At 47.2% G+C, this 144179-nt stretch overlaps 1 protein-coding gene across 1 annotated transcript; it reads right to left on the bottom strand.

Moving 5' to 3' along the window:
• Positions 1–53782: 53782 nt before the first annotated feature.
• fsd1 (fibronectin type III and SPRY domain containing 1) lies at positions 53783–95956 on the bottom strand. The gene is made up of 13 exons (XM_086004907.1): positions 95663–95956; positions 91035–91130; positions 85654–85785; positions 80792–80893; positions 79158–79180; positions 73371–73492; positions 72043–72252; positions 70750–70848; positions 69565–69724; positions 68260–68342; positions 65999–66250; positions 56886–56974; positions 53783–56191 (listed from the first exon to the last, which is right to left on the bottom strand). The coding sequence occupies exons 1-13, from the start codon at positions 95678–95680 to the stop codon at positions 56081–56083; spliced, it is 1497 nt and encodes a 498-aa protein (XP_085861033.1). The 5' UTR covers positions 95681–95956; the 3' UTR covers positions 53783–56080.
• Between the last annotated feature and the right edge of the window lie 48223 nt (positions 95957–144179).

Raw genomic sequence — 144179 nt, forward strand, 5'->3', positions numbered from 1 at the left:
AGAGTTAGTGAGTTATCTAACCTGCATTGTAAGCATGGAGAGAACATGATGATAAAATGAACAAGCCTCAAGTTAGACTAAAGATTTCTCTTCCTCTTTCTTGCCCCACACCACGGAATTGTAGCTGTGTGGAGCAGATGCCTAAATAAAGCAGTTTCCATTAATGCCTTTAATAAAAGAACAAACACACTTGTTCAGGAATGGGATTAATTGTTGTAAATACAGATAAAATTTAATCAACCCCTTGTGTGGAACATGATTGCTCTAGAGCTGCTGCGACCTAGGAATGTGGAAAGGAGGATAACGGGTCTAGGGCTTATAATGTAGGATGTAAAGTTAGATTGGTATTCTGGAGTTTTGCTCAATAGCCGTTTTGAGTGGGTGGGACGCGGGGTGGGTGGGTGGGGGGGGGGGGATTTGCCGAACCTTCCCTCAGGAGATTAAATAGATTTGTGAAAAGTCCATGATGGAGTGGATCGTACAATGTCCGTGGAAGGACCATCCTTAATAGACAAAATGGCTTTCCTTGTTCTCCTGTATTCTGACAGTTGTCAGGGCAACACATGAGAGATAAATAAGCAAAGAGTACACAAACTGGAGTAGTTTGGACAAAAAGAAAAGATCACACAAAAAGTAGGACAAGCAGTGAGAGGTTGAGCTTCACCACTAGAGTGCATCTTCCTCTTTTGAACAACATGAAGCAAGCAGTGGTGTTATTTAAAAGGTTATATAGGACTACAGGTTGACAGAAACATATGCTTTATGACAAAGCTGAGCTGAGTAACCAGCAGTGCTGTGAAATAGATCTTAAGAGATTTATTTAAACATATTACACTTAATGTTTAGTAACTTTGATATAAGAATTCAATTTCAATTTTGAATCCATTCATATACAGTAGTTTGAAATGATATCTAGATGATTATAATATAGAACAGAATTATTTTGCTTTCTCTTCATTTTTTTCTTCCCCCCCCCCCCCCCCATCAATTCTGAAGGCAGTGACCCTTGCTGGGCATGGTTCCATGGGCGCTGGCCACCCTCAAGTAGCTCACCCCAGGTGGCTGTTCTTCATGTGTGACCCTTAACAGTGAGTGTCGCCGGGTTACTTGAGGATGGAGGACAAGATAGCAAAACCTATTCCTGTCCTTACCCGACCAAAACCCATCCCTTTCCTCACTCGGACTTGCAGCGCACTCACTGCATATCATCAAGATCAGGAACCCTCCCTAATTGTTCCCTCCCAAATAGAGGGGCATTGAGATCAATTATAGAACCTCTATTGCAGCCCTGGCTGAACTGAGTTAATGTTGCCCAAATCATAGAACTTGATGACTATATGACTTGATTCCACTTCACATGCTATCCTTTAGCGAGGGCACATATCTGTAGAAAACAATAATATAAAAGCAAATGATTCTGTATATATTTATGGATTGCACTAGTTAATATTTTCTTATTTCTGTATTTAGTTGCAACCATTTTGACATTTGTAATGTAAATGAAAATAAAGTCTTGAAAAACATTTTATGGAATTAAAGGCTGTGGTGTTTATAATGTTCAAATTTATATTTGGTGTCAATTTAATGTGTCGGGTTATATTGTCCTTGTTCATTATAGTTTTGATTTGATCTTTATCTGCTCACTATAAATGTGCCCATAGTCACATAGGTAATTATCCCACCATAATGATGCCCACAATGTGTTTAGTCTTCTGTCTAAAACTTTGTAATATAAAGCTGGAAATGGGGTGAATCTTATTTGCAACACTCCAGTCATCCAGACTGACCCCATCCTGCTCTCCACCGATGACTTACTGTGGGAGCCACATGGAAAGTTGTTGAGGGTGTCACTATTTGGAAAAGTTACGGGTAACGGATCAAAAGGAAGGCAAAAAAGAATATCGCTAATTATGTGATGAAATGGGCAGATGGAATATCAGGGACTGGTTCAATCTAGCTGTGCAGAGACAGGAAATAGAGTAGAGAAAACAATTTTACAGCCAGAAAAAGGCCATTCGCCCCATCGCATTTGCACCGGCTCTCAAAGGAGCCATACGTTTAAGCCCATTCCCCTGCCCTTTCCCTTACCCATTCAAGTGTTTCTTTTTCAATTATTTATCCACTTCCCTTTTAAAAGCTATTGCGGATTTTGCTTCCTAAAGCTTCTGGTATGGCATTCCATGTCCGAAGAGCTCTGCATTTATATATAAAGAAGAAATTCTGCTAATTTCACCCCTTCATCTTTTCATGATCTTAAATTTAAGGCCTCTATTAGTTACTGACTCACCAACCATGGGAATAATTTTTCCCTATTTACTTTATCAATCCCTTCATAATTTTGACACTCTTTTGGTGTCAGCTGCGGCTCAGTTGGTAACACTCTTGAGTCAGAAGGTTATGGGTTCAAGCCCCACCCCAGAGACTTAAACACAAAATCTAGGCGGACACTCCAGTGCAGTGTTGAGGGAGTGCTGCACTGTCGGAGGTGCCGTCTTTTGGATGAGACGTTAAACCGAGGCCCTGTCTTCTCTCTCAGGTGAACGTAAAAGATTCCATGGCACTATTTCGAAAAGAGTTATCCCCGGTGTCCTGATCAATATTTATCCTTCAATTGACATAACAAACAGATTATCTGGTCATTATCACATTGCTGTTTGTGGGAGCTTGCTGTGTGCAAATTGGCTGCTGCGTTTCCTACATTACAACAGTGACTACACTTCAAACAGTACTTCATTGGCTATAAAGCGCTTTGGGACAAACGGTGGTCGTGAAAGGCGCTATATAAATGCAAGCCTGCCTTTTCTTTTTATCACTATCAAATCTCCTCATAAATTTCTCATATTCCAGTGAAAAGACCACCACTTTCTCTCTTTTCTCCTCATAACCAAAAGCTCGAATCCTAGTAGATCTCTCTATCTATTGGCATTGACATCCTTCCTAAAGTAGGGAACCCAAAACTGAGCACTATTCTAACGATGGAATAACGAATGATCTGTATATGTTTTTTTCTTTTTCTTTTTGTACTCTGTCCCTATTGATAAAACCTACGATCTCACATACTTTATTTATAGCTTAATCTATTGTCCATCTACTTAGCATCTTACCAAATATTTTGAAAATCTATACACACAACATCCACTGCATTTTCTTTATCAATACACAGCTATTTCCTCAAAGCTTTATTAGACATGACTTGCCTTTTACAAATCCCATCCTTCCCCCACATATAGCTGTGGCAAAGTCTGACAGATATTTAAAATCCATTTTGAGCTGTTATAAAGGCTGACATAATGTGGGGGGAAAATTCGGTATCGATTATTTTTGGGCGCTAATTAGCGCCGATGACTGCAAAATTGAGTTTTAGCGCCCAAGCTGGAAGTGGCGCGCTAAATCAAATGCTCCACTTCCTTCTTAGGACGCTAACATTGGAGAGCGGGGCAGAGGCTTCAGCATCGCTGTACACTGGGCCGTGCAGTGCTGTCGTGTTCAAAGGCTCCTTCCCTCCCTTAAAGGGAAGGGCCATTGCTGCAGGCTCTGCAATTTAAAAAGTCCCTACCTGGACCGCCAAGGCAGCCGCGATCCCATGCGATCAGCCCGGCTCTCAAGCAGAGTGCCGGGCTGCTCGATTGCGGGCAGGAACCCGTGAAAAAAAACTAGAACAAGAAAGGTACTTTCTTGTCCATTTACCTCAGCTACCTCACCTTTAATCATCGCCCCCGAAGCGGCCGGCCGCCCGATGCACGCCTCCTGCAGCTGTCAGTGTTTTTGACTGGTGCTGCTGCAGGGGGCGGAAGTTAATTTCGGGTCCTGGGCGCTACTGAGGCGATGCGCATGCCGATGACATCACGATCTCCGGCCGAAGGAGATTGGGGCGCCATAGCAAAACTCCCGGCAAATATGGCGGGAGTCGATGTCAGTGCCGTGCCCGGTCGCAAAGCCGGCGGGCGCTAACGGCTGGCGCAAAGGCACCCAATTTCACCCCTTATGCGCCTGCATGTAACCACTATTCCTTAAATGGTCACATCCCATTAAATTTGAACTGTTTGCCATACAGATTTTTTGTATTCTCTGCTAGGCACAATGCCAAAACTGTGGTAGGAGCCTATGGTAATTATTCAAATGAATTGAGGCACACCACAACCACATTCCCCAGTATAAAAAAAGCTGTGGCCAGTCAACTCCATGCATTTCGAGCTACCAAAGAGCCATTTCCAGCTCTTAATTGTGATTGCAAAATCAGCCCCGTGGAATACAAAATACAGGATGAAATTAGTGAACGTTTAGAAAGGCAGAGGCAAATCAAGCTAAGTCAGCATAGATAGGTAGAACATAGTTTGACTGACTTCATTGAAATTTTTGAGGATATGGAGTCATTCATTAATCCAGTACTCCCAGTTGGGAGTGGTGCTTGAAAGGTATGTATCTTGGAAAAATCGTATGTGGGCAGTTAGGGATTTTCTGTCCATTTATTTAAATGGATGGAAGTTCCTGGGCTGCTGCTTGCTATTTCCCAAAATAGGCTTTTGGATTTTCAAACCCATTTATTACGGTGGTACACGAGACAGTTGTCGCAATAATTAAGACACATGATATTAAAGTGAATGTAGGCATAGGGAAAGAGGTGACTATGGCACAGAATATAAAAATAAAGATAAATAGATGTTCTTTTCATTGGGGGAATGTGGTAGTGGTCTGCCCCAGGGATCTGCGCTGGGATCTCTGCTTTCAATTTATATAAACATTTTACACAGGTCCACAAATATCAAAATTTGCTAATTATACCAAATTAGGAGGCACGGCAAAATGTGAGGAGAATTGCAGGAAATTACAGGAGGACAGTTAGCACAGTGTGCATTTCAATCCGAGAAATGTGAAATAATAAATATTAGGTTGACTCTTAATTCCCCCTGAATTGGCCTAGCAAGTGGCTAAATTGTAAGCAACCGTTACAAAGTTCAAAAATAAGGAAAAAATCAAATGGACCTATCGGCAATGGTGCAGGCATTGAATCAGCACAGACTTAGCCCAGTCAATGCCACAAAGTGCTCCTCACTAGCATTGGAGGACTGGTGCCCATATTGGGAAAGTGTCCTACAAACTAATCAAGCAACCTGACGCAGTTGTAGTCATAGAGTCACATCTATCTGCAAACAACCCAGATACCTCCATTAGCATACCTGGGCTTATCCTGTCCACGGGCAGGATAGACCCTCTGGAGGTGGTGGCACAATTTAGTGGAAGTGCCACTAGAAGTCCTGAACATTAATTCCAGACCCCATGAAGTCTCATGGTTTCAGGTCAAACAAGATCAAATAAACCTCCTGTTAATCATCATCTACTCTCCTTCCTCTCAACTGATCTCCGATGGACTGCTGTTTTGCTGATGACCCATTCTTGCAGTGACGGTCTTACTCTGGAGTGCTGTTGATGTGCTGTCCTCAAGCAGATAGCTGATTGCAGTCATTATCTTGCATGGTCAGCAACCTACTGGTGTAACAATCATTTGCAAACAGTCCTTCATCGACTAGACACTCTAATCCAGAAAGTCCTTTGCAAAGAAGCACTCTCATGTAAACTCTCCTTTGATACCTTTGTACAAACAATCCTTTGCTGATGAGGTGCTCTCATACAAGTAACTATTCACTGACAGCAAACTCTTGCACTGGCAGACTCTAGTCGATGTGACGCCATGGTGCAGATTCTCCTTTGGTGGTGTGAAGCTCTTGCCAAAGACTTTGGCTGGCTTCCACCTCTACCGGCGTAACAAACGTCTTCAAATAGTCTTTCATCGACAAGGCACTCTCATCCAGAAAGGCATTCCCGCACCAGTTGTGCATTGCACACTCACCACTCAAGCTGGGGGTCTTCCAGCCAAATTGCTCTTCAACCAGAATTTCGTATACCACTAAAGCTGAGGAAGAGGGTCCGCCTAGTCACGTCTGTTAAGGAAGTTAGTTATTGCTGTCATTGCCCGTTGGTAATTTTTGAGTGGTGGTGCCTAAACCGCCCTGTCACTTGACTATCTTGGGTGATAGTCTTTCAGTTGAATGACTCTCTTGTTTACTATCCCTCAGTCATATTACTTTTTTTTATGTTTGTTCCTGGCATGTGGGCATCTCTGGCAAGGCCAGCATTTATTGCCCATCCCTAATTGCCCTTGAGAAGGTGAGCCGCCGCCTTGAACTGCTGCAGTCCGTGTGGTAAAGGTACTCTCTGATGCACTATCAACAACACCAAAGACTACGAGTTGAACTTATACGAAGTAGGCTTTTATTGACTAAGAACTGGAGCATGCCTCTGCTAGTGGATCCATCCTAAGAGCTCCCGGGGGAAGGGTGGTGAGTCACCTTTATACCCAGGCTTAGGGGTGGAGCCAGGGGCGGAGACATGCCCGGACCTGTACAGAGTTAACAGTGGTTTACCACATTCACCCCTCGTTTAAAAAAGAGTCCGGCGGGGTGAAGTGTTTCAAAAGTTCGTATACGAAAGTCTCTCCGGGGGTCTTGTCTGCCGTAATGATCTTCGTGGTGCCGGTTGCGGCGGTTCTTTGCCCGCGGCCGCTTCTCGCGTGGGACGGAGCACTGGCGTGTCGTCCTCTCGGGGTAGGGATGGCACCGGCATGTCGTTAGTTCGTGGTAGACACCCCGGTGGTGTGTCGTGGGTAGTGGTGGTGGGTGGAGGTAGTGGATGGTGATCGATGGTGTTTCGGGTGGTACCTGAGGGTGCGAGGTCTCGAATTGAGACTGTGTCCTCCCGCCCGTCAGGATACGCCATGTAGGCGTACTGTGGGTTGGCGTGGAGGAGGTGAACCTTTTCGACCAGGGGGCCCGTCTTATGGCTCCTCACGTGTTTCCTGAGCAGGACGGGTCCCGGAGACGTCAGCCATGGCGGTAGTGATGTCCCCGAGGTGGATTTTGTTGTGTATGTAATATGTGTGCTACTTTGAACCTATGGACAGGACTGCACTACTTGTAGGGTGTAGTGATACGCAGTACCACTCCTGGCCATAGGGGTATAAATAGTACTGTGGGTACTGATCTCCCCTCAGTTCCCGCCTGTGGGCATGAAGTAAAGACCTACGTATAGTCCCTACCTCCAACCAGTAAAGACCTGTTTGAGTTATACGTTTAAGTCTTTGTGTTAATTGTTCAATACAATACACATACTTAACAGATTTCCTGGGGAAGACAAACATCTTCTCGTGAGGGATGGCGTTTGTGGCAGTACAGAGCAGTGATCGTATGGAGTGGAGCGCATCGGGGAGGACATCTTGCCAGCGGGAGATTGGGAGGCCCTTGGATTTTAGGGCGAGCATGGCGGTCTTCCACACCGTTGCGTTCTCCCTCTCTACCTGTCCGTTACCCCGGGGGTTGTAGCTGGTAGTCCTGCTCATGGCTATGCCCTTCTCGAGCAGGTACTGGCGCAGCTCGTCGCTCATGAACGACGAGCCCCTGTCGCTGTGGATGTAATTGGGGAAGCCAAATATGGCGAACAGGTCGTTGAGGCACCTGATGACTGTGGTGCTGGTCATGTCTGGGCAGGGGATGGCGAAGGGGAAACGGGAGTACTCGTCAATAATATTGAGGAAGTACGTGTTGCGGTCAGAGGAGGGAAGGGGCCCCTTGAAATCGACGCTGAGACGTTCGAAGGGGCGGGTGGCTTTAATCAGGTGTGGCCTGTCTGGCCTATAAAAATGCGGTTTGCATTCGGCGCCGACCTGGCAGTTCCTGGTCATGGTCCTGACCTCCTCGATGGAGTAAGGCAGGTTGCGAGCTTTAATAAAATGGAAGAACCTGGTGACCCCCGGGTGGCAGAGATCATTGTGGAGGGTCCGTAGCCTATCGACTTGTGCGTTGGCACATGTCCCACGGGATAGGGCGTCTGAGGGCTCATTAAGTTTCCCGGGCCGGTATAAGATATCGTAGTTGTAGGTGGATAACTCGATCCTCCACCGCAATATCTTATCATTTTTGATTTTCCCCCTTTGTCTGTTGTTAAACATAAATGCTACTGACCGTTGGTCAGTGAGCAGGGTGAAACGTTTACCGGCCAGGTAATGCCTCCAGTGCCGTACAGCCTCCACTATCGCCTGGGCCTCCTTCTCGACTGAGGAGTGTCGAATTTCGGGGCCCTGGAGGGTCCGTGAAAAGAAGGCCACGGGTCTCCCCGCCTGGTTAAGGGTTGCGGCTAGGGCGAAGTCGGATGCATCGCTCTCCACTTGGAAAGGGATGGACTCATCCACTGCGTGCATTGTGGCCTTCGCAATGTCCTCTTTTATGAGGGTGAAGGCCGCATGGGCCTCTGCCGTCAGGGGGAAGGAGGTTGACTTGATGAGGGGCCGGGCTTTGTCCGCATAGTTGGGCACCCACTGGGCGTAGTAAGAGAAGAACCCTAGGCATCTCTTCAGGGCTTTTAGGCAGTGGGGGAGGGGTAGTTCCAGGAGGGGGTGCATTCGGTCGGGGTCGGGGCCGATGACTCCGTTTTCCACCACGCAGCCAAGAATAGCGAGGCGCGTGGTGCGGAACATACATTTTTCTCTGTTGTATGTCAGATTCAGCCGTTGGGCCGTACGGAGGAATTTTTCTAGGTTGGCGTCGTGGTCATGCCGGCCATGGCCGCAGATGGTGACGTTGTCTAGATAGGGGAAGGTGGCCTGCAGCGCGTTCTGGTCAACCATCCGGTCCATCTCCCTTTGGAAGACCGAGACCCCGTTGGTGACGCCGAAGGGGACTCGGAGGAAGTGGTAGAGGCGACCGCGGCCTCGAAGGCCGTGTACTGGCGGTCCTCAGGCCTGATGGGGAGCTGGTGGTATGCCGACTTCAGGTCAATCGTCGAGAATACCCGGTATTGTGCTATCTGGTTGACATGTCAGATATGCGGGGAAGTGGGTATGCGTCTAATTGCGTGTATCGATTGATCGTCTGGCTGTAATCAATAACCAGGCGCTGTTTTTCGCCGGTCTTCACTACCACCACTTGGGCTCGCCATGGGCTGGTGCTGCCCTCGATAATCCCTTCCCTCAGGAGTCTTTCTACTTCTGATTTAATAAAGCTCCTATCCCCGGCACTGTACCGCCTGCTTTTAGTAGCAATTGGCTTGCAGTCTTTGGCGAGGTTAGCGAACAACGGGGGGGGTTTGACCTTCAGGGTGGACAGGCTGCATACTTTGCGCGGCGCCGTGTTTAAATTCTGCCGGCTGCAGACTGTAAGTGGGGGCAGGGGCCCGCCATATGCCATCGTGACACTCTCCAGATGGCACTGGAAGTCTAATCCTAGCAGTACGGGAGCGCAGAGCTGTGGCAGGACGAGGAATTTAAAATCTCTGTACTCCACGCCGTTCACTGTCGGAGTCGCTACACAGTAGCCGCCGACGTCCGCCGTATGGGACTTTGAGGCCATAAAGACCTGGTGGCGTGTGGGCATAACCGATAGGGAGTAGCGTCGCACCGTGTCGGGGTGGATGAAGCTCTCCGTGCTTCTGCAGTCGAAAAGGCAATTTGTGCCATGGCCATTTACCTTTACGTTCATCATGGACCTGGTTAGTTGATGGGGCCTAGATTGGTCCAGGTTGATGGAGGCCATCACCGAGGTCGGTGGGTCGCTGTAGTATTCGCCCTCGCCGGGGGCCTGGTCTCGAAATGGTGTCCAAGATGGCGGCTCCCCCGCGGCTGGTGGTGCCCAAAATGGCGGCCCGCACGGCTCACACGTGGTTGGTGGGGTCCAAAATGGCGGCCTGCACGGTTCACACGCGGCGCTGCTGGAATTGGGGGTCGATTTCGCCCTGCACACTCTCGCGTAGTGGCCTTTCTTGCCGCATTTGGAGCAGGTCACGTCCTTTGCTGGGCATTGCTGTCTGAGGTGCTTGGCCTGGCCGCAGAAGTAGCATTTCTGGCCTCTGGTCATTGCAGCTGTAGTTGGGCTGCTGGCGGCTTGTGGCCTTACCGGGTCCCAAGATGGCTGCTCCCGTGACATCCACGTGGCCATCCGGTCAGGGGGGTAGGCGTCCATGTTCTGGAGGGCCACATCTAACGAGTTAGCGAGGGCCACCGTCTTCTGCAGGTCGAGCCCCCTCTGTTCCAGCAGCCTCTGCCGAGTATAGTTGGACCTGATGCCGGCTACGTAGGCGTCTCGGATCAGGTCTTCCGTGCATTCCTTGGCTGTCACCGCTTTGCAATTACAGGCCCGGCCGAGGACTCTCAGTGCCAGTAAATATTCGGCGCCCGATTCCCCAGGGCGCTGTTTTCGGGTAGCCAGGAGGTGTCTGGCGTAGACCTCGTTAACAGGCCTCACGTATTGTTCCTTTAGCGTCGCGATGGCGGCCGCGTAAGTTGTGGCGTCTTGGATGATCGAGTAGACTCGGTGGCTCACCTGTGAGTTCAAGACAAGCCGTTTCGCGTCATCTGTAGTGACGGTAGTGCTGGAGGCCTCCAGGAAGGCTTCGAAACAGCTCAGCCAGTGTTCAAAGTTATTGGCTGCATCTGCTGCTTGAGGATCCAGGTCTAAACGTTCCGGCTTCAAGATTTGCTCCATGTCGAAAATTTAGTCAATAAAATTGATGCACTATCAACAACACCAAAGACTACGAGTTGAGCTTATATGAAGTAGGCTTTTATTGACTAAGAACTGGAGCATGCCTCTGCTAGTGGATTCATCCTAAGAGCTCCCGGGGGAAGGGTGGTGAGTCACCTTTATACCCGGGCTTAGGGGTGGAGCCAGGGGCGGAGACATGCCCGGACCTGTACAGAGTTAACAGTGGTTTACCACACTCTCACAGTAAGGTTAGGGAGGGAGTTCCAGGATTTTGATCCAGTGACAATGAAGGAACGGCGATATACTTCCAAATCAGGATGGTGTGTGACCTGGAAGGGAACTTGGAGGTGGTGGTGTTCCCATGCACTTGCTGCCCTTGACCTTCTAGGTGGTAGAGGTCACGGGTTTGGGAAGTGCTGTCGAAAAACCTTGGCGAGTTGTTGCAGTGCATCCTGGTGATGGTACATTCTGCAGCCACGGTACATCGATGGTGGAGGGAGTGAATGTTTAAGGTGGTAGATGGGGTGCTGATCAAGCAGGCTGCTTTGTCCTGGATGGTGTCGAGCTTCCTGAGTGTTGGAGCTGCACTCATCCAGGCGAGCGGAGAGTATTCCATCACACTCCCGACTTGTGCCTTGTAGATGGTGGAAAGGCTTTGGGGAGTCAGGAGGTGAGACACTCGCCGCAGAATTCCCAGCCTCTGGCCTGCTCTTGTGGCCACAGTATTTATGTGGCTGGTCCAGTTAAGTTTCTGGTCAATGGTGATCCCCAGGATGTTGATGGTGGGGAATTTGGTGATGGTAATGCTGTTGAATGTCAAAGGGCGGTGGTTAGACTCTCTCTTGTTGGAGATAGTCATTGCCTGGCACTTGTGTGGCGTGAATGTTACTTGCCACTTATCAGCCCAAGCCTGAATGCTGCCTAGGTCTTGCTGCATGCGGGCAAAAATGCTTCATTATCTGGGGAGTTGCGAATGGAACTGAACGCTGTGCAATCATCAGAAAACATCCCCACTTCTGACCTTATGATGGAGGGAAGGTCATTGATGAAGCACCTGAAGATGGTTGGGCCTAGGACACTGCCCTGAGGAACTCCTGCAGAGATGTCCTGGGGCTGAGATGATTGGCCTCCAAAAGCCACAACCATCTTCCTTTGTGCTAGGTATGACTCCAGCCAGTGGAGAGTATTCCCATGATTCTCATTGACTTCAATTTTACTAGGGCTCCTTAATGACACACTCAGTCAAATGTTGCCTTGATGTCAAGGGCAGTCACTCTCACCTCACCTCTGCAATTCAGCTCTTTTGTCCATGTTTGAACCAAGGCTGTACTGAGGTCTGGAGCTGAGTGATCCTGGCGGAACCCAAACTGAGCATCGGTGAGTAGGTTATTGGTGAGTAAGTGCTGCTTGATAGCACTGTCGATGACACCTTCCATCACTTTGCTGATGATTGAGAGTAGACTGATGGGGCGGTAATTGGCCGGGTTGGAGTTGTCCTGCTTTTTGTGGACAGGACATACCTGGGCAGTTTTCTACATTGTTGGATAGATCCCAGTGTTGTAACTTTACTGAAACAGCTTAGCTAGAGGCACGGCTAGTTCTGGAGTGCAAGTCTTCAGCACAACAGCTGGGATGTTGTCGGGGCCCATAGCCTTTGCTATATCCAGTGCGCTCAGCTGGTTCTTGATATCACGTGGAGTGAATCGAATTGGCTGAAGACTGGTATAGTAATCTGGGATGTTATGATTAAGGTTATCCACCAGGTGGTGCTGTAGCCAATGCTGCTGCTAAGGTCAGAGGTTTGCTTCCTGTTAAGGTCAGAGGTTTGCTTCCTGTGAAGGTCAGCAAAAGTGGAATGCCAGGATGCAGGCATGATGTTTGTTACTCTGTTTGTTTAATAAAATACCTGTATTAGTTCCAAGATATCGCCTCTTCGAGTTCTTGTTCCACTACATGGATTTATCACATTTGGCGATGAGGTAAAAAGGACCCTGGATAAAGAAGAGAAGTCTGCCAGGACTTTTAAACAACAAAATCACGAGCTGAAGCTAGCTACCAGCTGGAAGAGAGCATGGCTGCCATGGTAGGAACGGTTTCCGCTTTTGATAGTCAAGCACAACCTGGGAGGAATACTGTAAAGTGTTGGGTTATTTTTTCGAAGCAAATGAAATAAATGATGCTGGAAAAAGGAAAGCCATTCTGCTTAGTTCAGTGGGAAGCCAGACCAACAGTTTGATGAGGAATCTGCTCAGTCCTGAAAAGCCTGGAGACAAATCATTTGTTGAATTAGTGGCTTTGCTAAAAGAACATTTCAACCCTAAGCTTAGTGAGATTGTACAGCGGTTCAAGTTTAATTCAAGGAACAGGAAAGAGGAAGAGAGCGTAATGGACTATGTAGCGGTGTTGCATAAATTAGCACAAGATTGCAATTATGGGAACAACCTGAAGGAAATGCTGCGAGATAGGCTAGTTTGCGGAATTATGGACAACTGAATGCAGCGTAGATTATTATCCGAGACTGGGCTTACTTATGAAAAAGCATTGGAACTTGCTCAAGCCATAGAGACAGCGAACCGAGATGTAAAAGAAATACAGGGTTCCGACAGGGCTAATGCTGTGCAAGTTGCAGGTCAGGTTGTTGTGCACAAGTTGAACATGCATCAGAAACCACAACGTGAGCATGTGAAGGCATGTTATAGATGCAAGGACGATCACCTGGTGAGTGAATGCCGGTTTCTGGAGGAAAAGTGCTACAAGTGTGGGAAACAAGGACACATAAAACGAGCTTGCAGGGCGAAATCACCTGTGGAGGAATCCAAACCAAAAGGGGGAGGACAGCAAAACCAAGGGAGAGAAGTGAAAAAACATGGAGCACACCACATCAGCGGGGAAACTGAGGAAGAAGAGGACATGTTCATAATGTATAGCATGTTAGAGAACATTCCAAAAGTGGCTCCTATCACATTGCAACTGACAGTAAATGACTCTAAGGTGAACTTTGAAGTGGATACAGGGTGCGGCGTGACCATAATGAACAAGGCAGAGTATTCAAAATTGTGGAACCGTGCAAAAGTTCCAGAGTTAAAGCCTTGCTCCCTGCATCTTAAAACATATACAGGTGAACGAGTAGCGACATTAGGTACAGCTAATGTAACTGTGCAACACAGGGACACAGTGCAACAGCTACCTGAAGTTATAGTATCGGGTACCGGACCAAACCTGTTAGGTCGGGGCTGGATAAAAGAACTTAAATTAGACTGGGGAGCAGTAAATCAAATAGCTGCGGGCCAGCAGTTGACTTTGCAAGAAGTGTTGAGTGAACACGAGAATGTGTTCAAGGAGGAACTTGACACATTTAATGGTCCCCCAGCTAAGATTTATGTAGACAAGGAGGCACCGCCAAGGTTTTTTAAACAACGACCTCTGCCTTATTGCATGAAGCCAAAGGTAGAGGCTGAGCTTGACCGTCTATTGAGAGAGAACATACTGGAGCCAGTGAAATGTTCGGAATGGGCAGCTCCCATAGTACCTGTTTTGAAACCAGACAATTCGGTAAGACTCTGTGGAGATTATAAATTGACAGTCAATCGGGTGTCCAAACTAGAGCAGTATCCGATTCCCAAAACAGAGGATCTCTTTGCAAACCTGGCTGGAGGAAAGAAATTCACAAAGTTGGATATGAGTCATGCCTACTTGCAGATTACACTGGATGACGAATCAAAGAAGTATGTCACCATAAATACACACAAGGGCTTGTTTACATATAACCGCTTACCGTTTGGTGTCTCATCTAGTCCAGCTATCTTCCAGAGGACAATCGAAGGTGTACTGCAAGGGATTCCATATGTTTCCATCTATCTGGATGACATTCTGGTGACGGGAAGAACCGACCAGGAGCATCTGAGCACTCTGAGAGAGGTACTACAGAGATTGGAGAGGGCAGGGTTCAGGCTCAAGAGGAGTAAGTGCACTTTCCTGGGGAATGAGGCAGTGTTCCTGGGACACAGAGTGGACGCCACCGGGCTCCATCCACTCAAGGAGAAGGTACAAGCACTGCAGGACGCCCCTGCTCCTACAAATGTGGCTGAGTTAAAAGCTTACCTGGGACTGCTGAACTATTATAACAGGTTTTTACCAAACTTGTCAACTGTGTTAGCACCTCTTCACAAACTACTGTGCAAGGAGACACCGTGGCAGTGGGGAGAGGAGCAGGGGGTTTCATTTGAACATTCCAAGAAACTGATGCTGTCATCGGATGTGCTGGTTCACTACAATGCAGAGAAAGACATCATTCTCTCTTGTGACGCTTCACCTTACGGGGTGGGGGCAGTTCTTTCACACTGCATGGAAGATGGAACTGAAAGACCAATAGGGTTTATGTCCCGAACTCTAACACCAGCGGAAAAAAACTATTCCCAGTTAGACAAAGAGGGGTTAGCAGTAATGTTTGGGTTACAGAGGTTCCACAAGTACATATATGGCAGGAAGTTCACCATATGCACCGATCATAAACCTTTTCTCTCTCTTTTCAATGAAATGAAAGCAGTTCCACAGATGGTGTCACCCCAGATCCAGAGGTGGGCAGTGACGTTGAGGGCATATGAGTATGTCATCGCCTACAAGGCGGGCAAGTACCATGGGAACGCAGATGCCTTGAGCTGTCTTTCACTGCCAGGCACGCCTATCCGTGCAGCTCCAGAGGACAGAGTTTTGATGTTGGAGGACACTGACATGGCACTTGTGACTGCAGAGCAAGTAAGAACATGGACAGGTAAAGATCCAGTACTGTCTAGAGTTCAAGAATATGTGGTGAGGGGATGGCCACAGCATCCGGAAGGGGCTGACTTCACACCCTACAGTGTCAGGAAAACAGAGCTGAGTGTGCAGGATTGTTGCGTGTTGTGGGGAGCACGAGTGATTATTCCACAGCCAGCACGACAGTCTATCCTAGAGCAACTACATCAGTGTCATCCTGGGGTCTCGCGTATGAAAGCCTTGGCTAGGAGTTACTTGCGTTGGCCAAAGCTAGATGAGGAGATAGAAAATCTAGTCAAGACATGCAGCACTTGTCAGGAACACCGGAAGGCACCAGCAGCGGCTCCTCTCCACCCCTGGGAGTGGCCGGATAAACCATGGAGAAGATTGCACTTAGATTATGCGGGTCCATTCATGGGGAAGATGTTCCTCATAATCATTGATGCACATTCCAAATGGATGGATGTTTATCCTGTAAATTCTGCTTCCACCACTACTACTATAGACTACCTGCATCGGAGCTTCAGTAATCAAGGGCTACCGGAGATCGTGGTGAGTGACAATGCCACTTGTTTTGTGAGTACAGAGACAAAAGAGTTCTTGAGAAAAAATGGCATAGTGCAGGTGACCTCGGCTCCATATCATCCGTCCTCGAATGGACTTGTGGAGAGAGCCGTACAAACATTTAAGGAGATGATGAAAAAAAGTGCAGAAGGGAGTTTGTTACTCTGTTTGTTTAATAAAATACCCGTACTAGTTCCAAGATATCGCCTCTTCGAGTTCTTGTTCCACTACATGGATTTATCACAACTGGCTTCTGTGATGTTGGGGACCTCAGGAGGAGGCTGATATGGATCATCCACTCGGCACATCTGGCTGAAGATGGTTGCAAACGCGTCAGCCTTGTCTTTTGCACTCGCGTGCTGGGCTCCGCCATCATTGAGGATGGGGATATTCATGGAGACTCCTCCTCCCGTGAGTGGTTTAATTGACCACCACCATTCACGACTGGATGTGGCAGGACTGCAGAGCTTTGATCTGATCCATTGATTATGGGATCGCTTAACTCTGTCTATAGCATGCTGCTTTCACTGTTTAGCATGCATGTAGTCATGTGTTGCAGCTTCCCCAGGTTGACACCTCATTTTTTTTAGGTATGCCTGGTGCTGCTCCTGGCATGCTCTTCTGAACTCCTCATTGAACCAGGGTTGGTCCCCTGGCTTGATGGCAATGGTAGAGTGAGGGATATGCCGGGCCATGAGGTTACAGATTGTGGTGGAGTACAATTCTGCAGCTGCTGATGGCCCACAGCGCCTCATGGATGCCCAGTTTTGAGCTGCTAGATCTGTTCTGAATCTATCCTATTTAGCATGGTGGTAGTGCCACACAACACAATGGAGGGTGTCCTCAGTGTGAAGACGGGACTTCGTCTCCACAATGACTGTGCAGTGGTCACTGCTACCAATGCTGTCATGGACAGATGCATCTGCGACAGGTAGATTGGTGAGGACGAGGTCAAGTAGGTTTTTCCCTCGTGTTGGTTCTCTCACCACGCGTTGCAGGCCCAGACTGGCAGCTATGTCCTTCAGGACTTGGCCAGCAGTGATGCTACCGAGCCACACTTGATGATGGACATTGAAGTCCCCCACCCAGAGTACATTCTGTGCCCTTGCTACTCTTAGTGCTTCTTCCAAGTGGTGATCAACATGGAGGAGTACTGATTCATCAGCTGAGGGAGGGCGGTAGGTGGTAATCAGCAGGAGGTTTTCTTGCCCATTCTTGACCTGAGGCCATGAGGCTTCATGGGGTCCGGAATCAATGTTGAGGACTCCCAGTGCCTCTCCTTCCCAACTGTATACCACTGTGCCGCCACCCCTGGTGGATCTGTCCTGCCGGTGGGACAGGACAAACCCAGGGATGGTGATGGAGGAATCTGGGACATTGGCTGAAAGGTATGATTCTGTAAGTATGACTAGGTCAGGCTGTTGCTTGACTAGTCTGTGGGACAGCTCTCCCAATTTTGACACAAGTCCCCAGATGTTAGTGAGGAGGACATTGCAGGGTCAACTGGGCTGGGTCTGCAGTTGTCATGTCCAAAGTCGGTGCCGAGGTTGATTCCAGGTGGCCTGTCCAGTTTTAGTGTTATTATTGTTTTCTGTAGTGGTTGTGTACAGCTGAGTGGCTTGCTAGGCCAATTCAGAGGGCAGTTAAGAGTTAACCACACATTGCTGTGGGTCTGGAGTGTAAGATTTGGATCACAGGTCACACACAGATTACCCAGAGTCTTAGGAGTTGTAAGGCTTTTTATTAGAGAGCTACAGTTTAAGCATAATCAGATAATACATGTGATTGAAATAGATATAGTAGACATACAACCTGTAACAGATGAGGGTGATCTACGGCCCTGCGATGGAACAGACGGAATGAAATGACTGAACGGACGGACGGACGTCGATGAATGTTGACGGATGTCTCTCTGCAACAACGGTCACTTCTGTTGGGTCTCTCCTTGAGCTGTTGAAGGTGTTAGGCTGTCAGCCAGCATGGATATCCAACTCAGAGGTTGAGCATAATCAGAGTGTTAAGCCGAAGCTAACATTTGATGGGACTAAAAGCTAACAAATCCTCTGGATCTGATGGGCCTACATCCTAGGGTTCTAAAAGAGGTGGCAGCAGAGATAGTGGATGCATTGGTTGTGACAAATTTATTAGAGTTTTTAGAGGATCTAACTAGCAGGGTAAATAAAGGGGAACCAGTGGATGTAGTATATTTAGATTTCCAAAAGGCATTCGATAAAATACCACATAAAAGGTTGCGATGCAAGATAAGGGCTCATGGGGTTGGGGGTAATATAGTAGCATGGATAGAGGATTGGTTAATGGACAGAAAACAGAGAGTAGGGATAAATGGGTCATTTTCAGGTTGGCAGGCTGTAATTAGTGAGGTGCTGCAAGGATCAGTGCTTGGGCCTCAGCTATTTACAATCTGTATTAATGACTTGGATAAAGAGACTGAGTTTAATGTATTGAAATTTGCTGATGATACAAAGCTAGGTGGGAAAGTAAGCTGTGAGGAGGACACAAAGGACCTGCAAAGGGATATGGAAAAGTTATGTGACTGGGCAATACGGTGGCAGTTGGAGTATAATGTGGGGAAATGTGAGGTTATTCACTTTGGTAGGAAGAATAGAAAAACAGAATATTTTTTAAATGGTGAGAAACTGTTAAATGTTGGTGTTCAGAGAGATTTAGGTGTCCTCGTACAGGAAACACAGAGTTAGCATGCAGGTACAGCAAACAATTAGGAAGGCAAATGGCATGTGGCCTTTATTGCAAGGGGATTGAAGTACAAGGGTAAGGAAGTCTTGCTACAATTGTACTGGGTGACATGAATCTTGCCATTCATGTAGAAATGACTTATGAAATAATACTGGGCAGCCTGCTGGTGGTGCTGTCCAGGGAGAGTATAAATACTCGGGCACAGGCCCAGCTTGCTCAGGACATTTTGTAAACAGGAACTAGTGAAGGACAACTAGACCTCCATGTTGTGAAACAGTTGATTAAAGCCTTGTTTAATACTCAGACCAAGTGCCTAGTAGTTTTCTTACGTTACTGGGATTTGGTGAGACCACACTTGGAGTACTATGCACAATTTTTGTCTCCTTATCTGATTAAGGATATACTTGCCTTGGAGGTGATGCAACAAAGGTTCACTAGATTGATTCCTGGGATGAGAGGGTTGTCCTATGAGGAGAGATTGTGTAGGATGGGCCTATACTCTCTGGAGTTTAGAAGAATGAGAGGTGATCTCATTGAAACATACAAGATTCTGAGGTGGATTGACAGGGTAGATGCTGAGAGGTTGTTTCCCCTGGCTGGAGTGTCTAGAACTAGGGGGCATAGTCTCAGGATAAGGGGTAGGCCATTTAAGACTGAGATGAGGAGGAATTTATTCACTCAGAGGGTTGTGAATCTTTGGAATTCTCCACCTCAAAGGGCTGTGGAAGCTGAATCTTTGAGTATATTCAAGGATGAGATAGATAGATTTTTGGATTAATTGGGAATCAAGGGATATGGTGATCGGGCGAGAAAGTGGAGTTGAGGTCGAAGGTCAGCCATGATCTTATTGAGTGTGCAGAGCAGGCTTGAGGGGCCGTGTGGTCTACTCCTGCTCCTAATTCTTATGTTCTTATGTGGTATAGAAATCATGAGTTGCTATTTTTTTCCTGACCCGACCCCTCGCTGACCTTTGCTCCCGGACAGGAAGCACATTCAGTCATCACTAACCGATTACTGACATAAGAAGATAAGAAATAGGAGCAGGAGTAGGTGGATCAGTGGCCCCGCTTTCATGTCACTCGCAGGCCGGACTCGCTCTGCTTTTGACTGTTACTTTGCTCTGGTGTCAGGTTGGATTCTGACTCGGGACTTAGGTTGCTTTTACACTATAACTCCAGTTATTGTGCAAGTGCACCCTTTGAAGTTCCTCTGCCAGGACCAGCGATGGTCCTGGTCGAGATTTCCATAATTTGTGATAAATCTTTACCCCATTGTTACGTCCGTGTATAATAAGACACAGACTGCGGAGAATGGTACAACAGGTGTTTACTCAACGTGGCTCAAACTGCAACTGAACTGTACAGATTACTACTCAGTGTTATATACAGGTGTGGTCACTGCCGGTACTGCAGTATACATGAGCTGTAAAAAATAGTTCCCTCCTTAAAGGTATATACATTACAATTCCTCCCCTTTTAGATTAACAGTACCATAACACTCATTTAACAATTAAATATCAAACTAATTACAATTAACACTTTTAACATGCAACATTAGCTGAAAATAGTCTATTTATATATTCAGTCTTTGGGGAGGCTTCCTGATCCTTTCTGGATAGCGCCTTTCCCGAGTGTCTTGCTCTTGGTGCGGAGGCGATTCTGGCCCCCTGTCGTCGGTTGGTTCATCAGCTTCCGATGCTACTGTTTCTGGGGTAGATGCGACCTGTACGTTGGATTCATCACCAGGTACGTATGGGCGAGGCATGGGGTTGACTTGTTCCTGTGACTCTAGGATCTGGTCAGCATGGTGTCTCACGATGCTCTCCCCAACGTCCACTGTGTACATTAGTGGGCCCTGCCGTGTGCATATCGTTCCTGGCTGCCATTTTTCTGTTCAGTAGTCGCGGGCCAAGACTGGTTGCCCTACATTGAAGCTCCTTGTTGGCTTCTCATGGATGTGCTGGAATTGCTTACTCTCATAAGAACATAAGAACATAAGAAATAGGAGCAGGAGTAGGCCAATCGGCCCCTCGAGCCTGCTCCACCATTCAATAAGATCATGGCTGATCTGATCCTAACCTCAAATCTTCTATCACTCTCCATCCCACCCGAACCCATGTGATCTCCCGGGAGAGGTGAAAAACCAGATAAAAAACCCAATGGCCAATTTGGGAGAAAAAATCTGGGAAATTCCTCTCCGACCCATCTAGGCGATTGAAACTCTTCCAGGAGATCACTCTGGCCCTATATTTTCTACAGTACTTACCTTCTGTAAAGGCGATCTCCACCCCAGCCAGGAACAGGAATAAAACCATCTCCTGAAATCTAACACAGAATTAGAACACAAGAAGTAGGAGCAGAACCAGGCTACATGACCTCTGGGCCCGCTCCACTACCCACAGGGCCATGACCATTCCGAACCTAGACTCATGTCCAATTTCCTGCCCGCTCCCCGTAACCCTTAATTCCTTTTACTTCTAGGAAACTATCTATTTCTGTTTTAAATTTATTTAATGATGTAGCTTCCACAGCTTTCTGGGGCAGCAAATTCCACAAACCTACCACCCTCTGAGTGAAGAAGTTTCTCCTCATCTCAGTTTTGAAAGAGCAGCCCCTTATTTTAAGATTATGCCCACTAGTTCTAGTTTCACCCATCATTGGGAACATCCTCACCGCATCCACCCGATCAAGCCCCTTCACAATCTTCTATGTTTCAATAAGATCGCCTCTCATTCTTCTGAACTCCAATGAGTAGAGTCCCAATCTACTCAACCTCTCTTCATACGTTTGGTCTGAGCAAATCCAGGTGAGATCTTAACCTTCGGCTAAAGAACATCATGGCTGGGGCCTGGTTGGTGACTGCATGTGTCGCATTCCAGTAGGCGAACAGGAAATTGTCCACCTTGTGCTGCAGCGGAATGTTGTCATTGTACATAGCCTTTATTGCCTTCTTAAAGGTTTGTACGAACCTCTCAGCCAATCCATTTGTGACTGGATGATACGGGGCGGATGTGTAATGCCTTACCCCATTCTTTTCAAGAACCTCCGGAACTCTTCGGACACAAACTGTGGTCCGCTGTCGGAGCAAATCTGTTCTGGCAAGCCATTCCTAGCAAAAATGGTCCGTAGGACTGCAATAGTTTTCTCCGTGGTGGTGGAGGACATTTTGATGACCTCAGGCCATTTCGAGTGCGCATCCACGGCTATTAAAAACATTGGCCTAGAAATTCACTGGCCTTAGCGCCGCTTTTGAGGCGCTAGAGGGCCTAGCGGCGAAGTTATGGCCAGTTTTGAAATTGACAGGGGCCCTAAATCGGCGTTAGGCCGGTAGCGCTGCGCCGGCACCGATGACGTCATCGGTGTGCGCAGCGTCCCGGTTGCCATGGTAACCCGCCCGAACTCGGAAATTGAGTTGCGGCCGCCTCGCCCGTGGCAGCCGCAAGCAACGTTCTGGCAGAGGTGCCTTACAGAACGTTGCGCCGGCGCATTAAAGGCCCCGCGGCGGCCGGCCGCTTTCCCGCCGCCCGCCTGGCCGCGGCTCCCTCCCCGGACTTCCCCCCCCCCCCCCCCGGAACAGAAGTAAGCCCGGCACTTGTCCGAGGTGCCGGGCTCATTTTTAAAAAGATTATCGCGGGCCGCGGCCGGGTGCAGGCAGCTCCTCCTTAAGGGAAGGAGGAGGCCTGCACTTCCCGAACCTGCCGCACCGCAGCGGGCGCCGCAGCGCCGGAATAGCGCCGAAATTCAGCGCATAGCGCCAGTTTTCAGGCGCTAACAGCTTTCAGCAGCGCCGGCAGCCGTTTGGGCGCAGAAGTAGTGAATTTTTGACCCGCCCAGCGCGACTTAGCTCCGGCACTAACTTCCGGCGCTAAAGCCGTCGCTGCGCCAAAACCCAATTTCTAGGCCACTGAGTCCATGAATGGACCAGCAAAATCAATATGCACCCGTTGCCATGGAGATGAGGGCCACTCCCATGGGTGTAGAGGGGCCTGTGGTGGTGCATTTTGGACTTTCTGGCATCCTGAGCAGCTCTTGGTCAGGTCCTCGATTTGTTTATCGATTCCCGGCCACCACACATAAGCCCTGGCTTGGCTTTTCATTTTTACCCCTCCCAGATGATCCTCATGAAGCTCATTGAGCACTCTATCCCTTAACTTGGGTGGAATTACCACTCGGGATCCACACATCAAGGTCCCCCGGCACACTGACAGCTGTTCTCTCCTTGTCGAGAATGCTGGCAACAGTGAGTCGCCATGTGCTGGCCATCCCTTCGCCGTCAAATCATATACCCGAGACAGTGTCGGGTCATTTCGGGTTTCCTTTTCGATACTAGCGTTAGTTACCGGTAGGTATTCAACTATAGTCGAATGGAATAATTCGACAGGATCCACTGCTGGTGTTTCCTCCGCAGTAGGCAGTGGCAGGCGTGATAGCCCATCAGCATTTCCATGCTGTTTCGTGCCCTTATATTCAATCTCATAGTGGTGCGCCCCTAGAAAAAGTGACCATCTTTGTAGTCATTGCGCAGTCATCACCGGAACGCCCTTCTTCAGATTAAAAATGGAGACAAGAGGCTAGTGATCAGTCAGCAAGGTGAATTTCTGCCCGTGCAGATAGTGATTGAACTTTTTCACTCCCCACACTAGGCTGAGGGCCTCCCTGTCAATCTGGGCGTAGTTACGCTCGGCTGAGGTTAGTGATCGTGATGCAAAGGCTATTGGCCTCTCTGAGCCGTCCGAGAATTTGTGCGACAGCACCGCTCCAATGCCGTAGGGTGATGCATCACATGCCAACCGAATTGGTAATGCCGGGTTGTAATGAGCCAATACCTCTTTCGATGTGATTAGTGTTTTGCTCTTCTGGAAAGCTCGTCCACATTCGTCATTCCACTTCCATGGCACCCTAGTTTGCAGTAGGGTGTTCAGTGGGTGTAGTATTGTAGACAAATTTGGCAAGAACTTATGGTAGTAGTTTACCAGCCCGAGGAACGACCTCAGTTGTGACACATTTTCCGGTGCTGGAGCCTTGACTACTGCCTCAATCTTTTCTGGGGACTTATGTAACCCCTCTTTATCGATAACGTGGCCACAATACGAGATCTGTTTCCTAAAAAACTCGCATTTGGGGCGGTTAGCTCGGAGCCCATATTCCTGCAATCTAGTGAGTACCTGCTCCAGGTTGGCAAGGTGATCACTGTCATTTTCGCCCGTGACCAGGATGTCGTCCAAATAACACTGGGTCCCTGGGATACCTTGCAGGACTTCTTCCATTGCTCTCTGCCAAATAGCCGGAGCTGATGCTACCCCGAATACCAGCCGGTTGTATTGGTAGAGACCTTTATGGGTGTTGATTGTGAGGTATTTTTTTGATGCTTCTTCTACCTCCATTTGCAGATACGCCTGGGCCAGATCAATCTTAGTGAAGCGTTTCCCTCCAGATAGCGAGGCGAAAATATCTTCAATCCGTGGAAGTGGATATTGTACGGTGTGAAGGATTGGGTTCACTGTTACCTTAAAGTCCCCACAGATGCGAACCTTCCTTGGTTCCCCAGGCGTGCTGCTCAACGACTTTTTCATCACAGGGACGATGGGTGTAGCCCACTCCCTCCAGTCTACCTTGGACAGTACACCTGAACGTTCCAGACTCTCCAGCTCTGCTTCGACGGCTGGGCGGATCGCATAAGGTACCGGTCTGGCCTTAAAAAAATTTGGGCTTGCGTTTTCTTCAATTTTAACCGTCACTGTTATGCCTTTTAGTGTTCCGAGTCCTTGCTGGAACACTTCTTTTGCGTCAGTTAGGATCTTTGACAGTCGCCCAGGTGTGACGTCGTCATCCTTTTTGTCAGCCACAGTCAGTGCCTGTATGGAATGCCAATCCAGTTGTATTTTCCGGATCCATTCACGTCCCAGTAATGGTGGTCCTCCATCTTGCAATACATACAGGTCTAGTTTTGGTGTTTCCTTACCGTTATATATAATGGTCACCCTTATTTTTCCTTTGGGGTAAACTTTTTGCCCCGTGTACGTCTTCAAAATAATTTTTGTGTCTCTCGTAGTCCCATCGGTTTATGACTGTTAGGGCTGATCCTGTGTCCAATTCCATCTTTACCTGGACTCCTGCTAACTTGAGAGTGACCCAAATGGTTCGGTGATCCTCCGTTGTGATCACATTATGTAGTTTCAGACAACTCAGTTCCCTGCTTTCGGAGTCGTTATCACTCTTTTGTTCATCTGAACTATTCTCCGTCATCTTATGTACCTTCTTGTACTTTCCTTTGGTAGGTTTCTTATAGCTGGTTTTCTTTCCCGACCTGCAGACTCGTGCTATGTGTCCTACTTTTCCACACTGTCTGCACACTTTGTCTTTGAACCAGCAATCATTCTGGTCATGTGTTGTTCTGCCGCAGCGATAGCACTTCTCTGTTCCATATGACATTTCGTTTGTGCCATATTATTGCGGTCTCTGTTGTATCTCTGCAGCGCCCTGTGCTGCTGCTTCATATGATACCGCAATGCTGAAAGCCTTTTCCAGCGTAAGGTCCTTTTCAGATAAATGCCATTTCTGGGTTCCTTCACTTTGAAGCCCACACACAAACTTGTCCCTTAAGGTATCTGCCAGTCCCACTCCAAACTGGCAGTGTTTCGATAGTTTGCGCAGTTCTGTTAAATAATCAGCATTGCTTTCATCCTTATGCTAGTTCCATTTGTGAAACTTGAATCTTTCTGCTATCAGCAGCGGTGTGGGGTTTAAATGTTCCTTTAGTATCGTTACTATGTCTTCAAAACTCTTTTCCATTGGCTTCGTTGGGGTTACTAGATTTCGTAATAAACCATACGTCTTTGCACCCATTAAATTTAACAATACCGACGCTTTCTTGCCATCTGACACCTCATTTGCCTTGCAGTACACCTCTATTCGTTCGACATATGTAATCCTATCTTTGACTTCATTGTCAAATGCGGTGATACTGCCACTCTTCGGCATTTTGGGTGTGGTTTAAAATGGCGTCTCCCAATGGCTTAAAATGGCGTCTCCCGCGCTTTCCTTCCTCCCCCGCTGCTGCCGGTTCTCGTGCAATGGCGGCGCCCTGTAGGTTTCGCGCGCTTCTCCTGCGCTGCTGCCAACGCCGCTCTCGGCGGTCCTTGTGGCAATGGTGGCGCCTCGTGGATTTCTGCGCATCTCTCTCTCCCTCTCTCCGATGCTGCTCGGCCCCTGAACACCGGCTGCGCCCTGTGCGCTCTGCCCTCTCTCTCTCTCCCCCGTCGATGCTGCTCGGCCCTTTGCTGTGCCCCTCGGTCGGGCTCTAGCCCGCCGCTGTCCGGGAAGGGTCTGCGCACTACCTGTTGCCAGCCCGTTTCGCTGGACCACCTCGACTGGAAAGCCAAGCCTGGCTCTCGACAGCCTCCCCCGCAATTCTCGAGTCTCTGCTGGATGACTGGGCGGTTGCCCGTGGTCGACGCCCGAGTCTCTGGCCTTGACCTCCAATCCACTGATCTTCAGGAACGAATCCCCGGGAGGTGATGCAGAGTTACAGGTAGGTTCGAACCTGCCTTGTCGCCAATGTTACGTCCGTGTATAATAAGACACAGACTGCGGAGAATGGTACTACAGGTGTTTACTCAGCGTGGCTCAAACTGCAACTGAACTGTATAGATTACTACTCCGTGTTATATACAGGTGTGGTCACTGCTGGTACTGCAGTATACATGAGCTGTAAAAAATAGTTCCCTCCTTAAAGGTATATACATTACACCCATAATTCACAAATTGGCACATACCTGTTATTTTCATTAAATATGCATTACCTCATTCCAATTAATTAGGGATTCTCACTTGCTAACTTTGCTAGCATATTTGCTAGTAACTTTGTATTTATCAGTTTTAGTAATAACAAATTAATGCTACAGAGCTTCAAATAAAACAGTTAAAGGATATGATAATTTCAGGGACAACAGGTCCCATCTTCCTCTTACACATCTCCTCATTCCACTGGCAGACCTCTTCTAGTAAAAAAATTCTGGGACAACTTATAAATTTATGTCATTTTGAAGATATTCCAGGTTAAATCATAACACAATATAATTTTACAAGAGGAATGCTTTCTGAATATCAAGCTTTGGTGCAGTCAGTTGGGGTCTGTGCCAAGCACCATGCTGCAGTTGGCAGCTTAGGTGGAGAAGTCCATTAGCTGCGTGTGCACAATGGTTTTGAACACCACAGTCCACTTTGGTGTATGCTAGCTCCTGGGACAGAGTGCTCCTCCTACTTACAGAAGTCCGAAGGGCAGTCAGATGCTCAGACTGCTGCCAAAGGGTTCCACTATCTCATCCAGCTTTGACATGTTTGGGGATTGATTAGCGAAAACCAAGAAGCAGGATAATCCTTTGGGAACAAGCTGCAAAAGGGTAGAGAGCACTTGGTCTTTCTCATCAGCCAGTGGCTCAGTGGGTAGCACCCTCTGGGTGGGAGGGGCTAGGAGTGAGCAGGTGTTACTGGTTGCCTGATTTCTGCAGGGAGTTGGAGTGACTTTGTAAAAAGTTGGTGGTGGGTTTTTGGTGTTTTTTTCAGGTTATAGTGCCTTTTTGGCCCATAAACAGCAGCCAGATGACTGCTGAGGGGTCCAGAGTGCCGGGCCCCTCAGAGGACAGTGTTCCCAAGATGAATTTAATTAGGGGAGAAACTGTGGTTGGAAGGGAAAGAAAAAGGCCCAAAGATTTGAGTCGGGACCCCAGGAGGTTTGGAAAAGAAAACACGGTGGTGGTTCAGTGCGAGGATAAGGAGATACAAGCTTGGGATATTATCCAAGCGATACATGAGGTCTGTGGTGAGGGAAGCTGCTTTGCCTGTAGACCAAAGCCGAATGTTGGGTTCGAGGTGATGGTCAGTGGCCGAGAGGAGGCGGAAAGACTTTTACTCAGTTTGAAAGTTCGCGATAAGTTCTTGGAGGTATCTCTGCTAGATTCGGAAGTAGTGGTGGTTTCATTCTTAAACTTGCCAGTTTATATTGAGGACAATTTGCTAATCAAAAAGTTGGAGTCATGGGACATTAAAATTTGCTCAGCAATAAAGAGGAGATACAATCCAGGAACACGGGTAGCAGATGGAACCCATTACGTAAAGGTGCAGTTCCCAGAGGGGGTGAAGTCATTACCGTACAGCATGAAATTCGAGACAATGGAAGGAGTGCAGTACTTCTGAGTACTGCATGATAACCAAGTGAAGGTTTGTTATTATTGTCTTGGACACGACCATCTTGTAAGAAACTGTCCAGACTTGTACTGTTATAATTGCGGCGAGTCTGGACACATCGCTCGGAGCTGCAAGGCGGAGAGCTGTGGGGTGTGTCACAAAGGCCCCACCCACTGTGAGTGTGAGGCAGAAGGAAGCTCTATGAGTGACGAGGAGGTGGGAGAAGGAGCAGGAGGTGTGAGTGGAACGGCCAACGGAGTGGAGCAGTCGGAGGACACAGCTGGTAAATTGAAGGAGAAAAGAGCACAGGAAGAGGCAGAAAATTGCGGAGCAGAGAACAGGATGGAGAGGGTGGAAAACACACCAAGTACAGTGGAAAAGAACAAAGACAGCAGAGGGCAGCAAGGGTCGAGTGCAGACTCGAGCCTTAATACGGTTCGGCTCTCCCTAAAGAATCTGGTGTCCGCGGGGGGAGAGGAGGCGGGAGCAGGGTGCGTGGTAAATGTAACTACTCCAAAGAATGACGGGGAGTCGGATATCTCAGTGAGCAGGAGGGGGCAAGACAAGGAGAGGGTGCAAGAGGCAGGAGCCTTAAAGGGGCAGCAGGACGGGAGCGGCAAGACAAAGATGGCAGAAGGGAGCAATATAGGTGCGCCATTGTCCCAGAGAGAGAAGGATCAGGGAGCAAGGGTCAGAGGTGGAGATGAGGTCGAAGGGAACGGCACTGTTGGAGAAACCGCGATAGCAGGAAGACACTCTATGGGAGAGGATGTATCTGACGGGGAGCAGGATTATGTATCTGATGGGGAGCAGGCACAGAGGGTTACAGAAGAGCTTGAGAGTGAGGAATTCGAGGGGGACAGAGACACGGAAGTGGGGGGTGGGATGGCATCATGTGGAAAGGGAAAGTTTAGTGAGGGGCAGAAGGAGGGAGAAAGGGCAGCTCCTTGGCCCAAACTTAATGCAAGGAAGTGGCTGAAACAGCAGGGAAGGTTCAAACAGGAGGTGAAAAAGAGTCGGAGGCTGCAGGAAAAAGCAACAGCTGGCCAAAAAGTTGGGAAGGAGCATGAGAGGAGGGAAGGGCCAGAGATTAAATGATGGGGAGATTATCAGGCATACTTCCTTTCTTCGGAGCCATGATTACATTGGTCTCGATTAATGTGAACGGACTGAGGGGTGAGAAGAAATTGCAGCAGTTGTTGCAGGGTTTTAAAGACACAGACTTGTTGTGTCTGCAAGAAACCTTTTGGGATGAGGATATCCTAGAAAGAGTTCAGAAGGTTTGGAAGGGAGGGGTGTTTGCAAGTTGTGCAAACAATAACCGTAGAGGGGTGGCTGTTTTGGTGAGTCCATCCATAAAAGAGAACGTTGCCTTGGTGGACAAGGACACTGAGGGGAGATTTTTATGGCTAAGGGTAAAAATGGAGGAATTTAATTGCGATCCCTTTAATATCTATGCACCGAACGACCATTGCAAGTGTCGCGAGTTTTTTCGGGGGTTATTCACTGAAGTGGCAGAGGTGGAAAATCCTTGTATAGTGGGGGATTTTAATGTATTTTTATCTCGGATGGATATTTCAGCCCAGATGACCTTTAAGGAGGATAACTCCAGAGGGATGATTGTAAAAATGATGGCAAATTTAAATTTGAGAGACTTATGGAGGGACCGGAACCCCATAAAAAGGGAGTTCTGCAGAACAGGTTGGGTGGGTGATGTTTTAAAACAGAGCCAAATAGATTTTGTGTTAATGCGGGAAGGGTTAAGTTCTGAGGTGATGGAGATTTATTATAAAAAAGTATTTTTTAGTGACCACTCGGCTTTGGTTCTTAGAATTAGGAACAGCAGAGTTAAGATCGGTTCAGGGCTGTGGATTTTAAACAATCAATACCTGAAAGAAATTGCTTATAAAGAAGGGATTTTAAATATAATAAAGAATGCTTGGAAGGAACCTTTGTTCTTGAAAGAAAGAAGAGTTTGGTGGGACAATTTCAAATATGAGGTAAAAGTTTTTTCGGTACGTTATGGGAAAAAGAGAGCGGCAGCTAACCAGCATTGAGAAGAGAATGTAAACAAAAGGTTTGCGGATGTCTGTAAAGCAGTTGACAGAGGGGATAAGGGAGCTGAGACTAAGTTCCGGGTGCTAAAGGAGGAGTGGGAATTATTGCAGTTGACGGAGGGGATAAGGGAGCTGAGACTAAGTTCCGGGGAATTATTGCAAGCTGAAAAATGCAAGGGGGCCATTCTCCGTGCAAAGGCTACAGATGAATTGAAGGGTGAAAGATGCACTGGATATTTTCGAGAGGAAGAGAAGGTGCGACATAGATTATCATTTATTGGAGAGTTGAAGGTTGGGGAGAAGATCATTCATGAAAGTGCGGAGATTTTAGAGGCGGCTAGCAGCTTTTATCAAGAGTTATATACAAAAGAAGACATTTCCAAATTGGCGATGAAGAAGGTTACTGCTTTTATTGAAGAGGGTTTAAAGGAGGAAGAGAGAAGCATGTGTGACAAAGAAGTAGGATTAGCGGAAATAAAAGTAGCAATAAGTGGAATGAAGGACGGGAAAAGCCCAGAGTCCGATGGACTAAGTGCAGTATTTTATAAAGAATTTTTCGAGATTTTAAGTCCATTGCTCTTAGGAATTTTTAAGGATATTAAAATTGAGGGAAGCCTGGCCCATGCATCTATGAGGAGAGGTGTCATAAGCTTAGCTTATAAAAATAAAGGGGATAGAAGGGATCTGAAGAATTGGAGGCCCATCACATTATTAAATGTGGATTATAAGATCTTGGCGAGGGTTATGGCAAATCGTATGAAGGAGGTGTTGCCACAGATAGTTTTGCTCTCTCAGTCCTATGGAGTCACAGGCCGGGACATCGCAGACTCTGTGGTCTCAATTCGAGATGCGATGGAGCTCATGGAAGAGAGTGGGAGGGAGGCTTATGTATTAAAGATAGATCAAGAGAAAGCCTTTGATAGGGTCTCTCATGAGTTTTTATTGAAGGTTTTGGAAACATTTGGTTTCGGGGAAAATTTCGTTGAGTGGATAAGGATTTTTTTTTCAAACATATTTAGCTGTGTTAAATGTAATGGTTTTTTATCCAAGTATTTTCCGATACCGAGATCAGTGAGACAGGGTTGTCCCCTGTCCCCATTGTTGTACACATTGGTAGCAGAACCATTAGGTTACATAATGCAAAAGAAACAAGGTGTAGTGGGGATTGTGGTTCCCAGTTCCGGGCTGGTGTCGGTGATACACAAATATGCAGATGACACAACCTTAACATTGAGAAATGGGGAGTCAGTGAGGAAAGCTATGGATGTAGTGGAGAAATATTGTAGAGCTTCAGGAACCAGAGTGAATTATAGTAAGTCCCAATGCCTGGTTGCAGGAAGGGGTAGGGGGGAATGGTTGGAGGAAAGTCCCTTTAAGGTGGTGGAGGTTTTGGAAGTTCTGGGGGTGCACATGGGGTACAAGAAAGACAGGGATGAAGTGGATCGATTAAATTGGGAACCGAAGGTTATGAAAATTAAAAAGATTTTGGGAAGATGGGAAAGAAGGTGGTTGAAAGTGCAAGGAAGAGCGACAGTGGTGTCCACTCTCCTGCTATCTAAGCTATGGTACTTATTGATGGTGGAGGATATTCCTGAGTGGGCGGAAAAGTCCATCCGAGAGGCTTGTGTGAGGTTTTTATGGGAAGGGAAACCAGCCTTGGTGGCTTACAATACCATCATTGGACGGAGAAATCAGGAAGGACACAATTTCCCAGATATTGATTTGAAGAAAAAATCCTTTAGAATCAAATGGGTGAAGAGATTTCTTCAGAAGTCAAATACAAGTTTTTGGAAGAGTTGTTTTGAGTATTTTTTAAAACGAAGTGAGATGGGAGGGCTGGGCATATTGTATATGGAATACAATAATATGTTTTTGAAATCGATTAAACTTCTCCCTAGGTTTTATAAGGGGGTTGTAGAGACTTGGGCCCAATTTTTAAAAAGTGTGCAGTTTATGCCCAAGGGGGCTGAGGAATTTTTAGCACAGCCCTTATTTTTGAACAGGTGGGTCAACATCGAAGGAGATGTTTTATTTAATCAAGCTTTTATAAAAGCTGGTATTATATGTGTTGTGTCTCCTTGTGTTCTTATACTATATATATTACAGACACTTTTAGTTCATTTTTAGTTAGTGCTTTTACTTAGCTGTATTCTTGCTTTGTTGCTGTGCTGCTGCATGGTGCGGAGTGATACAAGAAGTCCGACCTTGCACTGTGCACTACCCGTGCACAGTGTGCCACATAGCAATATAAATACACTAACCTAAGTAGTTCCATACCAAAGTACTTCCATTCAACGATGCAATACCGTAACAATGCAACATCCCTCTTTCTCAAAAAACTAAAACATGAAATTTAACAATTTAAATTAACAAATATTATATCTAAACTATTTTTATCAACTACAAAGAATCGTGAGTTTTTTTTTATTCGCGATATCGCTCAGTTGGTTGGATGTTGTCCCTCCATCTTGTGGATTTGGTGGTGACCATTCCTCTCTGCGGCGTTTTGGTGTGTTCCGCTCTCGTTGTTGTTGTTGCTGTCGCCTTTGGAGTTGGAGTGTGCATGCTCGTGGTTGTTTGATTTGTAGCGCTTGTTTCTGGTGCTGTACTGCTTGTGGTAGCTGGTGTTGTCAATGTTGTTGATGTTGTCTGCTGCTTATCCAGTTCAGGTGAAGGTCTGATGTGGAGTCGGTCCCGTCTGTATTGGTTACCAGGTTCAGTCTCTATGAAGTAGGATCTTGGAGTATCAGCTTTTCCAATGACCTTGGCTGGATTCCAGGTTTTCAACACCAGGTCTTGCACATGCACTGATTGTCCATTCAGCAATTCTGGTAGCGTCTTTGCATGTTTATCGTAATGTTTGCCTCCTACGATCTGTGCTCTGCCAGCTTTTGTCTGAAGTCCTCCTGGTCCTGGGGAGGATGTATTTTTGCTGGTAGTGTAGTCTTAAACTTCCTCCCATTCAGCAATTCCGCAGGTGATTTCATGTCTGCTTTCAGTGGTGTTGATCTGAGTGATAGGAGGGCAAGGTCTTGGTCTTCCCCCATCTCACTACTTTTGATGAGAGTTCTCTTGACAGTCTGGATCTATCTTTCGATGAACCCGTGTCCCCTTGGGAAATGTGGGGATGAGGTTACTATTTTGAACCCATACTTTTCTGCCAGAGCTCTGAATTCACTCGATGTGAACTGGGTTCCATTGTCACAGATTGCCTTTTCCGGGATTCCTTGTTCAGCAAACAAGCTCTTTGCAATTCTGGTGGTAGTTGTGGCTCTCATCCTTCTCACAGAAGGAAACTTGGAATAGTAATCTGCCACTATGAGATACCATTCTTGATTGAACATGAAGAGATCTGCCCCAACAGTGTGCCATGGTCTTGACGGTATTTCACTAGGTATCATCTCCTCTTTCTGTTGTACATTTCTGTCTTTCTGGAATATACCACATGCAGAGACCATCTGTTCGATATTTTTGTACATGCCTATCCAGTATACTGCTGATCTGGCTCTCAGCTTGCAGTTCTCCATTCCCATGTGGCCTTCATGTATGAGATGGAGAAGTTGTGTCTGCATCGTCTTTGGCACGATGATCCTCGATCCAGCAAGGAGAATATTGTCTTCTACTGCAATATCGTCTTTAATCGTCCAGTATTGACGAATTGTCGCCTGTACCTGCTGGATTCTCTCCGGCCACCCTTGTATTACTTGTTGTGTGAGTAGTTGCAGATCCTCATCTTTGCTAGTCTCACCTCTGATTTGACTGAGCTTTGTAGGGGTAACACTCACTAGGTGGTGGATTTTTACTGTTAGGCCCTCCACCTCGTGTTTCTCATATGGTGATAATCGAGACAACGCATCTGCTAGCACCATTTCCTTTCCTGGCTTATATTTAAACGTGAAGTCATAGCTTTGGAGCCTTAGAAGTAGTCTTTGCAGTCTTGCAGGCGCTTTGCACAGATTCTTCTTATAGATCTGTTCTAGTGGATGATGGTCACTCTCTATTGTAAATCGCCTGCCATACAGGTGTGTATGGAATTTCTCGCATCCGTACACTACTGCTAATAGTTCTCTCTCTATGTTGGCGTATCTCGTCTCGGCTGATGTCAAGGCCTTTGATGCGAAAGCTATCGGCTTTCCTTCCTGCACCAGAGCTGCCCCATGTCCTCTGGTAGAAGCGTCTACTTGCAGAGTGACTGGTTTTCTTCTGTCATAATATGACAGACTTGTTTCTTTGCACAATAGTTCTTTAAGTTGTTTGAAATTCCTTTCGTGTGATTCAGACCACTGGTATTCGGCGTCTTCTTTCAATAGCTCTGTGAGATTTGTTGTATGTTCCGACATGTGTGGGATGAAAGAACTCATGTATTGGATCAAGCCAAGGTAACTCCTCAGCTCTTTCTTATCTTTGGGTGGTTTCATTTCAGCAATCGCCGCAATCTTCTCTGGACTTGGCTTGACTCCCTCTGGTGTATAAATCATACCGAAGAATTGGCATTCCTTGATTTTAACTATGCACTTATCTGCATTTAACTTGATGCCAGCCTTCCTGGTACGCTCCATGGCCTCATGTAGGTGCATGTCATGGTCTCTTTCATCTGCTCCATAGATCTGAATATCATCAGCTATTCCTATAGCTCCTTCACAGCCTCTGTATGTCTCGTCTACTTTCTGTTGAAAGATATTGTAGTGTATGTACCTTTAAGAGAGAACTACTTTTACAGCTCCTGTATGCTGTAGTACCGGCAGTGACCACACCTGTATATAAGCCCTGAGCAGGGATCTGTACTGTTAGTTTTTAGACCAACCATCATCCAGTAAACACCTGTTGATTGTTAATCTACAGTCTCCGTCTATTTATTGAAGAACACCATACCTTAACATTCACGGATTAAACAGTGGCGACGAGGTCGATTCGAACCTACCTGCAACTCTGCATTTCCTCCCAGGGATTCGCTCCCGGAGGACAGTGTAAGAAAGTCGAGGCCAGAAACACGGGCCTCGACCACGAGCAACCGCCCTGTCATCGGGCAGAGAGTGAGCATCGCAGGGGAGGCTGTTGAGAGCTGGGCTTGGTTCTCCAGCCACGATGATCCAGCAACAGGCTGGCAACAGGTACGGCGCAGACCCTTCCCGGACAGCGGCGGCTGGAGCCGACCGACGGCACAGAAAAGGCCGAGCAGCGTCGACGAGGTAAGAGAGAGGGTAAAGCGCACAGGGTGCAGCCGGGGGTTGAAGACCGAGCAGCTTCGACGGAAAACAAAAAGAGAGAGAGGGTAAAGCACAGCCGGAGTTCAGGACCGAGTGGCGGCAACGAGAGAGGCGCACAGGAAAACGCGCAGAGCGCAGCCAGGGCTCAAGGGCTGAGCAGTGTCCGCGGGGGAAGAAAGGAAGCGCGGAAGATGCCATTTGAGCCACGGAGAAGAAGGGAGAGCACGGGAGACGCCATTTTTGAAGCCGCAGCGGAGAAGAAGGGCGAGCGTGGGAAGAAAGGGAAGCGCGGGAGATGCCATTTTGAGCCAGCGGCGAAGAAGGGAGAGCGCGGGAGACGCCATTTTAGCCAGTCTAACCACACCCAGGGATGCCGAAGAGTGGCAGTGTCACAGCGTTCGACAATGAAGTCGAAGATTGGGCGACATATGTGGAACGCATTGAAGTGCACTGCAAGGCGAATGAAGTGCCAGATGCCAGGAAAACACTGGTATTGTTGAATTCCATGGGTGCAAAAACGTATGGCTTACTGCGAAACCTAGTAACCCCAGAGAAGCCAGTGGATAAGGATTTCGAAAGCATAGTGGCAATCCTACAGGACCACTTAAACCCCACAACGCTGCTGATAGCAGAAAGATTTAAGTTTCACAAAAGGAACCAGCATAAAGACGAAAGTAATGCTGAGTATTTAACGGAATTGCGCAAGCTATCGAAACACTGCCAGTTTGGAATGGGACTAGCAGATACGTTAAGGGACAAGTTTGTGTGTGGGCTTCAAAGTGAAGGAACCCAGAAACGGCTTCTATCAGAAAAGGATCTTACGTTGGACAAGGCTTTCAGCATGGCAGTATCACACGAAGCAGCCGCACGGGGCGCTGCAGAGATACAACGGAGACCGCAAGAATATGGCACCAATGAAATGTCATATGGAGCAGTGAAGTGTTATCGCTGCAGCAGAACAACACACGACCAGAAGGATTGTTGGTTCAAGGACCAAGTGTGCAGACAGTGTGGAAAAACAGGACACATAGCAAGAGTCTGCAGGTCGGGAAAGAAAACCAGCAGCATGAAATCTCCACAGGAGAAGTACAAAAAGGTACATAAGGTGACAGAGAGTAGTTCAGACGAACAGAAAAGTGATACAGACTCTGGAAGCAAGGAGCTGGGTTCTCTGAAACTACATAATGTAATCAAAATGGAGGATCACCAACCTATCTGGGTCACGCTCAAGATAGACGGAGACAAGTGAAAATGGAATTGGACAGAGGATCAGCCCTAACAGTCATAAACCGAAGGGACTACAAGCGGCTATTCTCACATATACCCTTGAGAGATACAGAGATTGTCTTGAAGATGTACATGGGGCTAAAAGTCTACCCCAAAGGAAAAATAAGGGTGAACATGATATACAACGGCAAGGAAACACCAAAAATGGATCTATATGTATTGCCAGATGGAGGACCACCACTACTAGGACGTGAATGGATCCGGAAGATACAGTTAGATTGGCATTCCATACAGGCACTGATGGTAGAGGCCAAAAAGGATGACGACGTCACACCTGGGCGACTGTCAAAAATGCCAACTGACGCACAAGAAGTGTTCCAGGAGGGACTCGGAACACTAAAAGGCATAACAGCGACGATCAAAATAGAGGAAAATGCAAGCCCAAAGTTTTTTAAGGCCAGACCGGTGCCTTATGCGATCCGCCCAGCCGTCGAAGCAGAGCTGGAAGGTTTGGAACGTTCAGGAGTACTGTCCAAAGTGGACTGGAGCGAGTGGGCTACACCCATCGTTCCTGTAATGAAGAGGTCGTTGAGTAATATGCCTGGGGAACCAAAGAAGGTCCGCATCTGTGGGGACTTTAAGGTGACAGTGAACCCAGTCCTTCACACGGTACAATATCCGCTTCCGCGGATTGAAGATATTTTCACCTCGCTATCTGGAGGAAAACACTTCACTAAGATTGATCTGGCCCAGGCGTACTGTGGTAAACCACTGTTATACCTGCCTGTGTGGGTGTTTGTATTCCACTGTGTACATGTCTGTACATGCCTCGGCTGACTCCTCCCACGAGTCCAGGTATAAACGTGACTGCTCCACAGTCCCTCTGTATTCTAGACTGGTCGACCACTCGAGGCACACCTTTATTCTCTTGTTAATAAAAGCCTGTTAGTTACTCGCTTAACCTCAGTCTTTTGAGTAATTGATAGCGCATCAATTTTATTATCAAGATTTTTTTGTAATGGAGAAGATCCTCACACCAGCATGCCTGGACTTAGACCATCGGGAGGCAGGCGCATCCACCAAGTTTGCTCACTGGCTTAGGTGCTTTGAAAGATTCCTGATCGCCTCCGCTGCAACGGTCAAATCGGATGAGGACAAACTGGATGTCCTGACCTCCAAAGTGAACCACCGAGCGTACTCGGTCACCCAGGACGCGACCTCGTACACGGCTGCTCTCAAGCTCCTCAAGGACCAGTACACGTGCCCAGTGAACGAGGTGTACACCAGGCACCTCCTGGGGAGTCGTAAACAACAACCTGGGGAATCGACCGAGGAATACCTTCAGGCACTGTCTGTGCTTGGCCGGGCCTGTGGTTGTAAGGATGTAAAGGCCGCCGTGTACACAGAGGAACTTATGCGGGACGCTTTGTAGCGGGCCACAGGTCCAATTACACCCGACAGCGACTGTTGGAGCAGAGTGACCTCGACCTCAACAAGGCCTCTGAACTCGCACTATCATTGGACGCAGCCTACCGGGGCATGGATGCCTACTCCTCTGCACCGTGGACGCCGCGGGGAACGACAGCCTGGGACACGGTAGGACCGTCTCATAGCGCCGTGCCACCCCAGCCACATCCCAGCAACGGCCCAACTACCACAGCAGTGTCCCAAGGCCAGAAATGCTACTTCTGTGGCCAGGCCAAACACCCCAGAGCGCGCTGCCCGGCGAAAAATGCGATCTGCTCGGGCTGCGGGAAGAAGGGACACTACGCCAGCGTCTGCAGGGCCAAAGCCACCCCGAACCCCAGCAGCGCCACGTGTGGGCCGTGCGGGCCGTCATCTTGGGCCTCCCCAGCCATGTGCGAACCACCGGAACAGCAGCCATTTTGGACGCCTCCAGCCATATGGGGATCATGGATGCCGCCATCTTGGACGCCAGCCGGGACACAGCAGGCCCCTAACACCGCCTCATCTGATACCCGCAGCGACACACCGACCCCTACGCTGGCCTCCGTTATGCTGGACCAAGCGAGACCGCACCAACTGGCCCGGTCCACAATGGACATTAAGGTAAATGGTCACGAAACAACCTGCCTTTTTGACTCTGGGAGCACGGAGAGCTTCATCCACCCCGACACAGTGCGGCGTTGCTCTCTCCCAGTCCGGCCTGCGCACCAGCGGATTTCTATGGCCTCCGAGTCCCAGTCGGCGGACATTGGCGGCTACTGCGTGGTGACACTCTTAGTAGACGGGACTGTGTACGATAATTTTAAACTTCTGGTCCTGCCCCACCTCTGCGCTGCCGTTCTACTGGGGTTAGATTTTCAGTGCCACCTTAAAAGTGTTACGATGGCGTACGGTGGACCCCTCCCCCCACTCACAATCCGCAGCCAGCAGCTTCCAAACTGCCCGCCGCACCAGGTGCAACCTCTCCACACTCAGAGTCACCCCCCCCCCCACTGTTTGCTAACCTCACCCCCGACTGTAAGCCCATCGCCACAAAGAGCAGGCGATACAGTGCCGGGGACAGGGTTTTCATTAAAACCGAAGTGGAGCGGCTCCTGAAGGAGGGGATTATTGAGGGCAGCACCAGCCCCTGGCAAGCCCAGGTTGTGGTCGTTAAGACCAGCGAGAAGCAGCGCCTGGTCATCGACTACAGCCAGACAATAAATCGCTACACCCTGCTGGACGCTTACCCACTCCCCCGCATAGCTGATATGGTCAACCAGATCGCGCAGTACCGCGTCTTCTCGACCATTGACCTGAAATCAGCGTACCACCAACTCCCTATCCGCCAGTATACTGCCTTTGAGGCAAACGGCCGCCTCTATCACTTCCTTAGGGTTCCCTTTGGCGTCACCAACGGGGTCTCCATCTTCCAAAGGGAGATGGACCGGATGGTCGATCAAAATGCGTTGCAGGCCACTTTCCCATATCTGGACAATGTGACCATCTGCGGCCATGACTTGCAGGACCATGACGCAAACCTCGAAAAATTCCTCTGCACCGCCCAACTCCTGAACCTGACGTATAACAAGGAGAAGTGCATATTCCGCACAACCCGCCTCGCCATCCTTGGCTGTGTTGTGGAACACTGAGCCATCGGTCCCGACCCCGACCGGATGCGTCCCCTTATGGAACTCCCACTGCCCCACTGCCTCAAGGCCCTGAAAAGGTGCCTAGGGTTTTTCTCCTATTACACCCAGTGGGTCCACTACTATGCGGACAAGGCCCGTCCACTGATCAAGTCCACCTCTTTTCCCTTGACGGCAGAGGCCCGCTTAGCCTTCCACCGTATCAAGGAAGACATTGCCAAAGCCACCATGCACGCAGTGGACGAATCCATCCCCTTCCAGGTGGAAAGCGACGCGTCCGACTTTGCCCTGGCCGCTACCCTTAATCAGGCGGGGAGACCCGTGGCCTTCTTTTCACGAACCCTCCAGGGCCCGGAGACCAGACACTCCGCTGTTGAGAAGGAGGCCCAGGCTATTGTGGAGGCTGTGCGTCATTGGAGGCACTACCTGGCCGGAAAACGATTTAACCTGCTCACTGACCAGCGTTCAACTGCTTTTATGTTTAACAACAAGCAGAGGGGCAAAATCAAAAACGACAAGATCTTGAGGTGGAGAATCGAACTTTCCACCTACAATTACGAGATCTTGTACCGGCCCGGGAAGCTCAATGAACCCCCGGATGCTCTATCGCGTGGCACCTGCGCCAGCGCGCAGATCGATAGACTGCGGGCCCTCCACAATGACCTCTGCCACCCGGGGGTCACCAGGTTCTTCCACTTCATCAAGGCCCGCAACCTGCCTTACTCCATTGAGGAGGTCAGGACCATGACCAGGAATTGCCAAGTCTGCGCTGAGTGCAAACCGCACTTTTATAGACCAGACAGGGCTCACCTGATAAAAGCCACTCGCCCCTTCGAGCGCCTGAGCGTTGATTTTAAAGGGCCTCTCCCCTCCTCCGACCGCAATGTGTACTTCCTCAACATTATTGATGAGTACTCCTGTTTCCCGTTCGCCATCCCCTGCCCGGACATGACCAGTGCCACGGTCATTAAATGTCTGAACGACCTCTTCACCCTGTTCGGTTTCCCCAGCTATATCCATAGCGACCGGGGCTCATCGTTTATGAGCGACGAACTCCGCCAGTACCTGCTCGCTAGAGGTGTTGCCACAAGCAGGACCACCAGTTACAACCCCCGGGGGAACGGACAGGTGGAAAGAGAGAATGCGACAGTTTGGAAGGCCGCCCTGCTAGCCTTAAAGTTTAGGGGCCTTCCGACCTCCCGCTGGCAGGATGTGCTCCCCGATGCGCTCCACTCTATTCGGTCACTGCTCTGCACTGCCACTAACGCCACCCCTCATGAGAAAATGTTTGTCTTCCCAAGGAAGTCCACATCGGGGACATCGCTACCGCCATGGCTGACGTCCCCAGGGCCAGTCCTACTGAGAAGACACGTGAGGACCCATAAAATGGACCCCCTGGTCGAGAGGGTCGACCTCCTCCACGCCAACCCCCAGTATGCTTACATTGCGTACCCGGACGGGCGGGAGGACACAGTCTCCATACGAGACCTCGCACCCTCGGGGGCCCCAGTAACCCACTACCCACTACCACCCCCCCCACGATCCAATATCCAACGCCAGCAGACGGCACGCCTGGGCCCCGCGACCCGCTCGACACCCACGAGGACTACACACCAGTGCCCCAGCCTACGCGGGACTCGACGCCGGAAGCTTCACTACCCCTGCCGTCGCCACGTCGATCACAGCGGCAGACAAGACCTCCGGAGAGACCCCAATACATAAACTTTTAATACACTTCACCCCGCCGGACTCATTTTTAAACAAGGGGTGAATGTGGTAAACCACTGTTATACCTGTCTGTGTGGGTGTTTGTATTCCACTGTGTACATGTCTGTACATGCCTCGGCTGACTCCTCCCACGAGTCCAGGTATAAAGGTGACTGCTCCACAGTCCCTCTGTATTCTGGACTGGTCGACCACTCGAGGCACACCTTCATTCTCTTGTTAATAAAAGCCTGTTAGTTACTCGCTTAACCTCAGTCTTTTGAGGTTAAATGGAGGTAGAAGAAGCCTCGAAACAATACCTCACGATCAACACTCACAAAGGTCTCTACCAATACAACCGGCTGGTGTTCGGGGTAGCATCAGCTCCGGCTATTTGGTAAAGGGCAATGGATCAAGTCCTGCAAGGGATTCTGGGGACCCAGTGTTATTTGGACGACATCCTGGTCACGGGCGAAAATGACAGTGATCACCTTGCCAACCTGGAGCAGGTGCTCACTAGATTGAAGAAATATGGGCTACGAGCTAATCGCCACAAATGCGAGTTTTTCCAGAAGCAGATCTCGTATTGTGGCCACGTTATTGATGAAGAGGGGTTACATAAGTCCCCTGAAAAGATTGAGGCAGTAGTCAAGGCTCCAGCACCGGAAAATGTGTCACAACTGAGGTCGTTCCTCGGGCTGGTGAACTACTACCATAAGTTCTTACCAAATTTGCCTACAGTATTACACCCACTGAACACCCTACTGCAAACGGGGGTGCCATGGAAGTGGAATGACGAATGTAAACGAGCTTTCCAGAAGTGCAAAGAATTGATCACATCAAAAGAGGTATTGGCTCATTTCAACCCAGCACTACCAATTCGGTTGGCGTGTGATGCATCACCCTATAGTATTGGAGCGGTGCTGTCGCACAAATTCCCAGACGGGTTGGAGAGGCCAGTAGCCTTTGTGTCTCGGTCACTAACCTCAGCCGAGTGCAACTACGCCCAGATTGACAGGGAGGCCCTCAGCCTAGTATGGGGAGTGAAAAAGTTCAACCACTATCTGCACGGGCAGAAGTTCACCTTGCTGACTGACCACCAACCACTTGTCTCCATCTTTAATCCAAAGAAGGGCGTTCCGGTGATGACTGCGCAACGGCTACAAAGATGGTCCCTTTTTCTAGGGGCGAACCAATATGAAATAGAGTATAAGAGCACAAAACAGCATGGAAATGCTGATGGGCTATCACGCCTACCACTGCCTACTGCGGAGGAAGTACCAGCAGTGGACCCTGTCGAAATATTTTATTCAACTATAATTGAACGCTTGCCAGTAACTAACGCGGATATAGAGAAGGAGACCCGAAATGATCCGACACTGTCTCGGGTATATGATTTGACGGTGAAGGGATGGTCAACACATGGCGACTCACTGTTGCCAGCATTCTCATCCAGAAGAGAACAGCTGTCAGTATGCCAGGGAACATTGATGTGTGGATCCCGAGTGGTAATTCCACCCAAGTTAAGGGAAAGCGTGCTCAATGAGCTTCACGAAGGCCATCTGGGAGGGGTGAAAATGAAAAGCCTTGCTAGGGCTTATGTGTGGTGGCTGGGGATCGATCAACAAATCGAGGACCTAACAAAGAGCTGCTCAGGATGCCAGAAGGTCCAAAATGCACCACCACATGCCCCTCTACACCCATGGGAGTGGCCCTCCTCTCCATGGCAACGGGTGCATATTGATTTTGCTGGTCCATTCATGGACTCAATGTTCTTAATAGCAGTGCATGCACACTCGAAATGGCCTGAGGTGATCAAAATGTCCTCCACCATTACGGAGAAAACGATTGCAGTCCTACGGACCATATTTGCCAGGAACGGCTTGCCAGAACAGATTTGCTCTGATAACGGACCACAGTTTGTGTCCGAAGAGTTTCGGAAATTTATGAGAAGGAATGAGGTAAGGCATTACACATCCGCCCCATATCACCCAGCCACAAATGGATTGGCTGAGAGGTTCATACAAACCTTTAAAAAAGCAGTAAGGGCCATGTGCGATGACGACATTCCACTGCAGCAGAAGGTGGACAATTTCCTGTTAGCCTACAGAAATGCGACACATGCAGTTACCAACCAGACCCCGGCCATGATGTTCTTTAACCGAAGGTTGAGATCGCGTCTGGATTTGCTCAGACCAAATGTACGAAGAAATGTCGAGAATAAGCAATTCCAGCACATCAATGAGAAGCCGACAAGGAGCTTCAATGTAGGACAACCAGTCTTGGCCCGCGACTACCGAACAGAGAAATGGCAACCAGGAACGATATGCACACGGCAGGGGCCACTAATGTACACAGTGGATGTTGGGGAGAACATTGGGAGACACCATGTCGACCAGATCCTAGCGTCACAAGAACGAGTCAACCCCATGTCTCGCGTACCTGGTGATGAACCCAACATACCGGTAGCATCTACCCCAGAAACAGTAGCATCGGAAGCTGATGAACTAACCGACGACAGGGGGCCAAAATCGCCTACGCACCAAGAGCAAGACACTCAGGAAAGGCGCTATCCAGAAAGAATCAGGAAGCCGCCCCAAAGACTGAATCTATAAATGGACTATTTCAGTTAATGTGCATGTTAAAAGTGTTAACTGTTAATTGAATGTTATGCTACTGTTAATCTAAAAGGGGAGGAATTGTAGTGTATGTACCTTTAAGAGAGAACTACTTTTACAGCTCCTGTATACTGTAGTACTGGCAGTGACCACACCTGTATATAAGCCCTGAGCAGGGATCTGTACTGTTAGTTTTTAGACTACCCTCATCCAGTAAACACCTGTTGATTGTTAATCTGCAGTCTCCGTCTATTTATTGAAGAACACCATACCTTAAGATTCACGGATTTAACAGATACCTTGACTGACCTTTAACCCGAATGGTAGCCTCAGGAATTTGTAACGCCCAAATGGTGAGTTGAATGTTGCCAGTGTTGTTGATTCCTCATCCAACTTCACGTTCCAATATCCATTTCTGGCATCTAGTTTTGAGAAAATCTTGGCTCCTGCCAGTGATGGCGTAATCTCCTCTAGCGTTGGGGTGGGATAGTGGTCCCTCTTTATCGCCTGGTTTAGATCTTTGGGGTCCAAACATATTCTGAGACGCCCGTTTGGCTTTTCTCGTACCACAATTGAGTTTACCCAGTCTGTGGGTTCAGTGACCTTTACGATCACTCCCTTTTCTTCCATCTCCTTTAGCTCTCTTTCAAGCTTTGTCTTCAGCTCGATGGGTACTTTTCGTGGAGCATGGATAACGGGCTTTACCTCTGGATCGATGGTGATGTGGTATTGGAAATCTCCGAAACATCCCACTGTATCATCGAAACATCCCGGATACATTTCTATCAAGTCTTTTTCACTCTTGATTTGTGGACGGTTCTCCAGTGGGGTGTTGCTGTCTATCTTCAGTGACGTTTCTGTCAGCTCGTGATGCACTGAGATCAATCTCAACTTCTCGCAGCTGTTTAATCCCAGGATCGCTGGCCCCTCAGTGTCGGTGACATAGAACATGCAGTTGATGTTCTTTCTTTTATGTGTCCCTTTGATAAAGGTTATTCCGAGTTGTTTAATCTCACTCCCCCCGTATGTTGTCAGCATGACATTACTTGCCTTTAAACAACCATTTTTCGGGTAGCCATCTTCTCTCAGGTTTTCGGGAAAGACCTGCTGGTACAGTCTCAATGGGAGAATGTTGCTCTGAGCCCCTGTGTCCAGCTTCAACTTTAAGTTGATGGTTGTGGGCCGACCTTTGACCTTTTTTTCTATTTGGATGATGGTGTGCAATTCTCTCCTCGGTGTATTTTCCGCTCTGGACATCTCGTGAAGCTGTATCTTTATGGTTTCGATGTTTAGTGCATTGTCGTGATCATCATCATCATCCTGCTCATCCATGGCATGGATATTGTGTTTCTTTCTCTGGTTCTGCTGTCTGCCTTTGTTTTTGATGTATGTTCCTTCTTTCTTTGTTCTACACCTCTTTTCCCAGTGGTTTAGTTTGCCACATGCATTGCAGCTTGTTCCATATGCTGGACATTTCCTCTTGTCTGTGTAATCGTGCGGTCTTCCACAATTTCTGCACATGTTTCCCCCATTGTCATGTGCATGTCTTTGTGTGTTGTACTTTTCTCTCACTGCATCCACTCTGTTGTCCATCTCAGAAGCCGTCCGCATGTCAGCCGTTTGAGAAATCAACGTTTTCATTTGCTGTTTCATGGCTTCATGAGCTCTCGCAGTATCTATAGCCTCTGTTATTCCGAGCTTTTCTTTTTCTATCAGGGCTTTTTGTACCTCTACATGCGCTGACCCCCATATCAGCTGGTCCACAAGCCTTTCCTCCACTTCCTTAAATTTACACTTGCTGGCTTCATTTCTCAGCCTTGTCAGGAAATTGTCAGCTGTTTCACCGGGTTCCTGTCTTAGACTCTGGAATTTGTATCTGTGTATACGGTGATTGGATTTAGGCTCTAGATGGTTGCTGAATTTATCAAAAATTGTCGCAGGTTTTTCCTTTTCCTCTTCAGTCAAGCTCCAGCTATTATACAAATCTAGGCCTTTTTCTCCTGTCCACAACAGAATGTAACTAACCTTTTCCTCATTGGTAGTACCCTTCAGGAAGCTTTTGAATGTAAGGTCACATTTCTGTTTGAACTTGCGGAATGCTTCTACTATATCGTTGACTTCCCAGTTCATGAGGGGTTGCATTTGCACAGTCAGTGCAGCGGCAGCCGTCATTTTAGTTTCCCATATGATTCACTCTCAATCACCGCAGACACCGGCACTCACAATCAGCTCATAAAATCACTTTTCATTTTATTCGTACTTTGTATACCACAATTTCTACTCACTTATACCGCTGCCACCATGTTGTGTCTCCTTGTGTTCTTATATACTATATATATTACAGACACTTTTAGTTCATTTTTAGTTAGTGCTTTTACTTAGCTGTATTCTTGCTTTGTTGCTGTGCTGCCGCATGGTGCGGAGTGATACAAGATGTCCGACCTTGCACTGTGCACTGCCCGTGCACAGTGTGCCACATAGCAATATAAATACACTAACCTAAGTAGTTCCATACCAAAGTAGTTCCATTCAACGATGCAATACCATAACAATGCAACAATATGTGTGAAAGATGTATTATATGAAGTAATTCCAGGTTGGTTGCCGGAAGTGATAGTGAGGGACATGGTGTGGGAGGAGGATCAGGAGGTAGAGGAAAAAGCAATAGGGATCATGTATGAGAAGGTTGTGAGGGCAATGCCACAGGATTGGATGGAGGAAATAAATGCGGAAATCTCCAAAGGAAGTAAAATGCATCCCGCTTTTCCAAGCTTTCTGCTGGAGAAAGGGGGAGAGTTGGTCCAATTTGACAACTGTAATACTCGAGATTTCTATGAGGTATTTAGAGAATGGAGATTCAAGACACCTGCTGGTCAAGAGTTTTGGCAGAGTATATACCCACAGCTGGACTTCAACAGGATTTGGAAGGGAGTGTGGGCGAATTTTAAATGTCCAGATTGGATTGAACTGGATTTCAAATTGGCTCATAACCAGATTTTTACCATGACGGTCTTGTGCAAGGTTGGACGAGTGGAGGGGGCAACTTGCCCAATGTGTGGGACACGGGATGAGACTCTGTCCCATTTACTGGTGTTATGTCCACAGTTAAATGTTTTTAAGTACTATGTTCGACAGTTGTGTGAAGTTTTTTTGCTGGGTGGGGACCAAAGAGTGAGAATGGGAATCCCGTGGGACTCAATTTTGAGATGGGGATTGCAGGAGAGTCTGCCTGAGTTCAGCGGAGCGGCAATTAATTTAATGTTCAGTTTGGCTAGATTCGTGATTGTGCAAAGAAGGAATGCTCTGTTTTTTAAGGGGAGGAGAATCAATCTAAAAGAGTATTTTAAATATAAGCTAAAAGATCATTATAAGGCTCTGCGGATGTTTTATTCAGAAAGGATTTAAAGATAGTATTTTACAATCAATTTTTAAAGTACAATCGATTAATATATGTTACAGGAGACAAATTAAACTTCAGGTTTAGAAGTTAAAATGTGGTGGCGGAATGGCTGTGCAGAGCGGCGGAATTGATTTGTATGATACAATGAAATGATCATGATGTTGTAAATGTTCCTAATGTTCAATAAAGTATATTAAAAAAAAAGTTGGTAGCACCCTTGCCTCTGAGTCGAAGGTTGTGGGTTCAAGTCTCGCTCCAGATGCTTGAGCACAAAATCTAGGCTCACACTCCAGTGCAGTACTGACAGAGAGCTGCACTACTGGAGGTGCTGTCTTTCGGATGAGACATTAATCCGAGGCGCTGTCTACTCTCTCAGGTGGACATAAAAAATCCCATGGCACTATTTTGGAGTTATCCCTGGTGTCCTGGCCAATATTTATCCCTCAATCAACATAACAAAAAAAGATTATCTGGTCATTATCACATTGCTGTTTGTGGGAGCTTGCTGTGTGCAAATTGGCTGCCATGTTTCCTACATTACAGCAGTGTCACTTCAAAAAGTACTTCTTTGGCTGTAAAGTGCTTTGGGACGTCTGGTGGTCATGAAAGAATGTCTGTCTTTCTTTTGCTTTAAAGACAGAAAGGTCCTGTTACAGGCTGAACCTGTGGTATACAGGACATGTCCAAGCTGTGATAGCCCCCAACTTGATATCTGTTCCGTTGATCTCAGGCAGGGTAGTGGTTGAGGGGTTGAGGGGCGCCACTGGCCTCAATGTCCCATGGCTATCGAGGAGAAAAAAAACCCAGGTTTCCCACTTGTGATCCAGTATGATCTGTTGGAAAATATGTTAGATTAGGCTATGATGCTTTCTACCAAAGTCAAATATCCTGCCAACACTTAGTAGTTACAGACATACTGACACACAAAGAACGGCCACTTGGGCGAGTAACCGAAGAGCTGCCAGCACCTGTGAATTTTTATTATTCATTCGTGGGATGTGGGCGTCGCTGGCAAGGCCAGAATTTATTGCCCATCCCTAGTTGCCCTCGAGAAGGTGGCGGTGAGCCGCCTTCTTGAACCGCTGCGGTCTGTGTGGTGAAGGTACTCCCACAGTGCTGTTAGGGAGGGAGTTCCAGAATTTTGACCCAACGACGATGCGTTATACTTCCAAGTCAGGATGGCGTGTGATTTGGAGGGGAACTTGCAGGTGGTAGTATTCCCATGCGACTGTTGCCCTTGTCCTTCTGGTAGTACAGGTCGCGGGTTTGGGAGGTGCCGCCGAAGAAGCCTTGGCGAGTTGCTGCAATGCATCTTGTAGATGGTACACACTGCAGCCACGGTATGCTGGTGGTGGAGGGAGTGATTGTTTAAGGTGGTAGATGGGATGCCAATCAAGCAGACTGCTTTGTCCTGGATGGTGTTGAGCTTCTTGAGTGTTGTTGGAGCTGCACTCATCCAGGCAAGTGGAGAGTATTCCATCGCACTCCTGTGAGTGTAGATGGTGGAAAAGTTTTGGGGAGTTAGGAGGTGAGACACTCGCCACAGAATACCCAGCCTCTGACCTGCTCGTTGCCACATTATTTATGTGGCTGGTCCAGCTAAGTTTCTGATCAATGGTGACCCCTAGGATATTGATGGTGGGGGATTTGGCGATGGTAATGCCGTTGAATGTCAAGGGGCGGTGGTTAGACTCTCGCTTGTTGGAGTTAGTCATTGCCTGGCACTTGTGTGGCGCGAATGTTACCTGCCACTTATCAGCCCAAACCTGAATGTCATCCAGGTCTTGTTGCATGCAGCAATGGACTAGTCCATTTAAGTTTCTGGTCAATGGTGACACCCAGGATGTTGATGGTGGGGGATTCAGCGATGGTAATGCTGTTGAATGTCAAGGGGCGGTGATTAGACGCTCGCTTGTTGGAGATAGTCATTGCCTGGCACTTGTGTGGCACGAATGTTACTTGCCACTTAGCCCAAGCCTGAATGTCATCCAGATCTTGCTGCATTCGGGCATGGACTGCTTCATTATCTGAGGAGTTGTGAATGGTGCTGAATACTGTGCAGTCATCAGCAAACATCCCCATTTCTGACCTTATGCTGGAGAGAAGGTTATTGATGAAGCAGCTGAACATGGTTGGGCCTTGGACACTGCCCTGAGGAACTCCTGCAGCAATGTCCTGGGGCTGTGATGATTGACCGCCAACCACCACAACAATCTTCCTTTGTGCTAGGTATAATTCCAGCCAGAGGGAACAAAAAAATTGAGTGAAAAAAAAGTTACGGTCAAAGCAGAATTCTCTGGAATGTTTTAGTGCAGGGCTATATAGTAGAAAACTCCAATAAGGTTATGCTTTGCAAAATGTACTGCACTGAAATGGTATTTCTCCTGCTGGTGGGAAAATTGCATTTTTCTGAAACACAACAGCATGTGGTTCAACACTTGGCAAAGAAATGCATTTGTGATTTGATTATTAAATTGTTCAGTTATTAAGAAGATAGTACTCCCCTTTAAATGCCTAAATTAGACAGTAGGACAGCCAGTCTGACTCCCTCTAAAGAGATTTAACATAGACTGACAATATGATTGGTAACTGCAAGGACTTGGCAAAGAGTCAGACCACTCCAGCTCCTCCCAAGTCTTTGAACACCCTACTTATCTTGTCTTATGTGCTCTATTTGTGTTTTGACATGAAGTAATTGGAAAATGACTAACAACATTTGCATAAACCAGTAGAAGGTTCCATTAGGAGCCCCTGTCATTAGAAGGCAATAACTCTTGCTGCAAGTAGACTAAAGATGGATGTCGGACAGCCAGTTTGCGCTGCACATCATTCTACTTGTGGGCAATGTCAACTTTGCTGGAGACACATTCTCATGATTGCAAAACGTGTGTATTGAAATGGTTACTCTATTATATTCAACTGGGGTGGGCAAGATAGTTTGCAATCTTTCTTTAGGTCATTCACGTTTTCAACTTGATGCAATTTTGCCTTCATCTGGACATTTAACCCTAGAAGTTACACTACACTATTATCGCATGAACAGTTTGTACAAAATTGCTTTCTCTGCTATTTCAAAAGGCAGTTCAGTGAAAACTGAACAAAAATCAGTAACTCAGCATAGCCACGTCAATGAATGTGGATTAAAGCACATCTATGGCAGCGGAGAGGAATCATGGCAATTCCCACTTTACATGATTGAAAAGAGCAGAAACACCACTGTCCAGTCAGAGATTTGCCACGTGCAGGTGTGAGACTGTGATCCTGAGGCACGAGACCAGGGACTCAGCCTGGAGTCTTGGTAAACTGATTGACAGAGAGTGTTAGGATTTACCCAATAAGCCCAACTCAGCTATTGGGAAGTGTTTGTTGTGCTCTTTACTGCACAATGGCCACAGTACAGCAGATCAGCTGACATTAAAGCAGTTAGCCAATATTCCCCTAGGAACAGCAGCACTTTAAATCAGCAATATTCATCTCACCATAGAGACCATCAGATCAGTTTACCCTTCTCCCATCCAGGGATGGTTAGCAAGCGGAGAGCACAGCTCCACCAGAGATCATCTCCATCAGCTGTAGCCACACAAGGAAAATTCTACCTGTCAAATGGCAGCTCCCATGAGGTTACAGACTGTGGTGCAATACAATTCTGCTGCTGATGGCCCACAGCGCCTCACGGATGCCCAGTTTTGAGCTGCTAGATCTGTTCTGAATCTATCTCGTCTTCACACGGAGGACACCCTCCATCGTGTTTTGTGGCACTACCACTGTGCTAAATGGGATAGATTCAGAACTGATCTAGCAGGTCAAAGCTGGGCATCCATGAGGCACTGTGGGCCATCAGCAGCAAAATTGTATTCACCACAATCTGTAACCTCATGGCCTGGCATATCCCTCACTCTATCATTACCATCAAGCCAGGGGTCCAACCCTAGTTCAATGAGGAGTGCAGAAGAGCATGCCAGGAGCAGCACCAGGCATACCTAAAAATGAGGTGCCAATCTGGGGAAGCTGCAGGACTAGATGCATGGTAAACAGTGGAAGCAGCATGCTATAGACAGGGCTAAGTGATCCCACAATCAACAGGTCAGATCAAAGCTCTGCAGTTCTGCCACATCCAGTCGTGAATGGTGGTGGACAATTAAAAAACTAACGGGAGAAGGCGGCTCCAGGAATAGTCTCATCCTCAATGATGGTGGAGCCCAGCACGCGAGTGCAAAGACAAGGCTGAAGCGTTTGCAACTATCTTCAGCCAGAAGTGGATGATCCATATCAGCCTCCTCTGGAGGTCCCCACCATCACAGAAGCCAGTCTCAGCCAATTCAATTCACTCCATGTGATATCAAGAAACGGCTGAGTGCACTGGATGCAGCAAAGGCTATGGGCCCCGACAACATCCCAGCTGTCGTGCTGAAGACTTGTGCTCCAGAACTAGCTGCGCCTCTAGCCAAACTGTTACAGTACAGCCACAACACTGGCATCTACCCGACAATGTGGAAAACTGCCCAGGTATGTCCCGTCTACAAAAAACAAGAGAAATTCAATCCGGCCAATTACCGCCCCATCAGTCTACTCTAAATCATCAGCAAAGTGATGGAAGGTATGGTCGACGGTGCTATCAAGCAGCACTTGCTCACCAATAACCTGCTCACCGATGCTCAGTTTGGGTTCTGCCAGAACCACTTGGCTCTAGACCTCATTACAGCCTTGGTCCAAACATGGACAAAAGAGCGGAATTCCAGAGGTGAGGTGGGAGTGACTGCCCTTGACATCAAGGCAGCATTTGACCGAGTGTGGCATCAAGGAACTCTAGTAAAATTGAAGTCAATGGGAATCAGGGTAAAACTCTCCACTGGCTGGAGTCATACTGAGCACAAAGGAAGATGGTTGTAGTTGTTGTAGGTCACTCATCTCAGCCCCAGGACATCGCTGCAGGAGTTCCTCAGGGCAGTGTCCTAGGCCCAACCATCTTCAGGTGCTTCATCAATGACCTTCCCTCCATCAGAAGGTCAGAAATGGGGATATTCGCTCATAATTGCACAGTGTTCAGTTCCATTCGCAACTCCTCAGATAATGAAGCAGTCCATGCCCGCATGCAGCACGATCTGGACGACATTCAGACTTGGGCTGATAAGTGGCAAGTAACATTCGTGCCACACAAGTGCCAGGCAATGACCATCTCCAACAAGCGAGCGTCTAATCACCGCCCCTTGACATTCAACGGCATTACCATCACTGAAACCCCCACCATCAACATCCTGGGGGTCATTATTGACCAGAAGCTTAACTAGACCAGCCCCATAAATACTGTGGCTACAAGAGCAGGTCAGAGGCTGGGTATTCTGCAGCAAGTGTCTCACCTCCTGACTCTCCAAAGCCTTTCCACCATTTACAAGGCACAAGTCAGGAGTGTGATGGAATACTCTCCAATTGCCTGGATGAGTGCAGCTCCAACACTCAAGAAGCTCGACACCATCCAGGACAAAGCAGCCCGCTTGATTAGCACCCCAGCTATTCACTCCCTCCATCACCGACGCACCGTGACTGCAGTGTGTACCATTTACAAGATGCACAGCAGAAACTCGCCAAGGCTTCTTTGGCAGCACCTCCCAAACCCGCGACCTCTACCACCTAGAAGAACAAGGGCAGCAGGCACATGGGAACACCATTACCTGCAAGTTCCCCTCCAAGTCACACCATCCTGACTTGGAAGTAGATCACCGATCCTTCATCGTTGCTGGGTCAAAATCCTGAAACTCCCAACCTAACAACAGTGTGGGAGTACCTTCACCACAAGGATGCAGCGGTTGAAGGCAGCAGCACACCACCACCTTCTCAAGGGCAATTTGGGATGGGCAATAAATTCTGGCCTTGCCAGCGACGCCCAGATTCCAGGAAGTAATATGTAAAAAAAATAAAGCAACAGAAATGAAGTTGCAAAGTGTTGCCAACAACTTCTTCTATTGGCACCATCCCCCACCTTTCAGTTTAAACAATAACCTTCCTCATCAGGTTTCAGCTAGCTTTCTGACAGAACTATGCAGAAACAAAGTTTGTTGGGTTCCGTGGGAACAAATGGTAGACTACGTTAGACCAAAGAAGTACACGGCACAGGAGCAGACCATTCGGCCCATTACGGCTACATCAGCTCTTTTCAAGAACAATCCAGAAACCAATCCTATCGAAGAGGACGATAGGATGGAACCCTCAGAGTTTAAGAGGTACCAAGGAGGGGACTGTAAAGGAGTTATGGCCTTAGTGGTACCAATGAGCAAACAAGAGCAAGAAACTTGAATGTGTTCACTTGCTACAGGTCATGGGTCTTCTGAGAAGTAACTGCGTGAGTGAGAAGCCCTAGAGTTAGGATGTACTGGGGCCTATAGGAGCTGCTCCATCGAAAGGATTAAAACACCAATACACACTATACAAACCCTAAAAGCTTACTTTTAAAAGGTGCAGGGGAATGCTTCCATGTGTGCGAGGAGCTGTCCGGTACTTCAACCATGTTGCCATTATTAATTGTGAGCCGAGATTAGGAGCGTTGCTGAGGTATCGCAGCAAAGCCCAACTCTCGTGTCCCCAACTCCCAAGCCAATAAAAACCCTGGCTGACACAAGGTAACTCAGAGTTGGAACCAGGGCCTCATGAGTAAATCATTCGGGGGCAGCTTGAACTGTTTTTTTTTTTTTTAAATGTGAGAGGTCTGGCACAACCACAAAACACAGAGAAGCTGGTGCAATTAATTTTTAATACAATATTAAATATTAACATGTGAAATGTCAATTTTTACATACATTCTATTGATCAGACGTTGAAGCCAATGCACTACACAGAAAACCCAAAAGGAATCTTACAAGTAAAAATAAATACGGAGTTTAGGACCAGACACAAAAACGCCACGGCCCAGCTTCCATTTCTGTCTAAAAGATTTAAACATGTAAATTTAATCCAGCAGAATACTTTCACCGTCATCAATCATCAAATTGTATAACAGGGAGTTCTCTGTCCAATAATCAGCATCTCAGTTGTCCCCCGTTAATGTGTTTACTACCGCTGGTTAGAGGCCAGGAACTGGATTTTTCTCGCACTTGTTTCACGTTCAAATCAAATTCTTCTCTCTGCAAGAAAGTATTAACCCAGAAAATGTTATTCAGTTCTGGGCAACCCTCCCCCCAGGAAAGATATGTTGGCCTTGGAGGGGATGCAGCGCAGATTCATCGGAACTTTAACAGGGCTAAAAGGGTTAAATTATGAGCGCGAGCATCAACAGGATTGCCGACAGTAATTTCAGGCCTCATATAAGTGTATTTCCATTCAGATCACACAGAGCAAGTGTGCCACAAAATATCTGCTCCAACAAGAGGTATTAAAATGCAGAGAACACAGAAACAAGGGGTAACCGAGACATACCAATAAGTGCACTGAACTCCATAGAATACACTTCCCTTTAACTTGGCCTCGACTCTGCCATCTACAGAGGTTTGGTATCCAGATACATAGGCAGCATATGCCAAAAGTTCAAATCACTACAGCGTTCAGCAAGTTACTTATAAAAAAAAAAAACCCTAAACCTGGATTAGGTTTCCGCTCACCACAATCGATCTCCATATTCATGGAAACTGCTTTGTTAATTAATTGTCTGAAAGGAAACAGACCCCAAATGGTTTAATCTCCATTCTTTGTGTTTACCAGTATGTCAGAGGTTCCAGGGTACATTAACCCAAGTATAAGTAGGCCCAATAAAGTTTGAGATCAGCATGAGTGTGCAAACCATAACCCGGGAAGATTCCCCCGGCTCCACCCATGTATTATGTTTCACCCTTGGATCAGCTATTTTGCAGAATGCAATACATTTTGCCCCAGTTGTGAAAAGCAGCCAGCAGCAGTAGAGCTTAAAGAGCCTGTATGGATGAAGCAGTCAGTCAGCAAAAAAACTTTTGAGAACCTCAGCATTAATCATCCCACCCAAATTACAGGAGTGTGAGGACGAAAGGCAAGGAGCAGAGTAACCCTCTCCGGGACCTCCTCGTTCTCAGCCAAGTTAAATCGAGCATTAACTATACTCCAATTGCCTTTGATAGACAAACCTGGAACATTCTTGAAATAGACTATCGACTGAGAAGCGTCATCCATCTTGAGAGATGGAAACGAGCTCATGGAGGTCTTGTTCAGTGCTGCACAACGCTAGTAATAATGGCCCACAAGGAAGCTCAAGCCCAAAACATCTTGCTTTCTCAGCTCAGGAACAATCGTATAGAAGTAGCAAAGCAACAAAAGGGAGTAAAATTTTAAAATTTCCTTTGCAATTGAAACAGAAAACAAAATTGGCCACTCACCCTAGGCAGCGTAGTCATAGTTTGTTACACACCACACACTGTAGGCAAGGTAACAAACTTAGGGAAGTGTGCGGAAAGAGAAAGGGTAATGCTTCAGACTTGCTCGTTCAAGTCTCTTCATTAGGACTCCCATTATCTTTCATTGGCTCAATTACATAACCTGACTCCCAGGTGACCACTCTCAGTTCTTTGACTTTAAATGTTCCATGTCCCCAATTAGAACAACAGAAAGAAACCTTTACAGAATTAGACAAAACAATATTATTTTGGACCTTGACACTGGAGAATTTCTTCCCTGCTTTCTGGTCATAAGATATTAAGATGTTGAGTTACCCTTAAAAGGGAGAATAGGAAGATCACATGGGATTCTAACAGAAACGTCTGTTCAATAATTGACTGTAATGAGTACTTTCAGTTAATCATTTTTAAAAACAAAGCATTTCAAAATCCAGACCTTGCATCAAGCTATTATAGTATCTGCTCTCATTAGAATTAGAAGTTGGATTACAAGTTTCTATTTCCAGGAGAGGGCAAGACTCAATCATTTCAAATTTAAAAAGGCCAACTTTCCACACTCTGTTGTACAGAATACGATTTCCGGTCTTCAGGTCCCTCCTCAAGGCAGGTTTCATGGTATAGCCTTTGCTTTGCATGAGTTTGGTGCAGTTGTATGGAAGCTTGGTAATGATCTCTAGGTTAGGCTGGCGTTGGAGCTGCTAGTGCCACTGTTGCGTTTCTGTAGCGATTTGACAGCACTCGGTACCTGAAGTCCTGTTTGCACAATAAAGCTACCACACCAGACCTGAGGAAAGGGGGGAAAAACATAAAACATGGGCCACAATCAGCACTAAACATGCAACAAGATGTCGGAAGGTGTTTTGTGGTTGTGGTTGGGGGGGGGGGGGGGGGGTAAGAGGAGCTGTGGCCACCAAGCAGGAAGTATGGAACAAATTGGGGAGATGGTCAGAATATGTTTTGAGGAGGTTTTGGAAAGGAGAGTGCTAGAAAGACAAATACGTTTAGAGAATTTCAGAGTACAAGGTGACCCAGTCATCATTTATACAAATTCACATTTGAACTGATCACACATTCCTTAAAGAGAAAGGAAAATCTAGGGGGAGCTCTACTTCTTCAAAATGTTCCCTCAACATTCAGGTGAAAAAATATAGTTAGAAAGTAGGTCAAATTTTTGCCCCAGTGGGGTTCCACCAGTGTGGGTCTCCCTTTGAAGCTGTTGCAGTGACATCACCAACGGGGAGGAGCTGTCTCCATTAAAGTTAACTGAAGCTGCAACTTCAGACCAGCGGGACAATCTGAAGCCACCTGACCATGCAGAAACAGACTACATACAAAGTACACAGAGCGTCGAGCCAGTAGTGTGTTAATATATCTGGTCACTTTCCTCTTACAATTCAGTTGAGCAGATATTCAGAGGGAGCATGCAGAGGAAAGAATTGGATGCTGACTAGCACTGAAAGATAGAGCAATGCACTCACCATGAAGGCAGGGAGGACAGGCTGTGTGAACTTCGTCCGAAATGAATGAATCAGCTGCTTACTTTTGGCATTGTAGAATGACAGATGACCTAGAACAACAATTTTAATGAAAAGTTTTACAAATTGCCTTAGAATCAATTAAAATGGCCATCTTCTCCAACTTTAGAATTCAAACCACGGCTGATCTCGCTCCTCCAAAACCTCGGACTCTCGATATGACCACCAAGCGATGCAGAGGAATGGTTTACAATAATTATCCCTCCGATTTTCGATTCCACTGCTCAGAGCCTCATCTGCTCTTTCCTCCCCGCGCTCTCAATATAGGGAAATGGGCACAAAATTACATCTCATCATTCTGTTGCTAATCACATTGGTGCGTGGTCTACACTGACCAAAAGGCACAGAATGCTCTGGGTGAAATACATCTTTACACTATCCATTAATGCGGTCTATACCAGCCAGTTCTACCATCTTTCTACCATCTACAAGGCACAAGTTGGGAGTGTGATGGAATACTCTCCACTTACCAGGATGAGTGCAGCTCCAACAACACTCAAGAAGCTCAACACCATCCAGGACAAAGCAACCCGCTTGATTGGCACCCCATCCACCACCTTAAACACTCCCTCCCTCCACCACCGGCGTACCGTGGCTGCAGTGTGTACCATCGACAAGATCCACTGCAGCAACTCACCAAAGCTTCTTCGGCAGCACCTCCCAAACCCGCAACCTCTTCCACCTAGAAGGACAAGGGCAGCTTGTGGGAACACCACCACCTCCAAGCTCCCCTCCAAGTCACACACCATCCTGACTTGGAAATCTATCGCCGTTCCTTCATCGTCGCTGGGTCAAAATCCTGGAACTCCCGACCTAACAGCACTGTGGGATTACCTTCACCACATGGACTGCAGCGGTTCAAGGCGGCGGCTCACCACCTTCTCAAGGGCAATTAGGGACGGGCAATAAATGCTGGCCTTGCCAGCGACGCCCACATCCCATGAAATAATTTAAAAAAAAGTATTAGGTGTACTTAAAAGGTCGCTGCCAATTGTTCCCCCTTTACTTTCATTGCTCCCTTCCACCCCCTAGCTCTCCAGTTGCATTACTGTTACATTATAAAGTGCAATCTGACTGAAGTAGCTAACATACAACATGGGATAGCCACGTTTGGATGGTGAGTCTACGCTGGGTCATTAGCTTCAGTTAAGTACTGCATCACTGGTCTTACAGTTAGTGTCATTTTTTAAAAATTCTGTTCCTGGAGCTCTTAAGTGCATCAGCATCTGATCTACACATCTAGTACAAGGGTCAACACAAAATGTCTATGAGACATATACAGAGTAGAGCACTAGAAAGGGAAATTCATCCTCAGGCACAGGAAGTAGGAATGAAAGACAGTGTCCTAGTCTACAATACAGAATGATGTCATTCACATTGCAAAGACATTAAAGAAAGAATTTTCATTTATACAGTGACTTAGCATGTTCACAGTACATCCCAAAGTGCTTCACAACTAAATAATTCTCAAGTGCAGTAAATATGTAGGCAATTTTCACATTGCAAGGTCCTACAGATCATAAATGTGACCAGTTTTTGATATGGCGGTTGGCCAACAGAGGAATGTTGCCTGCGACATGGAGAATTGGTGCCAAAGGATATTTTACATCCACCTTAACAGGCAGATCAAGGACAACATCGAGACTCAAATCCTGGCTCATGTGGAGAGAGTTTAGGCAGTCTAAAGCCAGTTCCTTGTGGGCATGGGCCTACAGCATTAAACTTCAGCACCAATCGGCAATCTCACTCAGATGCCACAAGATGGCTGTGGGAAATGGAAAAGACAGCAACAATGTTGCGAGAGAGTGGTGGTCTCCGAGGTCGGGTTGAGGCATTTGTTGGGATAGAGGAAGCTTTACTCTGCTAGATCTGATCAATGCTGACATGGGTGCCTGAAATGGAAATAATTGCATTCCTCAGCACTTGAGGGGCAGAAAGAACGTTATCCATAAAGCGCATGGTTCATTGGCTGGAAAACAAAGAGGTCAATTTCATACCCAACAAAAAGCCTAGATTTGAAACATTGATATTGTTACCCAATCTAAGTTGACCTTTCACTCAAAAATAATGCCCAAATTAGGAAAGGTTCCTGCTAACAAACAAATGCATCAGTAGTCCTCATAAGCCCTGAATTTTGGATGAGCAGCAGGAGTAACTAAGTTAGTATCCCAATCTGAGATGATTGCCTTATGCCTTGCTTGGGCCTAGCTATTTTCCAGACCTTGACTGCAGCAGCACACTTCCTTTTATTTTGAGGCAGTTGCAATCTCCCTGTATGCAGCAAGTTCTACAGGTATCACATACGGCTGACTGGAAGATGCAGCATGAAACACAGACAGCTCCAGATGTACTGGGTCTGAGCAAGAAGAAACAACAACAACAACTTTTATTTATATAGCGCCTTTAACATGGTAAAACGTCCCAAGGCGCTGCACAGGAGTATTTTAAGACAAAAAATTTGACACCGAGGCACAGAAGGATGAATTAAGGCAGGTGACCAAAAGCTTGGTCATAGAGGTGGGTTTTAAGGAGCGTCTTAAAGGAGGAAAGAGAGGTAGCAAGGCGGAGAGGTTTAGGCAGGGAATTCCAGAGCTTAGGGCCTAGGCAACAGAAGGCACGGCCACCGATGGTTGAGCGATTATAATCAGGGATGCTCGAGAGGGCAGAATTAGAGGGCTGAAGAAGATTACAGAGATAGGGAGGTGAGGCCATGGAGGGATTAGCAAACAAGGATGAGAATTTTGAAAGAGAGGCATTGCTTAACCGGGAGCCAATGTAGGTCAGCGAGCACAGGGTTGATGGGCGAATGAACGGGACTTGGTGCAAGTTAGGAGACGGGCAGCTGAGTTTTGGATGACCTGAAGTTTACGTAGGGTGGAATGTGGGAGGCCAGCCAGGAGTGCATTGGAATAGTCAAGTCTAGAGGTAACAAAGGCATGGATGAGGGTTTTAGCAGTGGATGAGGTGAGGCAAGGGCGGAGACGGGCAATGTCACAGAGGTGGAAATAGGCGGTCTTAGTTATGCTGCGGATATGTGGTTGGAAACTCATTTCAGGGTCAAATATGACACCAAATGTTGCGAACAGTGTGGTTCAGCCTCAGACAGATGTAAGAGAGAGGGATGGAGTCAGTGGCTAGGGAACGGAGTTCGTGACGGGGACCAAAAACAATGGCTTTGGTCTTCCCAATATTTAATTGGAGAACATTTTTGCTAATCCAGAATTGTATGTCGGACAAGCAGTCTGACAATTTAGACACCGTGGAGGGGTCAAGAGAAGAGGTAGTGAGGTAGAGCTGGGTGTCGTCAGCGTACATGTGGACAGGAGCGTAGGCAGGGAGAGCTAGAGCACTGGTAATCAGGCAGTGTGCTTTAATCCTCCCTGAGTGTTTCACCTAAGTTGCCGGGGACAAGTAAATCACTTTACAACACTCAAAACAATTAAAAAATGAAATAGCATAAATTACAGTCTGTCTTAGTTTAGGAAACAGATTCAAATCCTTCAGCTAGGCCCTAATTAATGGAACTAAATTCAGCAGGATTGTGCTAGGACACTGAGGAAATGACGTGTATGATAATGAATAGCTGGGAATGATTACTAAACTGGAATCTAATCCAGAGACAGATTAGCCTTGAAATACCTCAAGCATCTCTTATTTATGGGTTGAGTCTTTTAACGCCTTTCAGTGTGTTTAGCTCCGTATGCCATCACCAAATTATTTCATGAAGCTTGAATGGCTGAAGTTGACCTAAAAACATAATTGACTCAAGTCGCAATGTTGTGACACTCACTTGACAGAACTATATAAGAAAAATAAATATATATGTTTTGTATGTGTGATGGACTCGAGACTAGTAATATAAGATGTATGTAATAAAGATGAATTTGATGTGTATGGATCTCCCTGCTCAAGGCAACGGCGCGAAACTTAACAAAGGAAACCTGCATAACAGGATAACCCCCCCCACCGAGACAGCATCGAAAACCCATCGAAACTCGAGAGCCATTAAAAGGTGTTAACAAACAATTAACTTAATCAAGAAATGGCACCAGCCACTGCAGACAGACACATGCTCAAAGGAAAGCTAATCAAGAACTGCCATGAAACCAAGACCCAATCCTGGGGTCTTAGCAATTTAGACTAGAGACAATGGACTTAAAAAGATATAAAATAAGGAACCCAAAGGCTCTCGCTCTCTATCTGGATGACCACGCGGAAAAGCAGGAAGCCCTCCCTCTACAGACCAGACCAAGAAGCAAGGAAAAAGGCCTCGTGCATTGCTTGACTCAGGGAAGTACAAGTCTGTTTAAATCTATCCCATTACCTTACCTGTTGTAATCGAGTAAAGTCCATAGGATACCAGTAGGCTATTTTGCTGTGCATGAGTGTTTGGCCTAGAAATTCACTATGGCCCCGCCAGCTGGCTAGCGCCCAAAAGTTAGCGCTGGGCGCGGAGCCAGTTGCGACCGTCAGATATTCAATTTTTGCACCCCAAGTCGGAACCGGGCGCTATTCCAGGGTGTGCCCGCCCCCGCTTGGGGCGCTGAAACTGAATTTCAGCGCTCTAGGCGCCGCTGCGCCACCCGCTGCGGAGCGGCAGGCTGCGGTACTGCAGGCCTCCTCCTTCGCTTAAGGGGGAGGTGCCTGCAACGGGGAGATCGCCGCTGGATAGTGCCGGCAAATGAGCCCGGCACCACGGAGAAGTGCCGGGTTCGCGGAAAGCAGCCGGCAATGCCGCGGGGGGGGGGGGGGGGGGGGTGGAGGAGACCGGGGAAGGAGGTGCGGGCAGGCGGCCGCCGAAAAAGCGGCCGGCCGCACCTGCACCTTACAGCGCCCCACTAAGGCTACAGTACGGCCCCGTTTTCTGGTCGCTGTTTGCGGCCGCAACTAAATATGGGGATCGGGCCGGAACCGGGGCACTGCGCACACCGATGACGTCATCGGTACCGGCGCAGCGCTAACGGCCACCGCCGCCATTACCGCTGCGCTGAATATCAGCGCAACCTCCTGTATTGGCGCAGAAGCCCTCTTTAGGCGGTAACTGGCCGCAAAGCTGCCAGCGCCTTAATGAATTTCTAGGCCTTTGTGTTTAATAAACTTATTCCAAATTGTTTCAAAAGGATTGGTCTTGCTGTCAATTTAATGCCAGTCAAAATAAAAAGCTTACAACTAGCACTCTTAGGAATGGCCTTTAAGCACAAATCAACTGCAAAGATTTGGGTCAGCTTAGCTCAGTTGGTAGCACTCTCATCTGAGTCAGATGATTGCGAGTTCAAACCTCATTCTAGGATTTCAGCAGATAATGTACACACTTTAAGGGAATGTTGCACTGCCATCCTTTGGCTGAGGTTTTAAAATGAAGACTTGCCTGCCTGTTTAGGTAGACACAAAGATCCAATGGCACTATCTGAAGAACAGGGTGTTTGCACTGTGTCCTTGCTGAACTACTACCCCCTATAAAAAAGTTAAAGCAATTGATTATTCATCTCGATAGCAAAATACTGCAGATGCGGGAAATCCGAAATAACAGAAAACGCTGGAAAAACTCAGCAGGCCAGGCAACATCTGTGGAGAGAGAAACAGAGTTAACGTTTCAGGTCAAAGACCCTTCATCAGAACTGAGAAAAAAAGCAGGAAATGAAACAGATTACAAAGCAAGTTTGGGGGCTGGGAAATGGGGGAGGGGATGAAAGAACAAAAGGGAAGGTCTGAGAGGTGAAGAGACATTGAGATATTCAAGGCGAGACGAGATGGTAATAGGACAGGTAAAGAAACAAAGGATGGCTCTCGATGAAGTGTGAAATGCGCTGGCAGAGAGAGAGACAGCTGCCATGTGGGAGAGAAAAAAAGGGAAAAGGCACAAACCAAAGGTGTGGATAAAAAATATATAAAAATATAATAGGGGCCGAGGTTATGATCTGAAACTCGATGTTGAGTCCGGAAGGCTGTAAAGTGCCTAATCGGAAGATGAGGTACTGTTCCTCGAGCTTACGCTGAGCTTCCGTGGAACAATGTAATAGGCCGAGGACGGTGAGGTCTGAGTGGGAATGGAGCGGTGAATTGAAATGACAGGCGACCGGAAGCTCGGGGTCACCCTTACGGACTGAACAGAGGTGTTCCGCAAAGCGGTCACCAAATCTGCGTTTGGTCTCCCCAATGTAGAGGAGACCAAATCGTGAGCAGCGAATACAGTATACTAGATTGCAAGAAGTACAAGTAAATCGCTGTTTCACCTGGAAGGGGTGTTTGGGGCCCTGGACAGTGGGAAAGGGGGAGGTATAAGGGCAGGTGTTGCATCTCCTGCGCTTGCACGGGAAGGTGCCGGACGAAGGGGAAGGGGTGCTGGGGGTGATAGAGGAGTGGACTAGGGTGTCTCTGAGGGAGCGGTCCCGATGGAATGCTGGGAGGGGAGGGATCACGTTGGAGGTGGTGGAAGATGATCCATTGAATGTGGAGGCTGGTGGGTGAAAGGTGAGGACAAGGGGAACCCTATCATGCTTCCGGGAGTTCAACAATTTCAGATCATAACCTCGGCTTCGATCATATTTTTATATATTTTTTTTATCCACACTTTTGGTTTGTGTCTTTTCCTTTTTTCCCTCTCCCACATGGCAGCTGTCTCTCACTCTGCCAGCGCATTTCACACTTCATCTAGAGCCATCCTTTGTTTCTTTACCTGTCCTATTACCATCTCGTCTTGAATATCTCTTAATGTCTCTTCACCTCTCTCAGACCTTCCCTTTTTGTTCTTTCATCCCCTCTCCCATTTCCCAGCCCCCAAACTTGCTTTTTAATCTGTTTCATTTCCTGTTTTTTTCTCAGTTCTGAAGAAGGGCTTCGACCTGAAACGTTTACTCTGTTTCTCTCTCCACGGATGTTGCCTGGCCTGCTGAGTTTTTCCAGCATTTTCTGTTATGTTGGTTATTCATCTCACTTGTTTATGGAACCTTAGTAGGCGTAAATCAACTACCACATTAACCCACATAACAGCAACTGTACAATGTGATTAATTGTACACAGTACCACAAGGAGTAGTTGAGATGAATAGCATAGATGCATTTAAGGGGAAGCTAAATAAGCTCATGAGGGAGAAAGAAAAATAAGAATATGCCGATAGGGTTAGATGAAGAATGGTGGCAGGAGACTTATATGCAGCACAAACACCGGCATAGACCATTTAGGCTGAATGGCCAGAATGGCCTGTTTCTGGCCATTCAGCCCAACTGGCCAAGATATTGCGGTCGGTATGACGGCGAAATCCTAAACTTGCGGTCTGTCAACGTACGTGTTGACAAACCATCTGCACAGGCCACAAAAAAGCAATTGCTGGCGCAGAGTTGGGCTATTTGCCCACCGACTGGCCAGCAATTGTGCACGGAAATGTTACGATTGATGCAAACAGGCGCAGGGTCTGTTTGCATCAGTGTAAGGGGATTTTTCAGGCATGATTGAAACATTTTCCTATCGGAAATGATTAAAATCGAATTTATGCTTCCGCACCGCCTGGGTTCCGTGGGTTGCCCGCCGCCTCGCAGCGTCAGACCGCAGGTTTTAGCAGCCTCGCCGCCATCAGGTACGTGTATAATTCCTTCACGGGTCGAAGGCGTACTCCATAATTCTATGTAACTTGGGATGGTTCCGAGAAATGCAATAAGGTGCTTTATAAATGCAAAAGCTTTCTTTCATGGTTTCTGATTGGATGATGGGATGTTGGAGGCGCAGAAGAAGTTACAGTATTTGGTATTTAAACATTATTAAGGGGGAAACAATTCGGTTGCTTTGCGCCTCCCGTTAGCGCCCAGGGGCGCTAATGGGGCCCAAAGCAACTAGCATCCGGGCATGGCGCTGCCAATGCCTCCCGCGAAATTTAGCGGGAGGTTAGCGGCACCGTTACCCTTTTGCGCCCCGTGATGCTGACATCATCACCGCGCACAGCGCCCCGCTCGCGATCTTCAGTAGCGCCCCGAGTTATCACCGGACGCTATGTCCGACGGGGTCAGGGGGGCCTACCTGCGGCCTGGGCGGCGCTATTTAAAGGTGAGGTGCCGGGCGGCCATTTTTGTTGCTGGCCACCTGTCAACACCTGCCCCCGTTGCCGGCCCCGGCCTCCTGACCAGCTCCCTCCCCCCCGCGGAGTGTTGGCTGCGCTCCGTGAGCCCAGCACTTCTCTTCAGTGCCGGGCTCTTTTGCCGGCACTCCGATCCCTGGTGGCCCAGCTTTAAGAAGGGGGAAGAAGGCCTGCAGTAACATGGCGCTGCGGCACGTAGCGCCCCAAGAGGGAGGTGGGGCGCTTCCAGTAGTGCCCCGCTTCCATCTTGGGGCACTACTATTCAATTTCAGTCGCAGGGGCAATAATTTTTTGGGGGCGCTAAAAGTAGCGCCCCGGTGAAGTTAGTGCCCAAAGGGGGCGCAGCTCAATTTCCCCCCCTAAATTTAAAAGAAGGAGAAACAAAGAGTTATAACTTAGTTATGAAATAAAGGAATTTAGAAGAATGAAGAGGAAACAGCAGAGGACTGAAGCAACAATTGGAATTTAGTTGAGAGAATTTTAAAGTACTAGTAATAATTAAGTAAACAAACAATATATTAATGTTTGGGCTCATGCACTGGTGCTGAAAAACAGTAAATGAAAAAAAGTTAATCCATGGCATACATGACCCCAGCAGTTAAGGGTTTAAAGAGTTATTAATTCAGTCCTCAAAATAAGGCTCTCCTTAGACCATGCACCTATTGAATCAAGGTAGGGGGACAGTTTCTAGGACTCTGCCGATGATGGCCGAAGCTATTTGCTAGGAAATGCACAAAACTGCCCTGTGGATGCTGCCTGGCATTCATGCACAGCGATACATAGTGGAGACTGAGGAGATTCAAAAAAGTAATCAAACCATTGAGAGCATCAATATGCTATGTCATCAATATTACCTAACAAAGTTTGAATGAATATTGAACAAATTCAGCACTCAAGAGTTGAAATCATGGACATAGTGTAAATGCTGACTATTCCTAGTTTTAAAGCAGGTTTGCACCAAGATAGAGGAGGTAAGGAATCCCAATACCTTCACTGTAGTTGCAATAAACTCCGATTCTCTCAGGTACTGACATGTCCAGGACTTTGGCCTTGTTGTTGTGCTTGGCGGTGAAGCTGACTTGCAGCCAGTTATTGAGGTGAAGACACCAGGAGGCACTGGTCTTTCCCAGTTGGTCAAATTTGCCCATAGTCCTGTAGGCCACACCTACAATGAAAGCCTTGCTGTCCCTTTCAAACGCAACCTCCCAGTAATGCTGCCCATTGTCAATTAGAGTATCCCCTGTGGAAAACAAAAGGGAGAACCATTACTAAACAATGTTTAACATCGACCCAAATACAGCTCCCTTTCCCATTGCAAGTGAAGGAAGCTCGACTCTGTTCTCTGTAGCAGCGTAGGTTTCCCACAAGCGAAGGCGGCATTATTCACATTTATCATTGAAATAGTGATCAAAAATCACAGTCTGAAACAGAATCTGTTCAGGAAAATGTTCAAGTACTACAACAATCCTATAATTCCTAAATAGCGTTGCCATGTCCTAATAACAATCCTATAATTCCTAAATCAACTGCCCGTGTCCTAACTCGCACCAAGTCTTATTCGCCCATCACCCCTGTGCTTGCTGACCTACATTGGCTCCCAGTTAAGCAGTGCCTTGATTTCAAAATTCTCATCCTCGTTTTGCCTCGCCCCTATCTCTGTAATCTCCTTCAGCCCCACAACCCCCGCCCCCAAGATATCTGTGCTACTCTAATTCTGCTCTCGAGGATCCCTGATTATAATTGCTCAACCATTGGTGACCGTGCCTTTTGTTGCCTAGGCCCTAAGCTCTAACCTCTCTGCCTCGCTACCTCTCTTTGCTCCTTTAAGACGCTCCTTAAAGCCTACCTCTTTGACCAAGCTTTTGGTCACCTGCCCTAATTTATCCTTGTGGCACGGTGTCAAATTTGTTGTCTTAAAATACTCCTGTGCAGCGCCTTGGGATGTTTTACTAAGTTGTTGTTGTTGTTTGATTTAAAAATAAACGCCGCATTACAGCCTCCTCACGCTGGAATTAGAGTCAGCAATTCAAAACAAAAAAAATCAACATCTCAACCTAGACTGCACGAGGAAACATTATCTCCAGGGAGATTGCGTTTCAAATGTGTTTTGCTGAGTGATGTATTTGAGGGTTTATTCTGGAGGGAAGTGCTGCTGCTAGTCAGATTTTTTTTTTTAACATTTTAACAGGAAGGATTAAACCCAGAGGTTACTTGGACCCCTTCACCTCTCTGAAAAGTATTTGTACAGGACACAAACATGCCAACCTTTTCCAGTTGCTGAAGAATGCTCTCTGGTAACTGCACGATTGTAGCTTATCCAGTTCCTTCCTGGGATCTAATCACTGCCTCACTAACTGGTTGTATCCATCCTGGTAGAGTATGTGGGAGACTAACTGTGGTCAAGACTCTGTGGGGGCTTAGAGTTTTCAAAGAAGACTTTCAAAGTGACCACCAATCCGCCTCCATAGGATTAAAGAGGGCACTTTAGTGAGAATTCTTCTAGATGGAGGATGTTGTTAAACATGGATTTGTTTGAATGTCCAACATAATGTTTCGAGTGTGTCCTGGGATTGTCAGATCCTGCCTAGTTGTTAGTAGAAATCTACAGGCATTGTACAAATAAATAACCAGAGAGAATATAATGGAATAAAAGATCCAACCTCCACACCTTGTAGCTTCTGCGTCATTCCTTGAATAGGTTTCAGAATAAAAAGAATATCCACATGGCAGACATCCCAGTGCAATTGCTCAGGCAGAGGCAGCTTTTTAAGGAAAAAGGTGAACAAACATCTGAAGCAATAAGAGGTGCAGGGCTATGGTGAGAGAGCAGAGGCCTGGGATTAGTTTTAGATTAATCTAGTAAAAGTGCTATCACAGACATGATGGGCCAAAAAGCCTCCTTCTGTGGTGTAAACCTCTATGGCTCTATAGACAAGTGGAATTTCTCCAAATGTGATTGGAAACTCTGAATTATCTCCACTTCATATTGCAGGTGGGATTTCCATGTCAATAAGATTCCTCTGATTAAATGTGAAGAGGGGAAGTCGTCCACGGTCTGATTTGCATCTCTACACTGTACTTAGTCCTAACTACATTTACTGGGCTTTCTCACTCCCGTGACATGGATTTTTGAAAGGTCCGTTGAAGTCCACAGACTGCAAGTACAAACCAGGAAAAGGTTGGCTTTTACTTGAACGTTGCAGTGCGTTGTAAGGCTAGGCAGTCGAGTGTTGCGTTTCAAGTACCTACCGAGGACGGTGTACGATTCTGCAGTAAATCGGTCCCTGCTGCTCCTTCCAGATGGCATTCTCTTTGGTGACTGAATGACGCTCCTTAATAAAAAAATAAAATCGAACAGGACAATATTATAACCAGAGTCAAACAGACTGCCTGGGTTTGATTTATAGGCGGTGGTAGTGTTATTTTAAGCATCACAGGCAAAGCTAGTGAAAATTGCACTACAGCAGAGGAATGAGTAGAAGCAAAAAGTTCCTTAAAAATGGAACAAAAAGTATGGACAATACTGACAGGAACTTGGCATGTGACAAAGCAGGTCTGATCCTGTTTGCCATCACTTCATGGTTCAATCATTACTAAGGCATTTAAAATTCTGCAAAAGACAAGAGTTGAGAGTGAATCTTGGGTGTTTCGTAGTGCTGTGCAAATATGTGTATTTCAACTCGAGAGCTGCGTGCAGTTCCACATTATGATGCTGGGGTAACACAGAATGGGAACCGGCATGTCACCTAGGTAGGAATCAAAGAAAACAAAAAGAAAGCTGCCTGTATTTCTGAATTCTCTCCCTTGTTTCACTTGTAACAGCCAGTCATAGAAGCAATTCAACTAATCTTATTTAGTACGAGTCAGCCAGGGAGAAAGGAATAGAAGGATATGATGACAGGGTTAGATGAAGAGGGGTGGGAGGAGGCTCGTGCGGAGCACAAGTGCCAGCATAGACCAGTTGGGCCGAATGGCCTGTTTCTGTAATAAAAACAGAAAATGCTGGAAATACTCAGCAGGTCAGGCAGCATCTGTAGAGAGAGAAACAGAGTCAACGTTTCAGGGCGATGACCCTTCGTCAAAACTGTTTGTGTGTTGTACATATAAAAATAATACATTATATACACACACACACACACAATATATATATATGTACACATACACACCATATATGTATATATAATACTACATAAACAAGATAGATAACCTGCAGCAAACAAAATTAAAGGAATGATAGAGCAGGGGTGCCCATACTTTTTGTTTTAGTGGGGCCACTTCCTTGTGTGCCACAGTGGAGTCGAGCAGGCCACATATAAAGAATTAGAATACACCAAATCGAAGTAATACACGAGACAACTCCCTTTCCCTCCCCAAGCTGCGTTACAATGAGTTTGAATTTGTTGCTCTGCAGGAGGATGTGTCACTCGGGCTTCATACGCAGGTCAGCTAGGGCCCTTGGCTGTATATAGCCCGGGGGCTGTAGTTTGGACACCGTTCAGAGAAAGGGTCAGCGATATACCCACACTTATCTTGGCCCTAACTGGAGATTTGTACCTTGCGGGGGAATTGGCCGGTGAGGCTGTCCTACTGCGGTTTTCCTTTCCTCGGACTTTGATCTCTTGCACCTTTCCCCCTGATGCATCCCATTCCACTTGGTGGTCCTCCACTTTCAAATTCTGATGGGCAGTGGCAGCATCCAAACTGAAATTAAATGCTGCGGGAAAAGATGTGAAAGTGGCTTTAATTCTCGGTAGCAATGGGAGCTGAACTTGTATAATCCACGACTGGGAGAGAACTGTAGCTGACAAGCTAATAGAGATACCTTAATGAACAGGTTACATCTTTGTAAATATCCTAGGGTTGCTTTTTGCTACTGAATATTCCTCTGCCAGATCTTCATCCTCCACAATTCCTGCCAGATCTTCATCCTCCACAATTCCTTCCTTTACCCCAGAGTGGTCCTACCCTCCCTTTAATTTTTACACGCTTATAATACATAGACTCTTATAATGATCAAATTCTGTAACATACTGGATTTGAAGAAACTTCAGTTCTACAATGTAATAGATAAAATCGCGCCGGCCATTCTGGGAAACTGCCGCCATTATTTACGCTGCTGGTATCGACTCACTATCCAGATGGATGGAATCGTGGGACGCATGCAACGTAAAGAACCAACACCTCATCATGACCCAACAGCAGAGGTCCCTGCCTTCGACCTCCCTCGAAGACAGTGGACAGGCTCAACCCAATCCACACGGCATGGACGAGGCGGCCACCTACTCCACAAGTGGAAGATGAGGGATGACCTGAAGGGCGACTGTGGCCGTGAGTCCCAGACCATGGAACACATCACATCAACCTGCCCACTAACACCTGTTGTGGGAGGCACCTCATTTCTCCACTCCGCTTCTCAGGAGGCCATCGGCTGGAGAGTCAAACTAGACATCCTATTATAATCTCTTCTCGTCATACGAAAGTACTATAGATTAGCAGAGTGGCAACCATCAGACAGGCCAAAACATCAAATACGTGGAGTTTAAGCCATCTTAATTATGGCATATCCCTCTAAGAATAATGCCCAGTTTAAATAGTTCATCTGAGCTACAATTGGAAGCAATTGGTCCTAGCTATATGGCACAAGGGCAGTAACCCTATGTGACCATAAGGATAGCAACTCTATAACAAACACATGAAAATCAATTCATTACTTCAGTGAGGGAGAGTAGCTTTACAAACCACTGGTCTCCAGTGTGACAGGCTCCGAGAACTCTCCAGCCACAGCCTTGTTGCAAGCTTTCACCCGGAAGTTGATGAATTTGGTGTCAAATTTCAACCCTGGCAAAACAGATTGAAAAACCCTGTTACAAATCATTTTCATTAACAAGGAAACCTAGCGCCTCATGCCTCTGATAACCCAGCGAATAAATGTCCTTCCTAGTGTGGTACTCAGCTAGACAGATGGAGGTCCCAAGGTTCCAGTGCTTGACCCCTGGTCTGTGCCAAGTTAGCTCATTTTAGCTGGGTCAGAAGTGGAAGTGGTACAATTGTTCTCAGCATCCCTGGGCTAGAGAGGGGAAAAATCAGGCAGAGTTCTTGCGTCAGAATGCTTTTCAGTGACCTCTGCTGGTATGTGCACAAGTGGCGACAGGTTCAGGGTCAGCGATGATCCCCTCCCCCATAGCTCAATAGCTGGATGGCCGATACTTATTACCTTGGCTCACATATGAAGCTGTGTTACCCTTGGTTGTTAGAACCTGGGGATACAGGACCCTGGCAGTGAGTCCCTTCACAATAGAAAGAAAAAAGTGGAAGAAAATCATAAATTGCAAAGTTAGTATGCAAACATAAAATAATGAAATGTACAGTAGTCATCCTCAACTGTAAAATATACTTGTAACATGCATACTTCATGTAAAAATAAAACTTGCATTTATATAACATTTTATCACATCAAAATGGCTCAAAATGCCTCACACAATTACTTCTGAAGTGCAGTCTCACTGTCTCTATGTAAACCAATGGAGCGGCCATTAAATACACATCACGTCACACAAACAGCAATGGGATGAACGACCAGTTAATCTGGTGGTATTGTTTGATATAGGAATGTTATCAAAGACACTGGGGGAACACCCCACTCTAAAGAATGCCATGCAATCATCAACATCCAGGCAGGGCCTGTTTAGCATTTAATCTGAAGCACAGCACCTCCAATAATGCAACACTCGCTGCACTGCTGTCATCCTATATTAAGTGCTCAAATCCTTGATTTAAGTTCAAATTTGCAACCTTCTGACTCAAAAGGCACTACCAACTGAGTTCAGTTATAGGTGAAAGAAAAAGAAAATTGATTGGTGGGGGTGGGGGCATCATTCCCAATCCAAGACTGACAGCACCATCGCCTGAGTCAGCAGATCATGGGTTCAAGCCTCAGTCCAGGGACTTGAGCACATAATCTAGCTCGACACTTCAGTGCAGTACTGAGGGAACGGTGCACCGTCAGAGGTGGCGTCTTTCAGATGAGATTACCTGACAAAGTGAATTCTGTCTCCTTGATGCCTTCGCTCAGCATCCAAGGGTGCTCTTCCTTTAGCCGTGGGGCCCCTTCGTGGTTGGTTTTGCGATATTCTAATATGTAGTGATCGATCTTTCCATCCTCTTCAGTCATTCGCCAGACCACGGTCACACAGTTGTCTGCTACCAGGCACTCAGATGCGTCGATTTCCGGAATACTTGGTACTAATCACAAAAGATGGCAAAAATGAAGACAAACTAGCCTTCACCCTGCATTGAGGGATTTTTGGAGTGACCCAGATCTGATAATCAGTGATAACTACAAGTCATGGAATATATTTTCCTCAACATTCCCCTGAAGGCACTGACCATTATCTGGCACCTTGTCTATATTGGAATTCTTGATGTGCAAGCCTAGACAATGAATATCAGCACCAAGCGTTCATCAGATATGCACACTTGTAGTAGGGCTCATTGGATAGTGATTAGGAGTGGGACCCCTCTCTAAGCCCCCCATACTGAGAATACTGTAGCACTCCCATTGTCACTCCATTAGAGATCTGCTAATTCAACAGAGACCAAAAATTGATCCTGGAATCGGTTTGGTTTCTGTGGCTCTGTTCCACACTGGGCAGAATGTTTATCAACTGAGCCCTTCCAATTTAACTTTTATAAAAGGAGATATTCAAGTACATAATGTACCCACCAAGAGATTTTTGTCTTGGTGGCCAGTTGCCCAACATCTATGGTGGAAGGTCAGTTACCATCCAGTATGTAACTTTCTCACAACAGATGCAGAATTCAGACTAAAATATTCCAGTCTTTCCCATGAACAGTGCAACAGGCATTTTGCTCAGCCGGTACTGGTGCCTGGAGAGTGTGTAGGCCCAGGTAAGAGACATGTTGGCCTAATTTTGTTCCACTGATCGAAGTTGATCAACTCAACGTTCCTATGTGCCAGCCAAGAGGCCAAGGCTGGCAACCTGCTGCTATATTTCTGCCAATGGCGTGCAAGAGCAGAATAGATTGGTTCTTCCCTCCAATTTTCCCAGCTCCCCGTGTCCAGAAGTGCTTGCCTACAATCAACAAATCCCTCGAGTTGCAGAGATAAGCACAGATGAAGGAAATCTTTTTGGCCCATCTAGCTTATCCTTTCACAGAAACCTACAATCACCACCACACCCCCAATGACAGTATCTAGCTGCCTCTTGAATTACTTCAGAGTTTTTGCCTCCACTATTCTACCTAGACCATTCAGATAAGGTTGTGAACTTGCCAAGAGGAGACCAGAGAAAGGGAAAAAAATAAAGCAGGAGGGGGACAGTTTTATTTTACTTTCTTACCTGGCAAGAACTTCAGTGATTGAAGGATCCTTTGTTCCTGGGAGAAGTCGACCATTAGATGACTCATATTGTCACTGGCTTTGGCCTTCAAGGACAGCCTGAATGCTGGTGCCATGGTAACACTGCACAACAAATCCAAGAACTACTATTACAAACAACTCATTCAGTTTTCCTTCCAAAGCCATTGGAAAATGGGTGCAACAACCACAGAGCTGGCAAAATGGATTTTAGAAACACAACCTTTCAAAACAATGCTAATGGAAGTCTGCAGCAGATATCTGGCATCCCATATCAAACTATGGGTCTCTCCCTAGACCTTCATAGGCTCCAAACACTAGGGCATGTTTGCTTCACACTGAGCTCAAAGTTCCTTTACCTTATCATAAACTATATTCGTTTAATTTGCTTGCACACACCATTATACAATCTACTGCATTATGGACTCAACCACACCCATTCAAGTTCCTAAGGGAAAGCTCTGTGTAAATACTTCCAGATTCCCTAAAGGTAACCATCCTGTTCACAACTCCAGCATCTGGGCCTACTGTCGTCCATAGACATTCACCCACCCAACAGTCCAAGAACTATTGTGCCCCATGGAGTATCTGATCAGTTTGCACGCATCAATATCATTGAATTCTCAGATATTTATGAACAGCTGTTATTATACAAATGGTCTAAATAGACAATTTCCAAATCTTAAAATGATTAATTTGAATTGTTACAGAAGTTTCTGAACTCCCATTTGGGGAAAACTTGCAGCTAGTTTAGGCAAGGGTGTTCTTGAAGCCTTAAAAAATACATCCATTAGGGACAGAAATATTTGGCTAAAGATGGATGCTGTGACAAGGAATGTTGGGATTTGGCTAGACTGTAAATTATTCTGGGGCTCTGGAATGTTCCTACTATAACGTGTTATAGGAGAGGCTTCAAAAGAAGTTGCCCAACAACCCTTCTGGCCTGGAAATTGTGTATGGCATAAGGGCAGTAAAGAGGTGGGAAAATGAGTGAAAATAGATGAGTGAAAAGAGATACTTATCAAACTGAAGCAGCTTTATTTGTAGTATAAAATTTACTACCCACAAAATGTATTGAATTTTTCTTTAAACTGTTCTTGATCATAAAAAGATTTATAGGCGTTAAAAAAGTTACGGGGTGAGGAGGGGAGGCAGAAAGAAGAGCTGGGTGGCAGAGTGGGTTAGTTGCCAGCCTTCCTGTGTCAAATAAAAATCCAGCTCAAGCTGACCATTGGAAGTAGCTTGTCTGTTGGTTGCAACTATTCTGTGCGAAATGAGTTTGCGTATTATTGGGCTTTACCAGTCTCAACTCAATCCTAGCAGGGATGGACCCATGGCACAAAACTGCTAATTCTCACTTAGACAAAAAGACAGACTTGCATTTATAGAATGCCTTTCACAACCACGGGATGTCACAAAGCGCTTTACAGCCAATGACATACTATTGAAGTGTAGTCAATGTTGTAATGTAGGAAACGCAGCAGCCAATTTGCGCACAGCAAGCTCCCACAAACAGCAATGTGGTAATGACCAGGTATTTTTGTTATGTTGATTGAGGGATAAATATTGGCCAGGACACCAGAGATAACTCTCCTGCTCTTCTTTGAAATAGTGCCATGGGATCTTTTATCCGAGAGAGCAGACAGGACCTCGATTTAACGTCTCATTCGAAAGACAGCATCTCTGACAGTGCAGCACTCCCTCAGCACTGCACTGGAGTGTCAGCCTAGGTTTTTGTGCTCAAGTCTCTGGATCGGGACTTGGAACCCACGTCCTTCTCAACAGGTCAGAAGGTTTGCTGGTGCAGGAAGTGGAAATGTTATTAGGGCCAATATGCCGGGACACTGTAAGAGTGTGTTTTGGTCTGGGTATGGCTGTGCTATACCTAACCTAGGAGCGCTTAATGGCAACACTGGATGATGAAATCATATCCACTCAACAGCTTTCACCTTAGCGAATAGATTTTTCTCTCACCCCCAACCCGTCTCTCCATTACAATTTTTCTTGTCTCTTATGCATACGATTTCTCCTATTTCCTCACTTGCTTCTCAAATACACCATATTACATGTTCTTCCTCCTCCTCGCCTCCTTACAGTGTTGAAATCAAGACCGCATCCTACTTTAATTCATTTGTCCCCAAGATCAAAAAACTGTGGAACCCTTCCTTCTACAAGCTTTTAAAACCCGGTAAAACTGCTTTCAAATTTTATTTTTTTTAATTAAAAGCACACACACACAAAATGCTACACACTGTGTGTTGGCACACATATAGTTAGGGGACAATTTTACACAAATACATTACAGTAGAGCTTAAAGTTGGAGGAAGGCAGCAGGGCTGGTAGCAGCCATGTTGTTTTGGCCAGTGTGAACATCTTTTTCGCTTTCCTGTTGGGTGAAACCATTCCATAAACAGGGCAGATTTACCAGCAGAAGAGAGAAAAACTCCAGTGCCCAGGAGTCTTACTGAAATCAGCTCCATAAACAGGGTACAAGTGCATCTCCACTCCAACCAGTTCCACCCCTTTCATTAGCCATCATCTGCAATTTTATGGGAGGTCTTGGGTGCCAACAACTTAAAAGTATCCAACTTTTTCCAGTTCTGACGAAGGGTCATCGATCTGAAACGTTAACTCTGTTTCTCTCTCCACAGATGCTGCCTGACCTGCTGAGTGTTTCCAGCATTTTCTGTTTTTATTTTATAACTTAAAAGTATGTAGTGCTGAAGTCAACACCCCACGCAACACCCTACACAATGACCCATTAGCTATAATTGCAGCGACTGAGCTCCCGTGGAAAGGTCAAAGTGCTTCTCACTGTTTGAGGACCACAGTTATGTACCAATTGGAAAAGTAAGCCCAAATCCAGATGCTTTTTGATGAAATTGAATGACATTAAAGAAATTGTCCATTTCTTGAATTCAGCTTTGATAAGAACAAACTATTTTATGGAGTTGTTATATAGTTGCTACTGAATGATACAGGGGCTAAAAGAGTCAAATTATACGGTCAGGTTGAATAGACTAGGTTTGTATTCCCTCGAGTATACAAGATTAAGGGGTGATCTAATTGAGGTGTTTAAGATGATTAAAGGAATTGATAGGGTAGATAAAGAGAAATATTTCCTCTGGTGGGAGAGTCCAGAACAAGGGGGAATAACCTTAAAATTAGAGCTCGGCCGTTCAGGGGCGATGTCAGAAAGCACTGCTTCACACAATGGGTAGAAGTCTGGAACTCTCTCCCAAAAGCTGTTGATGCTAGGTCAACTGAAAATTTCAAAACAGATATAGATTTTTAGGCAAGCATATTAAGGGTTACAGAACCAAGGAAGATAGATGGAGTTAAGATACTTAACAGCCAGGATCTAAATGAATGGCAGAACAAGCTCGATGGGCTGAATGGCTTACGCCTGTTCCTAAGGTTTGCATAAATAATTAACTAACAGAGTCTATATAAAATATGCCAGCACTAAAATAAGGATTAGTGTATTTGGCTGTATTGGATTTACTAACTGATTTGAAAGAGGTGTACAAGATTATGACAGGTTTGGATAGGCTAGACGGGGAAAGGCTGTTCCCACTAGTTGATCGTACAAGGACTAGGGGGACACAGATTTAAGGTTTTGGGCAAGAGATACAGGGGAGGCATGAGGAAAAACTTTTTTACGCAGCGAGTGGCGAGGACCTGGAACTCGCTGCCGATGGAAGTGGTGGAAGCAGAGACACTTAATGTTTTTAAGGGGAGACTGGATAGGCACTTGAGGGAAATAAACTTGCAGGGCTACGGGGATAGAGTGGGGGAATGGGACTGACTGGATTGCTCTGCAGAGAGCCGGCACGGACTCAATGGGCCGAATGGCCTCCTTCTGTGCCGTTATGACTATGGGGGCGATTTTGCCAGCCCTGGGGAGGCGGGGCTGCCTGGAAAGTCAGAATTTGGGGGTGGGTGCCAAACCCGCCTCCATGCCATCTTCCCAGGAGGTGGGTAGCCGTCCCGCGCCGGGTCCCGTCTCCTTAGAGGCGGGAAGGGATTAAAGCCTATTAACTGCCTGTTAACAGGTAGTTAACAGGCAGAAAATAGGATTATCCCCTTTTTGTCCTCACACGTGCGGGCTTCCCGAAGGCTCCAAAACCCGCCAGCTCAGCGAGGCGAGTAGTGGGTCTGCGGGGGTCGGTGCAAAAAGTGTGGTGTGAAGGTAAGTGATGGGTGCAAGAGTGGAGAGGTGAGTATCTGAGGTAAGTGCAAAGTGTTTTTAAAAGTGTAATTACCTTTGTTTCTTCCTGCAGGCTTCAGTCGGTTTCTATAGAGAGAGTCTCGCACCTCCAGGTTGCAGATGAGAGATGGCCGTTGCATTCTCAGATGCAACAAACATCTCATTTCTGTAAAAGAAAGGTTGATGAGGTCTAGTATGCAAGACCTCATCAAACTGCAGAGATTGTCACTGTCTGACAGCTTCATAGAGCTGTCAAACGATGACAATTCATCTGTCAAAACTTTGACAGATGACACATCACACGTTGACATGCTCTGCAACCGGCTTTCCCTTAATTGGCCTGCTAAACTCGCTGGGCGGGCTTAACAAGGTCAATCAAGGGAAAATAGCGTGGGTTGGCCACAAATCGATGGAGGCGGGACATCGACCCGACAAGCAGCAGTCCCGCCTCCAACGCGCCCCCACTCTCAAAAATCGCCCCCTATGACTTTGACTTGTCCTGCATAAAATAACGACCTAGGAATAGCTTCAGTCACCTCACCTCAGCAAAATGGTATAAATTAAGACGGCAGAAGAATCCAGCAGTTAGAGCGCCCCTCAGGAAGGTCAAATTTCAACTTCCATTAAAGTGAATGGAGCTGCTGTAGCATGCTCGCAGCACCTTCCGGTCAGTGATGTTATGCGAGTGGGAAGATAATCTTAAATGGCGAGTTGCCATCAGGCAGGAAAGTTGGTAGTAAATAGATTCGACTATATTCTTTCCACATATAGGCACTGGTGGGGCAGAGCATTTCTGAATACTAAGAACTCCATTCCTCCCCGCTAAGCCCCAGACTTTTCTACTGCTTCAAAGCACAAGTGGGAGAGGCTTTGATTGTCCTGGGATGTGGGTACGCCAGGCACCTAAGATTTTGTAGACATACTGTAAGCGCTGTCTAACAGATCAAAACTAATTAGTTTCTTTAGCTAGTTGCCACTGATCCACATTAAAATCTTCATTATAGATGTTTCTAACCCATCAAAGCATGATTCAACAACTCTTTCCTGAGGTCTCGAATTCTTGTAATTAGAGGCAGACAATTTACTGGCAGTTGTTCACACCAAGTCAGATGATTTAAAAAAAAATAAGGTCAGGAGTATTCTCCAGTGTAATGCCCAATGGATTAGTCTCCTGCTAAAGTAGAACTTTGTCTCTTTAAGGATGCAAAATCTAACTGTTAAGAGAATACAAGACTCAGGTCAGAGTTCAATTGCTTGATTAGGGAACTTTTGCAGATCGGAAAATGCTTGAAAGTTTCTGATTGTAGGTCAGCTGAACCCAACATTAAATGACTGCTTTACATCTGTAACAGAGTAACTTCCGGAGATTCCATACATTCTATGGGGAAAATATATAACATGGAGGACCAGCGCGAAGAAGGGTTAACATCTAGAACAAGCAACAAATAAGGCGAGAGGTTTAGTAAGCATTGAGAGACAGGTCAAAGATTCATGCAGTTCTTAAATTCAGGTTAGATTGATATAAACATGCATCAGAAACAAAAAAGTATTTTACAATACCTATCTTTAATCTGCTTGGCAGCCTTTGAAGCAGAAAGGAGAAAAGAGAGAGAAGGTCAAACATGCAAATCAGCACAATTATTCAAACTCCTGTTAAGCAAATGTGTTTAATGTTGCCATTAGGTAAACCGGCCATGAGCCACATCCATGCAGCCAACTGAAGCTGCCGGAGCTAGATCTTTTCAAATTAAAGCTATTTATTTAGTTTTGCAAGACATGCCTGCGGATATAGAAAGCATTCAAACATAAAAGAAACAAAATGCAGCACTGTAAAAACATAGTAATTGTAAAACCCTATCCTAGACACACAACTGCACCCATAACTGATAGAACTTGGTACCGAGCTTTGATTAATATTTAGATTGCCAATTGGTCCAGGGAAATTTCCTATTACTAGGCTGACCGGTTTTGTTTATTTCTTAGCACCGTGACATTGAAATGAACACCATTAGCAGTAACAAATCTACTCAAATACCAGGAATAGATTTATTACCAGGAATACTTAAACAAACACTAAAAGTATTTAAATATACTAATTCTGCTTGCCCGTTATCTATTCCCCCCCCACCCCCCATTTTCTTCCCATTTCTCGCTGTCCCATTTCTTAAGCAGTTTTCAAATCAATATCTAAAACATGCTAAACAGCATTACCTACCATTACACAAACTATCTCAAGGTATTCACTATGCCTTTACAATTGGAGGCATCTTAAAAAGCAACTTAATTGCTTGCAGACTTTATAAAGATCAAATTTAAGCACAAGCACCCAAAAAGTATCTCAGGATTTTTGACTCACGTTGCAGAGGAAACAAACATTTAATGGGCAGAGGGAGAAAAATAAATGAACATTTTACATCTCATAAAATGAGATATAAGTAGCGCCCCATGACTCAGCTGGTAAATGCACTGCCCAGTGAGGACCGGAACTAATCAGACAGGAAGATTCCATGTTTGGGTTAGCTGGTTACAGCTGGGGGGTCAGTTAAGGCTTTAGAATTAGTCTCAGCAATTCAGGGCTATCGACGGAAAGATTAAACAAAAAGACAGCCGGGCTTCCGAGTCCTGATCACTATCCAGTGATTCGTGCTGGATGTTTGCCGAGAACATAATTAGGCTAAGTTGTAATGCCCCTATCGTCGAATAGATTTCTGACACTTACCATTTAGGCTCATATGAAAAGTAGTCACTTGGGCAGGTACAGGAAGGCATCCAGGACCGATGCAACCCATAACTCCAGCAAGAGTCAGGAGAAGAGGGGAAGGGAATACTGAACTGAAGACTGGGTAAACAGCAGCCTATTCAGTAATAGCAACACTGCTAGCTGATTGGACTGTTGAGAATTTAAAACAAACCAGGACTCCAAAAAGGTCAAGTAATCTTTCCATTTTAGTTCACCGTATAAACCGGGCACCTTTTTACTTAGCTTCCCTCTGTTCTTCCACTCAATTATACTCTCTCCTTTGTATTGGGAGGATTTATTTAAAATAGAAACTAATTCTTAAAATTTCTCAACACATAATTATTTAGTTAAGTCACTTTAAACACTGCTCTGACATATGCAGTTCATGACATTTGTTAGGAAGTATGCAAACGAAATTTATTAAACAAAGGACAATTTGGGGAAAAACAAGTACCTGGCTCAGCCCATCGGAGTTTGCGGTGTCCAGTGTATGGTTTGCAAACTCCAGCAGCTCCTCGGAGCTCTCCAAAGCCTTGGTGCAGACTGTCAGTTGATTCTGGTGAGAGAGGAGGGGTGAAATAATCGTTAATACCAGGATCACCAACGAACATGATAACAAGTTTTAGGATCTCAATGGGTCAGGCAAACATGTTAAGTCAGAATCTAAGTGAAAGGCCAAGGCCATCAATGCAGGGCACCACCAAGGTTGAAAAGAATAGAATAAGTTTATGAAAAAATGCTGAGGAGGCGACGTTGAGCTTGGATCTTAAAAGCCTGTAGATTGGCGGAGTGGATGATCGAGGTTCGAGGTCTTGGAAGTGAATTATCTGGAATTAGGATTCCCTGCCTAAACACCTCTTTCATCCTTTAAGACGTTCCTTAAAACCAACCTCTTTGACCAAGCTTTTGGTCATCTGCCCTAATTTCTCATTATATGACTCAGTGTCAAATTTTGTCGTCTTATAATACTTGAAGCGCCTTGGGATATTTCACTATGTTAAAGGTACTCGTTGTTGTTATGTTTCCCCAACATCCTTTTTTTTCAGCTCAGTAATAAATACAGCACCAGATGGGGCTGACTCAGCATTAGAATCACGGATTATGAATGGATCAACTGGATGGCAAACCGACCCTTTTGCAGTAGGAAGATCGGTGTCTGAAGGGCATAAAAAGGTTGTTTCAGGATACTGATTCAGGGAAACTGCACAATGACTATCATCCGACAAAGACCCACAGCAACCTAAAACCCAGACGCCATCATCGTACACACCTTTCCACTGTGCAGTGCTAGTGCGAACGTGTCAGCTCTCAATACCTGAAGGGAACAAGCATGCAGTTTCAGGATTCTGACATAATGAGCACCATCTTAATGAACCGCAGCAAACTGGCTGGGCCACTCATGGCCATGCCACTGGGTGGATGCGGTGATAGGAGACTAGGGCCTAGAAATTGGGTATAGCCCCGCTTGAGGCGTTAGAACTGGCGCTGCGCAAAGTTTATAGCCAGACGAAACTTATCGCTGCCTGGCGAGATATTGGGTTGCATCGCCCCCAAAGGGGATTGAGGCGCGAACTCAGACGTTGCACGGGGCTCCCAAGGCGCAAACGTTCAGGCGCTACCCAATATCGGCGCGGACGGGCGCAGCGCAGGTGATCTCAATTACCGGAAACCACGAGACTTCCAGGCGCCGGCCAGCTCTTAAAGGGGTGGGTCAGTCAGCCTGAGCTGCCACACTCAACGCCCTGTAGGCCTCAGAATCGGCGCTCGCCCTTCTCTGGCGCAAGAAACTTGGTGAGGATGGAGAAGGTGAGACAGAGAGCAGAGCGCTTCAGCACGGAGGCTCTGGACCAGTTGGTGTCTGCAGTTGAGCGCCGTCGAGATGTTCTGTATCCTGCCAATGGCAAGAGGCCGAATCAAAAGGCTTACCGGCGATCTTGGAGGGAGGTTTCTCAGAGGGTCAACTCCAACAGCATGGCGACCAGGACCCCTGTTCAGTGCAGGAAGAAATTCAACGACCTCACTCGGGTCGTTAGGGTGAGTGTTGGTTATGCAAACTTCTGATTCCCTCCATCTGCACCTAACTTCGAGGACCCTGTTGCCATGATGCCCCAATGGCCATCTGTCAGCAAGCACCCATGGCCCTTTCTGGGCACACACATGGACATTTCACTCAAGACCACATGTAAGGGCCCTTGCACCATGGGGGGCATGAGATGATCTCTCAAGGCATCATGTAAGGGCTCTTGCACCATGGGGGGCATGCGATGAGTTCTCAAGGCATCATGTTACAGAACTTCCCCTTCTTTCCCCTGCAGTCCAAGCTGGCGACGATGCGAAAGGAGCAGCATCGAACTGGTGGTGGACCTCCACAAGTGGTCACTCTCACGGATCTCGAGGAGAGAGTGCACCAGATTCTTGGAGGACGTCTGTCTGGTCCTGTTACCACTGCAGCTGCCGACCCCATTCTCGACAGCGAGGGTAAGGCTCTCACCTTTTGCAGCTGTCTCCTTCCACTTGGTCCCCCCGCCAGCATGCTTCCTCAGTGTGCCGCAATCTGGCATGCCTTTCCGCCAACCTGTCCTTTTGCTAAAGCCACTCTTCCACCTCCCTGCTTTCAGATGATGCATCACCAACTCGGGCTCAACGCCCTGAAGCTGCCAGTGCCAGTGCCTCCGGAGGTGAGGATCAGGAGGAAGCCGGACCATCCGTTCCAATCTCAGGGGAGCATACACATCTACAGACTGGGGATAGTAGTTCCCTGGAGGGGAGGGCGGGGGGCTCTGAGGATCAGGCAGTTGCCGGAACAAGCGGCATGCAGCAATGCAAGGGGGGTAGGCAAGTTCGGCCACCGTCTCCCCGGAGGGCAAGGCAGGTAGTGATGACTGCTGCACAGAGTGCAGAGGAGGTGCGTCGCCTGGCTGAAATGAGCACCCAGGCCCGGCTCAGGCACACTGAGCTGATGGCTGCAGTGGGGAGGATGCCTCAGTCAACAGATACACTGGCAAAGAGTGTGTTGGACTTTGGGGCAACAATGGAGAGGACTCTCCAGGGCTTCGGGGCAACAATGGAGAGGTCTGTCGAGGGCTTTGGGCCAACAATGGAGAGGACTGTCCAGGGCTTCGAGGCCGCTATGGAAAGGACTGTTCAGGGCTTCGGACAATCCCTGGAAAGGTCTGTCCAGGGCTTGTCCGAGGCAGTGGAGCGGTCGGCACCAGCCTTGTCCGAAGCAATGGAAAGAACTATCCAGGGCTTCTCCGAAGCACTGGCACCTGGCTCACAGGTCCTCACTGCTGCCACGCAGTCACTTGCCGGCCTCGTCCACACCCAGATTGAGGCAACGTGAACTCTCACTGCAGCCACCCTATCTGCATCAGCTAGGATCACCCCGGGCCCTTCCAGTCCCATACAAGGCCAGGAATCAGTGGAGCATGCGATTGTGGCGGATGAGTCGAGCCGGTCCCCTGAGAGAGCCAGTGTGCCGTCCGACCATGGTGCAGGTGTCCTCTCTCGGCAGGTGACCATTGCACATGCCAGTGCTGGTACGTCTGCAGTGCAGCTGCCACCACCTGCAGGGCACACTGCTTCCAGCCATGCTCAGATCAAGCATCCTGCGTCCGCACCCTCCAAGCCCAGAGGTCGGCCAGGCCGTCCCTCAGGGGCTTCTACGCTTCCAGACAGTCAGCAGGCGTCCCCCAGCCTTCACTCCGCCACTGGGGTTCAATTACGTAGGAGCAGCAGGGAGGGAAGGGGCCGAGCGCGAAAGAGAAGTCGTTCTCCACCAAGGGGCCAGCAGTAGAGGGAGGTGCTGAGACGTTTCTTTGGCCAAAATCAAGGAGACCCTCACCTGTTGGAATTGTTGGAAATAGTTTGTTTAGTTTTGCGGCTTTGCTGAAGAATTAACTGTTATTTTGTTAGTTATGGTTTCTGTTGACATGACGTTGTTTTGCTGTAATGAAAGACTTTTGTGACAATAAAGAGAAGTTTAAATGTGCTATGGTGTACGTGACTAATTACAGTGATGCTGGCCTTCAGAGGCTTTCAAACACCCAAAGTGCGCAGCAGTTAAGACACTCATCATTCCGCCAGAGGGGCCTCGATACGAGTCCTCATGAGCCTGTGACGGATGCCCCTTCCACTTTCAGGAGCCCTTCCATCTTCCTCCTCCTCCTCGTCCGCATGCTCCTCCTCCTCCGCCTGCTTCTCCAGGGTCAGAGGGAAGGTGATGAATTGACGCCTTCGCCTATAAAGGGCAGCTGTAACTTGCCGGATGCAACTGTGCACTGCAACCTGAGAGATATTCGCAATGTCCCCAATGGCTCACTGCAAGGATCCGTTGCCATAAAAATTGAGGGCAACAGTCAGTTTAGCAGCCACCGACAGAGTGGTCATGCACCGTAGACGCGGCTGCAGATCCTCAGCAAGCAGGTGGCACAGCTCAGTAACAGCGTCCCTCCCGATTCGGAGCCTTCGCACACAGTGCTCCTCCGACATGTCAAGGTATGACACCTGCTGCCTAAAGATCCTCGCAGCATACCCTCGGATTGGCTGACCTCCATTGCCCCTCCTCCTTCTGGCCAATCCCGGCCCTCTCTCCCGCCGTCTCTCTGCCCCTTTATAGTGTTCGGCCATGAGGCCGTCGCCCTCCAAAGCATCTCCCATTCCGATGCCAGTTGGTCAAAAGGCTGTTAGGTGTAGTGCTCCAACTGCTCCGGACAGGTTTGAGGGTCCCAAGTACTGTAATGCTAAATTCCAAAAACTCTGCTCCACAGTAGCTCACCAACTCTCTCCACCAACGATCGCAATGAACAGGCCAAGTGGCTGAAGCTTCTATACTAGAGCTGTCCCCTTTAAATAGCGCCCCTCAACTCCGAGAAGGGCCTGCTAACGCTCCTTCAAACTGTCACTAATAGCGCTAGGCGTAAAGGCTCCGGGCGCCACCCAATATCCGCTCAGGCACCCCTAAAAGGCGTTGCACAATGAAATGACGTCATGATCTGCTTGCGCCTGCGCAAACACTTAGCGCAGGCGTTAAATGTATAGTCAATATGGGAGTTGTCGCTATCTTCATTGCGCCCGCCCCAACATTAGGTAACGCCCCAATTCTCGGTCTCTTTAGGCGCTAACCGCTGGCGCAAACAACCGAATTTCTAGGCCTAGGTTTTGTAGATGGACAAGCTAAGATTAGCCGAATGGCCTTTGTCATCTTTATTTATCTTGTGATTGACATAGCTGCCATCAGTTATGGCTTAGGCTACATTAAGCAATTATTACAATGGCTACCCTCCCCATCAGCCTTGCTGGGATGACAGGACCTACCTGCAGTTCATACGTTTTGCTGGCTCGTTCCTGTTTGATCTTTGTTACCATGTCTTCCTTCAGCTCATCGAGAATGGCATACAGTGAATTATATTCTGTCTCCAGGTCTGAGAGAGCTCGCTCAGAATTAACCTAAAAAAAGAGAAAAGTAGGTAGGTAGCAGGAAACCAAACCAGAATGAGGAGAGAAACCTTTGTCTGGAAGTTCAAATCCACCAGCAGAATAGGTTCTTTGGGCTCATTTAGAAATATCAATATTTTAAAAGATAAAGAAACACAAAGTCAAAACATCACCCGCAACAGGGCTGCACCCACCAGTACTTCACCCTAGTTTCGAGCACTTAAACATTCTCTCTTCAGACGCATCACAAGTTTAGAAGGGCAGAATCTGGTGTTTTTCTGCAGTTCAGGTGAACATAATGGGCCAACATTTGCGATCGAGGCTTCCCGCGGGCGGACGCCTCCGACCTGCAAAATGTCTTCGAAAGTACCTGGTGGCTCGGCAGGTACGGAGACTTGCGATCCTGGGCCTCTCCGGGTCTGCGCGGGCAGAGCCCCACGTATCCCAGGGGCGCAAGTGGCTTGTAGGCGCTTCTGGGATCACGTGGGCCGGCCCAACCAATAAAAGGGAATCCCCATTCATACGTTTGACAGTTCTGTACATACGGAACTGTCACAAGTATGAATGGGGATCACTTAAAAAATACACCAACACATTTAAAAATTTTTTAAAAATTACATCTTTAAAATTAATTAAAATGCCATTTAATTAAATATTTTAAACAAAAATTTAATTTAAAAAATTTAATGTTTTTACAGGGCTAAAAATAAACTTACCTTTTTGAAGAGTATTTTTAAATTTATAAATGTGTGATAAAATTTTATTTTTCTATTTTTTAAAACTCATGCTGGTAAAAGCAGGCCTTACGTAAGAATTTGACAGGCATTCAGCGGGTGGAACTCTCCACCCGCAGAGGCCCATCTCCCGCGGATGTGGAGGATCTGTCAACTTGACAGATCGCAAGTGCCGGGTTTTAGCGCATGCGCTTCATATTCCTAAACCCAGAACTTGTGCGACCCCTACGGGCGCAGGCGCACCTCGTACGCACCCGTGGGGGGGGGGGGGGGGGTCGCAAAATACGGCCCAATGTGAAAATGGCAAATAACCAGTGTAGGATTAAGTTGTCATTATGGCAAATGAAACTTCCCAGAGTGCTTTGCATCAAGACTAATTTGCCCTTTCAGCATCTCATACTAACACAAGATTTAAGAGTAGCTGTTGCAGCTTCCAAAATGGCTGAGGTGATCCCAAGGAAAGGTATCTCTCCAGAAGGATGTACAGGCAGTTCAAATTGCAGTTGGCTGCTAGGCTGGTGAGTCAGAGTCTTACAAGAATGAGCTTGGAGGGTGAAATGAGCTTGGAGGGTGAAAAGCCCTTTCTTGTCCTTAACTTTTCCTTATGCTTTAATTAATTTACTAAGTATAAAAAAAAATTATAAAGAAACAGTGGTGAAGGGTCCAGGACTACAGAAATATCACCAGGGTTGAAAAAGAGTAGTAAAGAGGCAGAATTGATGACTAATGGTTAGCTGTAAGGAAGAAAAGGATTTTAGAGTGAGTTAAGAAAAAAAAGGGCAAGAATGCAGAAGCTAGAAAAACAAATAAAAGCTAGTGAGCGAAAAAGCAAGAGAGAGATAGAGCGAGAGCACACAAGGAAGTGGTGTGTTCCAAATTTGTGCTATTAGAATGGTGGAAGTGCATTTTTAATTTGTATATTTGGAAGTGCCAGCTTGGATCACTTGGTAGCAATCAGTCAGCAGGTTGTGGGTTCAAAATACCACTCCAAAACCTGAGCAGATAAACATTGGCTAACACTCCAATGCAGTACCAACTGAGTGCTACATTTTAGATGGGACATTAAACTAAAGGTGGTGCTCTGGTGTTTCAGGTGGATCCTGAAGATCTCATACCCATGGAATTATTCAAAGAAGAGCAGGGAGTTCTCCAGTATCCATGGCAACATTCCTCCTTCAAACAACGTCATCAAAAATTGATTAACTGTGAATGGAGTTGCATCAGCATGGCAAGGGGACACTAGTGGGGTACTACAAAGGTCAATACTGGGCCATTGCTGTTCACAATATATATGATTTAGAATTAAGGATAGAAAGAAAGTTACCTAATTTTGCAGATGACACTAAACGGAGGGAGGTTCAAACAATAGTTGGGGAGCTTCAATGAGTGGCAAATAGCATTTAATGTGGATAAATGCAAGGTAATGAGAATAGAGAAGGAAAACAAACAGTGGGAATATAAACTGAAAGGCTCTAGGCGATATGATACAGCCCAGAAGAGGGATCTGGGAGTACTGGTGGATAGCTCACTAAAACTAACACTCCAGTGTGCGACAACAGTAAGGAAAGCCAACCAGATCTACAAGTAGAGGGATACAGCATAAATTCCATGAGGTGATAACGAGACTGCATAAAGCACCGGTATGGCCACACGTGGCATACTCTGTACACTTCCGATTACCATACTACAGCAAGGATAGCCAGGCTCTGGAGCCAGTGCAGAAAAGGGCAAGCAAACTGATAGTAAGCTTGAGGCTTCCGAGCTACGAGGACAGGTTGTAGAGCCTGGGATTGTTTACTCTGGAGAAGACAAGGTTGAGGGAAGATATTATTCAAGATTCTCAAGGAGGACAGATAAATTGAACTCAATAATATTTTTGGATTATCAAAAATTCTAGGACTAATGGGCATGGCTCAAGCTTAGAAGAGGGAAAGTGTACAGATAGTATAGATTTAACTACTTTTACACGGAGGGTGGCAAGTGTGTGGAATGGATATGCCAGGATAGCACCTCCCAAACCCACAACCTCTACCACCTAGGACAAGGGCAGCAGGTGCATGGGAACACCATCACCTGCAAGTTCACCTCCAAGTCACACACCATCCTGACTTGGAAATATATCGCCGTTCCTTCATCGTCACTGGGTCAAAATCCTGGAACTCTCTCCCTAACAGCACTGTGGGAGTACATTCACCACACGGACTGCAGTGGTTCAAGAAGGCGGCTCACCATCACCTTCGCAAGGGAAATTAGGGATGGGCAATAAATGCCGGCCTTGCCAGCGACGTCCACATCCCATGAATTAATTTTTTGTAGAATACCTTGAGAGAACTGGACAGATATTTCAATCAAGCTAGCATTCTCGCCTCAGAGTCAGAAGGGTGTGGGTTCAAGCCCCACGCCAAAGACTTGAGCACATAATCCAGACTAATCCTTCAATGCAGTACTAAGAGAGTGCTGCACAGTTGGAGGAGCTATCTTTCAGATGAGACATTAAACCAAGGCCCAATCTGGACAAAATAAAATTGTCGCACTCCCACTGCTGCCCTGGCTGAGATCAGCTAACTTGGCACAAATAGCCGACTACAACTGGAGGGAAGATTGGCGAGACTAGTCTGTACACAGTTAAAGGATAAACGCATTAGTTAAGGAAGCCTTTGATGCAGTTTGCTGACAGATGGCCACACCATCCCAGCACCTGTCAATTTAATATTGCCTATTTGTTTATAACGTTGAATGTTACTGGCACATTGCTGGTCTCAGGGGAAAGGGATCAGGGCTTTTACACCAGTATGCACAGGAAACCTGAAATTCAGTAGCATTAACACTCTGCTCATTCTGCCTGGGATCACCAGCATTAAATCAATTCACTCACCTCGGCAGATTAAACAGGGAACACAACCTGCAAACATACTTGCACCAATGTGCCTTCAAAGAGATTATGATTACTTTCTAAAAATTCTCCCCATCGCTCCTGAAGGTGCTGCAATCTGTAATGTTGCTGTGCTTGTGTGCAGTTAATGCTGGTCAGCCAAATCCTGTCCGTTTCAGCCATGGCCATTGAGAACTTGAGATGACAGTACAAGACTGATACTCGCAGATATCCTGAAGCTGCTTGCTGCCATGTCATCTGTCTTAGGCAGGTAGTTCCACTTTCCAGGCCTTCTCCAGTAACTTACTCAAGTGGCTTCCTTCATGCATGAACCCAAACAGCAAGTGCCCACAGATTAGTAAACAGTGATGAGCCCAATAACGGAGTCTGATCCTCCCCTCATCTGGGTGTCCACAGCAATGGGTCACTAGATAGTGACGAGCAGCAGAAACCAAGTCGATTCTCCCATGCCCCGCTGTTACCAGTTCAGGGGCAGGGAGACCAACTGTAAAGCACCATCACCATTCCATCAGTGTTCAAACTCACTGCAGACCAAGGATCAAACTAGAAATCTTTCTCCTCCGTGTGGCTCAGTACCACAACACGTGTTGCGTTTACTCACTAAGCACAAGGGCGATTTGTAGCCTGTCTCCCTGTTGGCACTTGTGGAATAGAAAAGTAAAAGCTGCTTTTACATTATAGCAAGTCCTGTGATTATGGTGTTGGCTGCAACCTAAAAGCAAACTTGGTGGGTTTTGTTAACGCCGGTAATTATACTTTTGCGTGTGGCCTACTGCACAAGTTACCCATGTATCAGGAGCTGGCAGCACTAGCATGGGTCTCACATAGAATTCACAGCACAGAAGCAGGCCATTCGGCCCAACTGGTCTTTATGCTCCACACGAACCTTCTCAAACTCTTATTTTATTTCACCCGATCAGCATATCCTTCCATTCCTATCTCCCTCGTGTACTTATCTAGCTTTCCCTTAAATGCATCTATGCTATTCACCTCAAGTTCCACATTCTAACCACTCTCTGGGTAAAGAATTTTCTCCCGAGTTCCCTAATTTGATTTATTAGTGACTACCTTACATTTATGACCTCTAGTTTTGGACTCCCCCACAAGTGGAAACATCTCACTCAATATAAGAGAACAAGACAATGAATGGCTACAGGATATTTGGAGCAGTTTTATAGAGTGATGTTTCAGGTACTTTATGGACAGGGCGGAAATGGACAGGCCTCGCCTTTTACACATTCCCTACACTCGACCATTGCAAACATCAAACTCCAATCGGGGTCATCCTGTATAGTCAGGTACAGTTCCACTCTCCAGGCCTTCTCCAGTACCTTACTCAAGTGGCTTCCTTCATGCATGAACCCAAACAGCAAATCCTGCCAAGTTAGTACCTTTGGGGGCACAAAGGGGGAGGGTGGAAAAAAGGAGGACGGGGAAATATAACGCATTGAAGAAAAGCCTGTTGCTTTTGGCGGTTACCCTGCCCAGGAAAAATCATGTACAATAACAAACCTATCACACACCAATTAATTTTCAAGTACTCAGTCCTTGGTTGAACGTTATGAAGAGATCAACAGGCTGGCAGTCTGATAGGGGTTTACGTTCTGGACACCAGGTATAAATATCAGGGTTACCTCAACATTCTTCAGCGTCTGCTTCAGCACATAGACAAAGTTCTGAACCTCTTCATTCTTCACAGCCAGTGTAGTAATAATCCTCTTCAAAGTCTCCTGAGGAAAGGTAAGAGTAGCAGGGTCAGAGTTGGAGAAAAATATACTGTACTCATTTTGTGTTCTTTTTCCTCGACTGAAAACTCAATTATCCACACTCTCATTATCCACAACAATTGTCATAGAAGTTGGGGTCTAACTTTGCATAAAGTGAAGTGCATCCGAGTTTTATAAACTGATTCTTCACACTTTGATTTTTATATCCCAAACATGGTATCACCTAACCATTACTTCCTGATTTATCTCACCTTCTCAACATCAATGTCTTGCACAATAGGCCTGTCACCATCACCTTGGTTTCTTTAAAAAATTATTGCATGATATATTAGAACACTTTATGAATTTTTTTTTGCCATTGCTAGTTCTGTGCAGGACACTAATGCTTCTATGACAAAGCTATATTTGTCAGCGCTGATGAAGCTGGCAAAATGCTTTGAAAAATTACATGACTAATAATTCAAATATTATTGGATTGCCAGCATCACCAACTCAGAGGTTGTAAATGCATACATATGGCATACAGTAAAGCTCAAGAACACATTGTCCATCACTTGTGTCACTGCACTCCCCACATTATTGACAGTGTTATAAATTCAGTCACAGCAATTGTTTTGGCCTCAAAAGATCCAAGTTTCCACTGTTGGTGTTATCACTGTGCTGCAGTGTTATGGTGGAGTTTATCACTGGGCATGTTTATTACATCAGTGCTGATGCAGTTACAGAAAAAGTTACAAACCGCATTACACTGTGATTTGCTGATTCATTTCTGTGTGACGCTCTACAGTGTAAGCTGCTTATATCTGACTTGTTTATACATGGGAATCTACACGTTATAAATAGCAGTATATCCCCGAGAGAATGATCTACAGGCATCAACTTTGGATCAGTGGTAGCACTCTCATCTGAGTCAGAAGGTCATGGGATCTGGGCCCACTCCAGAGACTTGAGCGTATAATCTCGGCTGACACTTTAGGTAAATACTGCAGGAGTGCTGCATTATCGGGGACGCCGTCTTTCAGGTGGATGTTAACAGATCCCATGGCACTATTCAAAGAAGAATTCCCCCAGTTCTGCCAAAACCTATCACCGAACCAATATCACTAAAAAGAGCTTGGTTGGTCATTTGTCTCATTGCTGACTGTGAGACCTTGCCATGTACAAATCTGCTGCTGCATTTCCCTTCATTATAATAGTAACTACATTTCAAAGGTACTTCATTGGCTGTGAAGCAATTTGGGATGTCTGGAGGTTGAAAGGGCGCTATATAAATACAGGTTTCTCCCTGTCCTGTATGGTTTTACAACCCGTCTGTTCTACTCCCAATGTTTAAGCGGGTCATCTCCCCGTGCTGATGTTCAGGTTGGTAGCTCTGATCTCAGTGGAATTGCGAACTGTAAAAGCCGCATACAGAGCCTGCTTGATTGTTGTGCTGGTGAGCAGAGGGCACGTTGAACTGCAGAGCAGCTGGAGCAGTGAATCAGCTGCTGTTCCGTACAGCATGTGCTCCACTGGCCGACACAAGAAGGTTTAAACAGGCTGCTCCGGGTTGCACTGGGAATGGGACATGCAGAATAAAATCCTCCCTGGTAGAGGCCGATCCAGGACTGTTGTACAAAACTATGAATCCCACATCAGTTGCTTGCAATAGGTGCGGTTTGTCTGTTTAAAGCAACAATAGTGTTAGATTTCCTACTGAACTTGATGGGTCAGGGATTATATAAACTATATTGGAGTCCAGTGTATGTGGAGCTGACTGTAATTTGTCAATTTAAATTGCTCCCATCACCAGTGACCGATCAGTGTACCCAACAGTACGTCACCCCAGTATAATGCAGTTCAATCTGCTCTCTCCAGATACAACCCAAGTTTGCAAGGATAAAAATCTATAATTGTGGTGTTTTCCACAGGAAGTCTGAAAATTTCACTTTACTGAAATTCTAGCTACAACATTCTTGTGATCTCAAAACAGAAATGCTTATTTGCCAATTGAGAATTAAATGCATTTAGAACAACATGGTCTTAAGAAGACACCATATAAAGACTCAATAGCTTGAACTTTCGCTTTCTGTTTTACTCTAATCCGAGATGGGTACCTTCACAAACGTTACACAATCTCATGTGCGCGATGGAATCTTTTCTGTGCACCAGGCTATGCACCAATCACATTGCCGGGCAAGCCTGCATTTAACTGAACATTTTCTCAAGTGGACTCGCTCATTTTTGATACCAACACTTTTTCTCCAAGTTTACTCTCAAGAAAGCTTCAACATGCTGCACCAAGGAGTGCTGCAATATAGTCTGTGCCTGCAATTCTCCACACATTCAGCTCCTGATTTGAACCAGCTTCTCCCACCTCCTCCAGGCACGCTCCTCCTTTCCTTCGCTTCCCAGGACTATTCTTTCCATTCCCTCCCAAAGGACTCTCCAACCCCCTTCCTCTCCCTAGCACTTGGCTCCCTCTCCCCATAAGATAGAGAAAAATAAAGTATAGGACTAACAGTTCAGTAAAACTACAGGTCTTCTCATTTTAATAAGGCCTCTTCATTTGTTCTGTAGGTGCTGGTACCCACCCCCGCCCCATCCTAGTACCAGTCTCCTGTATTCCATCACTGGGTAGAGGTGCACCAATGCTGCAAAAGTAGCACTCAAGTAAAGACCCATACATTTGGGCTTACTCATGCCTTTGCATCATATATCAAATAACGCTGCCAAAGCTCGCTGTCTAGGGTTACACAGAATGGCCACTCAAGCTAGGCGCTAGAAGGTGCCTTTGGAACTCTACAAGTTTAAAGAGGATGAAGGGGAAGACAGAAAAATAATCATCTGCAAAATGCATCTTATGGACTCCTCTGGGTAATGTAGGAGCCGTGCTGCGGTGGGGTTGCTGTGCTAGTTGCCCTGTATTTGGTGATGGAAAGAAAACTGATCATTCAGTCCAACCTTAAAAATTAAAGCCAATGTGTAGGGTAACATTAAATGCTTTGAATACAAACATCTCCATGCTGAGAAAATTGCCATCCTTATTCAACTGTTCCCACTGAGTAAATGCTGCAAGACTGTATTACTTATAACAGTCCCAGGGTTAGTGGCTACCCTGTGACTCATCAACGTGATAGTAAAAAACTACAAATGCTGGAAATCGGTGATAAAAACAGAAAATGCTGGATCTTCTGTGTATTTCCATTCGTATCTTGAGAGAAGAGACAAGTTAAATCACAGATTCTGGAAAAGGGTTACACCAAAAACCATTCACTTTTTAATCTTTTCAGATACTGACGGGCCTGCTCTCATGCTCTGTATTCCCAGCGCTTTCTATCTTACGTCTATGCTCCCTTTGCAGAACTGCTGCTTGTATCTCTCTCTCTCTCTCTCTCTCTATATGCCTCTTTGATGCTGCCCGATATTCACTCCCTTGCTGCTGGGATTTAGACCTGTTCCCTCTCGCTGTCCGGGGGGGGGGGAAAGCAAGGAAATGACATTAGGGAACATTCCCTCAACACCGACAGCGCTGGTTAATCTGGGCCTCTGCGAGTTTACTATAAAAGCCTGCAGCTCTGGGCCTCTTTAGGTACAAATGAGAGCAGCACTGGTTTGAAATGAAGTGGCAATGGCGCTGCTTAGGCATGGAAATTGGAATTAGCTCATACAATTGGAATTTGTACTTATTTCTCTATCTTTATAGATTCTGTAATCGATATATTTCCCACACATCCAACGCAGCATACAGAATTAATTCCAAACTCTGGGACCCACATGAAAGGCCAAAATTCAAGCACATTTAGAGTTTTCCCTGCAACAGAAATATTCCATTTTGAATATCTCACCATATTGACAGAGGACAGCAGTGATAAATTCAACCACTATTTCCACAGCCCAGGTGGCTCTTCACCATTTTGCCCATGATATTCTGATTAGGTTGCAATTTAGATTTATAAACTTGCATGAAGCGACTGGTGCAGTCTTCCAAGAGCACAATCCTCTGGTTTATATAGAAGCTCAGCAAGATGTAGTGCTGACCCCTCCTTTGAAATTGGTCAATCTTTAATCCATCTCAGACACAGGCCTCTAGCTAACGACAGCAGGATACAACTTATTACTTAACTGGGTTAAATAAATAGGACTATATATATATATATATATAAAATTCATGAAAAATAAAGGACACAAATAAATATCAATGCACCGAACACACTTGCAGTATTGTACCAATTAATCCAGGCCAGCAACAGTCTGTACTGATCCACTAATGCAACAAAACGCAATCATTTAGAATCACCCCTCCCATTTTCGTGTTGCATTATTTAAAAATCTCAGTCTCCATCTAGAATTAAAACCGCCTTCTCGCGTTAAACCGTAGGAAAGAGGGCCACAGTTTGTCAGAATGGTTTGAAATGCATTTGTGTTTGAACATCAAAAAAAATGCAACACTGGGTGGATTTTGCTTCCCTCCCGGCCCCGTGCTGAAACAGACCAGGTTGCACTGCAGGTTAAACCATTCATTGTAGGTGTAACATTGTTACTGTCTACCTTACCTTATTGTGGTCTGCCATGGCGGCTGCTGGAAACCCCTTTCCGTTTCTTTAAAACAGGGCTTGATTGCATTTACATTTCGCTTGCATTTTCTTTTTCCTCCTCGTCTTTATAATCCCGAACAAAGCGCAGTAACCGAGGTGAGAGGGGGCCTTGCACTAAACGGCACCGGCCCTGCGCAATAGCAACGCGCACGACAGCGGATTGTGGGATTTGTAGGAGATGTGCCTCGACCGCAGAGACACAGACGCCAACATCTCTACCCGTCAAAGCTGCGGTGAATTGGATTCTCCCTGGCTGCTGATTCTGGGGTCAAGCTATGCGGGGCCAAAATAATGTTTAATAGTATTAAAGGGCGACTGTCATCTTGATTATGTTATAATAAAATAATAATACTTGCATTTATATAACACCTTATTGTGGCAACCTTAGCTCAGTGGGTAGCCCTCTTGCTCTGAGTCAGAAGGCTGTGGGTTCAAGTCCCACTCCAGGAACTTGAGCAGAAAAATCTAGGCTGACACTCCAGTGCAGTACTGAGGGAGTGCTGCACTGTCAGAGGTGCCATCCTTCGGTGAGATGTTAAATCGAGGCGCCGTCTGCTCTCTCAAGTGGACGTAAAAGATCCCATGGCACTATTTCGAAGAAGAGCAGGGGCGTTATGCCCGGTGTCCTGGCCAATATTGACCCCTCAATCAACAGATTATCTTGTTATCTGGGAGCTTGCTGTGTGCAAATTGGCTGCTGCGTTTCCAACATTACAACAGTGGCTACATTTCAAAAAGTACTTAATTGGCTGTAAAGCACTTTGGGATGTCCAGTGGTCGTGAAAGGTGCTATATAAATGCAAGTCTTTTTCTTTTTTCAAAACATCTCACAGCCCTTCACACAATAAGTTAACTTTTGGAGTATAGTGGTGTTATTATGTAGGCAATCGTAGGAGCGTTTTCATTAATACTGTCCCAAAAACACTCTTCTTCAAGTAGTGGCCATAGAGTCATAGAGTTATACGACACAGAAAGAGGCGCTTCGGCCCATTGTGTCCGTGCTGGCCATCAAGCCCTGTCTATTCTAATCCCATTTTCCAGCTCGTGGTCTGTAGCCTTGTATGCTATGGCATTTCAAGTGCTCATCTAAATGCTTCTTCAATGTTGTGAGGGTTCCTGCCTCTACCACCTTTTCAGGCAGTGAGTTCCAGATTCCAACCACCTTCTGGGTGAAAAAGCTTTCCTCAAATCCCCTCTAAACCTCCTGCCCCTTACCTTGAAACTATGCTCCCTGGTTATTGACCCCTCTACTAAGGGGAAAAGTTCCTTTCTATCTACCCTATCTATGCCCCTCATAATTTTGTACACCTCAATCAGGTCCCCTCAGACTTCTCTGATCTAAGGAAAACAACCCCAGCCTGTCCAGTCTCTCTTCATAGCTGAAGCGCTCCAGCCCAGGTAACATCCTGGTGAATCTCCTCTGCACCCTCTCCTGGAATGTTTAACAGTCATCTGAACAGACAGATAGAACCTCAGTTAATGTTTCATCCAAAGGGCCAGTACTCCTTCAGTTCTGCTCTCGTGTCTCTGTCTGAATTATGCACTCAAGTGCTGGTGTGGGGCTCAAGCCCACAAAATTCTGACTTTGAGATGAGAGGGTCCACAACTGAGCAAGTGAATGTATGTGAACTCAGAACACATTGTGGGGTCACTTGAGTGTGAGGTCACTGTGACAGAAATGGTACTTTGTTCCTCTCCAGCCCTAAACTGCTAATTGCTAAACACTTGGAGACAATGTCCCTTTAATTCTCTGGCTTCCAACTAATGTTTGAAAATGCCTTCACTTTAGGGAAGGTCTCCAAATTAAACCATTGCTTCTCTCATGCAAAAAAAAAGAAATATGCTTTTAAGAGGTCATTATACAATCTCCAATTAGGCCTGTGCATATCATAAATTCAGGTCTGTGCTGCCTACAGTTTTCCTAGCTTGTGCTGCATTATTCCAATGCTCTCCTGGCTAGCCTCTCACCTTGGACCCTCCGTAAACTTGAGCTCATCCAAGACTCTGCTGCCAGTATCCTAACTCGCACCAAGTCCTGTTCATCCATCACCCTTGTGCTCGCTGACTTACATTGGCTCCTATGTTTCCTGTAATATTTTTTGGCCTTGCTCGGCCCCTTTAAGGGGCTGCACAGCCCATTCAAAATACTGCGCATGCGCGGCTTTTACTTTGAAATACCGGCAAGCCGGTTGCGCGGGGTCCCTGGAGCACCGCACACCTTACAGGGAACGCTGATTGGCTCCCGGTCCAGCAATGCCTAGATTAAAAAATTTTCATCCTGGTTTTCAAATCCTTCCATGGCCTCGCCTTTCCCTATCTCTGAAACCTCATCCAGCCTCAACCCTCTCAGATCTCTGCGCTCCTCCAATTCTGGCCTCTTGTGCATCCCTGATTTTCTTCGCTCCACTATTGATGGCCATGCCTTCAGCTGCCTGGGCCCTAAGCTGTAGAATTACTCACTAAACCTCTCCGCCTCTCTATCTTCCTTTAAGACGCTCCTTAAAACCTACCCCTTTGATTAAGAACATAAGAACTTAAGAAATAGGAGCAGATATAGGCCACTTGGCCCCCCGAGCCTGCTCCGCCATTCAATAAGATCATGGCTGATCTTGGGCTCAAAGCCACTTCCCCGCCCGCTCACCATAACCCTTCACTCCCTTATCTTGCAAAAATCTGTCTATCTCCACCTTAAATGTATTTCATAACCCAGCCTCCACAGCTCTCTGGGGCAGAGAATTCCACAGATTTACAACCCTCTGAGAGAAGAAATTCCTCCTCATCTCAGTTCTAAAAGGGCGACCCTTTATTCTGAAACTATGCCCTCGTGTTCTAGATTTCTCCATGAGGGGAAACATCCTCTCTGCATCTACCTTGTCGAGCCCCTTCAGTATCTTATATGTTTCAATAAGATCACCTCTCATTCTTCTAAATTCCAATGAGTATAGGCCCAGCCTGCTCAACCTTTCCTCATAAGTCAACCCCCTCATCTCTGGAATTAACCTAGTGAATCGTCTCTGAACTGCCTCCAATGCAAATATATCCTTCCTTAAACAAGGAGTCCAAAACTGTACGCAGTCCTCAAGGTGTGGTCTCACCAATACCCTGTATAGTTGTAGCAGGGCTTCCCCATTTTTATACTCCAACCCCCTTGCAATAAAGGCCAACATTCCATTTGCCTTTTTGATTACTTGCTGTACCTGCTGTAATGTCCGTGTGTAATTGAGACACGGACTGCAGAAGTTGGTTATAACAGGTGTTTACTGAATGGAGACAAAACTGGAACTACTATACAAAGTTACTGCACAGGCTTATATACAGGGGTGGTCACTACTGGTACTGCAGTATACAGGGGCTGCAGAATATAGTTCCTTCTTCAAGGTACATACACTACAATTCCTCCCCTTTTAGCTAAACAGTACATAACATTCGATTAATAATTAAATAACATATTTACAATTACAGTTGCTATATACATTAGCTGAAGTTAATCAATTATAAATTCAGTCTTTGAGGAGGCTTCCTGATTCTGTCCGGATAACGCCTCTTTGGGGTGTCAGGTTCTTCTGGCAAAGTTGATTCGGGATCAACGTCATTGTTTGGTTCGTCTGCTTCCAATATCACCGATTCTGAGGTAGATGCAATTGGTACTTCGGTTTCATCGCCAGGTGTATAGGATCGTGGTGTAGATTTGACGTTTTCCAGTGACTCTAGAATCTGGTCAGCATGGCATCTTACAATGCTCTCTCCAACGTCCACGGTATACATTAGAGGTCCTTGCCGTGTGCAGATCGTTCCTGGCTGCCATTTCTCTGTGCGGTAGTCCCGGGCCAAAACTGGTTGACCTATCTTGAAACTCCTGGTTGGCCTTTCATTCATATTCTGAAACTGCCTGTTCTCCACATCTCTTCTGATGTTTGGCTTAACCAAATCCAAACGGCATCTTAGCCTTCGATTGAAGAACATCATGGCTGGAGTTTGGTTGGTAACCGCATGTGTCGCATTCCGGTAGGCAAACAAGAAGTTATCCACCTTGTGTTGTAGGGGTATGTCTTCATTACACATTGCCTTGATAGCCTTCTTGAATGTTTGAACGAACCTCTCAGCCAATCCATTGGTGGCTGGATGATATGGGGCGGATGTGTAATGCTTAACACCATTGTTCTTTAAGAACCTCCGGAACTCTTCAGACACAAACTGTGGTCCATTGTCGGAGCAAATCTGTTCAGGCAGCCCATTTCTGGCGAATATGGTTCGTAAGACTGTGATAGTTTTTTCTGTGGTGGTTGAGGACATTTTTATTACTTCTGGCCACTTTGAATGTGCATCCACCACAATTAAAAACATCGAGTCCATAAATGGACCAGCAAAATCAATGGGGCAGTAATTCCTCCCCAAACGCGTGAGTACGGAAGGGGTACTCACGCGTCTGGCCGGAGGAAATGCCGGTGTTCAGCATGCACAGCGCATGTGCTGAAAACCGGCATTTCCTCTCCTCTAACCCAAGAGTTGAAGAGGCTGGTGCGTGCGCTGTAGGGGGCAGCGCGTGCGTCTTGGATTTCCTCTGTTTTGGGGGATTTGCACATGTGTAAAGGCCTCCGGTCTTTACGCTTGTAAAAAGCACACGTAAGTATTTATTTTTACAGGTAAGTGGTGTTTTAGTGCAATTTAGAATTTTTTTTCCCACAGGTTTATTATTTTAAAGAATCTACAATAAGGTAAGTTTAGTTTTAGACCCTTTTTATTAAAAATTTATTTTTTTCAAAAAAAAAAATTATTGTTTAAATTATTTTTTTTAAACTTATTTATACTTCATTTAATGATTGGGATGTTTTTTAAATTTTTATTTAAAGTTTAAATAGTGTTTTGGGCCCCCGTAGTTTTCATGAGTTTGACAGTTCTTACTCTCAAACTCATGAATGAACCTTCCCCTCCTCTGATTGGTTGTACAGTGCTCACCTGATCCCAGCCGGCACATCGCACTAACTACGCCGCTGGATCAGGTAAGCACTGCGTGCTGACATCTGAACCGGGCCTGTGACAGGAAATGCAAGCAGGCCCGGGCTTCAGATGTCAGTGCGCAGGGTGAGTGCAGATCGGGGGCTTGCGCACGCGGCAAGCCCCCGACACCAAGTTCTGGGCCAATGTGTACCCTTTGCCATGGAGATGAGGGCCACTTCCATGGATGCAGAGGGGCTTGTGGTGCGGCGTTTTGGACCTTCTGGCATCCTGTACAGCTCTTGGTCATCTCTTCGATTTCTCTATCGATTCCCGGCCACCACACAAACGCTCTGGCTAAGTTCTTCATTTTTACCCCTCCCAGATGACCCTCATGAAGCTCATTGAGCACTCTATCCTTCAATTTGGGTGGAATTACTACTCTGGATCCACACATCAAGGTTCCTCGGCACGCTGACAGCTTTTCTCTTCTCGGCGAGAATGCTGGCAACAGTGGTTCACCATGTGCTGGCCATCCCTTCACCGTTAAATCATAGACCCTGGAGAGTGTTGGGTCATTTCGTGTTTCCTTTTCTATGTTTGCATTCGTCACAGGTAGACATTCGACTATGGTCGAGTGGAATATCTCCAAAGGATCCACTGCAGGTGCTTCTTCCACCGTCGGCAACGGTAGGCGCGACAATCCATCAGCATTCCCATGCTGTTTAGTTCCTTTGTACTCGATGTCATATTGGTGTGCCCCTAGGAAAAGGGACCACCTCTGTAGCCATTCTGCTGTCATCATCGGGACGCCCTTCTTAGGGTTGAAAATGGAGACAAGAGGTTGATGATCAGTTAGTAGAGTAAATTTCTGTCCGTGCAGGTAGTGATTGAACTTCTTCACCCCCCACACCAGGCTGAGGGCCTCTCTGTCAATCTGGGCGTAGTTACGCTCGGCTGCAGTTAACGAGTGTGACGCAAAAGCTATCGGCCTCTCCAAACCATCAAGGGATTTATGTGACAGTACCGCTCCAACGCCGTAGGGAGACGCATCACACGCCAATCTTATCGGTAGTGATGGGTTGTAGTGAGCCAATACTTCTCTTGAAGTGATCAGGCCTTTACAATTCTGAAAGGCCCGCTTACATTCATCGCTCCATTTCCATGCTACTCCAGTTTGTAGCAGGGCGTTCAGTGGGTGCAGAATTGTGGACAAATTCGGCAAAAACTTATGGTAGTAATTCACCAATCCGAGGAATGACCTCAGTTGCGACACATTTTCAGGCGCTGGAGCCTTAACTACCGCTTCAATTTTGTCAGGGGACTTATGTAACCCCTCTTCATCAATCATGTGGCCACAATACGATATTTGTTTCTTAAAAAACTCGCACTTGGGGCGATTGGCTCGTAGCCCATGTTCTCTTAGTCTAGTGAGCACCTGTTCTAGGTTGGCAAGGTGTTCACTGTCATTTTCACCTGTCACTAGGATGTCATCCAAGTAACACTGAGTCCCCGGAATCCCTTGCAGGACTTGTTCCATCGCTCTTTGCCATATAGCCGGAGCTGATGCTACTCCGAATACCAGTCAATTATACTGGTAAAGACCTTTGTGAGTGTTTATCGTGAGATATTTCCTAGAGGATTCTTCAACCTCCATCTGCAAATATGCTTGCGCTAGGTCAATTTTTGTAAAACGTTTCCCTCCAGATAGTGAGGCGAAAATATCTTCTATCCTCGGAAGAGGATACTGTACTGTGTGAAGGACTGGGTTCACAGTCACCTTGAAGTCCCCACAGATGCGAACCTTCCTTGGCTCCTCAGACTTATTGTTTAACGTTTTCTTCATGACAGGAACGATGGGTGTCGCCCACTCGCTCCAGTCTACCTTAGATAACATGCCTGCATTCTCCAGATTCTCCAGCTCTGCCTCGACGGCTGGGCGAATTGCATACGGTACCGGTCTTGCTTTGAAAAACTTGGGAATTGCATTCTGTTCTATTTTTATCGAGGCGGTTACGCCTTTAAGAGTTCCCAGTCCTTGTTGAAATACCTCTTTAGCGTTAGCTAAGATTTTTGACAATCGTCCAGGTGTGCCTGAATGGAGTGCCAGTCTAAACTTATCTTTCTGATCCATTCACGTCCCAATAACGGTGGTCCACCATCTTGCAGTATGTACAGATACAATTTCTGTATTTCCTTGCCGTTGTATTCGACAGGCACCCTTATTTTCCCTCTGGGGTATACTTTCTGCCCCGTATATGTCTTCAAGACAATGGATGTGTCTTTCAAGGGTATGTGTGAGAATAGCCGCTCGTAGTCTCGTCTATTCATGACGGTCAGGGCTGATCCTGTATCCAATTCCATTTTGACTTGGGACCCTGCTATCGTGAGGGTGACCCAAATGGTTCGGTGATCCTCTTTTGCAATTACGTTGTGTAGTTTGAGACAGCTTAGTCTCTTGTTCCCGGATTCACTATCGCTCTTCTGGTCTTCGGAACTACTGTCCGTCATCTTTTGTACTTTCCTGTACTTTTCCTTAGTAGTCTTTTTGTTGTCGTTAGTCTTCTTCCCGGACCTGCAAACTCGTGCAATGTGTCCCATCTTTCCGCATTGCCTGCATATTTTGTCCTTGAACCAGCAGTCCTTCTGGTCATGGGTTGTTCTGCCGCAGCGATAACATTTTTCAAATCCCCGTGTCATTTCATGGGTGCCGTATTCCTGTGGCTTTTGCTGTATTTCCGCAGCTCCCCTTGCTGCTGCTTTGTACGATACTGCCACGCTGAAAGCCTTATCTAGCGTCAGCTCTTTCTCTGAGAGTAACCTCTTCTGGGTTCCTTCACTCAGGAGTCCACAGACAAATTTGTCCCGTAGGGTATCTGCCAGTCCTGCTCCGAACTGGCAGTGCATTGATAGCTTGCGTAGTTCCGTAAGGTAATCAGCATTGCTCTCATCTTTATGCTGATTTCTCTTGTGGAATTTAAATCTTTCTGCTATCAGCAGTGGTGCAGGATTTAGGTGTTCCTGTAGGATATCAACAATTTCGTTAAAACTCTTCCCCATCGGTTTGACTGGAGTGATCAGGTTCCGCAATAGGCCGTACGTTCTTGCGCCCATTAAGTTTAGTAGTACCGATGCCTTTTTCTCATCGGCTACTTCATTTGCCTTGCAATATACTTCGACTCTTTCCACATATGTGGTCCAGTCTTCTATTTCATTATCGAAGGCAGTGATATTGCCAGTCTTCGGCATCTTGGAGATCTAAGATGGTGCCTCCCGCGCTTTGCCTTCTTCCCCGATTGAACAAAATGGCACCTCCCGCGCTTTGCCTTCTTCCCCGCTGGATTAAGATGGCGCCTCCCGTGCTTTCTGTCTTTTCCGCTGCTGCCAGCGCTGTTGCTGGCGTTTTTATGCCTTGATGGCGACGCCCTATGGTCTTCGCGCGCTTCCCCCCGCGCTGCTGCCAACGCCGCTCTCCGTGGTCCCTGTGGCAAACTGCAGCTCCTCGCGGCTTTCTGCGCTTCTAACTGCTTTTTCCTTTATTTTAATTACTGTTCCCGTCGTCAGAGCAGACCCTATGGGACACTTTCCTCCCTCTTCTCGGGTCTGTACGCTGCCCGGCTTCGTAGCACCGGCCGCGCCCTGTGTGCTCCACCCTCTCTCTCTCTCTCCTCTTTCCCGACAACGCTGCTCAGCCCCGTTGAAAAGCCACCCGATCGAGCTCTAGCTCGCCGCAGCCCAGGAAGGATCCGTGTACTACCTGCCACCAGCCCAATTAGCTGGAACACCATAGACTGGAGAACCAAGCCCAGCTTTCGACAGCCTCTCCTGCAAATCTTCGAATTCGATGAATCAGAGGGCGGTTGCCCACGGTCGACGCCCGTTTCCTCTGTCTGATTTTTTTTTCTTTTTGGATTTCTTCCTTCTGGCTTCGACCTCCAATAACTTCGCTTCAGGGATGGATCCCCGTGAGGTGGTGCAGAACTGTAGGTAAGTTCGGATCTGTTCGTCGCCAATGTAATGTCCGTGTGTAATTGAGACACGAACTGCAGAAGTTGGTTATAACAGGTGTTTACTGAATGGAGACAAAACTGGAACTACTATACAAAGTTACTGCACAGGCTTATATACAGGGGTGGTCACTACTGGTACTGCAGTATACAGGGGCTGCAGAATATAGTTCCTTCTTCAAGGTACATACACTACACCTGCATGCTAACTTTTTGTGTTTCATGCACAAGGACCCCCAGGTCCCTCTGAACTGTAGCATTTTGTAATCTCTCTCCATTTAAATAATAATTTGCTTTTTTATTTCTCCTGCCAAAGTGTATAACCTCGCACTTTCCCACATTATACTCCACCTGCCAAATGTTTGCCCACTCACTTAGCCTGTCTATATCCCTTTGCAGATTCTTTGAGTCCTCTGCACAATTTGCTTTCCCACCCATCTTTGTATCATCCGCAAACTTGGCTACATTACACTTCATCCAAGTTATTAATGTAAATTGCAAATAGTTGAGGCCCCAGCACCGATCCCTGTGGCACCCCACTAGTTACCGTTTGCCAACCGGAAAATTACCCATTCATCCCGACTCTCTGCTTTCTGTTAGTTAACCAATTCTCCATCCATGCTAATATATTATCCCCAGCTCCGTGAGCTCTTATCTTATGCAATAACCTTTTATGTGGCACCTTATCGAATGCCTTCTGGAAATCCAAATACACCACATCCACTGGTTCACTTTTGTCCACCCTGCTTGTTACATCCTCAAAGAACTCCAGCAAATTTGTTAAACATGATTTCCCTTTCATAAAACCATGCTGACTCTGCTTGACTGCATTATAATTTTCCAAATGCCCTGCTCCTGCTTCCTTAATGAAGGACTCCAGCATTTTCCCAATGACAGACGTTAGGCTAACAGGTCTATAGTTTCCTGCTTTCTGTCTCCCTCCTTTCTTAAATAGGGGTGTTACATTTGTGGTTTTCCAATCTGCTGGGACCGCCCCAGAATCCAGGGAATTTTGGTATATTGCAACCAACGCCTTCTCCTTCATCCACTATCTCTGTAGCCACTTCTTTTAAGACCCTGGGATGCAGGTCATCTGGTCCAGGGGACTTGTTGTCTTTTAGTCCCATTATTTTGCCAAGTACTATTTCCCTAGTGATAGTGATTGTCTTTAGTTCCCCCCTCCCTGTGGCCCCTTGATTATCCATTTTTGGGATGTCGTTAGTGTCTTCTACCGTGATACAAAATATTTGTTCAGAGTCTCTGCCATTTCCCCGTTCTCCATTATTAATTCCCCAGTCTCATCCTCTAAGGGACCAACGTTTACTTTAGCTACCCTCTTCCATTTTATATACCTGTAGAAGCTCTTACTATCTGTTTTAATGTTTCTTGCCAGTTTTCTCTCATAATTCATCTTCTCTCTCTTTATTATTTTTTAGTCATCCTTTGCAGGTTTTTAAAATTTCCTAATCCTCTGGTCTCCCACCAGTCTTGGCAACATTGTGTGCCTTCATTTTCAATTTGATACCATCCTTTACTTCCTTAGTTAGCCACGGATGGTGCTCCCTTCTCTTAAAATCTTTCTTTCTCACTGGAATATATTTTTGTTGAGAGTTATGAAATATCTCCTTAAATGTCCGCCATTGCATTTCAACTGTCTTACCCTTTAATTTATTTTTCCAGTCCACTTTAACCAGTTCTGCCTGCATGCAATTGTAATTGCCTTTGTTTAAGATCAGGACACTGGTTGGAGATACAACTTTCTCACGCTCCAACTGAATTTGAAATTCAACCATGCTATGATCATTCTTTCCTAGAGGATCCTTTACTATGAGATCATTTATTAATTCTGTCTCATTACACAGTAAGCTTTTGATTACCTGTCCTAATATCTCCTTATGTGGCTCAGCATCTAATTTTGCTTGATAACTCCTAGGAAGCGCTTTGGGACATTTTACTACTCTAAAGGCGCTATACAAATGCAAGTTGTTGTTAATGTCTGAAGGATCCCCAATGGCTGTGCCGTCTCGTAAAATTACCCTTTTACTATTCGATATTCACTAATTGCTACATTTGAAAAAAGGGGTGAATACAGTGATTCAATGTAAGCTGTTAAGTATTTCCACTCTTTGGCCATGATTTTGCCAGCACTCAGAGGACTGGTTTGGAGGCGGGTCAGAGATTAAATTCATTTTGATTGACGGGGGGGGGTTCCGAATCCGCCATCAGCCCGCCTCCACGCAACTTTGCCAAGTGTTGGGTCTGGGAGTCCAGATCAGATCCGCCGCCAAGCGACGGGAGAGGCACTTAAGGCAGTTAACAGCTTGTTAACTGCCTACATAATCCGATTTTTACAGGCTCTTCCCATTTTAGGACATTTTCAGCGTGATCCACGTTGTTCACAAAACATGCCAGCTGATTGTGTCGGGGTCAGCAAGTACCTGAATTCTTGACAGCTGCACCTGCAGCATAAAAGTGGACCTTTAACATGGCTGAGTTTCAGATGGCAGGACTTTGTTTTTTGAGGTGTTGGAACACTTTTTGCAGGTCTATTGAGCTTGTAAGTGGTTAAGCTGAGAGCCATATGCAGTGTGACCTCCTTGGAAAACCCTCTCTCCACATTGACTGAGCGCTTATAGCATTCGTTCCTCAACTGAGATATATACCAGCGGAATGGGAACCATTTATACCCTCTCATCCTGGTCCTCAGAATCAGAGGAAGAGGAGCCGTGGCAGCAGCAGAACCAGGCACAACAGCAACGGCAACAACAGTAGCGCCAACCTTCTCCTGAGCCACCTGATGCTGCACAGGGAAGAGGGTGTCAGCGCAGGGCTGCACCGCGCCGCAGGAGCTACCCCTAACACAGGGTTTACAGGCCGATGATGAGCTTCCTCAATATGAGTGAGCAGCAGTGCCAAAGGAGGCTGAGACTTCTGCGAGAGGTAGTCGCTGACTTCTGCGCAATGCTGCACCAACACCTGAAGCCCAGAAGAGCGGGTGGACACTCCTTACCAGTGGCTGTCAAAGTCACCACCGCACTCAACTTTTTTGCTTTGGGGTCCTTCCAGGGATCATCAGCAGACACCAGCAGCATCTCCCAGTCGGCCGCACACACTTGCATCACGCAGGTTACTGATGCCATCTTTTCAAAGGCGCACAATTACATTCACTTCTCCACGGATGAAGCAAGTGTAACCGCGCGTACGGTTGGCTTTGCAAATATGGCAGACATGCCAAGGGTGCAGGGCATCGTAGACTGCACACATGTGGCCATTAGGGTACCCCATCACAACCCAGCTGTATTTGTCAACCGCAAGGGCTTCCACTCCCTTAACATCCAGCTAGTGTGTAACCACATAAAGAATATTTTGCATGTTTGCGCCAAGTTCCCTGGCAGTTGCCATGACTTGTTCATCCTGCGGCAGTCCACTGTGCCTCAGCTGTTCAATCCGCCAACCCAACTTTCTGGATGGCTACTTGGAGACAAGGGCTATCCCCTGAAGACGTGGCTAATGACGCCGTTGAGGAGGCCATCAAACGAAGCTGAGGAGCGCTACAATGCCAGCCACATTTCCACCAGAGCCATCATCGAGCAAACAATCGGCTTGCTCAAAATGCTATTCAAATACCTCAACAGATCAGGTGGAGCCCTACAGTACTCACCAGCCAGGGTCTCCAGAATTGTCGTGGTCTGCTGTGCATTGCACAACATCGTACAGCAGTGTGGCTTACCACTGCCTGAGGAACAAGTGGCTCAGCACACAGCCTCCTCCTCAGGGGAGGAGGAAGACCTGGAGGAGGCGGATGTGCCAGTCCCATCAGCACGCGAGCACATTGCTGGCCGTGATGCAAGGGATGCTCTAATCCATGCCAGATTCGCTTAAGTTTACGAAGCAAGCACATGTGGCTGCCACCTTATTAACACACCATACACCATCTATAATATAATAATATTAATAATAATCAACTTTATTGTCATTGTTAGTGCACAAGTGCAGTACAACGAAATGTAGGCTTGCGGCTCCCGAGAGTGTACATTTAGATTAAGACATTTAAACATTCAACATTCATTTGGCTTGTAATACATTAACATAAACATACAATAAACTGTGAGTTCCTATCACTCTCACCACCATCATTACAGATGAAAGCCACCCTGACACCTCACTGTGACACTTCCATTTCTGGGCACACATAGGCCAACCCTTTGAATGTTTGCCATTGCATTTCTTTATTATAATGGAAATGATGAAGCTAATCTTAAATTTGTATTACATCAAAACACCCAAGTGACTGCCCTTGTGACTATTTGTGTGTTAACTTTCTCTTACGCATGCTTCTACGTGGTGCTTCCCTGTGGCACCTTGCTCACTTTCATGCTGCTCCTGCTTCGACACCTTTGGCGGGTGTCCTCAGGGTTTGGGAGCTTGGGAGGGCTCAGCAAAAGTCTGCTCCTCCTGCGGCTGTGCAGGGGCTGAGACGACCATCTCATTTGGGTGAGGGATCTGGGGCTCTGACCAAGGGCTCCGCAGTGGCATGGGAGTGTGAGCGCTTGGAGAGGAGCCCACACTTCCTTGTTGTCGACCCCCAACATCCCTCTCATGGGTCAGCTGCACCTCAGTGCTGGCAAGTGGCAGGAGGGCACCTTGCTGCACTTCAGGGGGGGCCATGAGGACCCATATCTGCACTGGCAGTCCTCCTCAAAAGGACGTCCATGAAGCTCTGGTCTCTCTGCTCAATAGCTGCCCATCGCTCCTCCAGCGATGTCATTCTATTCTGAACAGTCACCATGTTTTCCTGACTCTGGCGACTTATTTTCTGCATGGCCGTAGCTATCCTTTCCACTGAGGTAGCCAGCCTTTCCACGGAGGTTGCCATCCTATCCATGGTGGTGCGTTCATGCACCATTGCCTCCACCATGGCAGTGCTCATGTTAGAGATGGACTCCTCCATTCTCTGCACACTCGCAGTTGCCTTGGATGCAAAACCTGTCAGAGACTCCTGCACTTGTTGCTCAAGTTCCAGCACCGCTCTCTTTCTGGATGGCCCCAGAGGCACAGGGTCCACATGCAGCTGAACAGCACCCTGCAGCCTCTGACGAGGACTCTCCACCACTGTCCCTGTCTCCACCATCTGCTGATGCTCACTTGTGAGCTGTGATACACCAGGTGACAACACTACTCTATCTTGCGAATGACCCACCAAGGTGTGCGTCTCTGTGCTGGTGCTGGGTGCGCTCAATTCTGCTGACGCTGCGCCCTCAGAGGTTGCAGATTCCTCTGAGGAGTCTTCCGGCTCTTCCTCCTGGACAGCGGGGAGGGGGGCTCTTGATGGTCCTGTAGGGGAGTAAAGGCATGAGTTAGACATGTGATATTAATGTAGCGACCCATCGAATTGTGCAGATGATCAGAACTCAATCTGAATGAACATCAGATGCCATATCAGTCACTCATGCAATCTAAATGAGAGGGCTGCAAATCTATTCTGTCACCAACTTGCTCTGCTGTGTCCGTCTGACCGTCCCCCACTTCCAGCTCCTCAGCAGCTCCGAGGATGTCCAGAGCAGCTTCCTCAGCGGTGGTCAACTGGGCAATGGAAGGTGGCCTTCCTCCTGTCCTCCCCCTCGCCCTCTTATTGTGGGTTCCCTTTTCCTGCAATGAGGGATACAAGTGGAGTTTAAGTGAGAATGTTGGAGTGAGTGTACAGAATCCATAGCATAGATGCTTAGAGGGAGACAAAGATGGAGTGAGGTGCCAATACCAAGGGCCCACCCTGCGCATTGTTAGTTGTTGTCATTGCATAACAGTGATAGCGAGTGTGAGGGGTGCATAGTAGAATGGTGAAGTGATTCTGTACATAGAGAGAGAGGGATGGTTAAGGGTGTAAGGGATGTAAGGGTAAAGTAGGATGTGCAGGAGTAGGTTGACAATGCAGAGTGCTGGTGATGAAAGAAGATGGGGAGCAGATTGAAGGTAAGTGTGATGTTATACTCACTTTTGCTGAGCGTAGCAGGTCATTGAACCCTTTCCTGCACTGAACCCAGGAGCGATCACACAAAGACCTGGCGCTCACCTCCTTAGCAGTTTGCAGCCAGGCTGCTTTGGTTTGCTGAGGAGGCTTCCTCCGTCCATTTGAGGGGAACAGGCACCCTCTCACTCCCTCCACAAGAACATGGAGGGAGTCATCATCGAATCTGGGAGATGCCTTCGGTCTTGCACCAGTCATTTTCAGATGTGCCACACCGAGAAGCAGCAGAATAGGATTGATCAAAAACAAGGCTGCATGGGCCCCTTAAATACAGCTGGCTGAAAGACGTCAGCAGAGGCGAGCAGCAGACCTGAACCCACTGATTGGGCCGGGTAGCGCATGCGACGGGCTTAATCAGCCCACTTAAGCAAAAATCGTAAGCTCAGGGCGGCTGAAAGCAGCAGCAGGACCGGAAACCACCGAACATCAAAGCCGCCTTCAACCCGCCTCCACTCGGAAAATCGCGGCCTTCATGTCTCTTCGATTTAACTTCTGTCTGGGTTGGCAAACTGCAGATATATATCGCAGTAAGATTAGTACAACAACACTGATACGCTTATCAATTACTTCATAAAAGGTGATGAGTCGAAGAAGAGATGATGAGTCGAAAGAAGAGATGAATAAGGCTTTTATTAGTTAAGAAGAGACCATGCTTCTTCGTGAGTGACTGAACAAGTCTGAACGAAACCCACACAGTGGTGGGTGGAGTCAGCTGAGGCATGCCTCCATACACAGCGCCACCCAGAGGTGGCAATATACAATACAGTGGTTTACCACATTCACCCCTTGTTTAATGTGAAGTCCGGCGGGGTGAAGGGTACTACAAGTTAAGTCTATCAGGAGGCCTTGTCTGACGTCCTGATCGTCGTGGTGGCGGCGGTGGTGTTGCAGCATCCGACGTCGGGTCTGGTGTCTGGGTGGTTGGCGAAGATTCCTGGGGCTTTGGCATGCCGTCTGCAGGGGTTGGGTTGGGAGGGGTGGTGGGGGATAACAGTGGTAAGGGGGATAACGGTGGTAAGGGGGATAACGGTGGTAATTCAGGGGTACCCGAGGGTGCGAGATCTCGTATGGAGACCGTGTCCTCCCGCCCGTCTGGGTATGTCACCCAGGCATACTGGGGGTTGGCGTGTAGGAGGTGCACCCGCTCGACCAGGGGGTCCGTTTTATGCGTCCTCACGTGCCTCCGCAGTAGGACGGGCCCAGGAGAAGTCAACCATGCCGGTAGCGAGGTTCCCGATGTAGACTTCCGGGGGAAAACGAACATTTTCTCATGAGGGGTCGCATTAGTGGCAGTACAAAGCAGTGACCGAATGGAGTGAAGCGCTGCAGGGAGGACCTCCTGCCAGCGGGAGGTCGGAAGGCCCTTAGATTTTAGTGCTAAGAGGACTGCCTTCCAAACCGTCGCGTTCTCCCTTTCCACCTGGCCGTTCCCCCGGGGGTTGTAACTGGTGGTCCTGCTCGTGGCGATACCTCTTGTTAGCAGGTACTGCCGAAGTTCGTCGCTCATGAACGATGAGCCCCTGTCGCTATGTATATAGCTGGGGAACCCGAACAGAGCGAAGATGTCATTCAGACACTTGATGACCGTGGTACTGGTCATGTCTGGGCAAGGGATGGCAAAGGGGAAACGGGAGTACTCATCAACTATGTTGAGGAAGTACACATTGCGGTCAGCGGAGGGGAGGGGCCCTTTAAAATCGACGCTCAGGCGTTCGAAGGGGCGGGTGGCCTTGATCAGGCTTGCTCTGTCCGGCCTATAGAAGTGCGGTTTGCACTCGGCGCAGATTTGGCAGCTCTTGGTCATGGTCCTGACCTCCTCGATGGAGTAGGGCAGGTTACGGGATTTGATAAAATGGAAAAACCTGGTGACCCCCGGGTGGCAGAGGTCATTGTGGAGGGACTGCAGCCTATCACTCTGCGCGTTGGCGCATGTACCACGTGATAGGGCATCTGGGGGCTCATTGAGTTTCCCTGGCCGATACAAGATATCATAATTGTAGGTGGAGAGTTCGATTCTCCACCTCAAGATCTTGTCGTTCTTGATTTTACCCCTCTGCTTATTATTAAACATAAAAGCTACTGAACGCTGGTCAGTGAGCAGGGTAAATCGTTTCCCGGCCAGGTAATGCCTCCAGTGACGCACCGCTTCTACAATAGCCTGGGCCTCCTTTTCGACGGAGGAGTGTCTCGTCTCGGGGCCCTGGAGGGTCCTTGAGAAAAAGGCCACGGGTCTGCCCGCCTGGTTAAGGGTCGCGGCTAGGGCGAAGTCGGAGGCATCGCTCTCCACTTGGAAGGGGATGGACTCATCCACCGCGTGCATTGCGGCCTTCGCGATATCGTTCTTGATAAGAGTGAAGGCTGCACACGCCTCTGGTGTCAGGGGGAAGGAGGTGGCTTTGATGAGGGGCCTGGCTTTGTCTGCATAGAGGGGCACCCACTGGGCGTAGTAGGAGAAAAACCCCAGGCATCTCTTCAGTGCTTTTTGGCAGTGGGGAAGGGGTAGCTCCATTAGGGGGCGCATTCTGTCGGGGTCGGGCCCGATGACTCCGTTCTCCACCACGCAGCCGAGGATGGCCAGGCGCTTGGTGTGAAACATACATTTTTCCTTATTGTACGTTAGGTTCAGCCGTTGGGCCGTACGGAGGAAATTTGCTAGATTAACGTCGTGGTCCTGCTGGTCGTGGCCGCAGATGGTGACGTTATCCAAATAGGGGAAGGTTGCCCGCAGCGCGTTCTGGTCAACCATTCGGTCCATCTCCCTTTGGAAGACCGAAACCCCGTTGGTGACGCCGAAGGGGACCCTAAGGAAGTGGTAGAGGCGGCCGTTTGCCTCGAAGGCAGTATACTGGCGGTCCTCATGGCGGATGGGCAGCTGGTGGTACGCTGACTTAAGGTCGATGGTGGAGAATACTTTGTATTGCGCAATCTGATTGACCATATCAGATATGCGAGGGAGGGGGTACGCGTCCAGCTGGGTGTACCGGTTTATGGTTTGGCTGTAGTCGATTACCATGTGGCGTTTTGCAGTGGTTTTAACGACTACAACCTGGGCTCGCCAGGGGCTAGTGCTACCTTCGATAATGCCCTCCTTCAAGAGCCGCTCCACCTCAGAGCTGATAAAAGCTCTGTCCCCGGCACTGTACCGCCTGCTTTTGGTAGCGATGGGTTTACAGTCGCGGGTGAGGTTAGCGAACAGGGGAGGGGGGGGACTTTTAATGTGGAAAGGCTGCAGGTGGTTTGCAGCGGGCGATTTAAAAGTTGTTGGTTGCAGACTGTGAGTGGGGGGAGGGGTCCACCGTATGCTAGTGTGACACTCTTAAGGTGGCACTGAAAATCCAACCCTAGCAGGACGGCAGCGCAAAGACGGGGCAGGACTAGCAGTTTAAATTTTTGATATTCAGTGCCCCCTACTGACAGGGTCACCACACAGTAGCCGCTGATGTCCATTGACTGGGACTTGGACGCCATAGAAATGCGATGGTGCGTTGGCAGAATCGTGAGGGAGTGGCTACGTACCGTGTCGGGGTGGACGAAACTCTCTGTGCTCCCGCTGTCGATCAGGCAACTGGTGGCGCGGCCGTTTACCGCGATATCCATCATGGAGCTGGATAGATGGTGAGGGTGGCCTTGATCCAGCGTCACGGAGGCCAGTATGTGGCTTAGTGAGTCACTATAGTCATCCGCCGAGACGGTGGTCGGTTCCGGTGACGAAATGGCGGTTGAGTGCGTTGGATACGATGGCGGCGGATGCCATGCGGCCGGGGGTACACAAAATGGCGGATAAGATGGCTGCTCCCACGGCCCGCACGCTGCGCTGCTGGCTGGCTTCCCCTTGCAGGCGTTAGCGTAATGGCCTTTCTTCCCGCAGCCCGAGCAGGTAGCTGTCTTAGCTGGGCAGTGCGCTCTGGGATGTTTTAACTGGCCACAGAAATAGCATTTTTGGGCCTGGTTACTGGGCATCGAAGCAGTTCTTACCGGAGGCTGCTGTCTCGGTTGGGTCGCTGCAGCGGTTGGTGCCGGGGGCGGCGGTCCCATGTCCCACGGTTTCGATTGCCATGTCTCGGCGCCGTTACGGGGGTATGCCTCGAGGTTTCGGTGGGCCTCCTCTAACGAGAGCGCAAGGGCAATGGCCGTCTTCAGGTCGGGTTCCTTGCTTTCTAGCAGTCTCTGCCGGGTGTGGTCTGACTGGAGGCCCCTGACGAAGGCATCACAGGCGAGTCCCTGCGCGTGCTCCACAGCCGTTACCGCTTTACAATCGCAGTCTCTGCAGAGTGCCAGTAGCGCCCGTGCAAATGCCCCTACCGATTCTCCCGGTTGCTGCCTGCGGGATCCCAAGAGGTGTCGGGCGTAAATTGTGTTCACTGGGCGCGTATATTGCCCTTTTAGTAGCTCGAGGGCCGCCACGTACGTATTAGAGTCCCGGATTAGCATATATACTTGATGGCTCACCTGGGCGGTCAAAATTTTCAGTTTGTGATCCTCCTCTGTAACCTGTGAGATTGCGAGGAAGGATTCAAAGCAGCTCAGCCAGTGTTCAAACTTGGCTGATGCACCCACATCTTGAGGGTCGAGGTCCAGGCGTGGTGGTCTGAGGGCTCTCAGCAATGTCTGCTGTATCCGTTGCTGTTGTTGCTCCTCAGGTGTCGCCATTTAACTTTTAGCTAATAAAATTGATACGCTTATCAATTACTTCATAAAAGGTGATGAGTCGAAGAAGAGATGATGAGTCGAAAGAAGAGATGAATAAGGCTTTTATTAGCTAAGAAGAGACCATGCTTCTTCGTGAGTGACTGAACAAGTCTGAACGAAACCCACACAGTGGTGGGTGGAGTCAGCTGAGGCATGCCTCCATACACAGCGCCACCCAGAGGTGGCAATATACAATACAGTGGTTTACCACAAACACAACTTACATTTATGTAGCACCTTTAACATAGAAAAACGTCCCGAGGCATTTCATAGGAGCATCATCAAACAAGATTTGACACCCCATGAGATATTAGGACAGGTGACTAGAAGCTTGGTCAAAGGGATAGGTTTTAAGGAACATCTTAAAGGAGAAAAGAGGCAGAGAGGTTTAGGGAGGGAATTCTAGAGCTGAGAGCCTAGGCAGCTGAAGGCACAGCCGCCAATGGTGGAGCAATGAAAATCGGGGATTCTAAAGAGGCCAGAATTGGAGGAGCGCAGAGATCTCGAAGGGTTGTAGGGCTGGAGGAGGTTACAGAGATAGGGAGAGGCGAGGCCACAGAGAGATTTGAACACAAGGATGAGAATTTTAAAATCGAGGCATTGCCGGAGTGGGAGCCAATGTGGGTCAGCAAACACAGGGGATGATGGGTGAACGGGACTTAGTGCGATTTAGGATTCGGGCAGCAGAGTTTTGGCTGGGGCGCAAGGGAGGGGGAGAGCAAAGGCAGGGAAACCACTTAAACAGGGTAGGTTGGATAATGTTCTCAGCAAGGGGGAATGGGAAGCAAACATCGCAGGGGGGAGGGGGTTTTGAGGTCAGGCATGCCGGGGGTGGGGAGGGAGGGAGGTTGCGTGATGAAGGCTGTAGGCCCAGGACTACAAGCGGCAGCAGTGGGTTCAACACGAGAGACAGACAGGTTCCATGGCTCAAAGTCTTGAGTAGCTTCTGCTTGTGATCATATGGGGTGAGGAGGACTTGGGAGAAAGGTTCGTCTTTCTGCAAAAATAAGTCAAATCAGCATCGTTTCCTTCCCTACTGTTGGAGAAGCTACTACAGTTGTCAGGTGAGCGGAGTAAAACGCTGGGCTCTGCATGTCTGGTGATCCAGAGGTAAAGCATAATCCGAATAACTGCAGAGAAGTCCAGATTTAACGAAGTTGTATTTTAACTTGTCGAAACAATCTTGCTGAAATTGCCAACGTATTGGAGCAGAGCCACCCGGTGGCCTGTGTGCGTAAGGCCACGAAGTATGGAATCAGCTGCAGAGACTGGCAAGTATTTCTCGAACTCTTGTAACTTTTGCCTGTTACCATGAAATGACGTAGCGCAGTGCCACCCAGAGAGGTAACATTTTTAATCTATAACTAGTTGATCTCTCACGATGTTCCACATGGGAAGTCAAGACCAAGTGTAGTACTGATGTCAAGCAGAATTAGAGGGCCAAGGTGGTGGAGGGGAAAAAGAAAGGCTTGCATTTATATAGCACCTTTCACAACCACCAGACATCCCATAGCGCTTTACAGCCATTGAAGTACCTTTTGAAGTGTAGTCACTGTTGTAGTGTAGGAAATGCGAAAGCTAATTTGCGCACAGCAAGCTCCCACAAACAGCAATGTGATAATGACGAGATAATCTGTTTTGCTATGTTGATTGGGGGATAAATATTGACCAAGGCACTGGGGAAAACTCCCCTGCTCTTCTTCGAAATAGTGCCATTGGACCTTTTACGTTCACCCGAGAGAGCAGATGGGGCCTCGGTTTAATGTCTCATCCGAAAGACTCCACCTCCGACAGTGCAGCACTCCCTCAGCACTGCACTGGAGTGCCAGCCTAAATTTCTGTGCTCAAGTCCCTGGAGTGGGACTTTGAACCCACAACCTTCTGACTCAGAGTTGAGGGTGCTACCCACTGAGCCACAGCTGACACTAAGGAGGGAGTGGGAGGGGGATGACGGAGAAGTGGGAGAGGGATAGGAGTGAGGGAACGGGGTAGAGGACGAGAAGGAAGAAGGGAAGGATTGTGGGAGGAAGGGAAGGAGTTCGAGGGAGAAGGGAAGAAGAGGGCAGGGGAGAGGAGGGCAGAGAGGAAAAAGGGCAGAGGGAGAGAAGGAGACGAAGGGTGGAGGAGGTGAAGAGAATGGATGGGGCGGGATGGTGAGAAAAAAGGAGGGGAAAGGGTTGAGGAGGGGAAGGGAATGGGGGGAAGCATTAAAGGGAGAGAGGAAGGGAGGGGGGAGAGGAGATGGGGAGGTTGGAGAGGGGAAGAGGAGATGGGGAAAGGACAGAGGGAGACAGGACGAGGAGTCAGAGATGGGAGGAGAGGGGGAAGGAGAGAGGAGAGGGAGTGGCAGGAGGATAGGAGAGAGAGGATGGGTGGGGGAGATGGGGTGGGGGAATCGTGGTCAGATGGGTAGCTACCCTGGGGGGCGGGCAACGTAGCACAGGATGGGGAAAAGGGGTTTGATGAAAATTGGGTCAGCAGGGATGTGGGATGCAGGACTTAGATGTGTGGGAGGGGGCGCATAGTGGGGGGGCACGGTGGGGGGCACGGTGGGGGGCACGGTGGGTGGGGCACGGTGGGGGGGCATGGTGGGGGGTCACGGTGGGTGGGGCACGGTGGGGGGGTGATGTGCCAAATAACTGCCCGAATCCGAAGTTAAAGCTTAAGACTGAAGCTTTTTATTAAATAAGAATCATGGCCGAGTTAACAGAGCCCATCATCGACCGAGCCCTTGGTAGAACATACCAGAAGAGGGGCGGGGCCAGGGAGGAGCATTAGTGGTTCCCCCTGGTGGAACATTCCAGACATTACAAGTGCAAGTACAAATATCAGAACACAGTTATTTCATCACATTCACCCCCTGCTATAGATTCAGTCTGTCAGGTGGTCTGATAATCCTCTGGGAACGACATAACTCTTGCTGAGGCTCCTCCCGGAGTACTAACTCCGGTTCATTCGAATTCCAAGAATCATCAGTATTTTCCACACTGAGGGTTTGTGTCTCTGAAGGTCCAATACCACGATTGAAAACTCTACTCTCAGAGTCGAACTCTTTTCGAGCTCCAGCAGGTGCAAGATCCTTAATAGAGACCGTATCCTCTCGCCCATCCGAATATTGAATATACGCATACTGGGGATTAGCATGGAGGAGTTGTACTTCCTCCACCAGTGGATCAGTCTTGTGGCCTCTCACATGTCTGCGCAACAACACAGGGCCCATGGTCGTCAACCATGTGGGTAACGATACTCCATTAGTAGCATTTCTTGGAAAACTAAACATCCTTTCATGAGGGGTGGCATTCGTCGCTGTACACAAAAGAGACCTTATGACATCCTGCCAGCGAGAGGTCGGCAGGCCTCGTGACTTCAGAGACAGTACGATAGCCTTCCACACTGTCGCATTTTCTTTCTCGACCTGCCCATTACCACGAGGGTTATAGCTGGTAGTTCTACTCGTTGCAATCCCCTTCGATAGCAAAAACTGTCGTAATTCTTCGCTCATAAAGGAAGAACCCCTATCACTATGTATATAGTTAGGCATGCCGAACAAGGAAAACAGTTGGCAGAGGCATTTAATTACAACAGCACTAGTCACATCCGAACAGGGGATAACAAAAGGGAACCGAGAGTACTCGTCTATAATATTAAGAAAATAGACATTACGGTCGCTCGATGGAAGGGGACCTTTAAAATCGAGACTCAAACGCTCAAATGGACGAGTTGCTTTAATAAGATGAGCTGGCTCGGATGGCTTATAGAAGCGGGGTTTGCATTCAGCACAAACATGACAGGTTCTGGTCATTGCCCGGACCTCCTCAATAGAGTAGGGTAGATTGTGGGACTTAATGAAGTGGTTCATTCTGGTAACCCCAGGGTGGCAGAGTGCGCCGTGGAGACTTTGAAGCTTATCTGTACCTAGACTAGCACATACTCCTCGTGACAAAGCATCCGATGGCTCATTAAATACTCCAGGCCTGTACTGAATATCATAGTCATATGTTGACAGTTCTATTCGCCATCTTAAAATCTTATCATTTTTGATCTTGCCTCTCTGCTTAGTGTTGAACATAAAGGCCATGGATCGCTGGTCAGTAATGAGCGTAAAACGTTGGCCAGCGAGATAATGTCTCCAATACCTGACTGCTTCAATAATTGCCTGTGCCTCCTTTTCCACTGAAGAATGTCAAACTTCTGGTCCTTGCAATGTACGAGAGAAGAAGGCTACTGGTCTACCAGCTTGGTTAAGAGTTGCTGCCAACGCAAAATCAGATGCATCACTTTCCACTTGAAATGGGATCTTCTCATCCACGGCACATACCACTGCCTTCTCAATGTCCCGTTTGATATTAAGGAAAGCCTCCTGAGTTTCTGCCGATAGCGGAAAAGACGTCGACTTAATAAGAGGTCGGGCTTTATCTGAGTAGCTAGCCATCCACTGGGCATAGTACGAGAAGAATCCCAGGCACCTTCTTAAGGCTTTTACAGTGTGAGGTAAAGGTAATTCCTTAAGTGGGCGTAATCTTTCAGGGTCTGGCCCGATTACCCCATTCTCCACAACGGAACCAAGAATACACAAACGTGTAGTATTGAAGGTACACTTGTTTTCGTTGTAGGTCAGGTTTAACCTCTTTGCAGTCTCTAGGAACTTCGCGAGATTTTGATCATGCTCCCGTTGGTCACGTCCACAGATGGTAACATTGTCCAGGTACGGGAATGTTGCTTCCAACGCGTATTCATCCACCATACGATCCATCTCCCGTTGGAAGACGGATACCCCATTCGTCACTCCAAAGGGCACCCGAAGGAATTGGAACAGGCACCCATTAGCTTCGAAGGCCGTATAAGGTCGGTCTTCTATTTTGATGGGGAGTTGATGGTAGGCAGACTTTAAATCAATGGTGGAGAACACGCGGTACTGAGCTATCTGGTTCACCATCTCAGAAATACGAGGCAAAGGATAGGTGTCTAATTGGGTATACAAGTTTATAGTCTGGCTATAATCGACCACAAGTCTTTTCTTCTCATTAGTTTTAACCACCACCACCTGGGCCGCCACGGGCTACCACTGTGTTCGATGATTCCCTCCCGTTGAAGCCTTTCCACTTCCTCTTTTATAAATGTTTTATCTTCTGAACTATACCGTCGACTCTTAGTCGCTATAGGTCTACAATTAGGAGCAAGGTTCGCAAACAAAGAAGGCGGGCTTACGTTTAAAGTAGAAAGGCCGCAGACTGTGAGCGGAGGCTGGGATCCACCATACTTAAGGGTAACGCTCTCATGCTGACACTGGAAGTCCAAGCCTAATATTAAGTTCACACACAACTGAGGTAATATGAGGAGTTTAAAGTCCTTATACTCCGTATCCTTAACGGTCAATGTGACTTTACAATATCCAGTTATCTCTGAAGTAAGGGATTTGGACACCATCACAATTTCACTTCGAGTAGGATACACCTTCAATGAACAGGAGTTAACAAGGTTGGGGTGTATAAAACTTTCAGTACTGCCACAGTCTATCAAACACCCAGTAGGACGACCATTAATCTTAATGTCCATCATAGACTTTGACAAGGAACACGGTATGGTCTGGTCAACCATAGCTGAGGCTAGAGTAAAACGACAGGCGGCAGCAGAGAAGACATTGGGTACAGGATTACCCTTACACACTTTACTAAAATGTCCCCGTTTCTTACATTTAAAACAGGTAGCCTCTCTGGCTGGGCAACTTTGCCTGGGGTGTTTAGATTGGCCACAAAAATAATACTTAGACCCATGGGGCACAGCCGCAACAATAGGATTAAGTGGGGGCTCCATTGGTGTTATGGATGCCTCCATACTCGGAACACACGAGGCTGAGAGAGATGCATGGGCTGATGCATACACTTCTGAATTCTTCTGGGCTACATCTAACGATCGAGCAGCAGCGACAACCGTTTTTAAAACTAACGAGTCATTCTTGAGGAGTCTCTGTCTAATATAATTAGATCAGAGGCCAGATATGAAAGAATCGCGGATGGCTTCTTCCTGATACACTATGGCAGAGACAGCCTTGTAGTTGCAACCCTTAGCCAAAGCCTTAAGGTCCTGCAGGAAATCATCCAGAGATTCCTCGGGTAATTGCCTGCGAGTAGACAGGAGATACCTGGCGTATACTTCGTTAACTGACTTAAGGTACTGGGCTTTAAGAGCTGCGAGGGCCTCTTCATATGTAGTAATATCTTCAATTATAGAGTAAGTTTGATGACTTACCAAGTTGGTTAGAAGACCCAACTTGTTAACCGTCGGATCGGTCGATGATGCGATGAAGTGTTCAAAACATCGGAGCCAATGCGTAAATTTCTTCGACGCATCTGCCGAATGGGGATCGATATCCAGACGCTCTGGTTTCAAAAATCGATCCATCTTCCAAAAGTTGTTATTTAATAAAATTGATGTGCCAAATAACTGCCCGAATCCGAAGTTAAAGTTTAAGACTGAAGCCTTTTATTAAATAAGAATCATGGCAGAGTTAACAGAGTCCATCATCGACCGAGCCCTTGGTAGAACATACCAGAAGAGGGGCGGGGCCAGGGAGGAGCATTAGTGGTTTCCCCCTGGTGGAACATTCCAGACATTACAAGTGCAAGTACAAATATCAGAACACAGTTATTTCATCACAGGGGGCACGATGGGGGGGCACGGTGAGGGGGCACGGTGGGTGGGCATGGTGGGTGGGGCACGGTGGGTGATGCACGGTGGGTGGGCACGGTGAGGGGCACGATGGGGGGGCACGGTGAGGGGGCACGGTGGGGGGGCACGGTGGGTGGGCACGGTGGGTGGGGCACGGTGGGGGGGCACGGTGGGGGGGCACGATGAGGGGGCATGATGGGGGGGCACGGTGAGGGGGCATGATGGGGGGCACGGTGGGTGGGCATGGTGGGTGGGGCACGGTGGGGGGGCACGGTGGGTGGGGCACGGTGGGGGGGCATGGTGGGGGGGCACGGTGGGTGATGCACGGTGGGGGGGCACGGTGGGTGATGCACGGTGGGGGGGCACGGTGGGGGGGCACGGTGGGTGATGCACGGTGGGGGGGCACGATGGGGGGGCACGGTGGGGGGGCACGGTGAGGGGGTGCACGGTGGGGGGGCACGATGGGGGGCACAGTAAGGGGGTGCACGGTGGGGTAAGCAGGCTAAAGAGCGAGGTGTCATCAGGGGTAAAATAAAATCACTGATTAGCCTCGGGAGCAAAGGATGGAAGCAGACACAAAAAAGGTCTTTTTTTCTGTGAGTGGGTGCACTGTCAGGTAATGTTAGTTGAGCCCAACCTTCACAGCACCACCTTAAGGAAAATACCATCAGCATGTTGCAACCACTCACAGTTGTTAATAGTATAGAGATAGATCGATGGGTTAATCCTCCATAAAAACAGGGCTCAAAGGAATTTCACACACTCACGATAACATCACACAGTGCAATTTACAGGTTTACATTTTTCAAAGAAGAGATTGGAAGGGTAGGAAATTATTTTGAACAGAATGTAACCCTGCTCGGTTTTTCTTCCCCTTCAGCAAAATTCGTGCAAACCCCGAGAGTTGCCATTTTAATCAGGGATCCATTCCATGATGGTGTAAGGTTCGAAAATTTCTGCACAACCCCAGAACAGAAGGAAAGCATCATTTTAAAATGATTTTGGAACATTACAGAAGAAATCTGTAAAAAGGATAAAAGTGTGGTTGGGCCAAACAGATAACTTCAAAGAGTTAAATTAAGGAAGCGATTTTGGACTGTTTTAAGGAATATTGGGCCAAAGGGATTTAAAATTAAAATCCCAGGAAGATTTGGCTAGTTTAAAAAGACATGTTCAGACTTGCAAAAGGCTGGGACAAAGGGGGGGAGAGTGGGCCCCCCGAGTTTGGATATTGGACTGTCTAAGGAATGTCCAGGGCTGCCCCAGTTTTACATAAAGACAATGAAGCCTGTTTTCCCGCCAAGAATTCGCAGAGCCAGGTATCGAATAAACAGGACATGTCCCCAGCAATACAAAGGAAGGAACATTAGCCCTACAGGTTACCACAAACAAACCACAATCCAAAACCAATTAAAGAGATTGACAAACGTTTTGCATTTTAAAACTGATTTCAAGGCAATCCCGAAACCAGTTAAAGGCTGATTAAGTTTAGATGAGCCATCCCCTAAACTCGTTAAGTTTGGATGGGCCATCCCCGAAGCTCGTTAAAGTTTTAAAACACATTAAAAATAACGAGCCCGCCAAATTTAACAAAGAAACCCGAGATTTGGCGGTCAGATAAGCCAGGCCCCAAATTAGTATAATTGAGGCCTGCTTTTTCAGTTCAAGAGACAGTACAGACATTACACACAGTACAGACAGCAGAGACAGTAAGACAGTTCAAACGGACAGCCAGTTCGAGTTCAAGTTCAGCCAACCAGCTCAAGAGAGAGATCATCATTGGAGACTTGAAGGAAGAAAGAAGAAACAGAGATCGCGGCAACCAAAGGCCTACAGAAACCAACAACCGCCAATATTATCACCAACCAGGTAATATTGGGCCACCGCGACCAACAAGAAACCAACCGCCGAAAACTCACGAACCAAAGACTTGTTTCCACTCTACAGGCTAGTCTGACTTACCCCTGAGTAAGATTTGGACACAAAAGACCCTAAAACTAGCCCTAACCAAAGGAAATTGTGTACTTACCTGATAGATCCAACAGCGCGACTAACCGCATCTGCGGACCAACCCAAACTGAAGACCCAACGCAGGTGCAGTCTTCTACCACGTCCGAGGTACGGCAGGCCCCAACCGCCACAACTAAAGAGAACCCCGAAATCACGAACCTCTACAGTCTGTCAAGAAAGTCGTTTTGGTGAGCATTTCCTGGTCCTCTGGATTCCAGCCTAGCTAATGTAGTGGGGTTGGGAGGGTAAGGGATTTGTGTATTGTAATTCTCCCTCGCTTATTCTGTGTGTTCCCCACCCTTTTAAAGTATAAGTTTTATTGTATTGTATATTTTCCTGTCTCAAAATAAAGATCTGAATTCTTTTGACTAACCCAGGTGTCTGTTGCAAGTTTATTACAACCCCCAAATAAGTCCAAAGTCTAGAACAAAAGGGAGTGGGAGCGATTCAAACCGCTCAAAGGAGTCAGAGGTGAAGCTGACAAACAACCCACACACCACCCCTTACAATGGCATTGGGCACTTTGTGCAGAAACACACCAACTTAACATTTAAAAAAAAAAATGGACATATTTTGGTCTAATATTTAGCAAGTTCCTTATTTTAAAAAGGTGTATTATTGTAGACCGTGACTGATTTAAATGCTTGCAACCCAAGAACATGATTTCTATCAATTGATTTAGGTTGTGATGTTATTTGAAAATGTTATACTGCTAACCTGCATCATTGCTCTGTGTTCTGAATTTTCAGAATCTGCTTTTAGTTGCCTTGCTTCCTGTTATTGACCAGTGCTATATTTGCAATGAACACCCACACAACATCGTGAAGTCATTTCACAGTCTTATTCTGCTGTGGGGCTCAACCATAACATTCGCAAGATTGCTTTGAATTTTTTTTTCCTATTCAGCTTGGCTTAGTTTTGCAGCACTCTTGTTCCTGAGTCAGAAGTTCATGGGTTCAAGCCCCGCTCCAGGACTCGAGCACATAATCTCGGCTGACATTTCAGTAATGGTGCGCTGCATCATTGCATGTGGCATCCTTCAGATGAAATGTTAAACCAAGGTCCCGTCTGCCTGTTCGAGTGCATGTAAAAGGTCCCATGGCATTATTCAAAGAAGAGCGTGTTGCTCCCCTGGTGCCCCAGTCAACAGTTATCTCTCAACCAACACCATCAACACAGAAACAGATTAACTAGTTATCCATTCATTTGCGGTTTGTGGATGTGATAAGACGCTATATCAAAGCAAGTTCTTTCTTTCTATTCATTCGTCTCAATACGTTTGTCTGTGGTTTCTGTATTTAAGTGCTGAGAAGTTAGGGACTGTGGAGGAGCAGAGAGAGATTTTGGGGACCAAGTACAGAAATCACTTAAAACTAGTGAACGGGTACAAAAATTATTAAATAATAAGCTAATGGAGTGTTAGCCTTCCTCTTAAGGGGGCTGGAATACAAAGGGCTGGAAGTTATGCTACAGTTGTACAAAGTTCTGATTAGACCACATCTGGAGCACTGCATTCAGATCTGGGTACCGCACCTCAGAAAGAATATATTGGCCTTGGAGGAGGTGCAATGCAGATTTACCAGAATGCTACCGGGCTAATAAGAATTACATTATAAAGAAAGGTTGCATAGACTGGGCTTGTATTCCCTCGAGTATAGAAGATTAAGGGGTGATCTAATTGAGGTGTTTAAGATGATTAAAGGATTTGATAGGGTGGATAGAGAGAAACTACTTTCTCTGGAAGGGGAGTCCAGCACAAGGGGCCGTAACCTTAAAATTAGAGCTAGGCCGTTCAGGGCTGATGTCAGGAAGCATTTCTTCACACAAGGATTAGTGGAAATCTGGAACTTACTCCCCAAAAAACAGTTGAGGCTGGGAATCAAATTAAATTTCAAAACTGAGATTGACAGATTTTTGTTAGGTACGACTATCGAGGGATATGGAACCAAGGCGGGTAAATGGAGTTAAGATAAGGATCAGCCATGATCCAATTGAATGGCAGAACAGGCTCGAGGGGCTGAATGACCTAATCCCGTTCCTTTATTCTTAATGATTAGGTACAGAACCAACATGTTTCCGGTTGATTCTGTATCTAATTATTAAATTTTAAATTTCAGTAACATCTTGCACTTTTATAGCAGCCCTCACATAGAAGAATGTCTCAAAGTGTTCTACAAGGAACTGAAGAGAGCACTGGGCAGGAGACAGAAAGGGCAATGGAGGGTGGAACAAGAGCATGGGGAAACAACAGGGATGGGAGACTCCTTCACGGTCTTCCATAATTGCCATTTCGCCTGATATGGGCCCCATTAAGTTCAAGGAGTACAAACGTGATGCATAACTGGCTGAGCCATCCCTCACCAGATCTGATTCAACTATATCAAGCTCTACTGGACCTCGCTCTCCTTTGCCAAACAGGGTGATCCTGGAGAGCAAAGACAACCACAGCTCCTTTGCTTCAACCACTTCTTTAAACCCTTCCCCTTCCACCCTGACCTCTAACAAGGAGCTCAAGAATTTCTTCATCATCAAGACAGTGACTATCCATTTGGCGGCATCTGCTGCCTCCCCTTCCCCTTTTCTATTAAGCCAAACCTCCCCTCAGTCTTATGAACTGCGAATGCTATGGTAAGGTATTGCTGCACTTGTAGCTTCACTTGCATATTTCCAAGACTGAGATCGATAGATTTTTGTTAGGGAAGGGTATCAAGGGAAACAGAGCAATGGAGTTGAGGTACAGATCAGTCGTGAACTAATTGAATGACGGAGCAGGCTCGAAGGGCTGAATAACCTACTTCTGTTCCTATGAACTCAGTCTCTGCACCTCAAAGAACCTCGTCAGGGATCTACGAGTCTTGACTTAAAGAAGAACACAAAGACAAAGCAGGAATATCACTAAAGTAATAGAAAAAAACATACATTGGCTTGAAGGAAATGGTTGTAAAAGATATACAGTATGTGGAAAAAACACTTTACTAACACAGAGAAATGATAGCAAGGATGTAATAAGGCATCATAAGTGGAAATTGCAAGATTATGCAAATTACATTAGGCATGACATGATTGGACAGAGCATGTACTGCAGGAAGGAATTTCCGTGGGACAAAACTGTGTCAGAAGAGACTCCAAAAGGTATTGGGACTGCGGTTTTTGCAGGGGTGTGTAGAACTGTATTCACATTAATCGCATCTTCTATGATTTACACAGTGGGGCCGATTTTACGATTTTGTGCTACTGATGGGGAGCCTCACCCACTGGCCCCATATACCGGGACATCAAGGGTGCACTGCCCGTGAATTTCTGTCCAAATGGAACCCAGAAGGGATGATGTTAAAACATAAAGGCGCATTATGCCCCCCTCCAACGGTTATTTCTGGCCCTAGTATAACCACAGGATTATATCCCAGTGATTATAGCAGGATAAACTCAGAATAAAAATGTGACTGGACATGTGAATCTCATGTAGGATACTGTTTATGTTTCTATATAAGGTGTATGACTTCCATTGTTTACAGTTGTATTTCATGATATTGTCTGTGAGTAAATTTACTGTATAGTACGCACATCAGCAGTCATGAGTGTTTCAAGTCTCTAAAAGAGTCCAGTAGGTTATTTTTGGATGCAGTCAAGCTCCTGCTTTTATCTTGTAATAAAAAATCTCAGTGTGCCAAGGTAGCAAGTTGCTAAGTCATACAACAACAACAACTTGCATTTATATAGTGACTTTAACGTAGTAAAATGTCCCAAGGTGCTTCACAGGAGCAATTATCAAACAAAATTTGACACTGAGCCACATAAGGCGATATAAAGACAGGTGACGAAAAGCTTGGTCAAAGAGGTAGGTTTTATGGACTGTTTTATAGAAGAGCGAGGTAGACAGGTGGAGAGGTTTAGGGAGGAAATTCCAGAGCTCAGGGCCTAGGCAGCTGAAGGCACGGCCACCAATGGTGGGGCGATGAAAATCAGGGGTGCTCAAGAGGCCAGAGTTAGAGAAGCGCAGAGATCTTGAAGGGTTGTAGGGCAGGAGAAGGTTACAGAGATAGAGAGGGTCGAGGCCATGGAGGGATTTGAAAACAAAGATGAGAATTTTAAAATTGAGGCAGTGACAGGCCGGGAGCCAATGTAGGTCAGCGAGCACAGGGCTGATGGGTGAACGGGACTTGGTGCAAGTTAGGATACGGGCAGCAGAGTTTTGGATGAACTCAAGTTTATGGAAGGTGCAAAGTGGGAGGCTGGCCAGGAGAGTATTGGAACAGTTGAGTCTAGAGATAACAAAGGCATGGATGGGGGTTTTAGCAGTGGATGAGCTGAGGCAGGGTGGAGACGGGCATTGTTATGGAGGTGGAAGTACAGACAATAAAGGCCCCAGTTTCAGTTCCTGATTTGTGCGGAGCTATCTGGTGTCAGCTGGGAAGGCGGGAGGGTCAATATATGTTAAGGAGGGGGCAAGTGGCCAAAACTTCTGTTCCTGAAAGTAGGCAGATTTGGATTTCGGGCGAGGAGTGAGTCAAACTCAGCCGTGATGCTCTATACAGTTGAATAGCCTGCCAACAACCACCGTCTAGGCTCACATTTAAAGAATAGCTGCTTGGGTGACAGATCCGCTTATGAAACAATACCCAAACAGGAAACTGCACCTTCAGGAAAGGATGAAGAGAACTGTCAGAAAAGGAGGAAAAAGGAGCAAAGTCCAGCCAAAAGTAACTTAATATCCAGGCACCATTTGCTCTTATAGAACCATACTACTCGTCTACAAATCACCTCATTAATTGTTCAAGTGCCTTAGTGACACATGCTTTACTGATCGCTGTGTACATTAACGATTCCTGAACCAAAATGAGGTAAATCAAGTTGACAAAGAGAGAATTAGCTATGTTTTCTTTTATGCTGCCTGCATTTCTCATGCCTAAATGTCTCAAATGTGCTTCCCATAATCAATTCCTTTTTTGAAGTGGGGCGACTGTTCTTGAGGTCGTCGTCACCGGCAACATCCCATAAACAGCCATGAGATGAATGATTAGTTAATGTATTTTCAGGTGGTGTTGATTGAGGGGCGATTATTAGCCAGGGAGAGCACAGAAAAATAGTAGTATGGTTCTATAAGAGATCATTTTATGAATTTATACTACCAGCGCAGAACTTTTCCCGGTGGAAACACATGTCAGGCAACTGGGCGCATGACCTCCCCATGAGAACTGTGGGGATCATGTGCCTGAATTCCCGATATGCATCCTAGTGTGTGGAGTTCCATGGCAGGAATGTAAATTTCTATAATTGTCCTACTAATGTCCATGAAGAAGTACACAGGGGGCTGGATTTTCACTGGGCCGTGGAGTCGGGATTGGAGGCGTGTGGGGGTTTAAAATCCCGAAATCGGGGGTCCCGACCCCATCCCGCCCCCAACCCGCCTCCATGCCAGTTTCAAAGGAGGCGGGTACCCGCCCCGCACTGGGACCCGACTCCCCGAGGCAGGCAGGGGATTAGTGCCAATTAACTGCCTGTTAACAGGCAGTTTTGAGCCTAATCCCTATTTTCAGTGTTGAAATGTGGGATTCCCGACGGCTCCAAACCATGCCAAGTTAGCGAGGCGGGCCCTCGGGATGAAGGGCTTGGAGGGGTCGAGATGTCCGGTGTTCAGGTGAGTGATGTGTGCATGAGCGCAGGGATAAGTGTGTTTGGTCTGTGTAAAGTGTTTAAAGAAGTTCTACTAACCTTAACTTACCTTTACAGCCTTCCTTCCTTCAGGTCTTGGGCGTCCCTCATCTCACCGGCACAGAAAGCAGAATGGCTGCCAGCTGTCAAAATCTGCAGCATTCAGCTTTCTGTTCCGGGGAGATCTCTAAATCATCCTGAGAGGAAGGAATTAACCTGGAGTACCAGATTGTCAGTGTTTGACAGCTTCAAACAGCTGTGAAACGCTGATATTTCATCTGTCAAAAGGTCTTGACAGATGAAATTTCAATCTGTGATGTCACCTGTTGCCGAGTGGCCCTTAATTGGCCTGCTGAGCCCGCTGGGCGGGCTCAACAAGGTCAATCAAGTCAAAATCGCGTGGGTTGGCTTGAACTCGATGGAGGCGGGACTATAACCCCGAAAGTTGTAGTCCCGCCTCCTACCCGCTTCCTCAATGAAAATCCAGCCCAGGACCTCAGTTATCTGAAGCACCCACTCAGTACTACACCAAATTGTCAGTCTAACTTATGCACTTAAGTTTTGGAGTGGGGCTGGAATCCACAATCCTCTGACTCAGGTGCGGGTGCTGTGAAGTGAGCCAAACTGACAAACTATACTAAAATGAAGGGCTGGCACTATCTTATATTCCGCAGTGCTCCTGTGGTATTAGCCGTCAACGGAAGTGTTGAATCAGCATTGGGTATTATTACCACTAATTGGCAATTCAGCACCAAGACTTAATCACAATGTTCAGCTTTATTGTAGGCCAGTGTTGTTCATTAGCTTTTTTGTTGAAGGCATGCCTAAGCAGTGTTTTGATTGAGAGCCACTCTCAGGGATGCTCAAGCCCATTTCATGAAAGTACTCCCCACTGGTCACCCCTCTTTTACTCTTTGCAAATTTCAGTTCATTCAAACCTCTACAGCCATGAGCTTTCTCATACAAAATCCTGCACATCCCGTACTCCTGCCCTTGCCAAGCTGCACTGGCGTCCTGTCCCCCATGTGTTGATTTCAAGGTCCTCAGCCTTGTTTTCAAATCTCTTCATGGGGCAGATGTTACTATTAAGGCGGGGGTGGTGGGGGGGTGAATGAGGAGTTATTGCCCCTTTGCCACCCTACTTCAAACCCTAGAATTGCCCCTAATGCCTCCGACTTTTTATTATACTGTCACTCCATCTTACCTCGACGATCCTTTCCAGCCTTGTGCCCCTGGCTGCAACCTCCACTCCTCCAAATCCGTGTTCAACCCTCACACCCTCCCTCCTTCAACTCCATTTTACTGTTCATTTCTTGCATCCTGCACTCCTCCAATTCTGGGTTGCTGTTCATCCCTCACACCCTCCGCTCTCCAACTCCACGTTACTGTTCAAGCCCTGCGCCCTCTGTTTCTCCAATAGAGGCTGAATTTTCAGCCATTATGGTCCAGATACATACTGTAAATGCAAATTGTTGTTGTACCGTTTCACTAAATTATAGGATGATGATTGGACCTGGTTCTGTGCGTGTGATTCCCCACACAGTGAACTTCAGAATTAAAATGTGCCACATGAGCAGTTGATGAGTGCAGGTTGGAAAAAGGTGAAAAAAACTACAGGCCCAATAACTCTGTTGGAGCTAATGGTCTTATAGTCAGACTTCAACGTAGAGAGAAAAAGTGCGTACGATTTCCGATTTGGAGTTAAGAGGAATCATAGAGAAGAAGCAACGATCACAGTCCAGGACAAAGCAGCCCGCTTGATTGGCACCCTCTCTACCACCTTAAACATTCCCTCCCTCCACCACCAGCGCACCATGGCTGCAGTGTGTACCATCTACAAGATGCCCTGCAGCAACTCGCCAAGGCTTCTTTGGCAGCACCTCCCAAACCTGCGACCTCTCCCACCTAGAAGGACAAGGGCAGCAGGCGCATGGGAACACCACCAGCTCCAAGTTCTCCTCCAAGTCACACACCATCCTGATTTGGAAATATATCGCCGATCCTTCATCGTCGCTGCGTCAAAATCCTGGAACTCCCTCCCTAACAGCACTGTGGGGGTACCTTCACCACACGGACTGCAGCAGTTCAAGAAGGCGGCTCACCACCACCTTCTCAAGGGCAATTAGGGATGGGCAATAAATGCTGGCCTTGCCAGCGACGCCCACATCCCATAAAAACGAATTTAAAAAAAAGTAGTTTTCATAAAATAGAAACAGGAAAGATTACAACAGGGACTGAGAGAGGTTGGGAGCTGGAGATGAGAGAAGTGTCAACTATCAGACAATAAACTGTATCCTGACCAGAAATATGAAAGAGATGCTCGAAGACACTTTACAGGCATGTGTACCTTGGGCTCTCCTGGTCTTTCTGAGACCTGTTGGCACTGGAGTTTAATTCTTCTTACAATTTTAACACAGTGCTCCTGCTAAACATGGAAGTATTGTAATTTATGGAATGACTAGAATTAATTAAAAATAACTCAGTACTGAGAGGGTCCATGAGGCGGATCCCTAATGTCAGAGTACGGACTTATGAGTAGACTGGGGTTCTTCAGTCTTGAAAGGAAATTGTTGAAAGTGGGCCTTTTAGTCATTTGCAATATACTAAATGTATAGAAAAGGTAACACTATTTCAAATTAAAATGTCGGAGTGGGACAAGGGGCCACAGGGTCAAACTAATAAAAAGCAAATTTAGGACTGATATCAGGAGGTTCTTCTTCATACAAACATGTGCGTTGGACTTCCAGATTGTTTAGAGGTTGGAAAAACCTTGAAGTCATTTAAAAGACATTTGGATGCTATGTTGGGGGCGGGGGGAAGAAAGAAAGACTTGCATTTATATAGAACCTTTCCCAACCTCAGGACTTTCCAAAGTGCTTCACAGCCAATGAAATACTTCTTGAAGTGTAGTCACTGTTGTAATGTAGGAGACGTGGCAGCCAATTTGTGCACAGTAAGGTCCCACAAACAGCAGTGTGATAATGACCACATGGCCTAGAAATTCAGTTGTTAGCGCCAGCCGCTAGCGCCTTAGGAGGAGGAGAAGTGGGGCGCTAAGTGGCTAGCGCCCGGGTGCGGCGCGATCTGCGCCTCTCACGAACTTCAGTTAAGATTTAGCACCGGCGCAAAACCGTAGCGCCCGCTCAGTTGCGCGCGCAGATCCTAACGTCATTTCATGGTGCAACGCCCTTGCTGCGCCCCGAACCGGAAATTCAGTGGCGCCGGCCTAATGTCCGCCTGACGCCCCTAGCGACTGGTAGAGGGGAACGGTTCCCAGTCGCTGCGGGGCGCAGGGGGCACTAATTAAAGGGGACTCCTCCTGCAGTATAAATGGTAGTCATTTTGCTCCAATCCTTCTTTGTGAGAGATGGATATTTGGAGAGAGACAAAGGGAGAGAGCTTTCTGGTTTGACTCAACGCTCGCACAGGTACTTGTGGCTTCAGGCCAGAGCTTTGCACTTGCATTTAACTTTCAGTGCCATAGCCTTGATTGGAAACATATAATGGGGGCTGCAATGGGTGGAAACGTTGGCTTGCTGCATTGCATTCAAAGGGCTCAGAGACGTCGTGAGAGAGTGCCAGTCATGGCCAGACGGAGAAGGGCCAACAGGCGTCGGCACAGGAGGCCTTACCCACCCAGGGTATACCGCCAGCAGTTCTCATATCTGAACATGTCTGAGGAGCAGTGTGTTCGGAGGCTGCGATTCAGAAGGGAGGTGGTCAATGAGATCTGCCACCTGCTTCGCAGAGATCTGCAGCCACAGCTGAGGAGCAGGACGTCTCTGTCGGTGGCAGTGAAGGTGATGGTGGCTCTCAACTTCTATGCCACTGGCTCCTTCCAATCCGCTACTGGGGACATTGCCAACATCTCCCAGTTCGTGGTACATTGCTGCATCCGCCAGGTCACCAATGCCCTTTTCAGAAGGAGACGTCAGTTCATCTCCTTCCCCGTGACCCTGGACAAGCAGCAAGAGCGTGCAATGGGATTTGCAGCATTAGCGGGCTTCCCCATGGTGCAGGGTGACATTGACTGCATGCATGTGGCTTTGCAGGCACCTCTAGAGAATGCCGAGGATTACTGCAACCGGAAGGGCTACCATTCGCTCAACGTGCAGTTGGTGTGTGACCACAGGCAGCTCATACTAGCTGTGAATGCCTGCTTTCCAGGCAGCAGCCACGATGCCTTCATCCTGCGCCAGACTTCTGTGGCAGGCATTTTCGAAGCCCAGTCTCACCCACGAGGATGGCTTCTCGGAGACAAAGGCTATCCTTTGTGCACCTGGCTGATGACCCCGCTCCATGCGCCCAGCACCCCTGCTGAAGAGCGCTACAATGACAGCCATCAAGCAACCAGGAACATCATTGAGCACGCAATCGGCATGCTCAAGCAACGGTTCCGCTGTCTGGATTGTTCCGGGGGAGCCCTACAGTACTCGCCTGAGCGAGTCTCCCATTTCGTTGTAGTGTGCTGCATGCTGCACAACCTGGCTATCCGCAGGACTCAGCCACTGCCAGCAGACATTGGAGGACCACCAGAGGAGGAGGAGGAGGAGGAGGAGCACCAGCATGGGAGGGAGCCACAAAGTGCAAAGGCCGTCCGTCGGCGGCTTATTGCAACTCAGTTCTAGGCCCCCTCTCAGGGAATGGCTTGTGCCAATGAAAGAAGATAAATGTAGCCGCTCCGCAAGCCCTGAGCCGGTCAAGGCAACAAATACTTAAAAAACAAACATGGACAGTGCGATTCCAGAAGATTTTTTACTGTGCAAACTCTGTGCCCTTCCCGCATGACAAACTAATTCAGAGAAACCCCCCCAAAAACAGTCAGAGACATAACTGGCTCTCCCAACCTTCAGAAAATACAACAAGCAGTTAAACCCAAATGACCATGATCCTTGGCCTTTATAAAAAAACAATCACAACAGTCTCGGCCTTTATAAAAAACAATCACAACAGTCTCGGCCTTTATAAAAAACAATCACAACAGTCTCGGCCTTCATATATAAAAGAACACAACAGTCTCGGCCTTCATATATAAAAGAACACAACAGTCTCAGCCTTCATATATAAAAGAACACAACAGTCTCGGCCTTCATATATAAAAAAATCATTTGGCCACACCTTCTACTTTTTCCCCTGTGAGGGTGAGCCATCTCGCTTCCGCGAGTGGCCCCTTCCCGCCCTGCAGCTTCTCCTCAATGGGGCCCCAGTGGCTGCAGCAAGGCTGGGGGAAGGCTGCTGAGGGTCAGATGGTGAGACGGCAGATATCCTTGGGGGTCGGCCTGGACCAGCTCTGGGCCTGGAGGGGCCGGCTGCTGACTACTCCAACTCTGCTTCGGCGGCAGCAGTCTGTCCTATGGGTGGTGGCAGCTGCAGTGGAGGAGTGACAGTGTTGGCTGCAGGAATGCTGCCAACCTGACAGAGCACAGGCACTCCCTGGTCGGCTGATACATTGGCACTCGCACGGGCAGCACTGCAGCATGCGCAGCAATCTGCTGAAGCACAGGCTGCTGGGCTGCTGCGGCGCGGCGAGTGCCCCGGCGATGCCTCGCTGAACCAGCAGTGTGGCCCTGGTCTGTGTCTGCATGAGACCAGCCAATGAATGCATGGCATGACTGAGCACTTGGCTGGAAGCCGCCTGTGCTGCCGCGAAGTCCTGAAGACTCCTGGCCTGTGCTGCACTGAGTTTTTGCAGACTCCTGGCCTGTGCTGCCCTGAATTCCTGTACACTCCTTGCCAGTGACTCTATGGAGTCAGGCATCCTTGCCACTGCAGCCATGAGCTCAGTGTGCCTGCGCTCAGCCTGGGCACCCATTTCCGCAAGGAGCCGCACCTCCTCTGCGCTCACCGTAGCAGGACTGGAGGCCGCACTCACCCTCCGGGGAGAAGGCCGCCAAGCTTCCCCACCCCTCCCGTGTTGCTAAAGCCCGCTGGGCCCCGGAGCTTCACTCTCCTCCGAACCTTCCCCCCTGCTCCCCTCCAGGGAAGACGTGTCCCCATCATGGCCATGTGCTGCCTCGGCTGAGGGTGGCTCTGATGGGCCGGCTTCCTCTTCCTCCTCCTCGCCTTCCGATTCACTCACAGTGCCAGCTTGAGGGCCCGCCTCCTCACCTGGCGATTCACCATCTGAAAGCAGGGAGGCACAAGAGTTGCTTTAGAGTGAGGACAGGGCGGCAGCGAGGGAGGCATGAGTGCTGCAATGCACTGCATTGGTCTGATAGTGGCAAAGAATGCTGGTGTGAGGCGCAAGTGGAAAGAGAGAGGTCAAAAAGGTGATGACCTTACCATTGCTGCCCAGAACAGGGTTGGCATCTCCACTGGCAACGGGGCCAATCAGCCAGCCTGACATAATGCGCTCCACACGCTGCTCCAGGTCACTGAGCTGTTTGAGGTCAGGACGACCTCCACCGGTCTGTCGCTGCTGCCTTCGGTTGTGCGCCAGCTTGCCCTGCAAGAGAAAGGACGGCCTCTAAGTACAGTATGAAGCCCTGATCTTGCCTGCACTGTCTCCCATGGTGGAATAGCCCTGACAGTGTGATGCCCTGATCTTGCCTGCACTGCCTCCCATGGTGGAATAGCCCTGACAGTGTGAAGCCCTGATCTTGCCTGCACTGCCTCCCATGGTGGAATAGCCCTGACAGTGTGAAGCCCTGATCTTGCCTGCACTGCCTCCCATGGTGGAATAGCCCTGAACAGTGTGAAGCCCTGATCTTGCCTGCACTGCCTCCCATGGTGGAATAGCCCTGACAGTGTGAAGCCCTGATCTTGCCTGCACTGCCTCCCATGGTGGAATAGCCCTGACAGTGTGAAGCCCTGATCTTGCCTGCACTGCCTCCCATGGTGGAATAGCCCTGACAGTGTGAAGCCCTCATTTTGCCTGCACTGCCTCCCATGGTGGAACAGCCCCGACAGTGTGTAAAATCCTGAATGTGCAAGTGATTTTCATGACAGTCCCATAGCTGCTGGATGAGGGCTGGCCATTAGGGCTTTCAGGTCTCTTTGCCCATAAAGTGAGGTGCACATGCAGGGATGAGGAGGACACTGGAAAGGGTACTCACCCTGGCAACCTGAGTGGGGTCATTGAACTTTTTTCGGCATGGACAGGAGTCCTGGCAACCATGCTGTTGGAGGTCACCCTGTTTGACACCTCCCTCCAGGCTTTCCGATAGTCGCTGGGCAGCGGCCTCCTGCCACCTTCAGGGAACAGAACATGGCGCCTGCGCTCCACTGCGCCAACCAGTACCCTCAGGTCACCCTCGCTGAAGTGCTGTGCTCTCTCCCTGGCCTTCTCCATTATCCTGGGTGTTGAACAGTTTAAGCAGCAGTGGTCAGGCCTTGCTTCAGGGCTGCAGTGTGCAGGGCGTGGCAGCAAAACAATTCCACCCTCCCCCTTTAAGAGCTGACCGGCGCCAGAGTGTCTGCCTTCAATCAGCAACTCGCCGCACCTGTGCTGCGCCCGCCCTTGGTGGTAGCGCCCCGGCCCGCCGGCTTAGCGCCTAATGATAGTCGTGCATCGCCTGCTTTAGCGCAGCAGCAACCTCTTGGGCGATGCAACTGAATATCGGCGAAGGTGGCGCTAAGTTGCGCCGGGCGCAAAATTTAGCGACCGCCCGGCTGTTGTGCCCCAAACGTGGCTATACCGAATTTCTAGGCCAATCTGTTTTTGTTAGTGATGTTGGTTGAGGGATAAATATTGGCCAGGACACCAGGTATAACTCCCCTGCTCTTCTTCAAAGTAGTGCAATGGGATCTTTTACGTCCACATGAGAGGGAAGACAGGTCTCTGTTTAACATTTCATCTGAAAGTCGGCACCTCCGACAGTGCAGCACTCCCACAGTACTGCATTGGAGTGTCAACCTAGATTTTCTGCTCAAGTCTCTGGAGTGGGACTTGAACCCACAACCTTCTGACTCAGATGTGACAGTTCTACCGTTGAGCCACAGCTGTGGAAAACTGTAGATTTTTCTAAAGGGATGAGGTAAATAGAGCCAAATGGTCTTCCTCATCCTTATCTATACTGTAACTTATGATTTTTACAAGTTAGCTTCAATGACTAATTGCAACAAATATTACAAACTTGGAAATCAACTCTACAATAATGAACTAATGAGTCTGAGGTAAGCAGTATCTATATTGAAAGAAACAAGAACTCGGTGGATGAAAGTGTCGCATGTCTACCAGGACCTTCCACGAAGTGAAACTGAGAGTCATAAGGGATCTGAAACAGTACAGTAATACCTTGGCTGGCTCTTCTTGTACGATTGTATGTGCCAGTTGGGTTAACTAGGTATCACTCGTCTCTGAATCAGAAGGTTGTGGGTTGAAGCCTAACTACAAACTTGAGTGCGTTATCTGGGCTGATACTTGAGTGTAGAATTGAGGGAACACTACATTGTCAGAGGTGCTGTTTCCGAGATGAGCTGTTAGACTGAGGTCCTGCCTGCATGTTCAGATGGATTTAAAAGATTCCACAATACTATTTGAAGAAGAGCAGGGAGTTCTCCTGGCCAGTATTCTTCCTTCAACCAACCCTACCAAAAGCAGAATACTTGGTCATTTGTCCATCTGCTGTTTGTAAGTTCTTGCTGCATGCAAATTGGCTGCCACATTGTCTATTTCAAAAGTAATCCATCAATTGTGGATGTGAAAGGCACTGTATAAATATGAATTGTTCCTTACTTCTTCCTGCCCAATATACAAGAAAAGTTGAATCCCTCTTTCACCTCTAGTCTCCAACCACTCTCCATAGCAAACAATCTTGTCTCTCTCTATTTTATCAACTCGTCCCTCCCCCGGCACCCCAAGCTCCTCTCCATCAGACCCCTTCCCCCCCTACAAAGGATCTGGGGCTGGGGATCCGAGCCCCCTGGGGTCACGGATTGTACCCCACCCAACGAGATCAGAACCTGCCCCCTCCCCAGGTCGTGGATCGGACGTACCTGCTCTTGTGGCATGCTCCAGAGTACTCCCCACCCGACTGGAAGCCAAGCCTGTCAATCAGGCCGACTTCCAGGCAGGGAACCTGTCAGGACCAAAAGACATGTGCGGTGGAGTTAAAACTCAGCATGTGGGGAAACCCGAAACTGCTCGCACCCTGTCTACATAATCCGCCCCGTTAATATCTAGGCCTAAGTGTCTGGAACATAGCTATAATAACTCCAGCCCTGATGAAAGTATCCATTATAGATTTTTAAGAATTTTTTTTTTTGGTGAATGTTTACGTTCAAATTCAAATTCTTGCTAATGGGAGGCAGTGAGGTGAATTGTAGCGTCCCTACTCCTGCCCTGACTGAGGTCAGCTAACTAAGCACAAGCCAGGGATCAGATCTGGTCTCTTCCTGTTCTGTATGGCTCAGCTAGTTGCTGGATAAATTCCCTGAATCATCAGGCTATTTCATTCCTAATCAGACATTTATACAATTCATTTTTGACACTTAATTAACACAGCACTAACTGCTTTTCCGCATGGCTCTCACTCTGTGGGAACACATTTTTCTAATCTCTATTCTTGCTTATAGTTGTTAAATTTGAGTTGATACCCCCTAGTTCTGTGCTCACATTCCAAGCTAAATGGCAAGTATCAGCTTGGCTCAGTTGGCAGCGCCCTCATATCAGTCAAAAAGTTGTGGGCTCAAGCCCCACTCCAGGACATGAGCACACAATCTAACATCCAATGCAGTACTGAGGAGTGCTGCACGATTGGAGGGGCTGTCCTAAAGATGAGATGTTAAACCAAAGCCCCGTCTTTCTGTTCAGGTAGATGTTAAGAACCCGTGCCACTCTTTGAAATAGAGCAGAGAGTTCGCTCCATATTCTGGACAATGTTACTCCCTCCACCAGAGCCATCAAAAAACACATGTTCTGGTCAGCTTGATGTTTGTGGGCTCTTGCTGTGTGCCAATTTGGACTAGGGACAGGGTCACTGGCAAGGCTTGGAAGCTAAGCAGAGCCAGGCCTGGTTAGTACCTGGAGGGGTGACCAGCAGGGAAGACCAGGTGCCGAAGGTCACGGAAAGAGCCCCGAGGAGGGGCGGTTGGTGAGAAGGTCACAGAAGTGAGCCCCGGGAGGGGCGGCTGGTGAGCAGGCCCGGGCGTTGGGCTGAAGATTGTCGGACAGGAGGAATGGTGGAAATGGAATGGAATGGCGGCGCGCACAGACGTAGCGGCTTTACTCCTCCCAGGACGGTGCTATTTATGTTAATGTTATTTGTACTGGACTCATGGGAGCTTGCAAGATCACATTTCGTTGTTTGTGTAATTGTACAATGACAATAAAGTTGAATTATTATTATTATCAGTGACTGCACTTCAAAGAGTGATTTGTGTGAAGTGCTTTTAGGTGTTTCTCAGAGATGTAAAAGGGCACTACATAAATGGAAGCCTTTCTTTCATTAACTCTGCATTATCTATCTGAAAAAAAGATAGTTAATAGTTTATGTTGGATCCTTCATTAGCACCTTTTCTCTCACTTGTTGTGAATTTCCAGCATTTTCTGTTTTATTTCAAGATTTGCAAAGACCTAGGTCAGGAGTATCCAAGGCTTTTTGTTTCCTTTTGCTAATGAGTTCATACCATGGAGCCTCAACTGCCACATAGAACGTTTAAATGCATGTTCCCATTAATCTGCAGATATCTCAGGGGCGATTTTGCCGGTGCTCAGGGGTTGGGTTTGGAGGCGGGACTGCTGGCAAAATCAAAAAGACTGGCAGCGGGTCCCGAACTCGCTTCCACCCCGCCTCCAACCAATCTTCCCGGGAGTTGGGTCCCCGATTTGTGCAGGGACCCAACTCCTAGCGGCGGGAAGAGGATTAGAGCCACTTAACTACCTGTTAACAGGTAGTTAACAGGCAGTTAAGAGGCTTTTTCCAATTTTGACACTTCTACTGCGGGCTTCCCAACGTCGGGAAACCCTGCCAGGGTAAGTGTGGCGTGCTGTGGGTCTATTATAATGTTTGTGTATAGATGACAGCTGCAGAAGTGGTGTGAAGGATCCAATGGGACACTGGTGAGTGGTAGAGGTAAGAAAATGTTGGGAAAGTCATTTTTAATGTGTTTAGAATTTTCTGTACGTGACAAGCTTTGAAGTGTTTGTGTAGTCCCACCTCATTGGGAGAACCTCTCTCACCAGTGACAGACCCTAACCCTAACCCTAACCTCACCTGCAGCTGCCATCTGTTTTAGCCTAAGGAGAGAGTCACTGGAGAGCCTGGGTGCAAGGGCTCACCTTTGTACAGTGATGCTGTCAAACACTGAAAAAAATCATGTGTCAAAAGGAAATGGTGGCCCCTATAAGAAAACCGGCAGGTGACGCGTCATCAACTGACATCATCTGACACCAGCTTTCTCTTAATTGGCCAGCAAGCCCGCAGGAAGGGCTTAACAAGGCCAATTGATGCAAAATAGCGACTGGGCGATGGATGTCGCTGGGGGCGGGACTAGAACCTGAAAGGCAGCAGTCCCGCCCCCAACGCACCTCTTCAGGTAAGATCCCGACCCTCATGTTACTGATACTGACAGATCTTAGTGTTTTGAGTTCGGACGTATCCACCAGTGAGGTAACAGCACTAAGAACAGCCCTTTCAAACCTGGGAGGCCCATAAAACTCAAATAAGACAAACCTACAATTAAAAAATATAAAAGCAAAAAGGACTGATGTAACTGGACTTTAAGGGCCCACAGCCTGTAGTTTGGACATCCTCCCAGACCTTAATCACCCCCACCACAACTCAACCCAGTGAATATTCAACCCCGTGATTTACCTCACCCAAGGTCTGTATAAGCTTCGATATCCTACATTATATTACATAAGGGCTAAACTTGTATCGAACCTTGGTTAGACCACACGTGGCGCACTGTGTCCAGTTCTGGTCGCCATAGTATAAAAAGGATATAGAGGCACTGGAGAGGGTGCAAAAAGATTTACAACGATGATACCAGAAATGCGAGGGTATACATATCAGGAAAGGATAAACAGGCTGGGTCTATTTTCTCTTGAAAAGAGAAGGCTTAGGGGTGACCTAATGGAGGTCCTTAAAATTATGAAAGGCTTTGAAAGAGTAGATACAGAGAGAGTGTTTCCACTTGTGGGGAAGAGCAAAACTAGAGGCCATCAATATAAGATAGTCACCAAGAAATCCAATAGGGAATTCAGAAGAAACTTCTTTACCCAGAGAGTGGTGAGAATGTAGAACTTGCTGCCACAGGGAGTGGTTGAAGCGAATAGTATAGATGCATTTAAGGGACAGTTAGATAAGCATGTGAGGGAGAAGGAAATAGAGGGTTATGCTGATAGATTTAGACGAGGAAAGACGGGAGGAGGCTTGAGTGGAGCATAAACGCCGGCATGGACTGGTTGGGCCGAATGACCTGTTTCTGTGCTGTATATCCTATGTAATCCTATGTAATATTCGAACTTGGTAAAAGGTTGTTTAAGGAAGGGCCATGTGACTGAAACCTGCACTGGATGAAAGACTGTAATAAGAACACACCTTCAGCCAGTCTGAACCTTCCTTTGGGTCCAATTCTACTGCATAGCTAGAAGGCAGGAGGTTAGGATGTCTGCAATCCTATATGAAATACGTGCACAAAAAAAAATGACTGCCATAGCAACCACCAGATGACAATATCTTCCTTGTGTGTGCGAAAACCACCAGATACCTCAGCGGAACCTTGTGGTAGGAAACTGCAGACTCTGATACATCAGTTACATGAGAAAAGGGTCATTTCTTACCGAAGATAATACTGCCTATTGGAACACAATGCAGTAAACTCAAGCTTATTGATTAGAAAACAATTGTTTTCAATTTATTTCTGGAGAGGGTGGCAAATAGAAGGTAACCCATCTCAATGGATTTATTCAGGAAGATGCTCACATTACAGTTCCTGCTGTCCGTAGGTAAGTCCCTCAATGATTGTAGAGTACTAGCCAATTTAGTTGGAAAGGGTAGACCATATTTCAACCCTGATTATATGAAGATTCATTGTTCCAATGTAACTCAGTATGTGTTTGGTGTAAGTACAGATGCCAAAATGTTTTTGTTGAAATGGGCCATAGAACCATGCATTCGGCCCATCATGTCTGTGTTGGCTTTATGCTAGATCAATTGAAAACTAATTCCACAGCCCTGCCCTCTCCCCATAGCCCTGTATATTTGTCTGCTTCAAATGTATATCTGCTCTTCCTTTTATAAAAAGGTCTCTGCCTCAACTATTCTTTGAGGCAAAGCACTGCATACTTTAACAACTCTCTGCATAAACACATTTCTTCTACCCTCTCTCCTCACTCTCTCAGTGACAGTTTTAAATTGATGACCTCTCATTAGTGTCTCCTCAACTTACGATACATTAACTGTGCACTTGTAGAGCTGGAAGCACAGGCAAGAGTTGTAAACATCACCTTACACAATACACTTGTACTGTGAGCCTCTCCGGCTACGGAAGCCATTATCTAGTTTACTTGCACACTGACTGGAGCCATTGTTCTCAGGTGCTGCTCGCTAATGGACAGCTCTGCATTACACTACATCCCTGTCATCAAAGTAGTCTCAGTGACTGATACAATACCATTGAAGGAAGAACTAGAATATTTCATAAATTATTTGTGAATAAATAACGTAACGCTCAATTCAATTTAAGAGTGTAATGCTCTAACACAACTTACTTCTTGCTAATAATAGTTCATATCAGGAAGCTTACTGTTTATTTGTTAAGTAAATCTTAGTTCTCAGAGTGGCCGTAAGCAAGGAGCGTAACTTTAGCTGTAAAACACATTTTAAGGGATGATAATGTAAATTTAATTAACAGCAGCAAATCTGATTGGGAAAATCCAAGATGTGCTTGTTTTCTGAGGTAGAATTAAGTTCTTGCCTTAGTAACAGAATTAGATTTTCTATGTGTTGCTTCTCTGCTGTGTATAATGGCACAAAGTAGTGAGGCATTAATTTAGACCGCGATGTGCTGCCTCTGAGAAGGAGCTCAAAAAATGTTGCCTTTAACCATGAAAAGGTTTTTTTTTTGTGTTCGGCGCAGAATACAAGTAAAAAGCTACATGATTCTTCCGGTTGGTCAGAGCATTGTGAGTTGGTAGCATCAAGTTATACTATCGGCTATGTGCCATTCTGTATTCAGGGCCAGAGGAGGTCTGCATGTGAGGTCTTACAGACTGGTGCAAGGCTCCGCAATGCTGCTGAAGTTGTAATGTTAAAAAGGGAGATTATAAATGTAAGGGCAAGTAGTGTGTGAAGGTGAATTAACATTAACATTAACTACCAGGCCAAGACCTCAGAGGAACCTGACTACATTGCTTGACACCCGTCTAGCTGGAACAAGTGTTCTGCCCAGGAGAAAGCTCTGCATATACCTGGATACACACATACATAATATCTGTATACATAAAGCTCCCTTCTAACAATTAGAAATTTAAGGTGCATGAAAGAGAGAATTCTTAGGGGGAGAAATTCGGTATTTCCCTGTTTGGGGCGCAATTATCGGC

Source organism: Somniosus microcephalus, chromosome 13, assembly GCF_052327205.1.
Source record: "Somniosus microcephalus isolate GS21.2 chromosome 13, FLI_Smic_1.0, whole genome shotgun sequence".
Taxonomy (NCBI): Eukaryota; Metazoa; Chordata; class Chondrichthyes; order Squaliformes; family Somniosidae; genus Somniosus; species Somniosus microcephalus.

Coding starts and splice junctions, on each gene's coding strand:
- fsd1 (XM_086004907.1), bottom strand. Junction 85,786..91,034: donor AGACGCTGAAGAATGTTGAG/GTAACCCTGATA, acceptor CTCTTTTTTTAG/GTTAATTCTGAGCGAGCTCT. Junction 69,725..70,749: donor TGTCACACTGGAGACCAGTG/GTTTGTAAAGCT, acceptor CTTTTCCCGCAG/CATTTAATTTCAGTTTGGAT.